Genomic DNA, 144,179 nt, shown 5'->3' on the forward strand with positions numbered 1-144,179 from the left:
AACAGTATTTCACAAGAACAAAGACGAGATCACAAAAAAAAGTGTGAAAGATGATCTCCTCTCTGCAGTTATAGATTGCACAAGCCATCTTCTCCACGTGGTGATAGTGTAACAGCTTGTCAGTGACAATTTCTGTCACTGCTGACAAGCAGCCTCAGTACCCTGCTGACTGAGATGAAGGTTAGCATAGAGATATTGTACCACATGTAGCAGCACATAAGAAAAGGTCCATTAAATGTATCTTGTGAAATATTACGGTTCAATATTTCTTGCACTGTGAGATGTTTTTGATAACATAATAAAGTCTTTAAAGTAATAGAAAAGTAAATCATTGTACAACTGGAAAAGAATGAAACAAATTTGTGAGTAAGGCTGAGTACAGGGTCTTATCTCGTACATCTGTTGTGCTGTCTGGTTGGTTTCACTTTTTATGAGTGCTGTATCCTTACTTGGCTTCCTGGTGGTGAACAATGTCTTTCCTGCTGCGTGCTGATCATCTAAAAACATTCTAAAGGTTTCAATTCTCTCACAGTGTGACCACATTATTTTTCAAGGCGATCAGCCAAAGGAAAGTCAAAGTCATGAGACCTGATTTCCCAGAAACTACACATCTCACAACTGTAGTCCTCCACATCCCGTGCAGCTGCCCATTTAGTTCTCACTGCACAATAACATAATTGCACACAGAGGTCACAACTTGAGGAGGAGACAGGACACTTGAGGACACTGACTAAAGATCCTCTCAGCAGCTTTGCAGAGCGGATCTCAGAGTCACACGGGATGTCGCACGTCTACTTCCACGAATGACCATTCTTGACATATTTTACTACAAATCCAGGAAATTTTCTAATCTCAAATTCAGATAATTCAAGGCGATGGGCATTGTTGATCCAAGGCTCAGAGTCATGGCAAAATATTTCAGCAGAAGCCAAGGGCAGCTGTGGAATGTGATTTGATTTTAATGTTTAGATCTCAGTGATAGGCACAGCTTGACTTTGATTTTTGCTTTATTACATGCACATTTCATTGTGATTGATTTGTACTTAACTCAAGCAGATTAGCCATATCTAACGCTGTGTTCACGTATGCCATAAAAAAATTAAATAAAAAAAAAAAATCCCTGTGGTTTTCAGAAGCAGGTGGTTTCCTTTCAAGAGGTTAGCTACAGAGATCTGCCTTGGCATGTGTCCTGATGATGATGTGTTCACAGGTAATTAAATCTCATATAGTCTAGTTTCAGACAATTTTCTGGTAAACTGTTCTGACTGTTAAATTCAGTGTTATTTTATCATATATTAGTTGAAATTATTTTTCTGAAACTCTTGCAATATTTTCCATGATAATACTTGCGTTTGAACAAAGGTCAGCAATGGTTTGTAGAAAACCACAAGATGAGGGTCCATCGACCAAAACAGCTGTTGCACCACCACACAGATGAGCCAGTCAGAAGCTGTGCTGCGTATTATGACTTCCTTATTTTTAAGTGACTTTTAGTTAACTTTTTATTCTATTTATTTATCTTTTACAAAATGTTTTGCTTTTGTTCATACGAAAATAAGTGCATTTTGTAATGTCTTATATTTCTCTTTAATAGAGGCAAATCTATGCAGATTGTTGAAAGCCTACCTTTACTGTAAAAAGACATTTCCTGATATGCTGAAGCAATGTATTGCAGAGGAATAATTTTTTAGCCTTTCTAAGACCAAAAATACAGGAGAAAAAAAATATATATTTAATGGTGTTTTTCTGCTAGAACATAAGCCGCAACTGTTAGCATACCCAGCTAATTGCTTGCTAACTACACACCACCTGGGATTCTCCCTATAGTAATAACCAACACTACTTCCTCAGGCAATGGTCACATTATTAGATAAGGGAGACAGAGTTTTCAGCCATTCGTTTTTCAAGTTAGCATTAACACTAGCAGAGAAAATCTACTCACGTCCGACGTCACCTCAGCCAACAAAATTCATGGTTGTGTGGTGGAAAAGAGAATCCTGCTCTGTCTACTTTGTGTGAAATCAAAGACATGCTTTAACCCATGTGATATACTGCACTGTAATCATTGTAAACTGCCATGCAAGAGTGAAGAGTTTGACAGGCATAGAAACAGGGACTAAGGGGGGGGGGGCAAGGCTTTGTGAATAGCCCCTTGTTTGGTACAGTTATTAAAAAAAAAAAAAAGTGTGGTCAATTGAAAAAAAATTGGAAATGTTTTTCCATTGTTTTTAACTGGCTGGGACCATAAAGGGTGAAACTACACAAGTACTGTGCAGTGCATACATAATTACGCTTTTGCTTCAGATTGTTATTCAATGCACATGGGTTGCATCAAGAATTTTTTACATATCATCATATTTCCGCCCCCAGATTTTCAAGAAAATGCTCATAATTCTTAGAAGATGTGGGGGAGGTGAAACACACAGTGAAGAACTGCTTGATTCATTCACCATGACCTGGAAAATACTAAAGACACAGTAAAATGGCCGAGCTATCAAGAAGAATGAGGACTGGTGGCATGAGGGCCACAGCACAACAGCTGACCCGCTTAGAGGTCTGATGAGAGGATGGGATGGGATGGAGGCTCAGTGCTCACTTATTGTTGATGTTACTTATTGTCATCCAGCTTTTGTTTGTCTCCATAGGCACTCATGAATGCATGAAGTTTGCTTTAAAGGGAAGCATGAAAGTTGGCAAGAGTTAATGTCTGTCAAAGCACAAAAGAGATGACATTACCAGTCCATCAAGGTCAAGGCTGATGGGAGGGGGGCAGAGTTAATCTGTCCTGGAGGGGGTGGGGGCAATCTGCAACTAAAGACTCAGAAGACAGGATGCACATTGACAATGGGCCAGTGACTGTGGGACAGTGTGTCAGTCAGGGGCCATTCTCAGGAGGGTAAACCTCTCCGTGTTAACATCTGTTCCACGAGCACAACATAATCCCCTTGTACTTAAAATTCATAGTTTCCTCCCTCTGCACAAACAAAGCTCCCCTCACTTAGTCTATTTACATTCTTTACTAATCTCAGGTGTTTAACTTGGGCTGCAAATCCCTGTTTTTGTGTCACTTTTGCTTCAATAGATGACTTTGTGTTTTCTCATCATCTTCAGAGCAATAATGAATGAAAATACGTACAACGTAAATGAAACTTTTGCTCTTTTGGATCATGTCTGGAAATGTTTCTTTGCGATTTTTGTTGTACTTTAAAATATCGTTTTATACAATTTAACTCCATTTGCAGAGAACACTACATATTATTCAGCAAAATCATCAAATAATGAAATTCTGTCTTTATTTTCTCATAATGAGAGCATGGCTTATAGGAAGTGTCATCAGAACAATAGCTGGTGGGGTAATCTCAATGGGAGCTGAGGCCAAGCAGAGATTTGATGTGCATGGGGGGGAGTGGGGGTACTTGGTGCACACATGGCACTGGGGTGAGCCTAATCACAGGCTTGCAGAAATCCTCACAAATGGGGAGGGGGATGGGGGCTGTCCCTGGGGTGACTCATTTAGACTTTGAAGAAAGCATTTTGCTCCAGTAACACTCCCAGCCTTCACCTATACATGAAAACTCATCTTTCTTTTTTTCCGCCGTTTTTTTCTTTTGTTCTGTCCTCTGTGTGTGTGCACAGCTGAGAGAGCCGAGGAAACGCCACCGTGTAGCTGCCCTGACATGAGGTTCAACTGGTTTATAATAAACTGGGCAGTTTCATCCCTCCCATTTCCTTGCTGCTGCAGTTTCTGTGGATTACTGGTCTTTTCCATTGTTCAGCCTGTAATGAAGCCACAACAGCCAGCGTGCCACTCCTTTCCTTCCCCTGGAAAATCTATAACATGTCCACAGTGTTACATATAATGTTCTAACAAACCTGTAAAGCCATTCTTCTACCTCACAATGACTCAGACTTCAAACGTGTAACTTGTTTAAGCAGTTTGTCCTTTCAAATTTTCAGTTTTGTGAAATCACATAGCTGCACGGTGGCGCAGCAGGTAGTGCGCGTGCCTCACAGCAAGAAGGTCACAGGTTCGATTCCCAGGTCGGGCCTTTCTGTGTGAAGTTTGCATGTTCTTCCCGTGCATGCGTGGGTTCTCTCCGGGCTCTCCGGCTTCCTCCCACAGACCAAAAACATGCTCATTAGGTTGATTGGTGACTCTAAATTGCCCCTAGGTGTGAGTGTGAGTGTGCATGCTTGTGTGTATGTGCCCTGCGATCGGCTGGTGACCGGTCCAGGGTGTACCCCGCCTCTTGCCCGTTGACAGCCGAGATAGGCTCTAGCCCCCCGCGACCCCGAAAGGGATAAGCGGCATAGAAAATGGATGGATGGATGAAATCACATAGATAGATAGATAGATAGATAGATAGATAGATAGATAGATAGATAGGGAACAAGCAGGATACGGGAATAAACTTTATTTGAGAAGAGCGTGTTAATGTGCAGGACTGCTCTTGGATGATAAAGTACACTTAAAAGAACACTGATGATGTACACTACAGAACTCTGTTAGGCTATGGAATAAACCATAAACCATCATAATACATGCAAAGACATTCTCATAATTATAATAAAGACACTGGGCTATAGCTTTTTTTTCTTTGGTCACTGCAACAAGCAGTAAACAAAACATTGGCATTTTATCTCTGTGGTAAGTTGATATTGTTATAATTTGATATATTGGTGTATATAATTCTGTATTTACACATCCAGAAGACGCAGCGCAACCTTAGCGTTCATTTGAAGTAGACAAATACTTGGCAATGTAGCTGCTAAATGCTCCTCTGTGTTCACCAGTTAGTTACTAACTGGGTGTGTCTGCAGTTTGGCACTCAGCAGGTTGTGTATGGTGGATCCATTAGACCCATCTTTGCTGAAAACATAACTGCATGCTGCTGCTGGAAAAGACACTGAGGAGAGTGGCAAAGCAAAAGAGTGAAGCTGCAAGCAAGAACACCAAAACACTGACTCAAAGATGATCTGTAGAGCTGTAGAGTTGATCATCCTCTATCAGTAGGACAGACCCACTTTACATCACACAGTAATCAGATCAATTACTACTATGAAAATATTGCTTAGTGCAGCTTTAAGAATACTTGAAGCTACGTCAATCACAGGTTGTATGGTTGATATTGTGCAATGTTACCAACTGATGTTCTGTTGCATTCACCCATTGGATGATTGAACAATGGAAAACGACAAATATTTTACTACACAGAAAAAAATACTAGTGTGACTTTTGCCAAGATTGCTCCAAAACAGGCTTCAGAAAACTGCTATGTGAAGAGCAACAAAGGCAATTCAGGGAAAACTACTATGAACATATGGAGATCATCTACATGTGCTTTGAATAGGATTGACACACCTGGGCTAGAATTGTCCTGGAATCTAAGATTTCAATAATGAAATATAAATCTTTAACTATAACAGAGAACTACATAAACTGATGAATGGCCATTTTTTCTAGCCTTGACAGTGTTTCATTTTATTATCATTTGTCATTCATTTCCACTGTCAGTCGTGTGTTCACGCGGCAGAGAGCGCTCCTCCACCGGCCAACAGCCAACACAGGGAAACTCATCTGTCCCATCCTGCGTGTGCGGCGGGCAGCGCGCAGGAGGAGGCGGAGTGTGTGTGTGTGTGTGTGTGTGTGTGTGTGTGTGTGTGTGTGTGTGTGTGTGTGTGTGTGTGTGTGTGTGGATGCCACTGACTGTGTGGACTGTGTGGGAGACGAGGTTGTTCTGCCGAACAGCCAGCAGTTTACCTTCATGGATCTCTGATGACCTCCAGAACCCGCTCTCCATTCATTCTACCGCGGCTCTTATTCTGAAAGTCTCGGCTTTGAAGGAGAGAGGAGGCTTTATTTTGGCTGACCGGTGCCGGCTGAGCCGCTTTGCGCACAGACAATAAGTGGGAGCGATCAGATCACAACAAAAGACACAAGGTGGGAAACGTTTCATTGGCATACAAACATTACCGTTGACGGCGTGTTTCTTAGTCATGTTCACAGGAAAGCATTATCCGCCGGTGTGATCACCTGTAACAGCTTTTCTGGCAGCCACACGGCGCGTATTGTTACCCGTGCAATTTTAATCACACTTTTCTGTTATGTGGTACTTGAAAACGTGTGTTTGCGTGATGTGTGACTTCATTTCCCGCTCTGTTTCTGTGGGGAAACGCGTCTTTTGTCCTTACTCCTCACGACAGTAACTGAAAATAGCGCTCATTTGTTCAGTTTGAGTAGAATTGGATGCACGCCTCCCGCTAAGTGCACATACATGTGTTTTACTTGACTTGTGCAGACTGAATGTCAGCTGGGTGTTGAGCTGTTGACATGTCAACATGAGTGCTTTGCTGGTCACAATCTTGTATTGGAGTTGTTAATTCTTGTTTGGAGCTTTTAATCACAGTGGCAGGAGATGATGTTACCTGAAACACACCTTGAACTGGAGTCAAAATGAATCTCTAACTCTTTGTTTTGTGGCTCTGTGCTCAGCTGCTTGGCTCTCCTCTGTGTGAATATCCTGTTTCCTGGACAAAACAAACAATGGAGAGCAGGCGTACGATATCCTGTATGGGTCTTATGTCACCTCAAACCATGAAAAATACAAGTGTGTTATGCTGGGGTTGGTTAGAAAACAGGATGAATACTTTCATACAGATCTCCAGAAATATATACAGTATCTGGTGTGTTATAATAATTTGTTGTGACACACAGCAGGTCCAGCATGAGGAAACTCAGTGACATGAGTGAGACGGAACAAAGGCACAGGACTGGTTTGTATAGGCGACTATATTGAATTTGTGCTTGATGAGGGCAACATGGGCTGTCTCTCTTTCTCTCTAACACACACAGACAAACTGCAAAGGCAGCGCTGCTTTGTGTTGACTTTAGTCTAGGATGTTCAGCTGCTTTTAATGAGGTCAGCGCTTCCGATTCAATAAAGCTATTAACTGTCACAGAATATCCCAACACCGCTGCTCGGCTTAGCGCAGATACGAGTTATTTGCCAATCAGGCCTCATTATCAACCTTATCCATACAAGGCGGCCTTTGAAAGGGTAAACAAGATTTAACAGCACATCCAGTCAGCCTGGGCAGTGTGACCTGAGCTGATGGTGTGTTCCCACCTGTCCTCCAAGCCCCTGTTTTGTGTTAAAAGTTGTTCATCAGCATATTTTTTCTTCTTTCCCACACGTCTGTATTATAAGTCTCTTCACAGAGATCTGAATGAGAGCATTTGTCAGTTAGGCTATGTGATACTGTTGTCATGCAGGTTCGTCCAATTCGACGCTTGTGGTAGGAAGCAAGTTCCTGCCAGACTGGTTCTGACACAAGTAGTTAAATCAATCCGAGTTTTTTTATGTACAGGTAACAATATGTGTTAACATAAGCGCTCTATTTTTTAAAAATCATCCTATATCAAGTTCTTGAAAGCTTTTGTAGTTGGTATCTGGTAGGTGTTTTATGGGAGAAAAGTCTCTTGTATGCAGTTTGTTCGTAATAAAAGCAGGAGAGGGCCAGACATTGAAAAAACATTACTTACAGAAAAACTTTAAGGGTTATTAGAGGACTCACAAAGGACAGATCAAAACAAGAATGATCAAAATTGAAGCCGCGGAGGCCATGAAACATCAACATAACATTAGCCACCACAAGCTACTGCTCACACTGGGACGAACAAGGTTGTAGCAGCATGTGTGTTTTATTGCTTATGAATTAGAATTTTCATTTGTGAGAGGAAAGTGTGTTAATTCCTCTCTCAAAAGCGTCATAATCTCACCTTAACTTCGAGAAAATCCTAGCAAAAAGATTCAATTCATTTCAATTCAATTCACTTTATTAGTCGAGTCGAGGGGAAATTCCAATTTACAGCAGCACCAATAAAGCAGATAGAGTAAAAACAATAAGTATATACAAAAGATTGGAATAAAAAATAAACATCATATTAAGAATGTCACATCATGTCACATTACTCTTTGATTGACAGGTGATTGGCAAAAAGCACACCAGACTGATGAGTGCTTAGATATCATCACAGTTGGGAAACATAGATGTTGCAGATTGGTACTTAAATGCATGTAAACAGGCTTGCTGCTGGACGCCTGCTTCAGGGTCAGGCACTGGACTGTTTTTTAGTTCATGTGTTAGTGGGTCATCAGTAATCTATAAGCTTAGCAGAGGAAATCAATTCAGATCCCCAGTCCAGAGGGGACATCTGAGTGAAGAGGCTGGGGCCTTGCTTGTTGAGAATGTTTAATGAAAAAAAGATTTAGTTCAACAACTTTTGTCTCAAACGTCTTAGTGCTCCTGTGTTTCATGGAAAATCTCCTCAGTGCTTCTCGTGCTTTCTGTAAAAAAACCTGCAAGCATGGTTCACACTGAAAGTTGTGTCAACAGGAATCTGTTCCTCATTGGCTGTGAACCAACCCTGCAGTGTACAGACACTACATCTCTTTTGCTTGTTTCATGTCTGCTTTGTCCCGTCTGACAGGACATCCTTAGTAAAACAAAGAGTCTGGCCCTCAGTTTCTTGTGCAAAACACTGACATTGTGAAACACCCCGCTCTCACTGTGTGTTTCAAAACCTACCCTTCGTATACACAAGAAATAGCACGTGCAGGGAGTTCTATGAGACAAAAATGCTGCTGTCTTCTCTTTGATTTTGAGGGATTTTCGTCCTTTCACATGTGGTTGTAGTGAATGATGATGTTCAGGGTTGGTTTGTGTGTTTATTTCCCTTTAGAATACACCAGAAAACACTGGAATCAGCCCTGGAGAGTGGCTGTCAGCTGGTTGGTAATTCCCCTGGGAGCTGGTTTCCATGTCATTTAGATGAAAGAGACTGCATTAAAACAAGCTACAATCTGTTTAAGGACAGACACATGCCAGTTTGTGGACAAATTCTCCACAAAATGCAGCGCTGAAGCCCACCTCCTTATGAATTATTTAAAGAAAGGACGCGAGGATGGATTTATAGCTTACCCATGTGTATCAGTGGCTATTGACCCCGCCACTTCAGAGTAAAAGCCCCCTGTCCCTGGGGAATGTTAGTGGGAAATTAATCACAATTCCAACAGTGCGTGGGTTATGCCAGTACAACAACGTATACAAATTAGGTGAAGCATTAGGTTGATGATACGTCATCATTTACCCAGTCTGCTTTAATGAAAACACTGGAAAGAAAGCAATTAGTCGACTTTGTTTTATGCTCCACTCTTCAGTGACCATCTTTATTTGTGATTTCTGGCCAAGATGTTCATATGTAGCCATTTTGTTCAGCTCTGGTAGCTACATAAAAATGATTCTATGCATTTAAGCAAATTAATAATCACAAACAGGAGACAGACATTATTAATAAAGGATATATGAAGGAAGAAAACCTCATGTTCTTTTTGTTTTACTGTTGTTACACAGTGATCTAGTTCCCAAAAACATAAGACCGTTGCAGGTTAAAGGTTTTGACAGCAGAGACTACAGTGAAAAAGTTGGCAAGATGACAGCAGCGAAGAAAGTGTCGATGGTTATCACAGATACAACCATATCTCAGGGAAGTTACTATTATATACAGCTAATATTCAACAACAAATGCGTTTTGACAGAAACATAATGCAGACTGGATTCAGTTTTCTATCAACATAATGATGAAATGTTGTTAATTAACCTGTTAATCTGGGAAGTGGCAAAATATTGATAGTGAATGAATCAGTAAAATGTTCCCTGATAAGGTTTATTATTTATTTTCTTCCAAAATTCCTCATTTTCTAATACAATATCCACTTGTAGCAATGCTAACAAATTGCCATAGTAGGTATTGTATAAGATTCTCATTTTATGTTAGAACATGGACAGTAAAGCCCGGGAACTAGGGATGGGAATCGATTAGATTTTTACGATTCTGATTCCATTTTCGATTCTGCAAACAACACAGGTCGATTAGCACCAACTTTTAGTTTAGAAGTAACACTGAGGTTTTAAGAGGCCCACAGCCTAGGGCTCCTCGATGGGGTGCCAGGGGGTCCCCAGAAAATTTATTTGAAAATAAATCTAAAATAATAATAAAATAAATTTTCTTCTGTAGAAATTAACAAAATACAACATAAATTATTCTGTTGTGCAAGAATGTCCAGTAAATAAAACTACGTCAGCCAGTGACAAATACAGTCAAGTCAAGTCCAATTGACTGGATTTGTGCATTGTGCAATTCTGCAAACATTAACTATGAAGAATTAACTATTCTTTTGCAGAAAAATAAGCATCTGCTCTTTCAGGAAGGATATGTGATCTTTCTGGACTTAAGGTGTCTCCAGCTGTGGAGAACACCCTCTCAGACGGGGTGGAGGACACCTGCACACGCAGAAAGCTTTCAGCCAGTCTCTCTCTTGCTCCACCACCATAGGGTGGCGTTATCCTTGCAGGGGATGGGGGGCAGGCTTCTGTACAGCTGGATCTCCTGATCCACTCGGTGAGAGAAGAAGCTAAGACTTAGACTGCTTCTTTACTGATCCCAATTTGGGAAATTATTTAAGCTAGAGGTAGACGTGAACTGGAGCGAGTACTGCCAGCCTCTGAGCAGGTCAGACCCTGTCTCTCATCACTGTCATCTAAATTTATGCATGAGAAGGCATTCATTTAATATTAACAGTTAGTAATAGCAGGTTTTACAATGAGGCAAATGGAGCTAACGTCATAGGCAGTGTTAGTTACTTAGTTACCTGCAGTATTAACAGCAGAGGATGTGCTAACGTTGCCGCTGCTGCTGGGTTGAGATTCACTCCGGAGCAGATATTCATTCAAAGTTATCGCATGCTGTGTGTGCAAATGTTTCTGCATATTGGTAGTATTTCCTCCCTTTGATGAAATATCCACTTTGCAAGTATTGCAAGTTGCCCTGTTGTCATCCTTTCTCGTGAAATGTAACCAAACTTTCGAGCGTTTGTTTTCAAGCAACGCAAGCTACGCAAAGTGCGTAGAGACGTCTATCACGCCCACTGGAATTGATAAGGGAATCCTTTGCAAAATTGGCAAATGATTCCAAGGAACTGAAAAACTGGGAACCGGTTCTCAACAAGAACCGGTTTTCGATTCCCATCCATACTGGGAACACATTGCAACTTTTCAGAAACCCAGATGAAAGAATACCTCAATGAGAGATTGCATCAAGTTCCACATTCTAGTGGAAATTTGGCTATCTGTCAGAAGAGCTGTTTAATGATCTGACATGACTTCCTATCCAGCATCGCTGTTGGGGTCTGCCTTCGACAGCTCTCTAACAAGCACGACCATTACAAGCAGCATTTTGCAAGGTGTGCGGAAATTTGAAAGTATTCAGGAATTGAACTCCTTCTTCACTCTACACATAATGCCTCTGTTTACTGTGCATGTGTACAACAGTATGAGTATAACACCACCAATGTCTTTGAGGAGAGACTGTCTGAGTGCACCATTTTATCCCCATCTGGACAATTAATCACGTCCCACCTCTCGCTGTGACAGCAGGCTTTTTGCCTCGAGTGTGGCCATTAGCAGCAGGTAAACACTTTCTCTGAAGAGGCAGGCCGACAGGTTGCATGACCTCATACTGAACCTTTAAATCTCTTGCTATGTGTTTTCACCTGCACAGTTGCAGGATATGAGTATATATGGAGGGGTTGTTGTGTCCCTCCTGATGATCACATTTGAGATTTCCTGGTTAACACAACTCTCAAGAATCGAAACACTGTGCGCTGCTGCACAGGTGGGCAGGTGAGATGTAGATCTGCAACCAGATCCAAGTAAGGGAGCACCTGCCTCCTGGTGGGTGCATCCACAACCTCAGGCAGTGGAGGTAGCATTGAACCCAACAGATCTGTGCAGCGTTTCACTCCAGAGCAGCATATCCCTCTTTCTGTTTGTGTTCTCCTCCTCCTCCTCCTCCTCCTCCTCCTCCTCCTCCTCCTCCTCATGTGTTTCTCAGACAGGGATGTAATTGCTGTGAGGCTGAGAAAATGAAAATAAGAACAAAGCAAAGCCCTCTTCCATGCTTTTCCCTGTCTGTGCTGCCGTTGGCTTGCCTACGAGGTTTTGGAAAAAGGAAGAGGAGGGTGTAGTCTTCCCCGTAATTATGCTGCTTGTTTGCCTCTCTCCATCTATCCATCCATCCCTCTTGTGTGTCGCTCTCCATTTCTTCCTGTTTCCTCTTAAATACACACTACACAGATCACACCAGGAAAGAGCTGTGAGGTGATGATGTTGAGGTGATGTTTGAGAGCCTGAATGATAATGACCAGAATGAGACTCCCTCCTCTGTGAGTGTGTATAAGGTAAAGGAGGAGGGAGTGGACGGAGAGGGCCTGAGCTGCTATTATTACTCTCTCAGGCACAAATAGAGAGGTACACGATGTCGAAGCTGGAAAAAAAAATCAACCATGCTCGCACAGCAGACGTACCCCACAGCCTCAGATCCACAGTGATCGATAGAGCTCAATGCTTAAAACCCCATGTGAGTGTTTCACACGTTCAGTGCCAGAAGGGATGGAGGCATGGAAAGAGGAACCACCGGAGACCTCTGTGAATATGTGATGCTCTGAGCCTCACAACCCCCCACAAAGTAATTTCCTGTTGAGTCTGTGAGCTGGATTTGTCTCCTTTCAAACCTCTGCCTCAATGAGTTAATTTTGTTTTGGTTGTATTGTCAGTGGGCTTATAGAGTGGGTGTCATCAGGGTGGAGGCTGTGTAGGTGCTCGCCCATTACAGCTCACCATTCATCATTAATGGAGTGTTATGTGAGCCCCCTCTTTTACTGGGTTAATACTTCAAGGCAACACTGCCACCTGGACTGATACTCACACACACACACACACACACACACACACACACACACACACACACACACACACACACACACACACACACACACACACATAAACACTAGATCCCAGACACTGCTCACCCTCCAACTCGTATCCCCTGCAGTTTAGAAAGAAAGAAATCATCCAGCTGCAGTCACCTTCACCACTGTAGCTTGGGATGGGGAGGAGAAAGAGGAGGAGAAGCAGGGAAGGGAGGGAACTCATTATCACCTGCCCTGTGGACCGAAACCAAGCACCCCGCTGGTCCACTCACACAGGCCACTCTGAGCTCTGTGACAGGGACAATAGGTTGTGGAGAAAGATTGCATGTTAGCAGTAACATGGAGGAAAGATGTAGGTGTGCGGTGACACAATGACGAGGAAAACATGTCAGAGATTCGATAGAAAAAGCTATGTGGAGGTCTTTTCAAGGTTGCATTGTGTTTCTAAGAGGCTTGGCCACTTCCTTCTGAAATACATGGCTTGTCCTATATGACTGTGTGTATGCTCTTTCACCTGCTGTGCTGTACTCTGTTGTAACAGCAGCACGTCTGATGCAGCTGGATTGGTCACATTCACAGAAGTATGCACTTTCAAGCTGTCAGCAGCATTAGCCCCTTTAGTCATAACCGAGCAGTGAGCAGAAGTTAATGATGTGAGGACAGTGTGTGGTGTTACTGTGGACTGATAGAAAGCTGATCTGGTGGTGGTGTGTAGGGGACATTTGTAACAGGTGTCAAGCACACTGGTAGGAAAGATAATACTGTATCCCCAGGGGAAGGCAGTGGTGGGTTAGGCTGGATAAAATGAGTGGTGGTCTTAGTATTGTTAGTATACTGTATGTACAAATACATTTATTTCTGCCTTCCAGACTGGACTGGGCTTGGAAATGACATGACAGTAGTTATGAAATTATTAATTGATTAGTTGATTGATTGCAAATTTATCAGTTTTTCCTTTCTCAAGTAAAATGTCAAATATTTATTATTGTAGCTTCTAAAATGTGAAGATTTGCAGCTTTTCTCAGTAATATTTCATTTGGAAAATGAACTTTTGACTGTATTGGTTGGACAAACTTCAAGATGTCATCTTGAGCTATGGGGAACAGTTATGGCCATTTTTACTATAGTCTTACATTGATAATTTCATTACTTTTTTCATATTTCGTATTTCAGGTTGGCCTGTATTGCACAGCCATTAAATGCAATTAGATTTGTCAAGTGACAAATTACAGTCTTGATTTAAAGGAATTTGGGATGTTGCAGTAATATTTGTAATATTTATTTTAGTTGCTATGTAAGTTTCTAATTTGATGAAGCTCAAACTGATATGAAGCCATGTGGCACATCCCCTGAACAGCGTGGACCCCTGTAATTTATTCAAGTGTCCAGATGACTGATGGTCCGTGAGAATGGCTGAAATGAAATTACTGGCATCCCCTGGTAATACTAATTTAGCACAGATACGGCTTTGACTGTGCATGCGGGTAACAATGATCTGGATACAGACGGTCTCACACTACTGTAAAGCTGCCAGTGTTATCAAAAGGCATCAGTAATTTTACAAGACAAAGCAAAATTATAAATATTTCACTTTCAGTAGATGAATGGTTTGGTTTTAAATGTTACTGTCGTGTGGAGTTATAACACTGATGTGGCCTCTGTGTTGTTTTTTCTGATGTCTGTGGGCAGCGGTAAACACTGTGAACATAACACTGACACATTTGAGATGCTGGACATGTTAGCCTTCAGCAGACACAAAGCAACATTTTATTTTTTTTAGTGTTGTGTCTGTCCACCTGATGAATTTAGGTCCATTATTCACTCTGCTTTTAACTCTGTTTTGGTCTTCACCAACTCCAGATAAAATACTGCTGCCAGCTGTCAAAGTCCTTGTCGCTACATGCAACAATAACCCCTGAGCTAACGACCTACATGCTGAAAACAGCAAGTTGCAGTTGCAGTTGCAATAAGGCAGGCCTGTTTGGTTCTTCTACAGGGATTTGAATGCCGGGGCATGACTCCTCACGTTCCCCTTGACACAATTTTCCAAGGCACTGTTGCCCATTAGAGTGAACTAAAACATTAAAGTCATGGGCCTTAAATCCAAAACAGTAGGCTGAAAAATTCTAACCATCCGGCAGTTCTCATGTGAGTTTGTTGTGCGTGACTCTTTCACATTACATTACATTTCACATTCATCATTTGAACCATATAAAAATATTGATTGGCGCAGCTGTAAGTTTCAATATTCAGCCTGATCTGGTGATATTTTTTCATTTGCTGCCTCATCTCTCACCCTTTTTTTGTGTTCTTCGGCTTTGTCATTTGAGATCAGCCAGTGAGACCTTTTCTGCCTCCACAGCAACTCCTCCTCTTAGACCATTTGTACAGATAAAAGCTTAAATTGTTCACATGTGGCATCTTTTCTAACCAATTAAATATTGAAAAGCAATGAGATGTGTTTTCCATCTGCATAGTAGCAGCTGTTCAAGAATATGCAATGGTGTAGTAGCAGTAAAAGCACTGAATTAGATGGTCCAGCTGCAGGAAAGCAGCAACAGTCGCCCTGCTGATGAAATCCCCATTTGACTCCCAGTGAACTCACCCTCACATCAATTCATGGCACCTCTTGAAATCGCTCTGACAGAGGTGGAACCTTTGAGAGCTTTCAGCCCATTGAGAGCTTTTGTATTTATACAGCAGGACAAAAATAGAGGTGGCTTAATGCTGACAGCTTTTACACTTTTTGTGTTAAAGTGATGTCTGCTTGTGCCACACAGGTTCTGCAGAGTGTCTGTACAGCACATTGGCTAGTACAGTGCAGTTTTCAACATACAGTATTTGGATCAGTTGTGATTTGTCAGACGTGTCGTCTGCCGAGATAAGGCCATGATCTGATTATCTAGTTGGTAAATTGGATTGAGGGTGATAAGCCAGAGGGTCTCATTACTAAACATCATCTAAATGCAGATATCAACTGCCAGCACTCTGCCAATTGCAGTTGCAAAATGGGTTTAGACACTTCAGAGTGTCTGTATAAGACATGAATTTATTGGTTTAATTGAAGGGAGCTATAAACCTTTGTGCGTGTGTGTGTGTGTGTGTGTGTGTGTGTGTGTGTGTGTGTGTGTGTGTGTGTGTGTGTGTGTGTGTGTGTGTGTGTGTGTGTGTGTGTGTGTGTGTGTGTGTGTGTGTGTGTGTGTGTGTGTTGGGGGGCTCATGACACCATGTGTTAAGGGCAGAATTTCTAATTGCAAGCTAATATACATGATTGGTGTCAGACAATTATAAATTCAGATTGCCAATCAAGCGAACATCTACAAATATGATGTTACACCTGTATGGTACTGGAAAACAGGGAATAGTCCATGTTTTTAGTCAAATTATGACGTCCACTCAGCTCAACTCAGCTCAGCTAAGTAATTCATTACCATGACATTCTCCAGTCTGGATTTTGGCCCCACCACAGTACCAAGACTGCTCTTATCAATGCTCTCAATGACATTATTATGACATATTTTCCTGACAAGGGTTGCAATTCATATGTATTTACAGTCTACTTCCCAGCATAGCTCTGAATGAAAACAGCTTTGTGCTGTTGTTATTCACAGTGAACTATCTGTGAACTATGATGGTTTGTCGCATGACACATAATTGATAAAAGTCCCAAAACAAAAGGGAATGTTCTGTAATGTCTCTTGGCTCCACAGTTTTAGAGCTGAAACCGTCTTCATATTTATTCTTTCTCTCAGATGGGATGTGAATGTAATACGCTTAAGAAGCCAAACAATTTAAAATCATTCTGTAGTTTTTTGTCCCTGCCATAATTTCACCCCCTCCATTGCCTCAAGGCTCATTACAGCCCCTCGCTGGTGGTGTCTCCTCCCTTCCCCCTCCTCTGCTTCATCTCTCTTGTTTCCTCTTTGTTTCATTTGGACGCCTGTGGAGATGTCAACAGCGGCCATTCATATTTTCCATCAATTGGCTGATATTGAAAGCTCAGGACCCAGACTCTTTATGCTCCTTCTAAGAAATGTCTGGGCAAATCTGGGCACCCACAGTCCCTTGGGGCAACATTTTGTCACGGCAGAGAGTTTAGGGCTGATGGCTGACACAGCCTCTGCCCTCACACGCTTCCCCCGCTTTGACCTGCTCCTCTCCATAGCATCTGGTTTATACGCACACATGGTTTTGTCATGAGCCGTGGCCTCCAGCGAGTCCCTGAGTGCCGTCCCATGCAGCAAGAGGATCTGGCCCCAAATCCACAACCATAACCGACAAGCCAGTAGGTGGATGGAGGCAGTCTGAAGCCTCCAAGCCCTCGCCTCTTTCCGTGCCGTCTTTTCTTTTGGTCACACAAAGCTGGACCTGACTGTACTGCCTAAACACACACAAAAAGCTTTTCTGTCTCGCCATTCATTTGCCAAATGGAGCTTTATCACATGGTGTTAATTGGCTGTAATTAAGATGTCTTGTGGTTCTTAAAATAGATGCAGTGACAATTTCTGTCAAGATGTATAATGGCAGCCTCTCTTGTACTGGCAAGGATGTCAAATGAGGGCCTTAGGGTAGACGTATTTTAAAATTTGGAGCTCCTTTTGTGATGATTTTATGCTCTCAGATAATGTGGAGAGAGTAAACAATAGCAGAAACAGACAGAGGACATGGTATTTTATTTTCTGGATACTCTTGCATGAGATCCAAAAAGCCCATTAAATGCATCACCAGAGATGGCCCTCTTTCATGTTTTAGAAACTTAATCTATTCATGTATGATGTATGACTACAAATCATCCTCCTATCAAGTGTCGTGTTTTCTGACAGCTGTGTCCACCTGCTCCATTTCTAACCATCAGTGACAGTCAGGGAGCTTGAAAAGCATGCAACCAGGGTCCTGTGAGGCCAGGACATTAAAATTGGAGTAAACAATCCGGCATGTGTGTGTGTGTTAGGCAGTGTGTCAGGCATACTGCACAGCCCTCCATTCAGCGTGTCAGCTGCAGTCTCAGTATGTGGCATGGCTTGTCAGCTGTAGGGGTGTGTGTGGGTGGCAGCTGTTTCCCTGCCCTGCTCAGACTCTGTTACGTTCACTCGAGGCCTTCCCCTTTTAGATAATCAATCTACCACTTACTGTACACGGTAATTGCCATCCCATGTTGAAATGAGCCCAGGGACAGGGAGCTGTGATGATCTTGGCAGCTCGGCTGCCCATGTCATGCCCTGCCTTGTATTCTCTACAGAATCAGGCCTATTAATACTGAACTTCTGGGACTGAACAAAGCGGTGGGCTAAATTGTAACAGCCTGCCTGTCTGTATTCTTATTAAACTTTAAATCCAGCCATCACAAGTGGAGTGAGGCCCTTATATTAGGAGAAAGGGCATGACATTGGTTTAAAGATAATAGGAAACCCCTCCAGACAGCATAATTTCCCAATTTCCAGCACTAAATGTATTTCCCCTTTTTGTCCCTGGGGGTTGTGTGAGACAGTCGATTTCCCCATCTGCTGGCTATAAAGGGGGATTGCAACATGAACGCTAAGTATGTCAGTCACTGCTATGCTTCCACAACAATTGATTGTGCTCTGCCTGAGGGGGAACGTATAACATCAGCTTGAAAAGAATGAGCCTTTAAGTGAGCACACTCTTGTGTGCAGCACATGACTTGTGTAGAGAAATGGAGTGACACTACAGTGACATCAGAGAGGGTGACTGGCTGTGGTGTGAGGTCATGGTGTTTACGGCTGTGGTGCCAGGCAATACTGACGCAATGGACGCTGCCTGTGAAAAGCTATTATTCAGAAGAGCACTTTACCCCCAAAGTAGACATCTCATACATACACTCCAAAATATTAGATCACAGCGTGTTTGGCCTCTGAGCTGAAGCATTTCAGTGTGAAATTGTCTATGCGAAATCACCCAGGGGACAAAGAACCAACATAATAACCTCATTTTGAGGTTTTTCCTATTGATTATTTAATACACATGGTATAACTATCATCAATATTTTGATAATAACAATAGATGAAATGACTTTGTCTAATGACAAATCCAGAGAGAATTATCACCTGACTTTGCAGTTCTCCTCAGTTCTGCAGACTAAAATTGCATTTTTCAACTCATTATTTTCATTCACAAATTTACTGTTTTGGTTGACTCACACACCCCTCATCAACCCATTTCCACATGCAGAAAAAGCTACACAAACCCACTGTCGGCCAGTCGGCCTACTCAAACAAGTTACCGACTCTCTTGTGAACATAATGGAGAATTAAGCAGCGTAAAACAACAGTGAATATTCGATTTACCTTTCTCAATTAAGACTCTCTCTGTCATCCGGATGTAAATTTTGCTGTTCATTGTAACCAGTCTCACGAAGCCTGTTTACTACACTGACAAAGCTAGCAACTTACTTGTGAGAGAATCTAGCTGATAAATCAGACGTTTCCCCTAAGAGTTGGCAGAGACCAAAACAGAGCTGAAAGGAGAGTAAATATTAGACTTGCATAGTGGATAGAGACAAAGGAATGCTAATGTCGCTACATGTCTCCTAGATGCGTAAATGGGCAACTGTTACCTAACACTTTCATCATATCAACTTTAAGGTGTCGATATGGCAGGTGTTGTGTTGTTCTACTGCCCCAAGTGGCCAAAAAACAGTCAATGAGGGCTTAATGGGAAGGTATGCATGGTAGGAAAAGATGCTTAAGAGAGTGCTAAGGCAGGGACACTTGTCGACAGACATTGTGAGGATCAGATGAACTGCTTATTGTACGTCTCTCAGAGTCAGTGCAGAGAGTTAATTCCCGCTTTCCCCTGGGATGCCCTCTCTGATTGTAGACTCCCACAGATTGATTCTTGCTGAGGCTGCTGCCCTTTCCTACAACTTCACCCCACCAGAACCTCAGTATAGAGCGTGGAAATCATCAGGGATTATCTGCCGCCTGCAGGCATTTGGCAAATGTGTGTGTGTGTGTGTGTGTGTGTGTGTGTGTGTGTGTGTGTGTGTGTGTGTGTGTGTGTGTGTGTGTGTGTGTGTGTGTGTGTGTGTGTGTGTGTGTGTGTCTCTGCGTGTGTGTGTGTGTGTGTGTGTGTCTTCACAAGAAGAGTGCGTGACTGTAGAGACAATGCCTGCATGCCCTTACATTGAAATACAACTTTGATTTTTTTTTGTTTGACTACAATGCATAGACTATGTTTAGGTCATTTAATGTGTTTTGTAATCTTAAAATAATACTTTTAATAGAATGTTAATTACATATTTCCATATGAAAATTTTCTTGATTCCACCATCATAGTCATACAAGTGGAATGTTGGCAGATATTTTAATGGATTTTTCTATGAAGAAATACTGTGCCGCCAGATGCATCACAAACCCTGTATTTATTAACAGTATGTAGACCAGAACCGGCTGCTCTCTGCACACGTGGCGGTCATGTGTGTGATCAACAGCGGCTTGTGCCCACCATATGTTTGGCTGTCTTGTCTGCTGACGCTCCGTGCAGCTGTGGCATCACACATCTGTCCATGTTTATCATGGTTAGCTGGCTGTGGTGCATCTGCACCTTCAAAATGGGTCTCTGATGAGGATGAAGTTGAAATGTCTATTCTGATTAAAATAAAGAGAGTATATCAGGAGATTTGCTGCCAACCACAGACAGTTTTTCAATTTATTTTCCATACAGTTAAAGGAATCGAATCATATTTTTTGGAAAATGCATTCACCTTCTTGTTGAGAGTTAGATGAGAAGATTGACATCACTCTCGTGTCTGTGTGGTAAGAATGAAGCTACAACTAGCAGTGCATTAGATTAGCTTAGCACTAAAGCTGGAACCTGTTGGAAACAGCCTGGATCTGTCCTCTGTTAGCAAAATCTACCAGCACCTCTAAAGTTGGGCAGACATTGTAGTAGACCCAAATTGTAACTAATTATAGAATTGGGCCAGATTTCTGCCAGATCGTGCCTGGTTGTTATTTTCTGTGGCTTTCACCGGGGTCACAACACTTTATTAATTGCCCGAATGGTCAATGATCTGGCCCTCAGACAATTAGTTGCATTTCTGGCCAATTGTGGTCAGCTGTCATGCAGTATGATCGGTTCAGTCCAATTTCCCACATGGCTGCTGTCAAAAGATCCCCTATAAACTGTAGTGAGCTTGTTTCTACATCATTGAAGTAATATTTTACATCATATTTTTCTTTTTCTTTACTTTCCCTTTTGCTGACATTGTTCAGGATGTAGTTGCCTTGTTTGAATAAACCTTATTGGAATTGTCAATGGAAATATAAGGTTTAGGGTTCTGGGTTTACGTTCAGTGTGCGCACCCACATTATGGCCTTCTTTTGACAGTGTGAGCAGAACAGTCGCTGGTTTGTGGCATGCAGAATGGTGCAGATTAACATGTGCAGTGTGAGTGACGCTGGCTTTGCGAGGTGTTATGTGCGGGACTATGTCTTGGCTGACAGCAGTCACAAGTCTCTTCTAGTTGCCCTGCAAACTCACCATGATGACAAGACTCCAAGAATTTGTTTTACAAGATATATCATGTTAACTAGTGAGCTTTAGACTTAGACTGTTACTTTATTGATTGTAATGTTCTTGGCAAGACAGCAAATAAGCCTATTTTACAAACTGTCAAACTCTGTCTTTGAGAGTACAGTGCAGGATCTGTTTGAGCCTGGATGAAGATTCATTCAGTTGAGAATTGCTCATAATCCAATTTTTTATAAAATCCCAATGTCACAGCTGCCGGCAACTGCTCAGAATAGGCGGTTCACTGGCTGCATAGGCATGGTAATTGATATGTTCATTTCCAACATGTATGCTTCAGAGCGGATTTACACTTACATGCATTACTGCATGCACTGAAGCAATTAGATGGCTGGCTGATCGCGATGGGCGCCAAGATGTTATTTATTATTTGTTTGTGCAGGGAGGGCGACATATGGAAAGTTCTGTAACTGGGAACTCACTGTTACAGTTTGCCACTGACTGAGCAGCTCCACTGCCTCCAGTAATAGCAGAGGCAGAAAACATCACTCATTTACTTTCCTTCCCATGTTTTGGGAATTATTGATAAAAAAAATCATTATCAGGTCAGCTTCTCTTACCTTAAGTCTGCATCCTTCTTATGTGTTATCAGTGTAGATCTAGAGGTCGCAGTGTGCCTGCTCATGGACAGTTGCTCTCATCATGTTCAGTGAAACAGCCCCATGTTGACTGTGGACACTTAAGCCTTCTTGGAAACTGGGGTCGCACAAACAAACAGCAGGATATAGTTTCCAGATGAAATGCAACTCATCTGCGAGCTCTTCCATCTCTTCTGTTTTGCTTCTCGCAGTATTGTGTGACTTGTTTATCTGAGTCAGGTGTACTGCTTGTGTGTGATGTTTACTTATTAATTGCATCCGTACAAAGACATCTGGCTGTGAGTCACAAGTGCTTTTCCTCTTTTTTTTTGTGCTTGCAATTTCACTTTTCACTTTGCCCTGTCAGTCCTGCCATCCCCTTTGATCCAAACAAGACCAATTATTTTTAGTGCTCCTGCAGAATATAATGGGTGGAGATGTCTGGGCTCTTCAGGAAATAGCTCCCACATCCCAGACAAAGTGACCATTCCCACACCCATTTCCAGACAATGAAATTGAAATACATGATGAAAGTAAACAATGAAATGAAAGATGAAGTCATTCGCTGAGCAAAATTTAAAAGTAGCATATTTTGGTGCAACTTTGTTTTGTAATTATTTTACAGAAGAGAAAATCAAAGATTTGACCACCAAAACAAAATGTTTGCACCGTGATTTTACTGTGAGGAACTGAGGGAACTATTTCTGACTTTAGAGGTTGAGTCGGCCATCCAGAGATTGTTTGTGTGTACGCTGTGTTTGTATACAAGTGTGTTTATGTGGAGGGTAGATGGAGCCTCTGCAGCAGGGGCCTCGTGGTTCTGTCCTGCCCTCCCCTGCACTCTATGAGGCAGTGTTTTGGACCAAGGCCCAGGACCAAGCCTGAGGCACGCTGCTCTGCTCCAGCCTCTCCAGAGCGCCGACTCTCACTAACATTACATCAGCTGGGGAGACACAGTAGACTATGTGTGTGTGTGCTGGAGTGTAGCTGCTCCTTTCAGCTTGTTGCTCTGAGGCAAAAACCAAGTGCTCTGCAGATCCATCTTTCCTCCTGGTTCTGAAACTGTGAGGTGTCATCAGAAAGAGGCAGAGACTGCCCGTCAGGGAGAAAAGGCAGCTGACCATGGCTGTGCGCATCATTCGTGGAATGGAAGACCTGGTGGCATCGAGCAGCCAGCTCGTCTGGAGCCTGGCACATCAGACCTTGAGGAGGTGGTACAATCGTGGGCTGATACCATGCAGACACTTCCTAGAAGCCTGGTTCAGGATTGGAAAGTGCTACCAGGTATGACAGCTCCTTGAGCTATGACAGCAGAGCTTTCTTTGAAAAGAAAGAAGAGTTTAAATATAGCAGCTTAGCAGCTTGCTTTATTGACAGCAGTTGTGAATGATTACTGTGCCAGTGCCAGATGGATTTCTTTGGTTACCCATTGAAGTCTTATAATCTCCCTTCAGATTTCCCTCTGAGTGAAGTGAGTCAGTAGTTTTTCTCATCTGGCTCATTAGTGTATGCATGTGTTTATTTGCGTGAATGTGGGGAGCTACAGGCTGCCTCTGGGTGAGTCACAAAGCCTGTTTTTTAACAAGGGTCTGTCTCTCCCAGCACATATGGCAGTCATTAGAAAGCAGCATGACCAGCCGTTTGATCTTACTGGCTGGAAGAGAACTTTCCAAGTTGTCTTTGAAATGCATTGTTGCTGGAGCACCTGAACGCTGTCTGTGTGGTAATGCTTCCTACTTGCAAGTCTTTTGTGTAAACTTGAAAGTGCTCAGATCCCTCAGGTTTTCCCAGCATACATGTGAATGTTTCTTTTGTACTAGATTGCACCAATGACTAAGTTTAAAACAGTTTTTTCTATAACAGTTACTAGTTGCAATTGTGCTACGAGGTACAAAAAGCTAGTCAAAACAACAAGGTGACACAAGGAAAATCACAATATTCAGACAAGTTGTCACATAAATGTAATACCTTTTAAAAGCATATTATTAAAAGCAACACCTGACAGAATTCTCAGAAGTAAAACAATTCTCAGATCCCTTTTAAGCCACATACCAATTTTTTTTTTTTTTTTTTACAGAACCGCTATTATTAGTAAAAGTTGTGCATTCCTAATTTTACTCATGTACAAGTACAGAGGTATTGGTGACATTGGTACCAAATGTCAATGTAGTCATAATGCATGAATGGCCTCAGTCTGATATATTATTATGTTGCTAGATGCATCAGAATTTTCGAGGTACTTTCATGCTGCAGGTGGTGGAGGTGGAGCGAATTGTAACTGCTTTATACACTTTCAATCCATAACAATGCATCATATTTTATTAACCAATTATGTTTTGCTTGTAAAATTTGAACCTGAGAGGTGCTCTGTAACTGTAGGTGTTAAATAAGTGTAGTGGAATAAAAAGAACAAAATTTCCTTCTGAATTGCAGTTTAGATGTAAAATAACAGCATGGAAAAACTCAAGTTAAGTACAACATTTCAGTAAACTTTCCACTGCAGTGGATACACGTAATCAGTGTCACTCAGCTTGGGGTTACTTAAGGTTAGAGGGAGAAGTGTTGGGCTGTAGATGTGGTCAGAGCTGCAGGGTGGGCCCAGCTCAACCTGAGCGGGTCAGTGTGGCTGGAGGTCATGTGAAGAGAGCACCATCGGTTCTCTCTGCTCATAATGACAGGGCTTCAGGGGCAAGACCTCCCTGACACGGTCGTGACCTTTCACTTTATCATCGGGGACCTCAGGAAGCTCAGGTCCTCTCTTCAGCACTACCAGCTCTGCCAGCACCGCTTTGTTCATGCGATAGTGAATATTCAACAGAGGATCAGTATCAAAGGATACACCCCATCTCCATACAGTGTTTTAAAGTTTTATGAATTCTTTAGAAAGCGGTTGAGCTTTCAGATTTGGAGGGAAGACAAAAACAAAGAGATTTGGATGAATATGCACAGATTCAGAATGTTGAAATCAGAATGTTAACTGAAGGCCTTTGTCTGTTTCTCCATGTTTTGTTGTCACTGCCCTGCAACAATGAAGCATTGATAGATGAGTTCTTCAAAGGATTGTTCCCTGGACAGTCACAGCAACTCATGAAAGGGTTCTATAGTAATTAATAATAATTGCTAAATTGATTAATTAATTCCAGATTACAGCCATTTTCCATATAGTTAAAGGAAAGGTGTGGTTTTGATTGAGATCAGCTTCAGCCGTTCTTTATTTTTCCTGTTTTTGTCAGTGACAGAGTCTTTCCTCTGCTGGATCAGACATATAGAGCTCAAATAAAGGTCCTGTGCAGCTCACATTGGACAGTAGAAGGAGTGGGTATGGCGCTGAAATGTGAAGTTTGCGTAATAGCAAGTTAGCGTGACTGCAAATGAAACCCTTTTGTTGAGAAGTGCAGCCGTAACCGCAGAACCACAAATCTCACTGAGGTTTAGGGCGTTGAAAAACAACAAAGTGGAAAAGTATCTTGTATAATATAAAAGTGAAATGACTGCTCTGATGTGGTGCAGAGAACAATGTGTCCTGGTAGACTGAAGTTTAACACCACACCAGAGGGCGTCATCCTGGACACCAGCGTGACCCTCACTTTCCACCAATGAGGCCAAGTAGTTTGATGCCACATGTTTTTCACTGAAGTCACAGAAATAAAAGGCATCCAGGACACATTCCTGAGCAGAGAACAGCATCCAGTCAACAAGAACACACAGTCTTGGCTTTGAGGTTCTGCCCATTGTCACTGAGATCAAACAGTAGTAAAATGCCGCTGACGCTGTTACGTAGGAGGCTTCACAGAATGACTGAATAAGATAGCATCTTTTTATAGCATGAGCACGACTCCTTTTTCTGACTCTGTACTCATTTTCCAACCACACAAAAGCATTTTTTCAAAGCATTAAAGCCACTATGTGTAGAATTTCAATGTGATCATATTGTATCTTTCTTTTTGTTCTGATGGAAAAAGTTTGTGTTTGTAAAAACAATCTAAAAGCAGTCCTCGTAAAAATTGGTGCCTTAAGCCCACTCAAGGCTTCTTGTTTGCCACTGTCACATTCTTGATACTGCCACTGGGGAGCGCCAAACTCTGTGCATTTTTTAAGTCATATAGTGGCTTTTATGATGTCGATTTATTCTATTATATTAGACCTGTTCAACCAGACTTTGCCCTTATCCAAGTGATGAGTTGGTGGCGTGGTATTCAACAAAACATTTCTGAATGACCTCAAGCTTATTATACTTAGAGTGGAGCCCTGTCTCCAGGAAATGACATTCATATACAGCTAATTAGCAAGAGCAAATACATTTAAAGGACACATATCACTGACCAAATTAAGTTTTATATTAACATAATGTGGAAATGTTGTTAATCAAGTTGCAAAAATGTTGACGCTAAAATTAGTTTTATCGACAATGTATTTAATTTGTTTTCTGCCAAAATGCAATGTGCTATCACTTGTTATGACTACAGGATCATTAAAGTTAGTTCATCACTTAGTTATTGTGAGGGAAAGATCATGGTCTATATTAATACTGAAAAAATCAGCAGCAATCACGATCATTCCCTTTCCTCAAGCAACCTAAACCTGACCACAGTCTGGAGGGGAACCCTGGATTCTGGTGTCACAGTCCTGCACTTTGTACACCCACCACCTGCCTGAAACTCCAGCATGGGACATACAATTTAGTGTTTTATTCAGTCACACAAATATTGACTGAACATAATCCAGGCAGTAATGAGCGTAACATGAATAGCAAAATAGTTGTGGATAAACCTAATTTCCAGGACATGGCGTTGCAGACACCAATGACAACAACAGAAACAGAGTGATATCCATCCATCCATCCATTATCTATACCGCCTATCCCTTTCGGGGTTGCGGGGGGCTGGAGCCTATCCCAGCTACAATGGGCGAGAGGCGGGGTACACCCTGAACCGGTTGCCAGCCGATTGCAGGGCCACATGTAATGACAAACAAACATTCACACTCACACTCACACCTATGGACAATTTAGAGTCATCAATTAACCTAATGAGCATGTTTTTGGTCTGTGGGAGGAAGCCGGAGTGCCCGGAGAGAACCCACGCATGCACGGGAAGAACATGCAAACTTCACACAGAAAGGCCCCGCCTGACCCGGGGATCGAACCGGCAACCTTCTTGCTGTGAGGCACGCGCACTACCTGCTGCGCCACCGTGCAGCCCCAGAGTGATATCAATCGTCTCAATTGTATGTTGAAGTATTCCTTTAGATAAGAATGTTTTTGTACCAGATTAAACTTGCTTGACTTTAATCTCCAAAAGGACTCAGTGAACAACTCCTGTAAATATAAAGGTGGCCGAGTGGGTTTACGCTGCGCTGTGACTCACACAGACATAAACTGTGCACACAGGGAAATCCATAAGTTATTGTCACAGTCCACAATGCTGCATTACTTCATCATTTGCAAACAAACTGTTACGAGCCCATGTAGTAACATCCTTTATACAATCATGTGTTCACAAAGTGGTGAACCTCTCTCCATCCTTGCTTGTGAATGACTGAGCCTTTCCAGAATGCCCCTTTCATACCCAATCATGATACTATCACCTGTTACTAATGAACCTGCTTACCTGTGGAATGATCCAAACAGGTGTTTTTGGAGCATTCCACAACTCTCCCAGTCTTTGAAGCATGTTGCTGCATCAAATTCAGAATAAGCATATATTTACAAAAATCAATGAATGAGGTAAAACATTAAATATATTGATTTTTGTGCTGTTTTCAATTGAGTTTATGTCAAAAATGATTAGCAAGTTCTCACATTCTGTTTTATTGGAATTAAGTTTGGAAATTCAAAATGTTTTAAAATATCATAATATGAGGCTGAATGTTGGCAGCAGCTTGACACACTTAAATCCTTCCTGACTAATATTCTTCACCACACAATGATATTTCTACCTTGTCCTGCATTGAAAGGCAGTTCTGCTGAGGGCACCAGAATGAATCTTAAAGCCATTCATCAAACAATACAGTGAGAATTCAATTAAACTGTACACGGACAGTCATTGTCTTTCAGTTTCATATCTTAACAGCGGTGGAAAACGTGGGATGTTGACATTTCTGGGATTTTCATTAGCCCGGTGTTGTTGCAGAGGAAGAATATGTGGGGGGAAGAAGACAATAGCATGTGTGGAGCCTTAGAGGCAAAAGAAACTCCAACTCTTTGTTTATGATTCATGGAGCACTCATAAAGAGCTGATTTCTGGCTGACGTATCACTGGATGATGCTCCTGCAATGACTTTGATGTTCTGAAGCGTGGGTCCTGTATGGACACTTGCCTAGTGGCTCCTCTTACCTATTCATTCAGCACAAAGGCAAACATGACATTGAGGTGAGTCAGTGTTCAGTGAGAGAAAAAGAAGCAGCCATCTTATCCCTGGGCGTGGAGAGGCACAGATGCAGCTGGAGATACAGTGATTTTGCAGTGCCTGTGTTGTCTTACAGGAAGTTCTATGTCTTATGTTGCCTGTCTTCCTCTAGATGACCGAGGGCCGTCTGTGCCAGGTTCACCTCCTGGACGACAGGAAGCTGGAGCTGCTGGTTCAGGTAGTGAACACTTTCTGCCTGCTTCTTAAGTCACAAATCATGCACACAACCTCCCCTCAAGGGTTACACTGATGCACAAAGATGTACTGATGTAAACACATCTTATTACAATAATTTTATTTCCCATGGCTTCTATTTTAGGTCATCCTGATCTTGTTCGCTCAAGTTTTTCAGTTAAATGTTTTATGAATGTCCTGTCTAGGCTGTAATATTTTATTGGGTTTCTAACAAATGACTAGCACATGCAGATGATCTCAACTGAACTCCTGTGTTTTAATCAACACTTTCCAGCCCAAGCTGTTGTCGCGTGAGCTGTTAGATTTGGTGTCCTCACATTTTAACCTGAAGGAGAAAGAATACTTTGGATTGTGCTTCATTGATGACACGTAAGTACATTTCCTAACATAAAAGACATTTTAAAAACAAAAAGTGCAAAAGGTCGTGTGTGCGCGCGCGTGTGTGCGTACGTGTGTGTGTGTGCACACTTTCATTAATTGGATGATTTAGAACCAATCCTTGTTTACAAAAGCCTTCAGATGGAGTGGGAGGAGGGGTGGGGAATGGAGAAAAATTACAATAGCAGTATTCCAATATTTGATTTATTATTTTATCTCTGCTCAGTGGTCAGAATAACTGGCTCCAGCTGGATCGTAAAGTCCTTGATCATACCTTCGCTAAGACTTCAGGCCCGTTGGAACTCAAGTTCCTTGTGAGGTGAGTGCTCCTCCATCAAAGGTTTGCCAAATGTGATCTACTGGTGTGCCTTATTAAACATGTCAGCATACACTGACATGAAAGTCTCTGTGTTTTACTGAGTAGACTGCGCTGTGAATAATAGAGGCCTATTCTGAGCTTCATGGCCTCCATAGCCAGTCCTGACCAGCAGGTGGCAGTGATGAAACACGGTTTAACGCCTCCTTTGTGACTCTCAAACTCCTTAAAGACCTACTGAGCATGATGAAGTCTGTGAATAATCCTGAGGCATGGCAAAATGCACTGACAATCTATTTCAAGTGAACCTTGTTGACCCCCAAAAAATCTTCACAGGTTTTATATTGAGAAGATCACCTTTTTGAAAGAGAATACAACAGTGGAGCTGTTCTTCCTGAATGCTAAATATTTAGTCTTTAATGTAAGTATTTTTAAGTATTCCTTTTCTAAAAACGTGTCTGGTGTGTTTGCTTGTGGACATAGTAATCATATCTGGCATGTCCATTAGTTCCATATTATTGCACAAAATAATTATTGCTCAATTAGATGATGATGAAGATGGGTAATCCAACCATTGATCGGCCATCATTCTTGATGGTTAAGATGGTCAGATGACAGATGATCACTATGTTGCTCATGTACATATTGCTGTCCACACTATGACTCTGTATAATTATGAGTCTTGCTAAAGCAACATTTGAAATGTGTTGTTTTTAGCAAATAGGTTAAGAATGATATTTCTTTAAGCCTGTAGTTGTTTATGTTCATGACTTCATACTCTGTCCTCTTTTATCTCTATATGGAATTTCTGTTCTAATATTTGATTCATAGCATGCTATTTATGCTATCATAGCATAATATTTATAGAGGAACTATATGACTCTGTAATCCTTCACAAACGGTATGCACCCACAATATTTACATTTTTGAAACGCTTCAAGATCATGTACCGTTGTAGAGATTTCAAGCAATATTCAGAATGCTGCTTTCATGAGCCGTTGGAAATTTCCTAGTTTTGCGCAAACTTTATGATTCACTGCCATGTAAGTAATATGTTATTATTTAATACGTTTCATTTAAACACCTTACACAACACTCAGGTAAATCGTAAACAGGCTCGGGCTACTATTTCGATTTAACTGAGTTTTGGGGGTTGAGTGCAATAAGTTTAACGTTATTGTGTAGCGTTTAGAGTTAAGCTAAGTTCAATCATTCACAAGAGTGTTGTTGCAGGAACAGTAATTTCAACCTCTCCGTTAAGAAATTACAACATAAGTCAAACTGATACGTAGTTGATATCCGCGGATTTGGGGGTTTAAGAACCGTACGAGGAGCACGTGAATGCATCATGTGATCAAACGTTGCACTGCAGTTTTTTTCGCGGGGAGAGCGGACTGGTCACCATGGGAGACGGAGACTGTTGAACCTGCTTTCGGACCGTACCACTTTACAGAGGGGACCGTAGCTTCAGACAGGACCTTCAGCCAGGCTTTCTTTGCACCAGTGTGTGTTTTGTCAAGAACAGAAAATGTCACGACGACTCAGGTGTTGAAAACAGTATTAAACACACTTCACGGACAGTTTCAAAGACATTATTGTCTCTGCTGCAGTGGTTCAGTCGGTAACGGTGGGACCGAGGTACGGGACGGGAAGATTTTCTCTCAAGTCAAGTGTGTCGGACAGGCTGCACTTTGTATGTCTGTGTGTTTTAAAGCACTGCTAATTTTGCCATTTTTTACATCAGGGGACCATCGAAGTGGAGAGTGAAAATGTTTTCAAGTTAGCCGCATTCGCATTGCAGGTAAGAAAGAGTTAGTCGCAGGCTTTCTGGACCGAAATTTTGTCACTCACCCTTAATGTAAATGAAGACGCTCTCGGCGCTGGCAACATTTGAAAACAGTTGTCTGTTGAGGCTGCTTTGGACGGAGCTGTTGTTAAAGAAACTGAACCTTTCATATAAATGTTGCCGACAAAACCGTGGAAGTGTGAGTTTTTAGAGAAATTAAAATGTAGTCGAATTAAATGTGTTGATTTGCAACCGTGTAACGCTACCTTTGTGCAGATTATGCAGGTAACGTTAGCTAACATTAGCATACTGGGCAGTTGAGTTGCATTTGCTGATCATGCTTTTACTAAATGCATTATTTTCCCTTTTAAGGAGGCCAAAGGAGATTACACCAGGTAAGAAAATTTAAATTACGACATAAAAGCCCTGCATGAGATAAATGTAGAAAGGTGTAACGTTACCCAAAAGGGTGGCTGTTGAGCTTTCATTTAAAAACATGCTTTGAATGTGCAATACAGGATTAATTAGCTGGGAAGAAAAAAAGTACTGTTATTAAATAGTCTAGTACATCTATGGATGCAATGTTTTGTCTTTTTTTTAAACTTACATGCACTAAAATGATGATAATTTTGCTGTACTTGTATACACAGACATCCATAAAGCATTTCATTAGCTAGTGTTTGCAACTGAATCCAAATTCTACACAATTTATGGAGTGCTTGCTCCTTTACTCTGACAGGGAAGCAGGGTTTGGTTTGTCAGGTTGTTTGGTCAGTCATCAGGATAGAAATGATGGCTATATATAGCCAGTTAATGTTCAACTTGACTCGCTCAGATTTTATTTAATTGCAGACTTCCTTCAGTTAATAATTCCCTTGATTTTGCTCTCCTGACATTAGTGAACCACTGCTGGCTTGCTGCCATCCACATGGTCCAAACGTTGACTTTAAAATCAGAAGACCTTTATTAATGTGGTTGCCTGTGAAGGCAGATGCATCGCGTTTGCAGTTTCAACAAACCCTTACAGCGGCAGGTCCTTACTGACATTGTGATTGCATCACCTTTTAATACATGTTACACTTCCTGACAAACAAGGCCAATGTGGAACATGTGCAAATACATGGACTTCTAGTACACCATTTGGTCGATGACACTGGTGGGAGACTCCACAATCTGTTCACTGGTGGAGATAATGTTTTCATAGTGGGCCGTGCTCTCTGAGGCTTGACCTGCTGATAAGGTATGTTATTTTTTGCCAGCCAAAGAAGTGAAGGGCATTGACTGCGATTAGTAAACACTGCTGTGTCTGCGTGAGTGACTGAGCAGGTTGAAGCAGCACAACCTGTGTGTTGTCCCCGCGGCTTTGCCTCTGAAGGCCTCTCTGTCCATTATGTGAACACAAAGATTTGTGCTCTGTAAGGAATTGCGGATGTATGGTTTGAATGGCGATACATGCCATGCTGAAAATGCAGTTTGACCTCTTGTCAAACCATTGCCTTTGTTCTCTTGCAAAAAAAAAAAAAGCTGGAAAAAAAAAACTTGGCTGTGTCTGTGTGTGCTCATTAACCACCCCATTATTTCCAGGCATGATTGACCTGATAGATGTTAATTATTATTTATTGCAGCTTTAGTACAGATTTATGCCTCAGTGTTTTGGTTTTGAAACTTCACTCTGGAGTGTAGTGTGCAGTCTGAACCCTCAGCTCATGTGGGTGTGGGGATGGGCTGTACTTTGTCCTGACTCTGAAAGCACAATAAAAGACAACCTGCCAACAATTCTGGTATAATGAGCAATGGTGGGACTGCACCCAAATGGAGCTGTCTTTTTCTTTACTTGCACAGACACTGGTTTTCCCCATGCTTGTGCTGATTATGGTCTCTGGATATTAAGTTGTAAGGCACTTAGAGCATTTGTTTTGTGTCATTTGACAACAGTTATAGGAATATAGTCCCTTTCTTTCTCTGGTAAAACGTGTAGAAAATGGCAAAATATAGCTGTTTACCTCATACTTCTCTCACTTGAATGTAACACTGGCCCCAATATCCATGATCATTGTACTGATGCATCCCCCCACTGTCCTGTGGCGGTATTTCTCATTCCTGTGTGTGATGTCCTTTATCTCCACTTTTTGAGAGAACAGGCATGGTAAATCCCCTCATAAAGCATATAATATAAATGTGTCTCCTCTACACTGTATCACTAAAGGGCCCTGGAGCAGTGAGATTAGCTGTGGAGGAGTTAGGGAGACCTCCTCCTCCTTCAGCCAGCTGCCTTAAGAGGGATGAGCCAGACCCACTGTCCAATGGTAGACAAGTTGGCGTCAGGAGGACTCACTGTAGTCATGTTATTGTGGTGGTGTGGGCCAGTCCCCTGCTGTGCATTGAATGAATGCATCGTTAGGTTTCACATTGTACTTGTATCACAGTTCCCTTCACTATGTCAGTGTTGCATTCATACATCCTTGCTATTGCTTTCACCTCCTGCAGGTATATAATACACAGCTGAATGCAACAGGTTGCAGCTCTTCTGTGGGGATTAATGAAAGGGATTGTGGAAAATGTCAGATATCACTGAATTGATAGAAGTCTTTAATTATGCACAGACACGGTCTAAGAGTAACAGCTGTTTTTTTGTTTGTGCTACAGGCATTGTTTATGCTACCATATATTAACTGCAAGTAATTTAAAATCAGCTTTGATTGTCACAATGTTAGTTGTGTTCTAATTGTCCTCACATGAACCAATATTACACTCAGATGGTTTTAGTCCTCAGTGCTATTTGCAGGTGTAGCCTGTAGTTAGTGGTTCGTTCACAGCAACAGGCTCTCTCATTGTGCTCCCTCCACAGTCACCACGTCTCAGCCCTGTGGAATAGCTGACACATGAGTATTATCTCTCCCACACTGGGTAGGCTGTGCTGGGCTGGGCTGGGCTGTACCGGGTGTAGGAATTGCCCCCACGCTGCAGGCTGCAGGGAGATAACCAACGTAGTAATGAATTCCAGATTGCTGACAGGGCAGTGCGGCTGCAGAGCAGATCACCCCGACAACGGCAGGCCCCAGCTCCCCATAAAATGTATGCCATCAAACACGCAGCGAAGTGCCGTGGCAGCAAAACCCAGCCAACCTAGGAGAGGTAGCTGCAGGGAAGAGTGATTCAAGAGCTTCTGCCCTTGCAGCGGCTCACCCTTGCTTTTTTTGTTTAGTAAGCTGGCTCACATAACTGGATCATTATGCTTCTATCCTACTATGTCAGCGGCTCTTAAATTCCATTATTGTTTAAAGAAGTCTTAAATTGATGATCATAAAAGTCAACTTAAGGTCAAATGGCCGCTGGCCTGAAATCATCCAATACTTATTTTGTTATGTTAAGGTTATTGTTATAGCTGGTGCAACACTTGAGGATGTTCTAATAGTTTATATTAAGTATGGGCCGACCTTCACGTTGGAGTTCTGCCTCAGAGGCTGCAGACTGTTTTGAAAGAGCGCTGGGGCTCGTACAATACTTTTCAACACAGGGAGAGGCTGCCAAGTGCTTGTGAATGGCTTTTGTTCAGGTCTCCAGTGGACTGGCCCGCCAAGCAAGAGCCCTTTTTGTCCAGCAGAAACTGTAGAACCTGTACTCCCTCCTACATGATGTTAGCGTGACTCACAGTTGGCTATCATAGACCTTGACAGTGACAAACGCTACAGTTTGTCCGTTCAGATAACATGGTCAGTTTCTGTTTAGTACAACACTTGAAGCCTCTGTTAAACATTTTTGTCAGTTTGTGGGAAAGACTGACTGTACCTGTTGTGTCCGTCATGGTGTGATCATTTGCTACTCTGTGAGGGTGAATCAATATAAAGTAGTTTACCTACAGTTCATAGAATAACTGGGGAGTGCATTACTGTTGAGAACATTCACAAAATGGCTTTGATATTTTTGAAAAGACTTCTCACTAGGCTCCTTAAAAGGCTCCCCGTGACTTAAAGGCTGTGCATGTGCTTTTATAAATTAAATCTGGCAAGACATGAGTGAAGTTCAAGTTTAGTCTTGGCACACAGCACTCCTCTTTATAGATAAGAAAGATGAAAACAATATCCTGACACCGCACCTTTTCTGAAGGTTTGCAAACATGAATTATTGCTGCCATGCCTTAAGATAGAAATTCAAACCACACTGTGAAAGCACAAACATGGAGAAATTTTCCATGTGCATTTTTAAACTGAGTCAAGGTTTCTGTGAAAACATTGACCTTTACTTTTCATGTGGTGCATGTGCGGGTGTGGAGCACTCAGTTAAGGTCATAACAGGACACTGTAGATTTTTCCTCTTACATATGCTGGAGTTAGTAATAGCAAGTTTCATCAATCAGAGTCATTTTGGTGCTTTGTTTTCTGTCCTGGCTCTACGGCTTATATGAGTAATTAGAGAGGACTCCTGTTATTGTGAATGAATATATTTGCTGTTCCTATAGGTAGTGTATGATTTTTTTTTTCAGTGCTGAGACTGCAGCATCAGACCTGAAGCAGCTTCCAGTTCTGCCCACCAGAGTATTAAGGGAGCACCCATCTCTCAATTACTGGTAAGTTATCTGAGCTGTTGAGGCCTCTGAAAACAAACCACAAAATGCACGAGGAATGAGGGGGGGGGCTCATTGTTAGGGGATCACGGCCCAATAGATGCTTGTGGTCTAACCAATACCACAGCCTTCCTCCGCAATATACACTAATGATTCAGCTGTCAAATCGCCTTAGTGGTCAGCAACACCCGCGTATACAAAGTAGTATTTTCCCCAGCAGAACAGTTTGGGTGGTAAGGTGCCTGCAGTCCTGCCAGGTATTTGGCAGAGGGTTTCCCGTCTGATGGGGTGACTAATTAATGCCTGGGTTGCGTTAATTACGTTTCCTCATTAGCCCTGAGAGAGCTCAGGGAGGTGCTGACAGCCACTGGCTATCTAAAAGGATTGCTGTCTGTCTCTTCAATTCACACTGCTGTTTTTGCTCCTCTGCTTGCACCAGCCCCCACCCCCTCCCCTCTGGCCAAACGGTCATCTGAGGCTGCTGCAGCCTCTGAAGCGGATACATCATTTCAATATCCAAATTAAAATTAAAGTCTTACGGTGTATGGGTGAGCACATGATCACCTCTGCGTCTGCCTCTTTCTGGCTGTTAAGCTGCAGTGAGTTTGCAGCTTCACTTTGCTATTAAAAAGGATGATTACAGTGGGGAGGTAAATGGGATGCATTTGCAGGGGAGCTAGATGAGAGCCATCAGCAGGCCAGTAGGCCAGGCTGCATTTTCCGCATGAGCAGACAGAATATGTGTCAAATAAAGGGCCCTCTCACAATCCCTCTGTGGCTGGAATGTGTAACACTTGATGGATTATTCATTAAGTGTTTTATCTATCTATCTATTTGCAGTGAGGACAAAGTGATTGAACATTACAAGAAACTGAAGGGGCTGACCAGAGGACAAGCCATTGTGCAGTAAGTTAAAAACAACTGTATTTTTATGATGACCATTGATTTGAGTTTGGCAAATGAACGTGTGTTTCGCTTGTGCACTACTGCTCCTGATGCCTACATTCTGCAGCACGTACATCAGGCCTTCCTCTTTAACCTCATATGTCTGTGCTGTGGTAGCTGTTGTGATAAGAGGTGGCTGCCAGATGTGTCATTAATTAAACGAGGTGCTCTTAGAATAGGCAGCTGGCCAGCCTTGGGAGGATGTCAGCCCTCCACTGTGTTTTTGCAGGCACTGTAACTCAGAGCAACCTTGGGTCATATACCCTCGGACGATTTGTGCCCTTGAACTGATCAATGGACTCTCCCTCCCTCTGTCACAGACCAGAAACAAATCGATCAGCTTGCCACTGCAAATGACTGCGGCCTCACAATGACTGCAGCTTAAATCCCACTCTGTCTTTTATACAACAGCCACCGGTTGACAGTGATGAAGTGTAAGTGGTGGATTTGCTGTTAACCTGTTACACTTTCTCTGAAGGTATCTGGCCCTGGTGGAGTCCCTGCCGACATATGGAGTCCATTATTACCCAGTGAAGGTAACAGTGGTGCCCTAAGTCACACAGTAGCCTAACCTTTGAACAAGCTTCTATCAACATGCTGTCTTCATTTCTTTTCCTGCATCTAACACATCAATCAATCCTTTATTCACTTAATTTTATTACATTTTGCTTGAATCCTGAAGCTTGATCCTGTTTCAGATCTGTGCTGCAGCTAAAAGAGCAACACGTTACTGAAGGAACACACAAGACTATACTAGTTATACTGCTTGCTGGGCTCGAATAAGAGAATACAAACTGGCTTAGTAGAAAATGACACCTTAAATAATTTAATAGAATGAAGTGAAGAATCCAGTGAACCATTGTAGCACATGTTCAGTTCAGCATGTTTTCAGCAAATCTTCTCACTTTCCCTGCTTTTACTCACATCCACTAACTTTCCCGACCAAACCCTATTAAATCAAGGTGTCTGAGGAGATCAAACGGTGACGTTAAAATGACTCAGTCAGTCTTGCAGAGATTTTAAGGCTTTTAATGCATTTGATCTCTTCTTATGTTGCTATTGCTGTGAGCCTAATGGGGTAATTGCTTTTTTTTTCAAACTCTCACCAATAAAGCTACCTCTAATGAGCCGTGTGTGTGTGCTCGTGTGCTTTCATGCAGGACAAGCAAGAAATACCGTGGTGGCTGGGAGTCAGCTACAAAGGCATTGGCCAGTACGATTTGCAGGATAAACTGAAGCCGAGAAAGGTGGGTTGACCTCTTTTTACAGCTGCTTTATTTGCCTTCCATGTATTGCACTTGAAAAGTTCTTTATCAAAGCAAAACTCCACCACTTGAGACATATTTTCGTGTTTGTTGTTTATTTTTGTGAGGGGGTTTTCCTTATCCATGTCAAGAATCTATGGACATGGGAATTCATATGTTTGTACACATTGTAAAGCCCCCTGGGACTAACTTGGAGTCTGGGCTTTAAATAATTTAGCTCGACTTAACTTGGTTTTCTTACACCATGACATGTAATACTGAAACCAGTAAAACCCTAAGTTATTTGCTTTCATTTGCTTGTGTACTATGTACTATTGAGCACTATTGAATCCTTTGCTAGTTGAAAACAGCTTTCATCACGGTGCCTCTTGTTAGCTGGTTAATGATCCATCCACACTGTAAATAGGTGTAATTAAGATCATGGTTCCCATGCCAGTCAGAGGAAAGAGGAAGACGGATTTGGGAAAATATTTTGGAGTATCAGTAAGTGCTGTGAGGTCAAGGCTGCAGGTGTAAGAACAAATACAGTACAATACTATCAACAGTGGGATGAATAGTCATTGGGATTATAAAAAGGCTCAACTTGCAAAGTTTAAAAGGGAAAATGCACAAATAGACTCTCACCAAAAAATAGTGTCAGCCTTTCCCTATTTAATTGTGAAAGCTGATGATTGGGCCAGTCTACCCTTCAGGTAAATTAAAAAATGATGGCACCCCAACTGTCAAAACTGTTTCTTTTGTGTGCTTTGTGGTGGATATTATGGTACTGATGTGATCTGTAGTGTCCGTCATGTCAAAAAACTCCTGTACTACAGTGTTTGAGATTGTTCTTGGGATTACCCTCTCCCCTTTGTTTGAGAGGTGTTGTTCAGTAGCGGCAAGCTACCTGGAAAGTATAGTGAGCTCCGTTAAACATAGCTTCACCCCCACCCCCACCCCCATCCGGAACTACCCCCCAGAGAGGTGTACCATGCTAAGCTACAGCAGTGTGGCGAAAGTAGTTTACTGCATCGAAACTGTTTTTGTTTAGTTTTTTTTCATTGAACCAACTTCAATCCAAGTGTGTGTGTGTGTGTGTGTGTGTGTGTGTGTGTGTGTGTGTGTGTGTGTGTGTGTGTGTGTGTGTGTGTGTGTGTGTGTGTGTGTGTGTGTGTTTGCCTGTCGGCCTGTCTGTCTAGCTGTGTTTCCATGGCAATGCTCAATCTAGACTTGGGCACATTTTCAGGACAAACTAAATTAACTCAAAATTTAATAACGCAACTTAAACCACTATAGATAAATAATAAAGATCCAGACTCCCTCAGGATCAATTCGTCTCTTTCCTCACCCTCTGCCATATTTCCAAGGATTGGTATGTGATGTCAGCGTCACATGGTCAGGTGCACATACAGTTTTTTTTTTTTTTCAGACTGCAGCAGAAAGCTGTGCTGTGCAGAAATGCTTTGGAAATGTAGCTTGTGTGGACGCTGACGCACTTCTTGATCAATAAAAGAGCTAAGCAGTGAAAAGCTATTAGATTCAGATGTAGTTAAACTAGTAATGTTGCTACTTGCAGTGCCGCCACTGCCCAACACTGATAGCAGGAAGCTGTTGACATAGCAGGGTGTGTTGTTACACTGAGGCATTATTGGGCACAGCCACAGTGTGTGTCTCCCAGCCCTGCAAGTGGAAGGTGTAATTATGGATCTCTGTGGGAAGCAGCAGGCCTCTGGGACTGGGCCTGGCACTCTGCCAGCCGGGTGGGTGGTGGACGTTTGGAGGTGGGGGACATCAATGTGGGTGGAGGGGGTGCTGGGAGGCTTTTAAACTTCTCCAACTCCTCCACACAAGAAGGGGTGCCGTCACAAAAGTTTCCTGTTGTGGGGAAAAAACGTTGGCTTTTTAAATTACATTTTTGTTGCTCTTACTGATGTGGAAGTGGATGCCAGTGTACCCTTTGCCTTCAAGGGAAACCTCTCTGTCTGGTGAATATTGATAGTGTTTCCTGCCTTAGTTCACAGCTCCTGTATTCAATTCAGCCCATCCCTCCTTTCAGCCCATCCCTCCTTGCCCTCTGCCCAGCCGCTCTCAGCATGCTGCATTCATTATGGTAATCTCTGTGAGTGTGTGAGTGTGTCTTGGAGGGAACACAATTGATCAAACAATACAAAACAATCATCTTTGTAGGGGGCACTGGGGGCTAGATTCAGAGGTGATGCTGGTTGGGGCTCAACAATTGTGCGTTGTTTTTTTTTTAGATATATGTATTTTTTAAAAAATCATCTGAAGTAACAACAATAGCTTAACCTCACGTTATCTTCTTGCATGCATGCCAGTTTCATCAGTCAACATTGAATTGCCTGAAACTCAAAGCCCACTCTCCCTGCTGGGTTTAAGAGAAGGGCCACATTTAATAACGTGAATACCCTGTCATCTCCATTATGTATAGATGAAGTTTTTAATGGAGATAGAAAGCATAGATTGTATATCACAAAGATCTGGGGGGGACTTTGGAGAAAAAGAACATTCAACATTTTATTTTATGAAGAGGATTAGACACTATTCAATATGAGAAAGGGAAAAATGGAAGACCACAACAGTGTGATGTGTCTCCATGATGGGACTGAAGCAGATGGTGAGCCAAGACTTACGTCTTTCATGAATTAAACCAGGAGACTTTTCTGTCTCTGTTCCTCACTCTGTGTCACTTGGGCCCTCTCACAGTGGGTAATGGGACACTCTCTAAGACCACATGCTGGTCCACATATATGATGAGCCAGCAGAACTAAAATAAATCTTCAGTTTATTATGGGTGAGCATGTCAGCCTTGCTGATGACATGAATGCAAAGCCCTGAAAAAACTGAAGTACCTTAGTGGAAAAGAAAGCTGAAAACTGAACACATGGTCCTCCTGGTCATTTTATTTTGATGAAACTCACCCCACCATGAATCAGTTCGGATAAAGTTCCTTCTGATTTCCTCCTCTTGTCACGTTTTTTCATCTTGAAGCAATGCATCATGTTGTGGAAGTGTACAGTGTTGCCAGTCAAGCAGGGTTGGTATGTGACGTGTTATGTGAAGGGTGGGGCAGATCTTTTTCTGTACGGCCGTGTGAGTCAGAGCCTTTGACACATTTTCATCCATGTATGATTTTGCCGTCTCATGGCCCTGGGGGTCCTTGGGTTGTGGGTGTGAGCTGGATCTGAACAGCCTGATCCCATATGAAACCACAGGCATTTCTGGCTCACTTCCACCTGCCTGTAATGAGACGTTTGGCAAAAACAAGGGAGATGTAAATACTAAAGATACAAAGATGCAGAAATTCTGTGTGTTCACGCAAATGATGAGTGTACTGTTTAAGATGGCGTGTTTCCTGGTTTTAAGAAAATGGTTACTTTTTTTCATACAGTAGGAGTTGTATCGGTGAGTCGCATGCTATGTGAACTGGCTTGTGTGGAATGATTTCTTGGGCTCTTACCTCTTTAAGAGGACTGCTTGCAGTCTTGTGATTGTAGAGATTGAGGTGTGTCACGTACTCGAAATATTTAGGCCATGGCTTCAGCCACTGGAGAGTCCTCTCCTAGTTTCATCTATGTGCTGGCGCACAGGTGTGGAGTTTCTCTAATAGGAGGAATAATCCCGTGAAAGTGTGTGTTTATTGCTTAGACCTTTGTTTTCTGCAAACGATGCTAACGATAGCGACTAGGGGGTGTTAATTGCCGTGAGGTTTCTTCTTCAATGGGTTGAGCTTTTTTGGAGGTGTCCTGCTGGCTGGTTCCCATTGTTCAAGTACCATGCTCTTCATTTCACTGGCAGACTGACCATGTAATTGATAAGGACTACAGCATTGCCTGGAACAGCATGTTGCTTCAGTGATTAAAAAAAAAAAAAATCATACAAAATGGAAACTTCTTGTCAAATGAATGAACAGACAGATTAAATGTGTAGCTTGAAACTAAGGCTCCATACTTCCTGATTAGTATTTGTAAAAACATAGTGCATAGTGTTTCTTGTGCCTGGTTTAGTGACCTGACAGAGACAGCCCCGGCTATTAATGATTAGACCATAGTAACAGATGCCTAACATGTTTGCCCTGGTGGGGGAGATGGTTACAGTGTTCGGCTACACAGCAGTGCTTTGTGTGGCATTTATAATATGAAAAGTAGAGAAGTTCCCAGATGGAAGTGGAGTATTCGAAGTCTGTGTAGGATTGTGGCTTGTCTTTGAGTGATGGGAAGTGAAGCAGAGATGAAAGTCTTCAAACAAGGACAAACCCTACCCAGCAAATACTTGTGTACAACCTGCTCATCTGGTCTGACTAAAAAGGAAGTGAGCTCTGTGTGTGGGAGAGAGACAGACAGACAGACAGAGAGAGAGAGAGAGAGAGAGAGAGCAGTGCAGTGGTACAGAGCCTTGAAGGCGGCGTGAGGTGTCTGTGATGTCAGAGGAGGGGGGTGGTTAAAGGGGCGTGGCCAGCTCGGCTGAAACTCTTGCAACACCTATCTGGCTCCAGACAGACAAGAGAGAGTATTGTTCGAGGAAGCTCTAGCCCTGTGGGAAACTCAAAGTCAAAGGATTCAGTACAAAGCCAAGAGAATTCAGCAGGGATTTGGTAACGGTAAGCTTTTTCATTATGTCCACCTATTACCTGTTTTTTTTTTTTTTTAAATACTCAGTGGGGTTTCATTTGGAATTTTGTCTTTAGGCTCTTCTAAATGTTCTCTTTAGTGTTGTACCTGCTCTCTGTGTTCTAGATAAGTATAAAGGAATGTGTTGCTTTTGGTTTGTTGAGTGTGAATTTGGCTTTGCAAAGTCCAGGTGGAAGTGTGTCATCTTGTTGTGATTTCCTAAGGTTTCTTTAGGTACGATCTGTCACTCGTGGTAGAGCTGTATGGTGTGTTTCTGTAGTTTGGATTAATTGAGGTTGTAACCTTCTAAGTCAGTATCAGGTAAATCAGTGGTTAGTGCTCTCCTGCATTACTCTCAGCCCCACTGTTGTGCAGCATCTTTTCTTTTCACCAAAATGCAAGAAGGAAGAGTTGTTCACAGGCAAGTTGCTCCAAATGTGTTCAGTGAGCCCAGTATCAGTGGAGCAGATGTTTCATTCTGACACAGAGAAGTCCTGCCTCCACAGAAGAATGAAATTAGAAGCTGGCCCGCTGCCTGGCACAGTTTTGCTCCCTGCAGTTGCAGCAGCATTTTAATTGCTTCTGCGTTAGCCCGAACCTGTACCTGACTGGGCGGCCCGCTGAGCCCCATTCTAAGCTTTAGCTGTTATGATGTTTCTGCTAATGTTGCAAGCTGATCAGTAAAATCTGTGCTCAAAGGCAGGCTGCTAGGGCTCAAACAAAGCCAGTTGCTTTAATACCTGCCTCCCTGTTGCTGTTGCTGTTGCTGTTGTCGTCTTTTGGTGCGATTGACCCCACTCGTTTGGGAAGCTCCTGGTTTTTCTGAGTACACTGATGCACTCGTGTTTTACAGCCCCTTGTGGTATCAAATTACATGTCTGCTTATGTACAGTAAGTCCATGTTTAATCAATAAACCTGTGTTGGGTTGTGTATTCAGTGATGTATATCTGTCTACCCCTCCCCTCTCTCCTCTCTGCAGTTGTTTCAGTGGAAGCAGTTGGAGAATTTGTATTTCCGCGAGAAGAAATTTGCCGTGGAAGTGAACGACCCACACAGGTCAGAGATCTTAACTGATCTTAATAGGTCTTTTTCCTGTTTTTGAAGTGTTCCCATTTTAGCTGTTGCTCTCGTTCTTCCCATGTCTTTATCATACACCTTACACACAGTGAAGGGCATCTGCAGCCTGTGGCCCATTTAGGACACCATGTTAATAGCTGTAACCTGTCTGTGAAATGAGTGTTTTCCTGCTGTTCAAGGGCCACTTTATTAGTTTCTGGTTTTTGTAAGATCTCTGCTCCTCACACAGGCTTTAATGTGGTACTCCAGCCCTTAAAGGTGTTATTAAATCCCACTGTCTGTTTGAAAATGAGTGTGATGCCACTGCTCATCTCTTCAGTATATTATTACACAAGCACATCACATTTTAATTGGATAAAAGTTTTATTTGATTTTGTTTCTAATCTTTTCAGTACACATATTTAAGAATCTTAATTAAAGCCTTGTTTATCTCCCATCATCTGTTTAGTTTTTGTGTGCAGTTACTGAACAGATTTCCTTTTTGTATCTGCACAAGCACTGAATGTTGGGCTTCTTATCCTCTACAGAAGAACAGTGACCAAGCGAACGTTCGGACAGACTGGTCTGGTTATTCACACATGGTATGCCAGCCACTCTCTGATTAAAACCATCTGGGTGATGGCCATCAGTCAGCACCAGTTCTACCTGGACAGGAAGCAAAGCAAAGTGAGTGTCTGTTTTCTCCTCACTGATTCACTTGGCTTCACTCGATTTAGTCAGAAACAGTTTAATGCTCCTTTTACACTGATGACGGGCCTGTGTAGAGAGCTTACCTCATGTCAGCTGATCACTGTGTGTACATGCATGTTTGCATTCATGCTTGTGATGACTGGCTTATATACACTGTGTGTTTGTCTTCTCTACTGCTCAGTTTGTCAAGTAATGTCACCTGATTAGAAACGTCATTTTGTCTGATAACACTGATTACCATTCAGCTTACTTCAGTATGAGCTGTAGTGTTCTAGCTGTAGTCCTGTTTTCACCAGGCTATAAAATGACGTTTCAGACAGATTAAAACACTGGGCATGTCTTTCTCTTTCAGTTTGATTATGGACTGTTCTGTCTAAAAGGTTATTGTGCAAGCGTCACAGCCTGGTGTAACAATGACCGTTCATCATGTGATGCACTGCCTGATCCGTGTCCCATGCCTGTGACTTGTGCATACAGCTTGGTGAAGGCATTACAGACCATCAGGTTTAATGTTAATATGCTGGTCAGCCATATGTTGCGAAATTGTTGCGTCCTTGCTTTAAAAGGAACAGAATTGCTGTTATCTTTTGAACCTGAAGTAACAGGCAGTTAGGTAGCTGAAATTGGAAATGCATAAGAGCTTGTAATTGCTCTGAGTTCTGATATAGTGGGCAGAATGATATAGTTGTAGCAGTAGTGCCTATTATTATGCCTATTTTTGTCTTGTCTGTGGCTTAAGAGGAAACACATTCAACTCAAAATAAACTACAATTTGCCATATAAAATGTAAAGTGTTTCGTTTGGAAGGGATAAATGTTTTTTATGACTGCACCATTGAGAATAAATAGGAAAAAGCACAACATGCTCACCCTCTAGGTCTTTATACGTGCGCTGAAAGTGGCCTGAATGCCATGCACTGGTGGTCTGTGTGTTTGTGTTTGTGGTGCACAGTTCTTATCGGGGCTCCTATACAGTATGAGTAGTGTGTGTGATGTGCATTTTGTAGTGAAGATGGATGAGTGTGTGTGGCTGCAGTCAAATGAGGTTATTCAGCCACTGTCTCCCTCAAAGGCAGATGGTGTGTCAGTGTTCATCCAGGAATAGAGTCCACACTGATTGATGAGAGAGCAGTGCGCTTGGAGTACCAAGCATGCAAATGGCTGCCGCTATCGCAGTGCGCTATCATTAAAACTGAAATATTCCGAATCCCTCCTTCACTACACATCTCCCTCCTCCTCATCCCTGTTTCCTCCTTCTAACCATCTCTTTCCTGCCCTACAGTCAAAGATGACCACAACCAGGAGTTCAGGAGACATTGCCATGGACCTCACAGAGATCTGCGCCCCGCGGATCACTAAGCTTTCCAGCATCGAGAGCAAAGACCAGCTTATCATGGCCAGCAATGGGAGCCTCATCTCAGCCGGTAAGCAGAGAGTTAATCAGCTAATGGCCTCTGTTCATGGCACGTTGTGAGTGACGATTTATTGCTATAATTTGTAGTTAATCAGACATGTGCTTCCACCAGGTTCTGCAGACTCTGAAGTCAGCGAGGAACAGAAGAAAGAGAAGGTGGCTGAGCTGAAAAAGAAAGAAAAGGAACTTCAAGACACATTGACACAGAAACTTGAGGAGCTGAAGAAGATCTGCATGAGAGAAGCTGTGAGTGTCTCTCTCCTGCTGCTTTTTTCCACTGAATTTTAGAGCATCCACACTCTCAGCTCACTGTTGGTTGTTGTTCTCATTTGCAGGAGCTCACAGGCCAATTGCCTAAAGACTATCCCTTGGCCACAGGCGAGACAGCTCCTCAAATACGACGCCGTGTGGGGACCGCCTTCAAGCTGGATGACCTTTTCCCCTACGATGAGGTTAGTATAGCTGTTGCTGTGTTGTGTTTTTGTTATGATGTATTTCTGTCTGTTATGTAATGTAGTATGTCACACTTTGTTGAAACACAGTTCTTACACCACTGTGTGTGTGTTTACTGAGGGATTATTTAGATCATTTTGACTATTTCAGTGTTATGTGTTTTTGAGGCTTACGTCGCAGAATGTCGTGAGAGAAACATGGTTTCCATCTCCAAGTTAATGGGAGAAATGAATATGAATCATAATATAAATGTGAATATGAACGTGTCAGAAAATGACTGTTTTTACATAAATTCCATGTTGCATCTTCAAAGTCTGTTTCTTTGTTCTGCCATTGGCAGGATCTGTATTCAGGGGAAATTCCACCGTTAACTGTGTGTGTGTGTGTGTGTGTGTGTGTGTGTGTGTGTGTGTGTGTGTGTGTGTGTGTGTGTGTGTGTGTGTGTAGGACCCACATCTGAGGAATCTGGAGAGCAGGTTCGCCTTGCAGCAGAAGATCGTGGAAGCAGCCATCAAGCTATCCAACGAGGGTGACCTCGGCAAGACGGTGAAGAAAAAGAGGAGAAACAACTGTCTGGATGCCATGAGGAAGCTGGAGGAGATCGAGAAAGAGATCAACGCCTACAGGATCAAGAAAGGAAAGAAACCCACTCAGAGGGCCTCACTGATCTTAGCAGGTAGATGTCATAAACGGCGTCCGTGAAAACTACACAGGCTGTGCTCTGCTTGCACATCAAAGCTCGGAAATTATTTAAGGACTGTTTTTTATTTGACTGTGAAATGGTAATTGATTGAAAAGTCACTTTCTATGGAAAGTGGAATATCTCTGAGGACTGTTTTCCCTCCTCTGTTATTAGATGATGTCAACCCTTCAGACCTCAGCTCTCTATCTGACAGCCTCACTCTGGATGATGGTAAGTGCCCAGGCACAGCCATGCTCATTGCGCACGTTTACTCCTTCCCCCCTCATTTACTGCATTTTCGATGCATTTTTACCAAGCGATCATTTTTAATTCCCAGATGACGAGCTCATGTCCCAACGGCAGCGGTCCAGGTCGGTGCAGTATTCCCCGAGACCACACCATGCAGAAACTCTTGACATCCACTATAACAAGGACAGACAGGGCTCTGCCAATGACCAGCATGCAGACAGCAGGTAAACAGCTAGCTCTGACACCCGTGAAAGATATTAATATTTTCATTTGCAGTGTGTGTCTGGCAGTTGTTATTGCTGAAACATTGAGCTAGTACAGACCTGTAGACCAGATCCAGAGCTGCATTCCTGCCAGTCACCTCCTCCCTCCTTCTCCTGCCTCTCCAACAATCTCCTTCTTATCAGCCCAACGCACAGGCTTTAAAAATAGATGGAAAAGAACATGTCGCTGCCTGTGAAGGAGCAGACAACAATTCCACGCTGAGAGGGGAGAGGGAAAGGGAAACAGGAAAGTGGCTCTGGAAACTGAGTTTAATGGCTGCTACTTCATGAGTGTTTCCAGAATGATATGGGTGATGTGTTGCCCTCAGCTTCAAAGATTTAAACTCATTTTAAAGCATCATAATGCTTGCTGCTGCATGAAAAGAAAGCTCAGTGATGTATGTAATGGCAATCATTCAGGTGTAAGTGATGACCAAAGTGCTCTCTTGAAGCAAACCCTAGGTGTTTTTTTCCTCTGTCAGTTTTGAGAGCAAGTTCAGTTGAACAAAAAGTTCTGCCCTGAAGAGGCCACTGCCCTGAAACCATTGTTCTTATCTGTGTTCCAGATTAAATTACAGCCAAGTCCAGGAATCACTCCACTACAGTCACCGTGATGCCTTATCAAGCCACAGCAGCACGTTTAAACCGGCTTCCAGACAGCCACGTGATGCCCGCAGCATGCCCCCCACACCCCTCCTCACCCGCAATGCCTACAGCAGCACGCAGCTCAGGTAAGGCCTCAGAGACTTTTCACTTCTATATCTGCTTCATCAGCAGCTCTTGTTGTGTTTTGGTGCAGCTGTGAGTCCAAACAGTGACGCTTTTTTCCAATTGCAGATCAGAGGACGCCCCACAACATTTCCGCCAGCGGAGCGGTAGTCTGGAGTCCCAGTCCCAGTTCCTGACGGAGACTGAACCTCCTGTGCCAGCATTCACCTTGTCTTCAGCCCGGCGCAGCAGCAGCACTGAGATCCTCGATGACGGCTCCTCCTACACAAGCCAGTCCAGCGTGGAGTACAGCATCCCCGGCAACCACACCCACAGGCGCAGAGCTCGCGGCCGCCACAGAAAAGATATATATGCCAACACAGGCAGCATGCCCAACTTGGCTCAGCCAGACACCCGCTGCTACGCCTACCAGCCGCGGGCCCGACCCACCACCACAGCGTACTATGTCACTGGCTATCCCAGCTACGCAGAACCAGAGCCTTACTCTAATGGAGTCTACATGTACGACAACGAGATGGAGGGACACTACAACGTCAATCCCTCCTATCACCCAACCCCAGCAGCTTATCACAGCCACGACATGCACAGTCACTACGGAAACGATGAGATAGACGGCATGTCGCAGAACCCGTACGCCACACTGCGGCCACCCAGGAACCGCCCGGTGCCCCGCAGCAACGAGCAGGTCAGCAAGAACATCCAGAAGGCTTTGGTGGCGGAACACTTGAGAGGCTGGTACCATCGCAACGCTGCACACAAACAGGCAGCATACAACTACGACTACGACAGAGGCTCCCAGCAGAGCCTGGGCTATCAGACCATGCCTGCACCTTACAGCCACAACAGCAGGAACACCTACTCGTCAGGTTAGATGACCACACCGAGTGTCACAGTTTCTGGTGTATTATGTCCTTGACCCTGGTTTCATGTGTAGGAGGGTCATTTGTTGACTTGTTTTTTTCTCCATCGTCCTCAGTGTCCTCCAGTGGAAACTGGCACAGCCACATGAGTGCTGGTGGTATGTTGGAATATGACATGCCCATGCATGCGCCGCAGTCTTACTCTTACAGTACAGCCCCCTACAGCCACTCCACCCACAACAGGTGAGAAAAAAAAACTCCAGCTCCTTATCCAATAAGCCACTCCCTGATCCTCCTTATCCCCACAGCTAAGCACTAGTGTTTAATTACCTAGAATGGATGGATGCAGAAAATATAAGCTGCGATTCAGTTTTGCTACTCCTTGATCACAACAATACTGGGGTTTGATGTGTAGCCTATGTTGCATTTTCTTCAACTTCTCCTTTAAGTTAGGAAATCAGAAAACATCCGTCTGCTTTCACATGACAGTCTGGTTCTGCAGTAGGATTATAGGATCTGTTAAGCCAGCAGTCAGTCCTCCCTCAGAGCTTAAAACTGGTTCTGCTATCCTCCTTAACTGTCCACTGGCCCCTGCTCTCTTATAGATATGGCGCCTCCCAGCTTTTTAAGGGCTCCTGGCACAGCCCTGATGGCCAGAGGCGCTGTGCCTTTTTCCCTGCTAGTTCTTCCTCCTCAGCTTCCTCCTCCACCTCCTCCCTGCCCTCCTCCTCCTTTCCCTCCTCCTCCTACTCCCCTGGCTGTCGGGTCAGGCAGGTGGCCTCCAGCCCTGCACAGCCACAATCCTCCAGAGGCCACAGGCTCAGTAAGGTGTCCTTTGTGAAAGGTAGTTCATAGTAAGTAATCAGCAACGGTCGGAGCCTGTGCGTTTGCTTCTTTTAGTCTGTCTGCAACGTGACTCCATAGTCTGCTTGTCGATGTTTTGAAGTGAACTTTGCATTTTTGAGATGTTTCACTGATCCTTCATTGTCATGTATGATAAGGTAACTGCATGGCTTAAAAAAAAACATGCCTGCCCTACTTCCTCTTCCAGCTGGCATTTTGTCATCCAGTGGTCACATTTCTCTGCAGTGTGCCTTTATTGCTCAGGGTTTTTTTTTTGTTTTGGCCTTCCTCTTGGCCCATGCAGAGGCTCCCTGCCCATGTGCTGCCATTCACCCTTGACCTTTGCCCCCTCTCATGCACAGATGTCCACCAGAGTATGAGTGGCGGAGCTGTGATAGGATGGCGTGCCCTGCGGGGCCTTTAGAGAGGTGTGGTGAGGTTGCCTATGCCCCTGACAAGGAAAATTAAGCCTCCCCTCAATAATCAAAGTCACAGCGCAAACCAAAGGGTGAGAGACGAGAATGTAAACATTCCCCACATGGTTAACACGGTGATGGTGATGTGCCTTTTTTCTTCTTTTTTTTTAATGTGGCAGGGATTGACAGAAAGCTCCAAATCACTTCACATTACTCTTGCCAATTCATGCTTTTTATCTCTGGGTGTCTTGTGGTGGTGGGAGAGCACCTGTGTGGCAGAGGAAAAAAATGTGAGCCCTGAGTATTGTCGCATTTGAAGGCTATGCGTGTAATGCCTGCGTGCTGTTTTGCTGAGTGAGAATGTTTGACCCTGGGTTGACCTTGTTTGAAACTGAGATTAGTGAGATAACATCATGTAATGTATTTTTTATACATTTCTTCTATTAGTTCCTGATCTTGGCTGAATCCAAGCTGAAATATGAGCAGATGCTTTTGACAGCCCAGGGTTAATGCATTCTCAGCTCCCTGTTAACCGGTCACAAGCCACACTCACTTTGCCCCCTGTCTAATGTGTGTCAATCTTGTGTGTTTACTACAGATCCTACATAGATGTCAGCCAGATGGACCCACACATCAGTAACCAAATGAGCACTAACCTGGAGCCAGAAGACCAGATTTACTGGCACGAAGACTCAAAACCGGGAACAATAGTGTAGTTGCCTATCTGTCATCGTGCTGTATTCATTTTTCACCTTGACAAGGTGTCATTGTGCCTTAGACTGCACTTACTTACCTGTTTTTGTGTACAAGGGGATCCAAAGAATGAAGGAATTTAGCTTCTGCGGAATTCAGCATGTAAAGGAAATGAAGTCCTCTCATTTTCTCTTCTCTTTAAAGCAAATGCCAAACTGTTTTTAAATCGTAACAAAGCCCCACGGGAGCGTCTACATGTCTGGATTTGCGAGTGTTTGTGGTGATGGCACTTGTGCACTGAAACTAAACCAGGACCTGCTGTGGATTGTGTGGTCTAGCTAAAGGGAATGTGGACTAAGCTTCTCCTGTGTTTCTCTGTAGAGAGACCGGCTTCACAAACCAAGGACTAGGATACTGAGCCGCAATGAACACACACACTCACACACATGTATGAGCACTGCTACCATGAAGGATCGATAAGGACATAATGAAAATGAAGGAACTCATTAAAAATGAGTGAAAAAGATGGCTACTTCCTGGAACATTCTGCAGTCACCACATCCAGTTTGATCATAGCATTGCGTGTAGCTGCCACAGTGTTTCCCGTACTCTTGTTTGTCATTTACAAAGTATTCAATCCATCTCACTGTCAGTACTGACAATACAATTGAGCCAAATGCTTCTGTCACACCATCTGAGTATTACCTTAATTCACCAACTTTGATATCGCTGCCACATGTGATCCGTCAGTGCAGGAAGACAGAAAACTCAATTTAGTTTTGTTTTTTTTGTTTTTTTCATTTTATTTTTACATGGTTATTTCATCCATGCTGGAAATCATGGACTGGTGCTCCCAATTTCTCTCACGAGAATGAAGTTGTATGTAAATGTTGGTATTGTAAATACACTGGTTCTGTCTTTTTTTTTTTTTTTAGAGCATTTTTATGTACTTGAAAAGCATGTAATATATAGTAAACAATTGTTGTTAAGCTGGTTCTTAGTAATTTGTATAATTGCATTTGTTTGAATTAAAAAAAATCAGCATTTGAAACAGCTGTTTGGTTTGTAGGTCATATTTATGAAGAACAGTGCACCAACTTTTAGACTCATCCCTCTGAGCGCATCAAAACAGCATTTAAATCGAAATCCATTAAATGAGGTAACGCCTGTTCAGCCAGTTCAATTAATGAAATGGGGTTTGAAGAAAGCACCATCATCTCCACATAGGAGAATGGCTTCGTAAGTTAAAGTCTCATTTCCATTTTATTGCTCTGCAGGCTTTGTCACAGTCGCTTATAATGGTGGTCTTGGTCATCTGGAACACACAAATGCATTCTCCACATATAAATGGTTTGGAAACTGCTTATCTGGGGTGCATTCAAGGAGACACATTATAGTTCGAGAGATAACTGGCTACATCCCAGTTCTTTTTGTTTGAGCTTGTACGGATGAGTGCCGGGCTATAATCAGTCGTGATGAGAGCTAATTATGAATAACTGATTTGTTTTTGGACATGCTCTCGCTCTGCAGAGCTCTGTCGCTCTGCCGTATGTTCCCACTGTCTTGCTGTGTTGCTCGGCTGGTTTTCTGTGTTCTTAAGCTGTAAACCAACCAAACCAGTCTTTAAAGCCTGTCACACCCATCATGGGCTATAACCTGTTCTTCTGTCCTCCCTGTGAATGACAAACCAGTGTTTATAGCACCAAACCCTCCCTGGAGGCATCCATGTAAGAGAAGTCTGCTGTGCATATGCACCCCCCCTCCTCTCCAGATTACACTATAACCCTTCACCTCCTTTCCCTCCCTTCCTTCCCCAGCAGACACATATTTTCTGCGTATCCTGCCACTGGTGCCCTCTTTAGGAAGGCTGCAGTTGAGCAGCCTCACTTGCTCGCGGTGCCCCTCGGTGTCATGCTCCTTGAAGGAGCTCAGGGGAGGTCTCAGACACTTCAAGCTCCTCGGCTTTACCCGAGGCAGTGAGAGAGGGGGAGTGTTTTGTATCCAGCTGTCTCCCTCTGTCTCTGTGCCTCTGCTGCTTCACACCAGCTGCAGCCAGACATCAGGCGAGGCAGTTCCAGCTGACACTCGGCTGCATAAACAAAGGGCCCCTATGTACTTCCCCCTCATCGACACACTAATACTGTGATATGGAGAGATTGTAGGGCTGGGTTTGAACCTGGACACAGTTAGTACCGACCAAAAGAGTTAAATGGACAAGTACTGATGATCTGTCATCAAACGATGGGTTGTGTTAATACTCTTTATTCTTTCAGGAGTGGTTTGCCAATTTAAAGCCGCACCAATCAATATTCTTTACATTAACAGTGGATTAAATGACTGTGTGATGTGAGAATTCTCACCCGACTCTACATTTCCCTTCATTGTTTTGGTTCCGTCTCATCACTCACCAACCCCGTCTTTAGCCGCAGCAGGCTCTAATACACTGACTATACCCTGCCTGCCCAGCACCAAACACTGACCAAGATTTAGCAGCTAAAGAGTCAGTTATGTCTCCCAGGAGCTCTCTGAGTCTACTGGATGTGTAAATAGGCAACTGCTTGCTTAGTTAACCGCACTGACTTCATAAGGTTACATCAAATCCTTGTTATATTAACAGCTTGTTCTCTTAAGTAAGAAGCAAAAAAGCACTTCATGCTGCTTTTAATCTCAGTTTTGCCATCCATCCATCCATTATCTATACCGCCTATCCCTTTCGGGGTTGCGGGGGGCTGGAGCCTATCCCAGCTACAATGGGCGAGAGACGGGGTACACCCTGAACCGGTCGCCAGCCGATTGCAGGGCCACATGAAAGGACAAACAAACATTCACACTCACACTCACACCTACGGACAATTTAGAGTCATCAATTAACCTAATGAGCATGTTTTTGGTCTGTGGGAGGAAGCCGGAGCGCCCGGAGAGAACCCACGCATGCACGGGAAGAACATGCAAACTTCACACAGAAAGGCCCCGCCTGACCCGGGGATCGAACCGGCGACCTTCTTGCTGTGAGGCACGCGCACTGCCTGCTGCGCCACCGTGCAGCCCTTCAGTTTTGCCAATTTTAAACTATTTTATTTAGGTCATTGTGTCTCAACTCTGACTTTTTTACTCTGAAGACAAACATTTGTACATTTCTGAAAGTATGATATTGAATAAGTGTCGTTTTGGAATCAGGACTAAGACGTAGCTATCGAATGGACAGCAGTATTGAACATTTTGAAACATAGAGCAGATAGGTGTCACACATGAACCACTACACTCTGCCACAGGGATCAGCCAAGCTCAGATTAAAGTGACTATAAATCATGTTACGGCTTCCCCAGGATCAGCACATTTACCTCCGTCCAGGGAGTAATGGCTCTGACAAGTTATGAAGGGTGGATAGTTGGATTAGCAGACCGGTCGCATGCACTCAAGTGTTGTTCATGGGCTAATATGGATGACCTTCCGTCATGGAGACAGTAAATGCAGTGTGGGTGTACGGGGAGGTTGAGCAGGATTCTGCAGAACACAAAGGTCACAGTGGGTCATCATCACTGTGTCACATGATCAGCTGAAGCAGCCCGATCTGCTGAACGACAGGTTGTTTGAGTTATGAGGTTAGCTAACCGGCTTGGACAGCAAAAAGCCAAAGCCCCTCAGGCAGGCTGGGGGGGGGGGGGTGAAGGGTGGAGGGATCAACCCGAAGCGAGCCTGACCCAACATTAAATAGTGTATCACACTAAACTGCTCCCTGTCCCACGCCTTTCTGTTGTGGAAAATAAACAGGAGGCAGATGTTGGAAATGAGAAGCCTGCACAGGGAGAGCAGTGTTGTTTCTTAGCAGCTAGTACAACAACAGTACACAGCTTTGTTTTTGTGTCACATCCACTGACTGCTGTTGCCTCGCTGAACACTACTTTTGGAAGCAATTATGGTTGCTTTAAAATGACAAGTGGGTCAGGTGTTGTTGATTCATGTAAAAACACCAAGAAAGGATAAGTGTTATTTTGCGCTGTGTAAGAGCGCTTCCTCTCCTAGATGACACGTGCTGAGGACAAAACACCAAAGACGCACCTGCTGGGTGAGCAGCAGCGCACACGTGTTGTAGGATCCTTCCAGCAGCTGCAGCAGCAAGAACAAGGGCCTACACTGTGCCCTCTGAGACATGACTTTGAGTTTATTGCCACCAGTTCTTCTGTTCACTCCTCCAAGTTGCACAATATGGATGCAGATGAGGCACCGCAGGAAAGGATACAAATCACTACTGAAGCACGGAGGGGGAACACATTGCAGCTTGAGTCAAAGTTAAACTGGAATACTATTACTCGAATGCTTAGAGGACTCACAGAGAAACGATGCGGCTTGAGGTGGATTTCATCATTTTGAGAGCAAAGGGTTAAAGCAGACACATAGTTTGAGAAAGCAGCACTCTGAAGTGATTACTCTTTTTAATGGCCATCACTCTTATCCCCATGTTTCCCCCAGTCCTTACACACTGCCACTTAAAACCAGATAACAAAGCATTGTGTTCCACATGGATTCTTGTTATCTGCAGTCAATTTCAGATGGATTCCAATAAAAGGAAAAAAAAAAAAAAAACACAGCTGAAGTAGCTGACACAGCGGCGAACTCAGGCTTGGACATGAATGACTGCAGATGAATCCACTCCGTCACTGCGCAGCACTCAGTGCTCTCCTCACTACAATCTAATGCAGCCCATTCATTAGCATTGGGGTAAGTGGAAAGGACAGCAAAGTTAGCCAATCCATCACCCAAGGGGCACTGTCAAGATTAAACAGTGAGGGGTGCAGGAGGAATACCGATGGGCACAGGTTAAGACCTCACACTCCTTTGAAGTCTCCGTTTTAAATATTGACACAGTGATCAGCGTCGATGTCTGGAGTCACGTGTATTTCAAAGCTCAAGACAATGTGGTGCCTTCTCATTTGTCTTTTTATTTGCATGAATGTAAGCTTGCCTGGTTTTTATTCAAATGCGTATTTAAGCAAACTGCTACATTTTCTGTAAGGAAGCATGACTGAAACTCTTGAAACAATCCAGCCCGTAGAGCAGCTTGGCAGTGATGTGTGTCGAGTGTGCACTTTTTACTCTTTGCTAAAAAGCAACACTTGCACTGCTTTCACAATTTCAGATGAGTGCAAACTGGCAGGGCTGACGGCTGCTTCTGAGACTGATTAAACACAGATTTCGCACCTAGGAAAGACTCTGCAGCTGTGTTGCACAGGAACACTGACACATTGCATAGCAGAGATGTGAGATCGTACCGAGTTGCCCCCATCACTGTTTGAGAAAAGTGCCCTGACAAGTTGTGGGTGGAGTGACAGATACCCTGAGGTAAAGATAAAGCCCTGCAGATTAGGAACTTTCTTTTTTTCAAAACACACAAAGGTGAACACACTGCATATGAAGGAAACTTTGAGAGCTTTAGACTGAGAGATACAGAATGTTGTTACACCCAAGAAAAAGAGTCAAGATCTTTGGCCAAAAGACGTGTGCATGTCTGTGTCCAATCACTCCTTCAGTTTTCCCTCCAGAAAGCTCTGGATCTTTTGAAAGTTCTCCTCCTGCTGACCCAGAGCCTCCAGCAAAATGCCCATGGGTGACCTCTTCAGTCCGGCTCCTTCGATCTTGTTCTCCAGTTTATTCTTCATGTTGCGGAGGCGGAACGAAGCATGTGCACATATCACTGAAAAAGCAGACGGGAGAGCGGCTGTGAACGTTTGCAACGTTTGGCAAAAACAAACCTATAAACTTTTGTTCAAGTCAAACTATAATAACATCAGTCTTTGACAATCTGAGGGGGTTCATTACAAAACACATTTCATTGATTTTTAACTGTGTTGCCTTAATGGTTAATGTCATAAGACTTCAAATGCACTGATCATTACACTCTGCAAAGACATGCATCATGTAATAAAATGTATCTAATCAGCCAATAGAATTTATATGTCGGTTTACTTTTTGGCCAGAAATCACATTGCAGTAAGAGGCATATATTTCATTTATGTGATTAAAATGATCTTCCCAGTGCCATAAACGTAATCGTCCTACATTATCTTCTTGAACTCACAAGCCAGAGGTAAAGTGATTGCAGACATAAACACCATGACGCTCCCCAGCATAGATATTAAGATGTAGCTGGCGACCATGACCGCGATCACAAACGCCGTGGGATTCTGCCTCTTGAAGTTGTTGATCACAGCTCTGTTCTCTCCGGCCCACACCGAACCCAGGAAGACGCCCGACACCACGGCCATGGCTGTGAACATCCCCAGAGGGTTCAGGAACCTGCAGGGCGGCAACACAAGACACGTGAGAGCACAGGGCTCATGTTAGAACTGCTCTGATGCAGCTGGAGCACAGGCAGGAGCGTGTGTGTGTGTGTGTGTGTGTGTGTGTGTGTGTGTGTGTGTGTGTGTGTGTGTGTGTGTGTGTGTGTGTGTGAGTGTGGTCACTGGCTCCACCAAGTGGTTACATGTTGGTTGTACAACAACACGACCGCCATTCAAAAAAGTACATCAAATCATAAGTTCACAGCAGCAATAATTTAGCTGTGACACAATAAATGGAAATAAAATTAACCAGATATTGCAGGCAGTATTTTTATTGCTATGACAGCCGTTTACATCAGGACATGGAATTTCACCCACATCACAGCGACTGTTGTAATCTCCCTGATCAGACGTGTTGGAAAGGGAAGCTTTGTGCGACAAATCCAGCCTTGGCATGACTACAGTGACAAGATCAGGCCAAGTGTACGACCGCGAGCGTGACCTGTCACACAAAGCAAGTTCAACTTATTCTCTAACACAGGTGGTCCTGGATAACAGGTCTGACAAAGAAAACGAGGCTTGACGAGGGCAGATGTGATCAAAATGCAGCGTGAAAAACAAATACAGTGTGCAGAGCAAAGCCTTTTACAATAATCTCTACCACTGGGACACACTGTCCCCTTCATGTATTTGGTATTATATTACTGAATTTATGAAAGCAGTCTCAATTCACAAGTTGTCTCCAGTTACTTGACAGATATTGGATTTCCAAAGCTGATATGATTTCTATTACATAAACAGATGATATATGCAAACATTTTCGATGAGGACCCCATAAGTTCTTTTTCTAAGGATGTGACCTGCATGCACTGAGTGGGACACTTTTCAGTTGAAAAAGAAACTCAGCTTGCCACTACCCCCTGGTGGACAGACGAGGAGATGGCAACACTGCCTCTGAAATGCCCCAAATATATCTTTGGCATTTCTTTACTGCACTTCCTTGTTACTTATCAACAGATATATTTGCTGATATCAATACACCAGTGATAAACTAATACCAGCCAGGCTCTGCCGCATAATATTAAATTGCAAACTCAATTTATTTACATAAAACCATCGACCTGATACAGAGGTTACATTCCATACCCAGAGCAGGACATTGATAGCATGTAAGCATTTTCTGTGTTTTCAATTGAGCAGATTGCCATGCATGTAAAGCCAGTCTACTGATTGGTAAGGACTTTACTCTAATCCTGAACAAAATCTGCTCCTTGTAGTTTGGCCTGCAGCGTTACTGACCACTGAAGCGCTGCGTCCCAGTCTGATGGAACCTCTCACATGGTCGAATATGTCACTGTAATAGCTGTTGCCTCTTCACAAAGTTTCTCACCTTACGTCCCCTATGGCTCCACCTCACAGCTGCATTTCCTCCTTTCTCTGCCTCCTTTTTTATGACATACAGTAAGAGACCAACCTGGCATGTCAAAGGTTGTGTTCCTGTGCACATCACAAACACGCACAAACAGATTACGAGCTGAAGAAACTCAGGTGAGAGCTGCACTCGGTGCCTGCAGCTGTGCTAAATAGTCTGAAGCCGTGCTGTGTTTCTGTGAAGAAGAACTGCATGAGGAGACCCAGAATCATTACAAGTTCAGTGGACAGGCCACCTGCAGGCGTTCAGGCCACAGTTAGCAGCTATACAGAAAAACTGTAACACCCATATGAAAGCTAATGGTAAATTTAGGCCTGATGATGCGTTTGGGTCTTTGAGTGTGGTCTGTGTGTGGACTGATGAAAATGTGCAATGACAAAATGAGCGTGCTCACACACACACACACACACACACACACACACACACACACACACACACACACACACACACTCACCCATAACACTTTTGCACAATGCAAATGAGGTCCACCCAAAATCGCATGATTAAACTGTTTCGAAACTGGATAAAAATAACACAACAAGGTTTTACGAAACAAGTAACCTGAATGTGCTGGCTTTGTTGGTTTGGGTCATGAGTCAGGATTGATTTATTGGGAAATGATACGGGATTATCTCCCTAATCAGGGTTACAGGGGCATCTGACTAAGACGTTGTTTTCTCACAACTGTGCTATCTGCAGTGCAACAGCTGACTGGACAAACGGCATGAGGCCTCCATGACCATAGCAACAATATGTCATCATACTGCTCAGTGGATTACAGGGCATCACTATTTTTAGTCATCTGGGATTTAGCTGGAACAGAGTGGCAACCAAAGCCAAGATATTTCATAGATGAGAGCTTTAACCTCCTGTTCTCTGATCTAATTGAATCTACCTTGTATGGACCTACATCAGATAATAGGCTAGTTCTGCCTGCAGGAGTGATGGTATGTGCTTGTACTTGAGGGCACTGGAAATTTTGAATTTGGGCCATGTACTGTATGAGTCAGAGCCCCAACATTGGTTCCAAACTCCTCTTTCCCCTCTTCGATTCAGTCTGTTACATGAGCACATCGCGTCATCATATTTGCATTGTAACACTTGTGCATACACCGAGAACACAACAGTACCAGTGCATCACATGTCGGCTGGCACAGCGCCTTTCCATTCATTCTTCTGGGACTCCTTCCCACTCATCTCTGCATAAGCGCAGTCTGCATCCTGTTTGCACCCTCGCCTTAAGTCCTTTTAGAGTATGCTACACGCCGCTTTACACCGAGGGGGCAACAACAGCAAAAACAATCCGCCAGAAAAGATGACCCAACAACTTGAAAAGAGAATACCATTTAGCTGCGAACTAATGGCACCAAATAAACATTAAACAGCTGCTCTACTTACCCGACAATGAGGAAAACAACGACGGCCAAAGCCAAATAGTTTGTTTGATAATAAAGCAGGTTGCTGACAACTCTGTTGTTCCATTTCGCCAAATCTTTCGTATCTGGTTTAGCGAATCTTTCCGAGCCGGGGAAGAAGTCGTCCCATGTTCTGAGCGGTGTCAGCTCCACTTTAGCCATTTGCCTCCTGCTCCGTTCACTAATCTGACAGCACAACACCAGCAGCCGGAAAATCGCCTGAAGCGCCACACCAGTCTCGCGAGAAACCAGTGGCAGACGCGTTCTTAAACCTCGTCTCGTGAGTCTGATGAAACCCCGCGCTATTGGTCAGCAACCGCACGTTATCGAAACACTTCCTACAAAGCTTCACGGCAGAAAGGGATGTCATGAAACGATAACTGTTCATGAAATCTTCCTTTGAAGTCGCAGGTCAGTTGTGTCCGTTATATTTAGTATGTATGTATGTATGTATGTATGTATTATATGTGACATGTCGGTGTTGCTCCTGTGTTGGCAATGTGTGAACAGCGTGAACAGTGCACGCGGACCCTAAAGGTCGCAAGCATGACTTCAGTGACATGTCGCTAGCTAAAAAGCTGACACACAAACTAACAGAAGCACGTGACGATGTTTGTGTTATTTGTGCAGATGTGGAGGGTTTTGAGTCCTCGTGTGATTGGTAGAATAGGTCTCTGTTGGAGGAGTCTCTTCACGATGCAGCTGAAGACCAGCGAGTTTCAGTCTCTGTTCAGCGATGGCCTGAATGAGCTAGCAGGTGAGATGCAGCTGTGACCGTACACCTGCCGGTTGTGATCATTTATAGCTCTGTCAGTAAAGGTAGAGTGTTTAAAAATGAGAGAGCAGTTCAGATAAGAACTCTAAAAGCGTGAGAGGATGCCGGAAAGTCCATAGATACGACCCATTAAATGATTTTAACAACTTACCTTGATTACCTAAACATAGAAGATATTGTGGATTCTCAATGTTTGCTGAAAGAAGAATGATAAATCCAATAAACCCATAAATTAGTTCGCTGCTGATATGGTACCGGCACAGCAGTTTGCTGTTGGCTGATTGGTAACAACAATTGCAAAACAGAAATGTTGGGGGGGGGGGGGGGTGAGGTATGTTAGAAACACCATCAGTCAGGCTCTGTGAATCCAGGTCTACAAAGCATGTCCTAAAGGCTGCTGAGTCCAGATTGTACTGAAAAGATACTGTTTTTACCTCACTCCTGAAAGTGTGTGCTTGTTCTCTCCAGAGGTCTTTGAGAAGCACCACCATGAGCTGAGGATAGCTGGAGGGGCTGTGCGTGACCTGCTGTCGGGGAAGCGGCCTGAAGATGTCGACTTTGCCACCACAGCCACTCCAGAGGAAATGAAGCGCATGTTCCAGAGTGCCGGGATCAGGATGATCAACAATAAAGGAGAGAAGCATGGGACTATTACAGCAAGAGTAAGAGGCTGACCTGTTTCACTTTTTTAACATCGTTCTTTGGAAAGCTGCTTTCAAGACTACTTTAACGACCTGCTCGGTGCTTAACTTTTGCAGAATTATTACCTTGCAAGGCAGCTGGATTCACGTGATCATGTGGTGCGAGAATCCATCTTTTCAGGCTTCAAATGAATGCGCTTGTGGCCACACGACAGTTTACCACTGGGCATCCGATAAGAACCACTCGCAGCTACATGTTGCTGTGGTTAAGATACAATGACAGCTCAACTCTTTGTTCAAAAACAACAATGGCGGCTCCTAAAGAGATTAGCATAGATGCTGCTGTAGCTTTGAAGACTTTTCTCCATGAAAAAGATGTTTTCCTTCCTTTCCCGGATGACTTTGGTTTCTCTCTCCTAAGTCAGATGGTTCATTGATCTGACTTGTTTCAGTTAGCGTATGATGAATGGCGTTAGACACGTCGTTAAAGTATTTTCTGAATTATGTGGCTGCCCTATTCCAAACAGTTTCCATGGACGACTTCCCAGATGGTTCTGTGTAACAAACCATCTGGCACATCAGGTTCGAGGAACAGCTGGTGGCCATGGCTATAAAATCTACAAATATAACTTCATTCACCTGCACTTCAAACTGTATATGCACGTACACACTCAAAATGGGATTGTCCTGAAGGACAGCAGCAGTGATAGAAGAATCATTGCAATGATGTTTGCTGTTAGACTAGCCAGGTGCATCATGGGAGGCTACAGCACTACATTGGCCATTTTCCTTTTGCACACACAGTTTCATCGATCAAATAAGTGGGCCTTAAGTCTTGATGTAAACATGTTGATGGAGGAGCCACCCTGATGGATTGTGGGAGAACATTTCACAGGCAAGCAGTCAGTAACTGGAAACGCTACTTCTGATTGATTGATTTGTTTATTCTTGGAATATGTAAATAACTTTCATCTACTGAGCAGAGGCTGTGGGCTGGAACATATGGGTCCATGACATTTGATGAATGCAGAAACTCGGCAGTTTTCTAATGGCATAAGGTGACTTTACCATGAACAGATTGTGACACAACTATACAGTATGTTTCTGAGTGCCCTCTCAAATATTGCTCTACCCACAAGTGAGACTAGGTTGAGAGGGACATTGGCTTAAGAATGAGGGAATATGCACGTCACTGGGATCCTATCACAGCAACATGAGGGCCTCTATTCACCTGTTTGTTTATTGGTCTTCTTTCATAGCTACACAATGAGAACTTTGAGGTGACCACGTTGCGAGTGGATGTTCAGACAGATGGACGTCATGCAGAGGTGGAATTCACCACTGACTGGCAGAAAGACGCTGAGCGGAGAGACCTCACCATCAATTCTATGTTTTTAGGTATTGATGTGTTTGACGTCTACTGAATTAGATGAACTTGTCAAGGAATCATAATGACTCATCTCTGTGTTTACTTGTGTTGTGGAGATGCTCAGCATGTTGTATCAGTTCTGGTGCATTCAGGGGACATTGTTGCTCATTTTATCATGATTAGAACACTTGTATGTTTTGCTGACTTTTTTTCCACCCTCACAGGTCTCGATGGCACATTATATGACTATTTCAAAGGGTATGAAGACCTACAGAACTGCAAGGTTCGGTTTGTTGGCAGTGCTGAACAAAGAATCCAAGAAGACTACCTGAGAATACTGCGCTATTTCAGGTGGGTTCACTCACTTTATGGTCAACTAAATTAAATCATTTTTTTCTCTTTTTTAATACTTGGAGAAATACTTTTAATGGAAAAATAGAGCATGAAAGAAGAAAATCATTGTTTCTGTTTCTTTGACAAGAGAGCATTTTGACTTCAACCCTTTAGCCTCTCCACAGGTTCTATGGCAGGGTGGCTTTGGAGCCTGATGACCATGAGCCTGAGACATTGGATGCCATCAGGAAAAATGGCCGCGGACTGGCAGGCATATCAGGAGAACGAATTTGGGTTGAATTAAAGAAGATGGTGGTTGGTAACCATGCTTCTCATCTGCTGGATCTGATATACCGTCTGGAACTGGCCCAGTACATAGGTGAGAGAGAGTGTGCTAGCCAAGTTAATGCTTAAACTGAGTCAGCTGGACCTTTCCATGTAACACATTTTAAAATGAGAATCCTGTGAAGTGATCTTAAATATGGATTTGATGACTGTGTACATGATATAATGCTAAGAGTGATGCTAAAGGCACATGTTCCTGGCAAAACATCAGCATCCTCACCAGTTGTTGATAGACGTCATTTATACAAGGGAGCAGCATTTTTTAGGAATGTCAGCGGAGAACTAGTTCACCACATAGCATGGTGTTAAAAATAAGAAAATAATAAGTGTAGACTGATGAAAACATAGTAAATTCTGATATAGTTGTGTCTTGGCTCTCACACTGGCTGATCCACAAACAGTGGGTGTGTCAGTCCTGAACATGTGTTTCTCTAATGAAACCTGGAACCCCACAGAATAATGTAGAAAGCTAATAACATGTCCATTGCCTTTGGACGTAACACTTGGTTACCACTGTAGGTAGTTAGTTTGCCAGACATGCTAACAGTTGCAGCTTACTTTAGAGCTGATAAAGACAAAGTTAAATCCATTTAAAAAAAAAAAAAAGACGCCTCTCTCCTAACTCTTGAGATACTAAGTATCACTCTTCTTTGAGCCTCAGGCTACGTTCCCACCAAACGCGATGAAACAAGATCGCGCCGCAAGATTACATACAAAGTCAATGCAAAGACGCAATTTGAAGCGTCATTTTGCCGGGCGACGCGATGGACGCGCTGGCCGCGAAAATCGCTCTCATCGCGTCGCCCCATCGCGCCATCGCTTCATGCTAGAGTTGAAATTATTGAACTTTTGCGGCGGATTCGCGTGAAGATGCGCCGCGACAGCCTATCAGCGTTGAGATCGTCATCGACGTGCTGACGTACGGACGTGGTCGACGAGAGAATGAAATGGCGGAAGAAATGTTGTTGTTGGGCGGGCTTGTCGCGCGACGCGATGACGCCGGAAGGGGGTTTTGTACCAGCGTCAAAACTGGAGCGTCTGGCGCAACGCCATTTCATTTGAGGCGAGATTTGAGGCGCTTGGTGGGAACGTAGCCTCATGCAGCCTGCGTCAACATTTAGAGAAATGCAAGGCTTGACAGGCCTGCCAGTGCCTAGTTACAGCTACTAAGCTATGATTGGACAGTTGCTGTTTGGAGGAGCGGTTTAGCAAACGCTCTTAATACTCTGTGTGAAACAGCTGCACTTAAATATTGATCCACCACCACCTGCTAATAGTTAAAGCATTAATTACGTGTTGTGACTTTCATTGGCTGATGGCAGTATTTGGAGAGCAGGGCAGCCGATGGCAGATATGTAACGCTGATATCATCATGTCAAGCTGTTTTTTTAAATTTGATAAAATACAATAATTTAATAATAATCGCAACTAGCAAATGAGACACAATTAGCTTAAGTAGATCCGCACTCTGTCTGTAGTGCACTCATTTTGAATTAAACTTTGGTAAAAGCAAAACAACATGAAGGAAAAATACAAAGTTTAGTGCACTTAACAGCATTCATCAGCAGATAGCAGCACTTCCTTGTTTCTAAGAGGGAAGAAAAATGTGTACATTTGCATAAGTAAATAATACAATAAATAATGTTAGTGCACACAGCAGCACCTCACTTTTTTGTTCCAGATGAATATTTATTTAACACTAATGTATTATCCTTAAACACAGAAAAGTAAATAAAACATGTGCATTGTCTCTGATGTGCTTACAGACATGTTTTGTTTAATCGACCTCGTGAGCGCAGGTATCAGCTGATAGCGATTATCTCAAAATGCCAGATATTAGCCGGCTGATTATTACATACATATACATTATTCATTTTAATCATTTCATTTTTGAGAAGAAATCTAACTGTGAATAAAAAGAACATACAGAATCATCACTAGTGCTGCTGAACTAGTTGTAACCTGAGTCTGACTAAATTCGTCTAAGCTGATAAACTGCATGAATATGTATATGACATTCTTATTTAAGGGGAAGAGGTCTGTTATGGCTCAGATGTCAGCATTAGTTTTTTACCATTAGATTTTTCCTGAGGTTATGAACACTCTGATGGAACTGTCACCCCTGACTGAAATAACTGTTCCTGCTCCTCCTCAGGTTTACCTCTAGATGGCAATGTTGAGGAGATGAAGCAGGTGTGGCAGAACGCCAGAGACCACTCTCCCAAACCCATGACCATCCTGGCAGCACTCCTCCACTGCCCAGAGGAGGTGGAAAAGATGGACATCCGACTGAAGGTGTCCAAAGAGGAGAAGAATCTGCCTCTATTCCTGATAAAGTACAGACGGGAGCTCCGCAAGAGCCAAGATGAGCCAGACAGCCTCAAACCCTTCACTGACTTTATCATTGATGTAAGATTCAGCCTCTTCCAGTTTGTAGTCTGTAGATGATGCCAGCTGTTTGCGTGTTTCAGAATAAAAAGGACAGGAGAGATTTACAGCGGGACACTTCCCAGAACAGTGTGGTCACTGTGATTGAATGCTCAAATCAGAGTCATACATTCTAGGCAGGCTGGATCATTCATCAGCATGTATTGTGTTACGTGCCGTGAATGCAACCACGATTGCCTGCACTAGCTTAATTAGCTTGTTTTGAATCTGAATGGATGGACACCTGCAGTGCAGTAAGAAATCCTCCCAAATCACTTTAACACTGTTAAAAAGCACTGCCAAATGCAACGTAACCCCAACCTAATGTGAAGGCCACCTTCAGTCAAATGTGATCAGATCGGTCCTCACAGATCAGCTGAGTGTGTAAATGTTGATGTGAAAATAAGGAATGCCTCAACAGGTTTTTCTCTTTTTTTACTTATCGTTGTTTATTTTGTCATGAATATTTAATGCACAGAGTAGTTGCAGTCTGAAAACAAGTTTTAATTCCCTCTCATGCCATATCTTTTCAGAGTCGAGAGCTGGACTCCCAGACTAAAGTGTGTGAGCTACTGAAGTATCAAGGTGAGGAGAAGCTGCTGGCAGAGCTCTGCAGATGGTCCATCCCTCGCTTCCCCGTCAGCGGTCACGATCTGAGGAGGATGGGCGTCACGTCAGGCAAAGAGATAGGTGCCACCTTACAGAAGCTCCGGGACATCTGGAAGAGAAGTCATTATCAGATGGACAAAGATGAACTCCTCAGTTATGTAAAGCCTTGAATACGCAGAGTGTGTTTGTGTATCCGACAGTGATAATGTGGAGTCCTGACAGCGCTGCTCACAGGTGTTCACTAAGTCGACTGATGTGTGCGGTATCGAGAAAGGACACGGCAAGAACTGAGACGTGCATGAATGCATTATCACTAAATGAACCCACACAGGGCCACTTTTTCATCATGTAAAATGTGGAGAGCTCACACACAAGATGCTCAGCTACCACCATAGGAGAAAGTGTGTGTCACCGCGCATGTTATTACAGATCTCTGCTGTTTAGCAAGTTCCTCAGTTACACGCTGTCACCAGCTAGACTGGTGTGATGACGATGAAACATGACGACAGGACTCGGGGGCGAACAGTGAAATCAGTTGTCAGTTCAATAACTATAAAATAGCTTTGATCGTTTTGGTTTTCTCTAACTGCAGTTATGTCTTATTTGCTTTTTGTGTTTTGTAAAGAAACATCTATAAAAAGGTGAAATTTTTGTTGCAAGCACTGAGCTGGTGATTCGTTTGTGCATGCGCTGCACTGTGCAATGATAAAATGCATTACACTTGTATGTCTTTGGCACTGTGAGAAGTCTTTTCTGTGCTGGGGTGAGGTTGCTCCTCCCTCCTGCAGAGATGAGATATAAAGCTCTCTCCCTCTGCTTCTCAAACACACCTCACTCCCATCACTTGTTGCTTCCATGAAATTCAACCAGGAATCTCCAACGATTCGTTTCGAGGAATTATCTGCTTGTGAAATTGTTACAAGCCGAGTTGGAGGCCGTCTGTTTACATTATTTGTATTTTTTTAAATGCCCTCACGTCAGCTGGGAGTGGCTTTATTAAAGGGTTGAGCTACTCATAGCGGTATTTGGGGTGACAACATGGCTTGGTTCAGTGTAAATACCAGTAACATCACTTTGGGGAGCGCTCTATCTGAGGATGAGCCGCGAGATGAGCGCCTGGCTCAGGTGGAAATCGCTCTTCTGTCCATCATCTTCATCACTGCAGGAGTCCTGAACTTTGGGGTCTTATTGTTGCTGTGGAAGCGGAGGAAGCAACTCTCAAGGATGCGCATCTTCGTTTTCCATCTGTGCGTCGCCGATCTTGTGGTCACTTTCTTCCAAGTTTGTCCCCAACTCATGTGGGACATCACTGACAGATTCGTTGGTCCAGATATATTGTGCCGCGCAGTGAAGTACCTGCAGGTGGTCGGGATGTTTGCCTCCACTTACATGATCGTAGTGATGACGATAGACCGATATCAAGCCATCTGCAAGCCCATGGTGACTTTCCAGAGAGGCAGAGCGCGCTGGAACGGGTCCGTGTGCGCCGCCTGGTGCGTCTCCCTCATCGGCAGCCTACCGCAGATCTTCATCTTCTCCCGGGTCGAGGTCGCTCCCGGAGTGTACGACTGCTGGGCGCAGTTCATCAAGCCGTGGGGACCGAGAGCCTACGTGACCTGGACGGCTCTGGTGATATTCGTCCTGCCTATTCTCACGGTGATCGTGTGCCAGGTGCGCATCTGCCGCACCGTGCACTTCAACTTTCACATGAAGACGCACCACGACGGACAGAAGGTGGTCAACAAGCCGCTGTCCTCCAGGGCCAGCAGTGTGGCGGGGGTGTCCAAGGCGAGGGTGAAGACGGTGAAGATGACCGTGGTCATCGTGCTCGTCTACATCATCTGTTGGGCGCCTTTCTTCACCGTGCAGCTCTGGTCTGTCTGGGACGTCGAGGCGCCCACTCAGAGTAAGATAACAGCGGCTAGGCTCTGCCAGCATGAAAAAAATCATGTGACTTGAGAAAACCACTGCATTTTCAGAGAAAAGGGAAAAACGTGATTCTTTATTAAAACAGTTTATCAACAATACTGTGAAATAATCCAAATTTGGATTTAATTCCCTTTGAGTGGGTTTCAGTAAGGTAACATCTTCACCTTTTAAAAGAGAGCTCAGTACAGAGCGCTATCTCCACTCAAACTCACCCACTTTGATAGAAATTGTACAGCACATCAGGTCCGCTCTGCAGGTTATTGCTTCTTATTACTTGAGATGAAAATCAGGGCAAACTGACTTGAATGCCACTCCAAAATTAGAACACATTCATAACTACAATTTGGTCCTCTCCTGCAAAACCGATCAGAATATCAGATTTTAAAGCACAGCTGAATATTTTTCTTGTTTTTTCCAGATGCAGCCTTCACCATCTTGATGCTGCTGGCCAGTCTGAACAGCTGTGCCAACCCCTGCATATACCTGCTGTTCAGTGGGAAGCTGCCCAAGAAACTGGTGGCCATGATGTGTGTGGATCAGCCCGATCTGAAGGAGTCCATCCAGGAGGAGGCCACTATGGTCAGCTCCCTGTATATCAGCCTCAAGAGTCTCTCAGACTGCAGATAAAAGTATTGAAATCCTCAAACATCATAGCAGAGCTACAAGTCCCTGTAGTGACTATATATTGTAGTGAGACCACATTGCAGGAAAGAACTGACGAACTCATGAACTGCTCTCATGTGGAAACTCACTAGGGAGTACAAGGCGCACCATAGGCTTTAATGGGGATAGAACAGCGAAACATTCAGAATGACAGGGTTGCTTTGACGTCACTGTTACATAACACATCCTTTTCAAATACTGAGAATTGATTTTTATAGCCATGCCCTCAGCGTGGTTCTAGTTGATCAGCTGGCCTCTCACTTCAGTCCAGACTGAAATATCTCAAACACTGACTGAACTGCCGTGATATGTTATACAAACATTCACGGTCCGCAGAGGATGAATCCTATCGACTTTGATGATCCCTTGACTTTACCTCTAGCGCTACCAGCAAGTCAAAGTTTTCACTTCTACAAAGAAAAGTCAGTGTCTGCTCGATGGATTGAAACAAAATCTTATGCAGACAGTCATGGTTCTCAGAGGATGACGGCCTCTGACTTTGGTGATCCCCTGATTTTCCTTCTAGCACCACCATGAGGTTGACATTTGTGATTTTAAGTGAAATGTCTTGTCAACTATTGGATGGATTGCCATGAAATCAGGGTCAGACATTTATGGCGCCCAGAGGCTGAATTGTAACAACTGGTGATCCTCAGATGTTTTGTGTTTAGTGCTAATTAGAACACGTCAGCATGCTAACATGCTAAACTGAGATGGTGAACATGGCAAACATTATACCTGATGAACATCAGCATTTCAGCATTGTCACTGTGAGCATTAAAGCGCCACTGTGCCCAAGCACAGCCTCACAGAGCTGCTAGTGTAGCCACAGACTCTCAGTTTTAAGCTATCAATACACAGTGAAAGGTGACAAATGTTGGGTGAGCATTCTTATGGTCTGGTATGGAGTATTTGTTGTAAATGATGTTTTGATCATCATCATTCATCATCAATCCACAGGGCCCTCTGAGAGGCGTCGCCATCTTTCAGCCCTGAGATAACATGAATGTGATTCTTCAGTCCACTTTACATCTGTGTATACGATCGTATGTACGGTATGGTAATGACCGCTATCTGTCAGTTGGTTAAAATAGTCAGTTACCGCAGAATCGATGGGTCTGTGTTTGTTGAGCCTTGAGTAACTTCAGATTTGCAGAATGGTACTCATTGATATGTGTTACATGTTTCCATGTTTCCATAGACTCTCATCCCCTAAAGACTGACAGTCTTTGAGGTGCCGCCAAATAAACTGTTGTGACTTTTCATGTTTCCTGTCTTCTCAACAGCACTGTCCCATTTAGAAAAATGTCCCTTTCCATTTCAAGCTGCTTATTTGCCCTCTTGATTCTCAGACTTGTTTTTCAAAAGTATGTCACCTGATAGTTTCCCAATCTTCCATGTGGAGAATGGGAACATGAGGAAACTATCAGACGACCAAGAACAAGGCATTTTTCAAGGATAATTGTCGTGTTTTGTCCCAGTGATTTAGAGATGTCTCAATAGTTGCAGAAGGTCATAACTCAGACTGGGCAAGAAACATGAGCAAAACCTGGCACATGGCAATTCTTTCAAAAATTAGAGGGTAAGAACACTAATGTTTTCATATTTGACTAAACTGAATGTTATGTGCTTCGCTACATGGAAGTTCTCAATATTGCATTCCTGTGAATTTTTTTATTTATTTATTTTTTACCAAGCTCTACAGACAAATCTACCAGAAATCCTGCTAAGAGTGCTCTGTCGTTATCCTCATCAGAGAGACCAGCAGCTGCCGCCACTCGACTCTGACTAACATTAAGAGAATGACCAGCAGCGATCAACACAGCGCTCCAAACTGCTGGAGAGCCAGAGAGTGTAAATACTTTGTATGTATAGGGAGTCAATGAAATATTAAATGAGAGGTGACAAATTTGCATTTAGATGAGACCTAGAAATGAATTATACTGTAATATGAAGTTTCTTATTTTGACTTTGATTGCACACGCTCCTTCAAAAGGGGGAAAATATACGTTTTCAGTGACACACAGTAATAATACTACTACCCAAAATACCATTATTTGATATAGCTGTCACAGAAAGACAATATTGGCACAAAAATAATGTAAAAATACATCCTTGGTCTCATGCTTGTGAGATGTGCTCGGTTAGGTTATGTTTGGAGTCTAAGCTCGAAAATCCACACAGTCCACTTACAGCAGTTTGGAGCACTTAAGTTTTTTTGTATTTGCACCTTGTGTGTTTTTTCTACAGAGAGCAAAACAAGAGATGGAGACTTTATGATATAACTATGAATGAACGAATGACAAATGTTACTAACTAACTCACACCAGTCATAATTCAGCTTTTCCAGAGGCCTTCTGCTCAGAGCCAGAGATCTGCAGCTAAAACTAAATGCTGGACATTTTCTGTGTTGTTTACACAATTGTGTTAACATTGTATACATTACATTGGAGGAAGTAAAATGACCTCATGCCCAGTATTCACTTTGTAATTTCCCTAAAAGAGGAGCAACGAAGAATAAGTGAATAATACTTTATTTTACCCCAGAACAGCATTGCAATACGAGCACGCTCTTGCTTTGTCCTGATGGTAGGAAACTGAATTTTAAAGCTGTTGTCTCACTGGAATCACTCCCGCTTTTCAAAAAACATCCGTAAGATTGATTCATTAAAGTAAAAACATAAAATAATCCCTGCCGTGTTCTTTAAGACTTTAGTAACAAGCTTGGACTTCTTCTGAAAAAACAGACTGTGTTTCCGGAAAAAATAAAAAAACAAACAGACTTGTGCATATATGTTGATATTGTTAGATGTTTTACTTCTTTCATAGCTTATTTTTAGTAGATGTGTCATGCACCAACTTCACCAAAACAAATTCCTCGTATATGTAAAATCATACTTGGCAATAAAGTTTTTTTCTGATTTCTGTAAAAGGTTGCCATTATTTTTAGGAATAGTGACCAAAACGTTTTTCTTGTAAATGTCTGAACTATGATCAACATGTAAAGCTAAACACATGCTTTCAAATTAAAAGACAGGTCTTTAGATAAATACTTTACTGTAAACAGTTGATGTTCACCAGTAACTCTGGTTAATCTTTTTTGAATAATGATCATATGGAAACATAACGAAGTAACTGGACATACCTTTCATACTTATGTCTGTAAAAAGCCTTTTATTGAGCTTTTAAGATGCACATGTTTAAATGCTAAGTGGTTCTTAGCATTTAGCATGAGAGATCCAGTGTTCTGAATGTCTGTAATTGGTCTTCACATAGAAAGCCACTTAGTCAGACTGTGCATAATGGTTTTCAATTCAGAACAATAACTTTCCCATTCCTTACATACATCAGAAAAAGATGTCTAGATGGAAATGAAGATGCTGTTCTCAAGGTAAGAAGTGTTCACTGATTTCTAAATAAGTCACAAGACACAAAGAATATCATTACATTTTCTGCACATAAGTCCAGTCATTTAGTCAAATAACTATCAAAGTGATGGACCTGCTTGATAGAGATAGTGCCATTTCACAGTTAATGGACAAACTTCTGACAGAACAACATGCATCGTGACCAGAGAGCATGACGTTTTCATGCTTATCAGCGTCTGATGTTGTTCAGAACCTTCATTTCCATAAACGCTTCCACACCTTTATTTAATGTGTACATGCAAATGTAACATGTCTTGAATACTGAATTGTGAAACATAAAGGGGTCCTTTGTGTGTGTGTGGCTTGTATCTCAAAGTAAAAAAATAAGCATAGCTTGTAATATTACAGTTCTGTGACCTTGCTGCCATTCATACTGAACACACTGTGTTCTGCATTCCTCTACCACGTAATAAGTCAATAAATAGAAGCCCCTCTTGAATATGATAAGCATGTTGATCAATGTGTGTATGTTACATCTAGGAAGCATTCATTAGCAAATCATTAATCAATCAGAGAGATGCTATGAGACATTCAATGACATTTCCCTATGATAATATACATTTCACATATCGGACGACTGGATTGGATTATTTACACACAGCAAACAGGAGAGGAAAAAACCTGCTGTGAAAAGCTGCTGTTTAACCGATGGGATTCAATAGTTTGTGTAAGTTTCTCATGAAACTTTTTAAGAGAGTGCAAAAATGAATAAAGCACTGTATAATTCATGCTCATGACCTCATCTTAATTAAAATGAAACAAGGCTGTGAGCTCAAGATGGCTGTTAGTCCCAGGAATAGGTCTGACTCCCTATTATCTCCCTGGCCTGAGGGATGTGTCCATTCATCAGAGCTGCTATTAGGCCAGATGAGGGTTGTAGTGGCTCTGAAATATTTGTACTCCGAGCTTGGAGGTCAGGAAGTTAAAGCAGTTACGTATTAATGGCTCACAAATTTGCATCACAGTGGATACAGTTAAGATTTTTTGAAACAGATTTATCTAAATTAACAATGAATATAAAATACAAAACAGATCAGTGTGTGAGTATTCATCCCCTCTACTGCGTGGCATCAAAATCTCCAGTGGTGCAGCAAATTAGCCACATTAGCTTAATCAGTTGTGTCTGCGACGTCTGATTTGTAACCTACACTCATCTGCTAGATGTATAAATATGGAAGGTTTAGTGGATGATGAATAAATAAGTGAGGGAACATTTAGCCAGAAAAAAATTGTTGCCTGTTGTCTTTCATTTCAACTGGTGTAACAAGTTGGACATTCATAAGTATATTTAGATTTTTCTATGTTCGCTAAGGACCAGTGACTTCCCCGTGAACAGAAGCGCAGGGTCAGCCACCTACAGTTGTAAAGTCAACTCCCAGTGGTTAAGAGGTGGCCATTTGTTAGAACAGAGAGAACATCACATCAGAGAGGGAAAGATTCCTGAGAGCACATCCAAGCTGGACATGAATATGTTGCCAGGAACAGGGCCATTTGCCATTTGCCTCAGATGCTAATTTTCTATGTCCTACATACCAGTGTGGTCGAGTTAATACACAGATCATCAATCAGTATGCTAATTAGGTTATTCACTATATGATTGCTTTATTATTGCTTAATTTTAAAAAGTTTCCCATGGTTAATTGTGTTATTGATTTTCTCTTGAACACAGACCAGCAGAGCTGAGGTTGAAGTGGCTGTCACCACAGTGCAACACAACATTCAATTAGCCTTCTCAGATCACCGTGTGCTCCTCAGACTCAGAGATGGCTGATAAATATTCAAGTAATCAAGCAGCTCTTCTTGTTAATGGTGGGGCTCACAAATGGAGACCATGTAACAAAAGAGAAAAGCCACTCTTGAGCAAAACTCACATGGCCGCGAGACGTTTTCCACTTAGCCTGCGGGACACAGGAATGAAGTGGGGAAAAAATGCATTCTGACCATAATTTAAATATAAATGCAATGTTTCATGGAAGGCTCATGACGGTTGCACTGACCGCAACAAACTACACCTCATCCAAAATCTCTCAGTTTGACAGAGCTTTAACAGCTTTGCAAAGACAAATGTGGAAAAAGCAGCGCTCAGATGTGCAAAGGTGATACAGACATACCATCATACTCATGGAAGCAATTACCATCCATCCATCCATCCATCCATTTTCTATGCCGCTTATCCCTTTCGGGGAGCCTATCTCAGCTGTCAACCGGCGGGAGGCGGGGTACACCCTGGACCGGTCGCAACATATATACACAAACAACCATTCACACTCACACTCACACCTAGGGGCAATTTAGAGTCACCAGTTAACCTAATGAGCATGTTTTTGGTCTGTGGGAGGAAGCCGGAGTTCCCGGAGAGAACCCACGCATGCACAGGAAGAACATGCAAACTTCACACAGAAAGGCCCGACCCAGGGAATCGAACCGGCGACCTTCTTGCTGTGAGGCACGCGCACTACCTGCTGCGCCACCATGCAGCCCGGAAGCAATTACCTTTTGTCTTAAATTCATATCTAATTTAGATTAGATACATTTTCAAAGTCTTCTTCTATTGATCACTTTATTTTACAAAATCACAATGAGAAGCTGAAACAGGTCAAATACTTTTCACAGTAACACTCCTGTAACTCAGTCAGAACCATCAGGGGACAAGCAGCAGCAGCTCTTTCCCGTGGGGTTCACTTGTTTGGGATGATGCTCAGTGTTGTAGCTGGAGGCAATGCGTTCAGGTATGTAAGTGCCAGCAGCTGTAAGCCGGACGCAGTAGGAGATAGGTACAGAGGTAGACTGACTGGGAAGATTGCTTGCTACATCAATGGAGGGCAAGCTGAGAGCCACATGATTCAGTGATGAAACAACCTCCTTCAAACGCAACACCTTCCATCATCTTCCACACGCTCTACTACAAGACTGACTCTGCTTCATCTCTTACATTAGTAGCATGCAATACTTATGCTATACTTGAAATAATTGGATGATATAAAACACCCCTAGAAACAACATGTGAAAGGTTTCAAATATATAGGGGTTTTCATTTTTTCTGTGTATCAGAGATCAAGCTTTCCATTAAAAACCTTTCAAGCTGACTGGGTACACTGTCTAACATAGTTAGTGTGTCAGAGTAAGGCAGCATTGATGGTGATCTTGGCAGAACACAAGAGAAAATAAATGATCAATACAAAGACACTGTGGGGATGTTGAGCCATGCTTGAGTGTTGTCGACTTAATGAGAACCAGAGCAGTGGTATGGCATGTCAATAAGACAGGGGCCGTGATGAATTCCATATGAGATTCATATTCCTGCATCGGCTTCATTTATCATTTTTATCTACCTACTCAAACGCCTTCTGAGGAAAACAGAAAAGTGACTTTCTGGTCACTGACCCCATCTGTGTCACTCACATATGAGGTCCATTCATCCTGTCTTTGTTAATTATACATAGACTATTTCAGCACAGAAGAAGAGAAGCTGTCAGGGTCGACAACAAGTGGAAGAGGAATCCCAGTGTTATTCTACTTTATGTGTCATCATGGCCAGTAGACTTTGAGGATGTGGAGATTTTTATAAAATGTATTAAACACCCATTGATGACAGGCTTATAGCGACTGCAGCTCAGTGTCTTCTCTTTCATGAAGGAGTGCAATAATTCTACAGTATTTAATTTGGACTTAAATTCCCTCAAAAGAATGAGGAGGGCCAACGGGATTTTCAAAACTATTGGTCATAACCATATGTTAAACAAGATGTAAGCCTGTGGTTGGCATGGCGACCAGATAAAATCCCCTCCCCACCAGTGTCAGTACCTCTGCAGGTTGTTGTCTGTTGCTTTAGAAACATTGTTGGACTTTTCTATTCAAGCAGCACTTGCATATTTATGCAAGCCATAAATGCTGCAAAGTCTCATGAAGATGCATTTCCATTACATTCACACACCAAACTGACTGATGTTAATTCATTTGCATGCTGATTAGAAATAATAGTACAGATGCTCCATCAATAAATTTCTATGCCAAACCACAGACAAGATCTTCTGGTTCTCTGGCAAGCAGCAATATCAAACATGTTGTGTTGCTCATCAACAAGTCTACTTGATGTTTTCATTCATATAGCAGGACACATTTGATCTGGTATCAACAGATGTACAGGGTCACAAAAAAGGGAAAACAGCTCTCCAGCCAGTGGTGTTTGATCCCGGTGGATAATAGGTAGATGATCATCTAACAGAGTCCAGGTGACTGAAAGCCTTACGAGAGTCAGATGTGTGTAAAGTGTGCAAAACACAGTGAAATTACCATGATGCATTCGATTAGAAAATGCCACGGGTATCAAGGATAGAATAGAGGATGAAGCCAGCATCTAAATAATGCAGTAAACGCTGATCGTGCTGAAGGACTCCCATTAAATTCCTCTGCTAACATTACTGACTGTAGATTGTCTATTCCATCAAGCCTGAGGGTACATTATTGTTGCGACGACTTTCTCATTTCTACATATCAAATATAAATAAGATGATGCCTTCGATTCGTTTTTCTAAAATGCTTTTTGTTTTACATAAATGTGCCTTTATTTTGGTTTCTAACACACAATCATCGCAACTAACGTCATATATGTTATCAGATAATTGAGAAAATGTTTCCCCCCAATGCCCAACAGAGACTCTCTTGCTTAAATTAAATGGTGAATAGAGATGTGCATGGCTTGATTGCCTGATGTAATGTTCAGCTTCAGGACATCCTCACGTATCATCTGCACACACGCAGTCAGAACTCCTGCGGACCATCGAGTTAGACACGGCAGCTAGATGAAGCACAAGGGAGGATATGGATCTCTGCGTCTTCCTATCGAAAGGAGGCAACATTCAGGTGGGAGTCATGAGGTAGTCAATTTGCGGAACAGCAGACTGAAATGTTCTTCTAAGAGGGAGCTGCTGTGATTACGTTTCAATGAATAAAAGAGGTTTGTGAGAATAACTTGAAGGTTTTTTCAAATTTTGTTTTAGCATTTGGAAACTCAAAGCAGAAGCTCATGAGAGAAGATATGAGGTAAGCTGCAGTATAATTTTGGACTTTATCTTCTTTTCTCTCATCTTTTCCCTTCAGTGTTGAATAGGAGAAAGGCCGTCTCAAATCTCTTTGAGGCCTACACAGAATCTGATCTCTACTGACCACTGACCACTATTCCCTACATCCAGAAATATGCCTTACATAGTATAATGATATACTGTACTGCATATAGCTCCACAGAGCCTCCACTAAAACACAGTAAATAAAGTTTTCTTTAGAGAGAGTTTCTAATGTATTATGGTTAAAATAAAGCCATTGTTCTCTGCTCCTTCCTGTGAAGCTAACAAGGTTAATTTGCAAAAGCAAAGTGAAAAATCCAATCTCCTAATGGCCATCGACCTTCAGATAATGACGACAAAAACAGAAATATAATTACTGGGACACCCATTAAAGGTGGGTGCCCAAAGGTAGCTGACGTAACTTCATTGTTGACAGAAAAGAATATAAAAAAACACGTCATTTGATATGCAGGAAATTAGGAAGACTGAATGAAGTTGAATGTCATCAGAACTCTGTGATAAAGGCATACAATTTCACTTTTCATGGTAAAAATACTGGCATACCGTCTCGAGTCCACTTCACTTCCACACTGTGGGAATGCTTTAATTAGAAAAAAGTCTGCTCTGTTTTTAACCTCCGCATAAACATCCATCTCCTTTGATTACTAATGAAGCTGCAATAGAAAGGGTAGCTCTATCTAAGCCACAAGTGTTTCTCTGGAATTTTTAATTGATTTTCACATGGAACAGCAAATTGGTAGTCTCGTCAATATGTCCAGGGTCTCTGATTCTAAAAAAAAAAACTTGTCTGCGAAAAGAAAGGTAAGTGGATAATATCTGTCCTGAACTGGAAAAAGCCATCACATGTAATGTTTAAGGAATTGTTTTCATTGATTATCAATGTCATTAAGTCCTTCAGATGCGACAGGTGTGTTGTGAGGTTAATTACAAGCAGTGAGCTGGTAGCAAGCAGGTATAAAATAAGCAACGCTGCATTCAACCTAACTTCTATTTACTGAAGTAAATTTTGGAGTCGTGTTCCACCAGCGACAGAATGCAGCTGTTGGATGGCACTGTTGCTTGATTGGTTGGTTTACTCATAACATTTATGTTGTTTTCAAGTGCCCCGGTATGCCATAGCAGAGTCAGCATGCATAATACCAGGACGGTTACACTTTTCATTTCAAGCGTCTCATATTCAGGTGGTGGTATTTGCTCTTTGATATTTGCCAGAAACAGCAGAAATAACTTTAGCACTTTAGCAGTTTATTTAAAGTGATAAGAGTCAAACGTTAGCTTGCAAATAACTATCCACAAACAGAGACACATGGGTCCTCCCTCTGGAGATGCCTACTATACTAGCAGTACATACTGATTTGGCCAAAATGCAGCATGTTGTATGCAGTCTGCAAGCAAAAGCCAAGTCTGCACTATGTGAGAAAAACCCATATGTTGTACTGACTTGGCGCTAATCTCTCGTATGCATTGAACCAGTCTGTTTTGCCTGCTCTGTCCCACAATGCGAAATGCTGGAGCAGTCCCACCACCCAGCCGGACCAACAACAGCAAGTTTTTACAATTTCCATACGCTATTTCATCACTAAATTCACTTATGATGGTTGTTGAAGTGAGAATCAATGTACAGCTGAAATATTCAAGCTTTTATGAAAACTGATGGTGATGACTCATCTTTGACAAACATAAAACATGGAAGACATGTTCCCTGATTTCACATGATGTTCAGGTCATTTCTTGTTGCTACAATTGATCAAAAACGCTATCAGAGGCCTCCTTTTTATCTGAGATCAGCGGATATTATATGTATCTGAAATGACCATGTATAGAGGAACAGGTGTCATGTGGTGTATTTGTCTTGAAGCAGCATTTGTGAGCCCATCAATTTGAGCTAGCCACAAAATGAAGTGTAAGTATGCTACAAGTCGATACTTTCTTCAGCGTTTCGGGGTAAACAACCAAGCTGCAACTCAGTATGTACACCATAGCCATCACCATAGCAACTTCGGGAAATAACAATATTCGTGTATAATCTGAGCTATGAATTAATACTGAAAATTAAATCTTTTCCATTCCTAACATTTTTTTTTTCCAAGTGCAATTTGTCTCATTCAAGTAAAATGAGAGTCCAATTACATTTTGTATTATCAGTATGAGTATTTGCATGAGTCAGTTGTTCGGGCCGTTATTCATCAGACATCCTGAATCCATGTCAGCAGAAGAGAGAGACAGATAAACTGTTTTTGGTTTTAAAGTCTTTTTTTCATGATGTTGTTGTTAGCCATGCCAGGATTGGTGCTTTAGGGTTCTCAGTGTCAGACAGACACTGTCTGACACCATAAAACTTTGTACAGGCACTCAGGGTCCCTAGAGGATGAATCATAATTACTTTGGTGATCCCTTCACTTCAAAATTTTTAATTTGACCAATTCTTCTGTTTATGACCAAATACCTGCAAAACTAATGATATTTTCATCAGTCTCAGCTGTGCTGGTTAGTCCCTATTAAAAAATGTTAGCATGCTAATATTCAAATGAATGATGTTAGGGCTAGGGTTAGGGCATGTTAGCATGCTGATGTCATATTAGCATGTAGCAAAAAGCAGCAATACAGCCTGACAGAGCCACTGTTGTGGCCATATACTCTAAATCTCACACATATTTCACATCCCACCCATACACACACTTAAATCATGACTGATTACTCTTGACTGATTAATATATTCTTAAATTCTTAGACTGCTTAGACAGCTTGTTAGGCCTCTAGGCCCCTCACATGTTTGTGACCTGAACACAGACACACAGTGTCTGCACAGTGTTTCTGTGGCCATGACAAGAAGCATCATGAGGTATTGACCTTAAGCTTAACACAAAAAAATCTGTGAACCAGAATCTAATGAAAACATACTGTGTAACCTTTAGGTTGTTCATGCTTGACACCAACAACACCCCTTATTGACAACAACCTGTGCTAATCCCACAGGGGGAGAATGTTTGTCTCCTTCAATAAGGACAATCACTGGAAGAGTCATGTTTAGGGGAAAACAAACCAGTTAACCTGGCTCACATGAGAATACTATTTGACTCGTAAAATTGTAGTTATTGGCTTAATGTCTTAAAGCGAGGTATTAACCATGTAGAGCATTTTCCTTAAGATCATTAGAGTGAAAGAACCATCAGATTGTCTTGAAGCTGTTTCTCGTGCCTAATTTTTTCACCTCTCCGACTGTAAATAGTGTGAATAATTCAAGGGACGAAGACACACAGCTACAGATTCATTTGAAAGGAGTCAGCTTGATGAATGAAGGTGTCATGAAGTTTTGTGTCTGCCTGCTTCAGATAGACCATGGATGAATGGAAGCATGCCAGACTTGGCTGAGGGGATCGATGGACAGCTTTTCAAGCCAGCAGTTTGCTTTCAAGCCAGCAATTCTGTGCTGTGAGTAGCCATGGAGAATTCCCTATGAAAGTCAATAAGAGACACCATTTAGGCATGGGGATGGGGCAATGGAACAAAAAAGCACCATCATCACAATTATTGTCACTAAATCCTGCAGACCAGGGGTGGGCAATTCATTTTCTTAAAGGGCCACATGAGAAACTGTGATTGTTGTGGAGGGCCGGACCAACTGGCTGAACTCAATTTTGTTCAAAATAAATAAGATTTAAAAAAACAATATATTATATGTTTTGGCCACCTTCTACTGGTAAGAGTAGAGGTTGCAATTAGGCTATGAAAATGTGGAACAGGCATAGTAAAAACACCAATATAATATCACTCTTTAATCAACATTCACGAGAACATTTTAGAAAATATGCATGTTTTGCAGTATTTCAAAGACTGGCATTAAATTAACTATGTACAATAAAGCAATATGTGCTATTGCTGTTTTCTTGCTCAGTGAGACAAATCCAGTCTCTGTTGTGCTTTAACAAGTGCACAGAAGTCAGGCTGAATGTCTGGGGTGGATACATGATCATCACCGAGAGAGGATCTGTATCAGGATTTGTTCAACTCCATCACTGAAAATGTTTGTTCACATGTGTCGGTAGATCCAAACAGAACCATCATCCTGTGAGCATGTCTCCTCATGAGCGGAAAGTTCTTCACTTTGAGAGGAGAATAAAAACCCAGCAGTTAAAGTGCTCTGCCAGTGGTGAATCAGACTGCAGGTCAATAAGGTCGAGCTGAACATCACTGTGTGCATTATCCACACGACAAGTGAAGGGAAAGGAAACCCTGTGCGTTTCACTCTCAACAGTTTTGAAGTCCTCAAATCGACTTGAAAACTCACCGTGCAGTGCCCCTAATACCTAGTACTTGCGAAGGTGATCAGTTGATGGTGTGATTCTTTCAGTGTTGGCATGTGGGTGAGGATGTTTGGATGAAGGAAAATGGCAGCAGGTAAGAGACTCAGTATACTGTGGCAATTAGCGCTGCAGAGTCCACCAAACAGTCTTTGATAAACTCCCCACCAGAGAATGGCTTACTGTTTTTGCCATTTGTGGGATATCACAATGCTGGTCTTGACTGCTCCATCCCTAGATGTATAGCATGTGGTGAAAAGTCCTTGTTGCTTTTGCTGTTTGACTAGCAAGGCTTCAGATGTTCATGTCCGCTCTGCATCAGTCAAGTTCTTGTATTTCTCGCTTGTCTGCCTCCATTTGGCTTGAAAGAAACTGCAACTTTCTCATGAAAGCATTCACAAGGCAATACATTTCATGTGCAAAGAGGCCCCTGCCTTCCAGTTTGGGATTTAGATCATTCATTAGTACAGTCACATCAACAGCAAATCCATATCTGCCATCCAGTCTGCATCTGAGAGCTCTGGGACGTCCTTCCCTTTCTTCTCACAAAACTCCTGAATCTCTGCTCTCAGATCTCCCATCCTCTTTAGCCAGGCTGAGCCATCTGACAGCCTTGTGGTAGCCTTTGTCACCATGTTCAGTGTCATGTCCCTCTGAAAGTGCAACAAATTGTCTGTGATTCAGTGCTCTTGTCTTGATTAAGTTAACTCTTTGAGTTACAGCATCAATAACATGATTCATTTTAGCGCTGACTTACACAACACAACAACACCTCCTGATGTATAAAACAATGCAAAGATATAAATTTCTGTTCTGGGTTCATTTCAGTAACTTTATGTTGCACCCGCTTCAACAGTCCGACATTTTCCCCATCATCTTTGGACAACCATCGGTTGTAACACCTGCCAGTTTGTCCCATTTCAGTCCCAGCTTGTCTATGCATTGACTCCCATGAACAAATCGCAATGATCCCAATCACAGTACCACCAGAACACAAGTATAGACTGTAGCAACTTTAATTTCAGGCTTGACGGAGACAGACAGTGACAATGTAGTTCAGTGATAAGTTCAGAACTATAGTCTTTCAATTGAATACAGATTCTCTTGAAGCGTTTGGTGAACCAAACATCAAATAGTCCCAGGCAGGCAATGATCGAGGAAGTGCAGGGCAAGACTTGTGGTCAGAGACAAAAGGCTGAGATTTTTACTGGGGATCAGGAGAACCGACGTGGTCAAAGGCAGGCAGGCTCAGCAACGAGAGATCAGTCCAAAAGTAAGTGCTGGAGAGCTTTGCATGAAAACAAAGAACAGTGTGGCACTGAGTGAGTGTGGGAGAGCAGCTTAAATACTAGACTGATTGGGAATGAATCTCCATATGTGATCAGGTGAGTGGGCAGGTGGGCGTAGCCAGCAGGGGAGTGAGAGTGAAAAAGTACTGACTGAGCATGTGAACAGATGAAGGCAAACGGCAGCAGGTAAGAGACTCAGGCTATATTTAAACTTAGGGAAAATGCATATGTTTTCATGCGGTTTGGCCTCTTGTTTACACACAAGTTTTTTTTCACGGAAAACGATCATTTTTAAAAACTCCGGCCAAAGTGGAGATTTCTGAAAATGGCAGTTATGCATTGGCGTGTAAAGTCAAAGTCGGCTTTATTGTCAGTTTCCTCACATGTACCAGACATACAAAGGAATCAAAATGACGTTTCCCACTATCCCACGGTGTGACAATTTCAAGTAAAACAGTAAAGTGGACAGGCACAAAGAATAAAGACAGACATGTCCTAACAACTACAGTAACAATAAACTGAAAATAAATACTAAAAATAAACAATAGAGAATAAGAGTAAACAGGGTTAAACAGCGTTTTAGGTTCCGAAATGTCACAATATGCAACTGAAAATACTTAACGTCGTGTGTGTTGATGTTTACACTTGCGGCCATAGGTTTGGCATAGTTATGATGGCGCTCGACGGCGTATTTATCCAGGTTCATGTTAATGACATTTTTGAAAACGATGTTGTGTGCACAATGTTATTTTTGAAAACGGAGGGGCCAAAATATCCGTTTTCCAAAATACCTTGTTACGTGTAAACGTAGCCTCAGTATACTGTGACAATTAGCGCTGCAGAGTCCACCAAACAGTCTTCGATAAACTCTCATCAGAAAATGGCTTACTGTTTTTGCCATATGTGGAATATCACAACGCTGGTCTTGACCACTAGATGTGTGATGTTTGGTAAAAAGTCCCTGTTGCTTTTGCTGTTTGGCTAGCAAAGCTTCAGATGTTCATGCCCGTTCTGCATCAGTCAAGTTCTTGTATTTCTCGCTTGTAACAACACTTCAAATTGTAATCCTTAAACACGGCAATCTCGTCTCTACAATCTAAGCTCACAGTTTTACCTTTGATTTTGCTAAATAAATACTTAGAAGTTGATGCTTTGTTAAAAACTATATTCTGCATCAACCTTTCTTTTTTAATGTGAGCTGAATCTTTGAGGGCTAACAGCTAACTCGCATCTCTGTAAACCTCTGTTGGCCAACACATTACAGTGAAGGGCATGTATGCACACACATGAATGTACTGACACAAAATTAGCAGCCGCCTTCAAAATAAAAGCAGTGCAGTTGTATTGTGTACATGAGGTACACCTATTTACATTTGATTCCCAATTCCTCAATGACCTCACGTGGGCCGGTCAGGGACAGCCACAGGGCCGGATGTGGCCTGGGCACTACAATGCCGAGCTCTGCTGTAGAAGGCAGTGTTGAAATGGTCACACACAGCAAGACAAGACGCATGGATCTATTTCAAGGTTTCAATTTGTGGAAATTGTTGAATCTTAAAAACCTGAAGGAAGAAAGCATCTATCTTTAGCAACCAAAGCATGTGAAAACGCTGCACTAGGCTGAGAAAAATTGTTATTTCTAACAATCTTTCTGATAGCTCTGGGCAATCATCGAGCCATGTTGATTATTCATGTCTGCAGACATCGAGCCAACACCATTATACACATGCATGAAAGGCACACCACCTCACCTTAACCACCCTTTTCCTGAATTTCAAAAGTGGCCCTTTTGCATCTCAAAAGCTCTTTCTGGGAGGCTTCAGATAGGATAAAGTGTTGACAATCTCTTGCCTCTTGTTCCATAAGACACTCCTTCATGCTTCTGTGGGCTCCAGCTGTGCTTGATTAGGCACCACTCAGCACGACTGTATGTGTCAAGAATTCTCGCCATTTCCTCACACTGCAAAGGAAATAGATGTTTTCTTGAACACAAGTTCCCAATCAAATTGCTTTGTAAAATTAGGGCAGAAAAAAGAATGAGCATTTTAGTTAGCTATTTTTTAACTGGTCACATAATATCAATGCATAATACACCGACAGCACATAATGTGCTTTCATGGGAAAGTTGCAGGCACATGCCTTGAAAATCTACTTACTTGCCTATTATGTTTTTGTGGTAAAATGATGGAATATATGACACATTAACACACAGTAATGTAATAACAGGGCAACATTGCTCACTGATTTCCCACGCATGAACAGTCAGGTGTCTCCACTCTGTCTCTAAAGATTGTGTTTATATGCGACTAATTGCAACAGCAAATGTGTTCTGACAGAAATATGATGCTGCCCAGAGTCAGGATGCCTCTGAATCTGAATACCTTATTTGTGAAAGTGGAGATAATGTGATGGAAACATGTATCTATTTTACCTCGTTATTATTTAGGGGAGAAAGTCTGTCTGTGCATCAGCAACGATGTTTCTTCAAATCAACTCATATCATGATGCATGGAAAAAGGTCTACCTTAATCACAGATTTAATGCACCAGCCAGCGAGCACACTAACACTACTTTTACACATAGCCGGCTATTTTCATAAACGGACATTTCACCCTCTCCGTTTTTTCGTGCACACGTGTCAGTTTTCAGAAAACTTTTCGTTTACACTAACCTGTGTATGTATGCCGTCGATGCTGGCGGTGACGCAGACTGGCTCTTCGTTTTGGTGGGTGGAGAAGTTGTTGCAAAATTGCTGACCTCTGCGCACTGTTTCGTCTCTGCTCCTTGATATAATAGAACAGCTGTATTTGCAAATGCAAACATATGATAAGGGTTTGCACCAACATAAATGCCACTGCTGCTCTGAATGCATCCATGATCACCATAGAAAAAATGAAAATGCAAACATAGGTCGCACTTTTGGCGCAGGTGCAAGTTCTGGCGTATAATGTGACGTCGGCTACCTAAAACTCTAAACTCGGTTTTCTCAGTTTACATGAAAACGTGCAACCAAAGTTTTCCAAAATCACTCTGACTGGAGTTTTTAGAAAGAATCGTTTTCAGAGGCGAATTCTCCGTTTGCGTGTCAACGAAGGGCACAAACGAAGGGAAATATCTCTCTTTCTCATAATAACCGTGTAGGTGTAAACGGGGCCTAAGTGATACAGATCCACCACAACCATGCTGCATGCTGCACAACCACCAGGTGCATGCTGGGTCTGCAAAGCTAAATGCAGAAATGAGGAAGGTGGATCCTCCAGCTGGGACTTCATGTTCACTACATTATAAACTTCTCCCTTCAGTGAGGTGTTTACGGCCCGTCTGCTGTTTCTGACAATTTCTGTCACAACTGTGGCAGCAGAGTCTTATTCAGATGAAAATGTTTGAAAACTTTGAGGAGCACAGTGGGACAGAGAGGCTGAGAGGGCTGGTTATAATATGAACTGAGAATGGTCAGGCAAAGAAATTGGACCAAGAGCAGACTGTGGAGGAATTTGAGGTGCACAAAGTTCTATAAGTGTCCATAGCTCTTTTTATTTATTGCTGGTCATTTGTGTTTTGTCCTCTTTTCCAGATAATTGTAGTGAAGCAACACAGAGAAGGGCTCAACTTCTGGTCTTCCAGTCAAATACAGACACAGAGACCAATCATTTTGTTAGTTCAACAGACACAGATACAGAGACAAAGACACATAATGACATCTCTGCACCTCTTGCCCTGAGTACCCTTTTTTTTACCACAAGACAAGATCTTTAATATTTAACCAAAGCCACAATCTTTCCCCAGCCCTAAGTGTTTTTGTTGTGGGGGTTTGGAAAACTTGGGTTTTCATGATGTGCTGTGGAGAGGTGTAGGGGTTGTGTTTCCTTTATTGGTGGAGGCTGGCCGTAGTTCCCCAGGTGGCTGGGAGCTGGCTCCTACTCAGCTGGGAGTCGTCACAATCAGCACAGTATAAAGACTGTGGACTGCTGTTTCTGCTGCTTGGTGGTATTGTTTGCCAGTTACCTTTGTTATCAGTGCTAGTTATCATCAAGTGTTTGTTCTCCAGTGATTATTCCTGGTGTCTCATCTCCTTTGGATCAGTGAATTCCCCAGTACTGATCTCCAGCTCCAGTGTCTCTGTCACCATGCCACCCAGCCTCTTGCCTCCACCTGCCTCAACCCTCCAACCCTCAACCACCACCTTGTTCCCCCTGTTCCTCCACCACCTCGTGCCCACTATGCAAGTGCTGTCTCCACCTGAGCGCTATGCACTCCAGCACATCTATAAACTACTCTCCACCTCAGAACCTCATACCTCACCTGCTGTTCCCTGGACGACCTAGCTACAAGTTTCCTCATTGCACATTTAATAAATTCCTATTTTTCTCTTTTTTCTGAGAGTGACTGGCAGACTGCCTCTGCAGGCGCTGATGGAGATTCTCAACTCTTTTCTGATTCACCATATTCTCATAAAACTGCAAATATTTGAAATCTACACAGCTGATGAGTTGCCTCAGGAGGCAGACTGCTTTGATGCATACTGGAAGTTTTTGCCAAATCAGAACAACATACAGGTATTTTTGGCATACAGCAGATTTTGCTTTGATTTGCATGCAGTATACTAAACAAGAACATACTGTTAGTATAGTATGCAGTTGTGAATACAGCTGTAGTCTTGCTCTGGTATCATTTTAAATGCTTTGAGCACTGCATTATGTCTGCATGGCTGACAATAATTCAGATTCATTCTTCCTTACCATGCACAGTGTAGAGAAAACTACCTGTTCTTTCATATAAACCACCAAGTACAGTTTGTTCTGTGAAGCAGTTGTTGATCCAAAATAGCCTAGCTGTGATGTGATTTTATATAGAATGTATATACTGAGCTAAGTGACTATTTAGTTTCCTGAGCAAGAGGGTAGAGAGCTCTGAACAGCTAGTGAGACTGCACGAGGTGTACATTTTGTGGATAAATGCTATTCCCAACTTCCCCATCCACCATCATCACCCCCTCCTTCTTTGTCCTTTCCACCATTTCTTGAACACTAACCTTGGCCTTGCAAAATCCCACTTGTGTGCAGTGGAATCATTTTATGCATAGATTAAAAACAAAATGATTTTCTAGTCCCAAACAGCTATGAACCAATTACGCTAACACAGCAACATAACAATGCACTGTGTTCTGCAAAACAAGAGCCATAAAATGAAGTGACAAGGACAGTTCCTCTCTTCTCATTAGTGGAGTCTGACCATGATTTTCTTGGGAAAAAGAAGCTTGTGGTAGTAATTTTCGAAAAAGTAATTGAACTCGAAAAACTGCCTCATCAAATATGGAGCTCACATTCAATCTCTCTGTTTAACATTCCCTGAACTTACAACTTTGCTCTATTGAAAATGAAAGATTTTTTTTCCCTTTTCTTGAACAAAGGCTAACTTACTGTAACCTTAATAAAATATTCTATATATTTTTTTGAATCCTGTGTTTTGCAGCAAAAACGAATCACACATTAACCAAAGTTATGCTATCGACATCATTGAAGTGGAAGCATTTAACATACTGTAATTGAATTGTTGTTTCTTGGCAGAACTCCTTTAGCACACTTTCCAATCAAATCATCAGAGTGGTTTATACTGAACACTGGTGCTCAGCACAGTCTCTTAATGGATAAATCCCATACATGACAGTCATCAGACAGAGCAATCATTTTTCAAAGCAACTCATCAATCTGTTCCGTGACATTTAGAGATGAAATGCAGGTCGTGGCATGTACTCCACCAGTATTGTACCAGTAAGTATTGTTTTTCATTAACTTTTATTTTTCATCAAATTGGAATCAAAAATGGTGAAATCCAAAGAAAATCCACAAAAACCATGGCAGAGCACAGTGAGCTCTGCATTAACAGCTTTATTTTTGTCTGAAGATGAATCAGATTTACTGTATGAAGCAATGCATTTTGGTCAATGCAAAGAAAGCCTCCATAAAAGCCAGAGCAACACCGTCTGAGCTACTTAAAACAAGTTATGGTATAAACATTCGAGAAGTTGTCACATAAACTCAGTGTTTTGAGTAAAAATATAATCTTATGCTCCGATGATTGTAAAGTTTGAAGACAAAATGAGAACATGACTCATCCTGAGTATGACAAGACCACCGTTTCCACTGAGGCCAATCTTATCAGGAAGTAACAGCGCATACTGTTGACTAACTACAGAGTTCGTAGAAAGCGTATTGAAATCAGCCCCATAAATGAGAACCTGGACATACACAAGTTTTTTTCTATCACAGAAGGTCATTAATGACAAGCATATAAAAAAACCCATAAGGCTGCTACATGGAATAAATTTATAGTCATTACAGACAGGCATTGCCCACAGGCATGCAGCAGAGCAGTAACACTCCAATAATCTGTACTTACGATGCACTGAATGTCAGCATCAAGCAAAGCAGCAAAGCACCCAGACTGGGAAAAGAACCAACAACAACAACAACAACAACAACAACAACAATGGAAGACTCACTACCTCAGTGATATTTAACAAAACACACTACACTGTGACAGCCGCATCTGATGCATGAAAGCAAACACAACAAACACTCATGGGACACAGATTCTGTTCATCTACGATACTGTGTGATATTGCCATGCAGATTTCTCCAATAAATCTGTTCTTACAACTGTCTCTGCAGACAATCTTAATGCTGTTTAGAAAAAAATAAAATCCAGATCCAAATGTTTTGATAACACATTTCGAAATCAATATGGCTTGTACTGGAGTCAGCAGTATATAACATATATAGGATTTTTGTCCTTTAAGGGTTAAATGTTACTCCACTGTGTTAAGTTTGTTTGAGACCAGGTTCAGCTGAACCCACCAACAACATGATTTTGTGGCATGATCAGGTTTCAGCTATAGCATGTTTGTTGAAGCCCTACATACAGTAAACCATACAATTCTGTAAAAGAACAGATAAGAGTGCCCTCTAGGGGAAATTGCTAGTCAACACCACCAAATTAAAAACGGATTTACCCACAGTCTGCAAAATGTTTTTCAAATAAGCCTCTGTATCACAGGAGGGTTCAAATATTGAATCATTTTAAATCAATAAGTATGGAGCATTTAACACTCACTCACTGTGACGGGGCCATAGACTTAAATCATTAAAAAAGCATCACATAAAACAGACATATGCTGTAAATAGAATTAAGACTGATTTTACAGTTATTACACATTCATTCAAGACAGACTTATTTGAAGATCCCACTTAATTTACAGCTATTTAACAGGTGCTTGACTTTGTTCTCGGACCTGTTTATTTCTACAGTCAGTTACAGGTTTGCACCCTGTCCAGGAGATGTCAGTACTGTCATTCAGAGCAAGGAAAAACAAGCGACGCACTGTAATGAATTGGATGCTGATGAGGAGTGATGATAATCGGAGCAGGAGCCGAGGATAATTGTCTGGAAAATGGATCTGTAAGTATGATTATCCCTCCTGAGCTTTTGTCATGATCTTGAAAACAACAAAGGATACCTGAACAACTGAACCACTTCAGTTTGATATCAACCGTCCACCTCTGCACACTGCAATCATTTCATGTTTATCTATTAAGACAAAGATAATGTCAGTGATCATCTTTGAAATAAAATCCTGAATTTTCAAGTGTGCTTAATTTTCCTGTTCTAATAAATTAGCAATAAAGAATAATGAAGTGTAGTAAGACAAGATCAGGTGAAATAAGTCTTCCTCTTTACTGTGACAGTTTAGAGGATCTGGGTCTCGGCGTGGATCGGTGAGGGCTCGGTGAGTCCTGGCCAGATCGATCACTCTATCTTTGTTGTGCTTGGCATCTATCTGCCATCAGTCAGGCAGCAGTAGACACCTCCCAAGGTCAGAGCCCAGGTTGTCAATACTAGACATGATTCAGCAGTTTGTCAACAAGCAGCGCCACCAGTATGTCTCTATCAGATGCAGATTTATTTAACTGGCAGATAAAGACGTGTACTTAAAACAGAAAACTAACAGATCGAGTGGAATTCAAAGCAACACTACACAATTATCTCAGCCAGTGTGTTGGACTGTGGACCACGATACAGAGGCTCAGAATAATCAGCTCCTTGGACGGATGCAGAGGAGGCTGCGCTGCAGCTGGCAGGCCGGCCTGCCACTTAGTGTACATTATTTATCCAGATTATTCACAGGGCTGCATTCAGCCAGTCGAAGACTCGAGTATGGAAACTTGTGCTGATCCTTTGCTGACCGAGCCAAATTCACAATACATGCAGACAAAACCAGCGAAGAAAAGCTCCTTATTCAGCAGTCATTAAGTGACTCTGTTTGGAGGATCTGGTGCTGATAACTTTTTTTTTTTTTCAAACTACCAAAAATAAATCTAAGAAGGCAATCTGGGTTTGTTGTATTTATATCTTTGTGGAAAAAGTAAGATTCTACAGACATCAGTGGTCTCAGACTTGGCGGCAGCAGAGGTTTCGTGGGTGTCTGGGAGTTTCACAGCTGTTCTGCTAACCTGTGGCATCCTCCCAGGCATCCTGCAGAGCAGCGACAAAGAGCCTGATGAAGCTTCTTGTGCCATCGCTATAATCAAGCAATGGCTGTGAAATAAAGACATGCTTTGTAGGCCGAGGGGGTTGACCTTTGGTTTAAATCACCTGTTGTTGTCCTCATGGAGGTGCATCTCCTCCCTCTGTTGTTATCTCTCCTGTGACATCAGCTGTAAATCACTGTCAAGCTACAGTACCACCGGCCCAGATGGTGATCCAACTCTTAACCACTTTGCTTCTGACAAATGTTCTGTCCACCAACATGCAGGTGTAACACAATGAGAACAGAGATGGGAGCCAGATAATGCAGGCTTTACATCATATTTTCACCACAATGCTCCAGTCAGGTCTCTGATAAATTCCCATACAAGCAAGCATGGGTCCAGAAGTATTAAGTTCTTATCAAGTTAAATCTCCTAATATCAACCAACTGGGCTTTTAATACTATTCTCCAGCCACAGAAAGCATGTAAAGCCTGGAAGGCAAGCGAGAGCAGAAGGGGAGCACGGACGATTGAGCAGTGTGGTGTTGCAGAGACTGCAGGCGCAAAAACAAGTTGGAGGAGCAGAGAAACATGTTTACTGGTTGGAGAACATAAGAGAAGTAAACAGCACACATTTTGCTGCTACGACATACTGCATGTTTGAGAAATGAAAGGTTCTCTAAATGCGCAGTATGGAAAAATGTAATGCTGTTGAAATCTGAAAGACACACGGTCATAATAAATGATAGATTCAAAGCAATAGTTTGAGCTTATTTGTCGTCTTGCTGAGAGTTAGGTGAGAGGATTGATACCTTTTGTCTGCATGCTAAATATTACTCTACAAGCCAGCTACCATCTCCCAGTGCTAAAGCTCAGAAAAACCAAAGCACATAAACAACACAATGTGCTTTTACAGGGGTTTATGTGTTGGGTTATTTGTTGGTGAGCACAGCTTGTTGTTTTAACACTTAGATCTTTGTACAGATTAAAGAAATGAGACAATTCAATTTGTTCATTGGTGAGCCTTAGAGGCAGTGGTAGGTTGATTTTGTTATTTTTGTACGACACAGGCCGGATGTTTTCCCCTTTTCCAGTCTTTGCTAGGCTAATGGCTACAGTCAGATATTTACTATACAGAGTTGTATCCATCTTGTTATCTACCACTCTGCAAAAATGTGAATAGGTTTATGTCCTAAAATGTCATTCATAAAGTCATCCAAATTACTTGTCAGCTATCCATAGACAAGACTGCAGTATGGGACTCGTGTACTAATGATATGAATTTCCAAACAGTCTGAACATCAGGACACAAATGCAGCATTAGAGTGGACCGGAGCAGGCTGGTGTGGATTGAGTTGTGAACGGAGGAGAAGAGCAAGTAGCGGGACGAATGAAAATGACAGCTTCATGCCCCCGTCACCCTGGCAGAAGGAAGACTGATGAGCCGCTTTTCCCCAGCAACCTCTGTCTCCATCCGTCATCTCCTTTTAAACTGATTTGCCGGAGAGAACGTGTCTCTGTCATCAATTACAGGGGATTTTACCACAACAAAGCTGATCAGATAAAAAATATTGCAGAAGTTTGCTCTCCTTCAGTGAACATGTCAAGCATTCCTCCCTGCTGCAAAGCTGCATGAATAAACTGATTTCCAGGATTTTCAAAGTCGTTGTGTAACAATCTGCCGCAGAGCTCAGATTAGACTTGTTTATTCATAAGCTCCCTCCCTCCTTTACAGTAACACAGAGGCACACATTTGTGCCAGCATTAGCTATGTGTGTTAGATCATCTCCAGCAGGGCTATTGTTCTTAATTATTGATTTGCCATTATACAAGCAATTACCTGTTGAGCTGATTATCTTCCACAGTTTCTGGTTGAAAGTGAAATGTTGTGAACACTGCTGCATTATATAAATGAAAACACATGTATTCAACACTTAGCTTAATGTATTATTTGAAAGATATGTACACATCACTAAAACATTACAATGTTGTTCCTATAAAATCATAATTGTGTTGCTCCAGGACCATCATTTCAATTGACCTATCACGTCATTATATATATATTAAAAAAAAAAACTGAAAATAATAAGTGAATAATAAGTCTCATAACAAGAAGTCAACTATATATAACAATAAGACTGAAAATCCATGTGGTATATTTTACAAAAAGCATGACTTTGATCTACGTTGCTCTTCATTAAGTTTGGGTAAGCCTCCTCCCATTGGGTGAGAAAATGTTAGCGTTGTTACAGGTTCTCAGGTTCATCCTCCTTCTTCTTTGTCTTCCTCTTGTTTTTATGAGTGGTTGCCGTTTGAGTGAGTGACTCCTCGTCAATAGATGTTACAGTTCATGTTCTACATACTGCCGCCTGCTGTACCAGAGGGGAATGTAATAAACACACGTGCCTGGTCAATTTGGAGGTCATCTCCCTGATGGTCCTGAGGGGCAAGGACACCCCAGTGCTTGGCCTTCAGCTCCATCAGACAATCCTCCATCTCCTGCCTTTCAGTGTCTGAATGGTGCTGTGTCAGCTGTGCCATCAATTTATCTAAGCTGCCATTGGTACCAAAGTGTAGGGGCACACACTTCCCCCTGTGGGGGAGATGGAGACCACCTTCCTGATCTTGATGCTTGAGCTCAGCAGTGGCTGAGTTATCAGCTTTCTTTCAGTGCTGCTGGATTCAGTCCTGCAGGTTTGTGGTTTGGCAGCATCCTGTGAACACTCAGGCCCACTGATGGAGGTCGAGGCCTGACTGTGGCTCCCACCAATCGGTCTGTTGATGTGCTGCATGTGTAAAGTATGGGCTTGCATGCTGCAGCCATTCGGCTGTCTCACTGCAACCTCTGCAGGTTGGGGTCCACTTATCATTGCTACAACTCTAAAATCACTCTTTAAAGCAGAGGTGCTGACTTCAGAGGGATGGTATTCCTCAAACCACAGCATCACATCACTCACTGTCACATTAGTGGGAAGGGTGGGAACACAGAGTACTGAGCTCTTGGGTTCATCACTGGCTGATCCATTGGTCTCTTGTGATCCAGGACCTCTTCAGCATCATACCACATCTTGTTAGCAGTAGTTAGCAGTTAGCTTACTTTAGCAACAAGCAAAGCTATTTCCTGTCCATCGAGAAACTGCAAATCACCTTGGTAAAGTTAATGTATTCCCTGTCATCAAACTGGCCTTATAACATTTAATGACATCTTAATGACAAGTCCAAATTGTACCACTGTAGCTGAGGATGGAATTATTCATGAAACTATTACAAAAGCATTTGATAGTGTAATAAAAACTTAATGACATTTTAATGACTAGTCCAAATTGTACCACTGTACTTGAGGTCAAGTAAAATAGTCATGATGCAATTTTGATGTTCTCGTGATAGCCAAAGTCAAAACAAAGCACATATGACTTAAACATAATGTTAACACATCAGGCTAAATATTTTCTTTAAGTCTGATAATTAGGCCTGCTATGCTATGATATGTTGATGACAGGTTATGTTGTCTTGGTTAATGGCAAGTCGTCATGACAAAGACATCTCAAACAATCTCAACCTTGCATTCAATATGACATAATTGACTGAATGACACTTTATTATAACAGTCATAAAGTCTCCTTCATGTTCAACAGGTGTCATGACATGTCTTATGCACACCCCGTTCAAATACAGTATTACTGACGACTGATTTTAGCACTCTACATTAAAATAAGGCAACCAAATCCACATCTTTTCAAGAACTGTTCAACTAAATGGAAGAGAAATATTTGAGAAACAGGCATCATCAGACAAAGGACAATAAGTCTGTTCTCTGTTAATTCAAGGGTGAACATGGTGAAAGATCTCTAGTTCCTGTATTTTTTCTTTAAATTAGCTTTGCTGTCAGAAATGTTTGTGAGTGAGACTCTCCTTGAGATCTGGGACAGTTGACGTAGCATAAGCACCAGGATTACACAATCAGAACCAAGCCATTGCTTGAGGTGAGCGGCACTGACAGGGTTGCAGTTTCCTCGCAGCACCCCTGACTTTCAATGAAAGATGAGTAAAATTGGACAAAGATTGGATCTGACAAATTGAGCGGCTTAGGTTGAGAGAACAACATTCTGTCGGGCTCTGTTGATTAGATTTGTAGCTGTTGCGGATGGCTATTAAATGACTTTACTGTGTTCCTAGCAGAGCTGTTGATTGTCATGGGAAAACTCACTGTGGGCACTTGTGTAAGTCAGTCCTCATCCCAGATATCATGAGGTGCACTTGTCTTACAGTAAACTTAGTTTCCTCATAAATGAATAGTTTTCCATACAATGCTTTCCCCTCATTTATCTAAATAAAATTCCAGCAGAAGTTACTGACAGTTTAGTAACTGAAGGAAATATCCATCTCTTCACCAGCTAGTCGTTAACTGTGTCTGTCTGCTGTTTGGTGCAGAGCAGATAATGTACGTTATTTTATTTTATCTGTTGGTTCATCACTAGGAGCGACCCCTTTCACATTGTCTTGTTTCTGTCTTTTGATTCATTGTCAGAAAAATATTGCTTGTCCTAAAGGGTCCAGTGAATGCAGCTAAAATCATACAGTTTTACATTAAGTTTGGATCCACACTTCCACACTTCCACCATAGACAAGCATTAGCTGTTAGAACAGTATACAGATGTATCCACCTTTGCCATGTAAAGTGTTGTTTGGTTGGATATAATTCATTTAGATTTAGTTTCCATTGCCCATTATCAGATGCTTCTGGTTTCCCATAATTACCAATTGGTAGCACACAGAGAGAGCTAGGTTTGCATGAGCAACATATAGTGTATACTTAGATATGTAAAATGGCTTTTTCACTGAAATTCAGGATTTGTTAGTAGTGTATCTACATATAGACTATGAGCAATGCTGAATCTGTTTCACTCATGCAGAAAACGATATCAAGCTTAAGACAGTAAAGGAACTAACTTGCAGTAAATGGTGATAGGTAGTCAGTGCCGCAGTAGTTTAGGCAAAGATTATTTTGTTTCCTGGCATGATTTCCGGCTGTGAATGCTTTAATTGTTCTGTCATGCTGTGATTTTCTCCCTCGTGCTGCACTGTCTCACGTATTACATGAATATTGATGAGTCTCACCTTTTTCTTGCCCTAACGTGCCTCATGTGTGGAGGCAGGTAGCTCAGCCTCCTGCTCAAATCACCACAGAGGGTCCCCTTTGGATGAGTAAAACAGAACACTTTCTGTCTTTTGGTGGAGCCATCGGGGATACAAGCTAAATTACATGTGGGCCAGAGTGAGATCACAGTGAATTATTTATGTGCTTCTTGCCCTGTGCCCTGCTCATCTCGGTATAGTGTTGCAGGGGTAGCAGAGTCAGGCCAGGACATGCCTTCGAGCTGTTATTACAACCTAGTGCTCCTCAGGCAGCCATCATAGCAATCGATACGGTCAGGGTTTTACTGGACTTCAAAAGCAATTCAGGGAGGATGAGTTACGTAAAGAGGATATTTGTAAAACATTGAGATGGTGGTGTTCCAAAACTATACCTCAATTTGTAGTTCTGAGCAGGTAATGAAGTAATTGTTTCACTGCTGTTTACTGCCATCAGTCAGATTAGCAATTTATAGTGTGCAATTTATTTATTTATTTCCTCCAAGCAATCCATTGCATTTCACTGGACAACAGTTTCCCCTCTCTCTCACACGTTGACACAGATACATTGCGGAAGTGATTGGATTGTTCGTTGTGGGTAAATTGGTTTGGCTGCAAGTGTTATGGCCTCAGAGCACAGCTGGAGGACAGGCGCTGAGGGAAGGAGATAAGGGACAATGGCACCTGATGAAGATGATGGCTGAAGGGGAAGTCTTGGGATAGAGCACAACATGTTATGTTTGTCTTCTCACAGCTAATCCGATTACTGTCTCCATGCACAGTGGGATGTCATTTGAGTTGGGTGCAATAACAGAGCCCAGATGTATGTGATTCAGGCTTAGGGCTCTGTTATGATGCTTGTGTGATTTGCTTTGGGGGAAGGCTAATCATTTATTTTGCCGAAAGGTGTGAAGAGACCCACAACATTATTTCATTCTTGAAGCAAAATTCTCAAAATGGATGTTAACAGACAAGCAGGCCTTAAGCAAACCACAGAAGATTAAGTTTTTCATTGCACAGACAATAGGCAATAAACCCCATGCATGTGTTTCCAGGTGAAATGTTGCTTTAGGGCAGTGTTCCCAACCTGTCTGACTTCATGTAAAGAAGTGTCTCCTCACAGGCACTTTGAAATACGTGGTATACGATATGGTAAGGACTATTGTATTTGTTATGGTCAATGAAAGATTGTGGTCATGTCTAAACTATGGTTAAGGTGTGGTTAGGGGGGAGAACTAAAAGTAACTTGTGTAAGTTTGGTAAAGTTTCGTGGTTACAATGTATCCATGGATGAACAGACCACTGTCACTGGATTACTTTGATACTGAGGAAGACTTTAAAACGTTATGATTTTGACACTTGAGCATCTTTTTTCTGTCATTTCTGTATTTATAGACATTAATTTCTGATGGATATTGGAGATAATGACATCCTCAGAAAGTGGAAGTCACATTCAGTCTATGTACACACAAATGTCTGTGTTCAGATTGACTGAAGTATGACTCACAGAAGGAGTTTGAATTTTGATGAAAATTGCTTGAGACAAGAAAACCTCTGCAGCAGACTGACAGCACCTGGCCATGAGTTTACAGTTGCTGTGTTTATCAGTTTACATGGTTTTCCTCTCACTATGCAAAACATAAGATAATAATTTTAAGTAGTCATGTTTTCGTCCTATTCTGGTCCACACTGCTGATCACTGGAACCTGTGAGGGAGGTTTGATGACATTGCAGCAGACAATCAAGGTGCAGTTCATTTCATTTCCAGAATGCAACCTTGGTGGTATACCACCAGCCAGTTTCAACACAGTCATTTTTCCACTTTAGGCAGCATGAACATATCAAACCCATGGTTATTCTTACCTTAAGATCAGGTAGATAGCTTGCAGGAGAGGCAATATGAAGAAACGCTTGGCTGAGCGTGAAACTGTCTCAGATCCTTTTCACCGTGACAGAACGGTGCATGTTCTAAAAGACTTCCACTGAACGTACAAAACAGTGAAAGTGAAGTCTTGAAATAGGAAGTAGAATCAAACATTTGAAAATTAGGTGTCACAAAAATACACCTGCTGCACACATTAAGGCAGGACTTTCTGAAGCAGCTTTCATTTTGTACACGGTATCTTCATCCCTCATGAACAACCCCTGTCAGCTGACAAGCGAGCTGAACTGAGCGTTCGGCCGTGTTTCAGTTTTAATGACTGAATTCTAGTGAGTCAGTGCACTGAAAAGAACTCGCCTGCAACTGTTAGATTCAGTCTCGCTCATCACCCTCATTTCCAGCTGCAGCAACTGCAGGAGCAGCAGGCAACTGTTCTCTCTGATAGCTCTGATAAACCCACTGTACACCACCTGCTCAGCACCAAACTACAAACACAGTCAGTGACTCACTGGTTAACAAATTGGAGCATGTAAAGAGCCAGATTTCTTTTTGAGGAGTTCGGGGAGTTATAAACATCTTCTTTTCAGTGTAGACATGACTGCCGTTGCACACACCACTAATTGTCTATATCAAAGTAACTCACACTCTCGCTTTTACCTGAAGACGACCATCTGTGGCTGAGGCAAATGTTTCGGACATCCAAGTGTAGTGTGTGTATTACAGTCATTTGGCTTACTTGAGATGTTTACAGCTTATTATTTGTTTTATTTTATTTATATGTTGCAGATAATCTGTCAGATTCACAACATAAAATGATGCTGTATCCTCAACCTGCAGCTACAACATTAGTCTGAATCTGCACATGCAGCAAAGCTTGAGAAAAGTGAGAAAACAGACAAACTAAAGCAGTACTACGAAGGTTTCTTTTTCGAGACGCTGCCAGTTGTGTTTACATGCTCCAGTTTCTTTGATTGACTGCTATAAAATCTTGCCTTTATTTGGTGACAACTCACATTATGTTGAAAGTATAATATTGCTTTTGATTACTGGATTGTGCAGAGAGCTATCAGATGTCCTGGCACAGTTGACTACACACTTATTAGAAGATCTTAAGAAGAAATATGAAATCAGAGATATGAGTTTTGAAGGGTTTTGTAGTTTGGTTTAGCTAAATGAGTCACAAATTTAGAATAGATGAAAACTGTGACTATGGTGTGGTTGTTGCTCTACACTGAATCTACATTGTTGTATAAAGACAGGATTTCAAACAACACAGTCAGATCTCATTAGAACTCTTAGCAAAATGCTCTCGCTCTTCAGCAGTCCAGCACCCCGCAAAGATGAACGTTTCCCACATGGATCACATCTGCTGAATTTATTAATCATCTCCACCTGAGTAGGAATGCTCCCACTATTCGCCCACTGAGATGAATATGAATGAGGTAATCAGAAGCAACCAATTAACTGTCTTGATGAAGAACATTTGCTTGAACCCTTACCATAAAACCTCACATTTTTCAAATTCTCCATTAGGTCTTTATTACCTCAGTGGGTGCAAAGGTGGACGTTACAGAATATTCCTTTCTCTTGGGGAAATGGATGTTTGGGTTGATTTGATGACTTGATTCTGGTAAGGAAAACATTATTATACATATATATATCGCTTTGGATAAAAGCATCTGACTAATTGTAATTGTACTTGTGATTGTTATCATGCCTAAAAGAAACCAACATTGACTGTTGCTTGGATATCAAAGTCATATTTAGCTGACGTTTCCAACCACCCCGACCTGCCTTACTTATAGGAATAGTGACACGATTTGGGAAATACTCCTTTTTTGTTTCTTGCCACAAGTAAGACGAGATTGGAAATATGTAGGACGACCCAGCAGTTGTTAGCTTAGCTTAGCATAGAAACTGGAAGCAGCTAGTCTAGTTAGGTCCAAGGGTAAAAAAAAAAATCCACCTACCAGCACCTTTAAAGCTCCCCAACACCTAGAAAGACAGACAAGAACTGTTTTACACGTTATTTTTGATATGAGGATTTGGATATGTTGAGGTTTAAGAAATGCTTTGGGCTCATTCTGCCAGCTTACAAAAAAATTGACGAACAAAATGCATGAAGCAGCGCTGCAAAAACATAAAGCAAATACAGTAAAAATGCTCTAAACCACGCAGTGAAAGACTGACTTATAACAGGGCATAGTGGCCCAATGTGTAGTATACTAACACATGCCTTTGCTTAGATGCAGCTACACACACACACTGTATGCTTTTATGTATGTACTGTAAGGACTCATACATAAGAAACACACATACACCAGCAGGTATAGTAAGACCGAGCCCCAGCTGACAGCTTATCCAATTATGGTGGCAGAAACACTGGTTACAAGGGAGTCAACTCTGAAATTGCCTGGTGTGATTCAATGTGGCCCAGGCGACGTGTAAAATTGACAGTGTGATTTCTGACTGGGCTCCCAACAGAGATTACCTCCCACAGGACGTTGCTGTTTCAGAGCCCTGGGCTGTCCGCCAGACGAGGTACGTGAATATTGTATAGTGTTGTAGGCTGTTTGCTTCTACGGCAGAAATCTCCAGTGAAAGCCTTTTAAAAGCAGAGGGAGTGATCTTTATGATAGTCGTTATGCTGGAGATTGTAAACTGCAGAGTTCAGTGCATTCAGTTAAGGTTGGTGTTTAACTGTGATTGATATACTTTAGATTGTCCGCTGAAGGCACAAGTTGCTGTTTGTCTTAACACTTCATTTAAGATGTTTAAGAGAAATAAGAGCAGCCATGATTTTTTGGTTAAACGGTTAATAAAAATGGATGTCAAATCTACAAGGGAACCTTTCCATGTCACAAAGTGCCTGTTCAAGAATCTGTAATGTTTCGAAATGTTCATAAATGTGCAAGTTAAATATAGTCCTCATGTGCCAGAGGGTACACATCAAATTGACCACTTGACTGTGGTGTGGATGTCAAGTTTTCCAATGTAGCATTGCACATGCTGGAATGGACAAGAGTAACAGTGGCAGATTTACCATTAGGATTTCTCCATCATTAAAAAGAAGAGCATGACACAACTGCTCTAAAGTCTTACAGCATCTAAGACCAGCTTTCATGCAGTTGGAAACTACTGTATACTACATGAATGTGCTCATGATCAACAGGGCTTTTTGGTCGCCTGCAACACCACAAACTAATGCAGCTAGTTAATGATGTATTAATGATCACAGCTTACAGAGTTAGAGCAGATAAAAAGATTTCTTGCATCAACCATCAAAAACAGTTGCATACTAAGTATTGCTCATGTTTCAGCATGTGGATAACTCTAAAGTGTGAGAGGCCTGTTGTTCTTGTTGCTAAGGTATGATTGGATAAGCAGGCCTCGTGTTTGGAGGGGGGTTAATTCCTGTCCTCATCTTTCTGCATGCACTACTTTGTGATTATAATGGAGTTGGGAGAAAGTACAGACAAATGAGAAGTTAGGCTGTTACGAAATGACAATCTTAACCTGGCATATAATAATTCAGCAGCACAGTTTCTGCAGGCTTCTCTAAAATGTATGAGTCGCTGTACCAGCGGGCCTAAACTCCTGTCTTCTTTGGTAATAAATAGAGAATGTGCTTTGCTCTGAAGTTGATCTGCAGTGGGCACAACATACTTGAAAAGGCACTTTTTTTGCCTTTGTCAAAGTCGCAGTTGCCATGCAGAATATTCATCAGTTTGCCTCAAATCTGACGCCCCTTTTGATGTGCCTGAAGCTTACACTGATTTGCTGTGAAGACGTTCCTCTCATTAGAAATTCTTTAAACTCACAGCCCCAAATCGCATTAGCCAAGCATTGCAGAATCCCTGGTGATGCAACCCCACACAGTTACTGTATGAGTACACCTACTGCGCACAGGAGATGAGCTATTTATCACTACACACCCTTAGGAAACAAACAAGGAAGTGTGCTGAGGAAGTTGTTTTGCTCTCGTCTCGTCTGTTTTTCCTCTCAAGGTCAGGAGAGTCAACCATGCATATTGATGATGGAGATGATAGGCCATCCCATGTGTTGGATCTGCCCCAGAGCAAGTGGTAATCAATGCAGGGAGGAAACCAAATTAGCTTGACAAAATGTGTGGCAATTGAAGGCAATCAAAGCATGAACACACACACTCATTCACACACAAACACTCCCTCAACCACTTGAAATGATCTCTGCAAGCGTGGAGGTCATTCAAAGAAATAGCAGAGCAATAGTCGCAGGTTTGTCCTGTTTTCATCAGACAAACATGGAAAACAAAGTCCCAATAAATGTTCCAGCTTGCCAAGTCAATAATGCATGGCGCTGGGTAAATAATTGATCTCTCACTTCATATACTTTCAGTTCTTCTCTGTTGAATAATTGAGGGGGAATTGTAATCTTCTGGGGTACCTCGGGGTTCCTGCTTCCCAGCAGCAGCTGGAGATGTTTTACATTTCCAAGTGTCAGTTACAACAATGAGCCCAGTGTTTGGGATTACAGGGCACCTCTCAGCTGGGCACAGTTACATCACTGCTGCAGCCACAACACACATGATCCGTCAATGGGAGCAGGCCAGGTGAGGCAGTGTTATGATAAGATGATAAGAAATCACATGTATGAAGTGCTTCACATAAAACAAAAGTTATAGAACATAAAAAAACGGAAAGAAAATTAATGTATAATAAGATGGAGAATAAAACCCTCTTGAAAATAATGATAAAATTAAGATAGAAAAAGGATGAACATAAAGAGAATGTATCTTGTAAGATGGAAAATAAAACCACTGAATAATAGCAATAAAATAAAGCTAAAAACAGAGTACATAGAAAATAAAGTTTTCGTCACCTTGTTGATGTGGGACTTGAAGCTTAGATCTGAATCTAGGATAACAAATAGGCTTGTAACCTCAGACTGGATTCAGGGAGTTAATTTCCCCAGAATATTAAAAAGCATTTCTCTCTTAGTTTTTGGGCAGACTAGTATGGTTTCCCTTTTGTCCTCACTTCAAAAAATTATTGCTTATCCATTTATTTATTGCCAAGAGTTTGTAACGGAGTCTATAGTTGCAGCATCATTTGGTTCAGCACAGCACATATAGGTTGTATCATTTTATCAATATAATGACATTGTTAATTAATATATTTAAATGTTGAAATGTTCACTAACAAAATGTTGTATTTGTCTCTGCTTTTGTAATACAGCATCCACTCATAGTGAATAAAGCAGTTAGTGTCTTTTTATGGCATTTTCTTCTTATGGTGTTCCAGTCATTCCAGTCTGCCAGCATCTCATTGTCTACTACCTGTGCTTTTTGCCAGTTTCCTGCCTCTGCCCTGGTGGATTTATTCCCTCAGTCAGACTGGCTTCAAGCTGTCAACTGTAAACCTGCTTATTGTTAATCTGCCCTTGTAAAGTTCCTGTTATTCAGCCTGCTCTGTCTGAGTGTCCTTCCTTCCTCTCTGTTGCCCCGTGCCTGACCTGTTGAATGTGGCTGTGGCTCATCTGTTTCAGTCTCAAAGTTCGATGTTTCTGCACATGATCTCTTTTTTGTGGATATCTGAAAAATAGAGGTTAAATGTTTTTTTCTTGTAGTGCAAAGAGGGAAAATGCACAATTAATGCACAAATCTCTCAGTCCATATACGAGCTGCGTTTCATGTCCTGGATGTCTTATCACTTGTGCAAATGTTGGTTAGGTATGTGTTTAGAACATATTTGCACTTGAGGATTAGTAGTATTTTAGATGGGCTCTGATTTCAGTTTTTCACTGCATATTTTGCTCATATTCACTACTGGACTGCAATCCATTTGGAAGAATATTAATCCTATCTAACTTGTGTTTTGAATGTAGCATACAGCACGTGAAGGAAGGATTATGGCCATGGTTAAATACTAAAAACACAGGTGTGCTTGAGTGGTATGAGCTGGAGCAAAAACAAGGCAAACACCTCATACAGTTCTCCACAAACAAAACTCCTTTCACTTCTATTATATTAGAGTGGCAGCAGGTTTCAGCAGCAGTGTTTCACTTGGTGTGAGTTGCAAACTGTGGGCTTTTATAGACCTTTAAATCAGTTTGTCAACAGTAGTTGTCAACCAGATTTAGCATTTTCTCACTGTTTTCACCTGGAGGCTCACTTAAAAAAAAAAAATCACAATTCTGAATCACAAGACAGATGCTTTGTTTCTTTGTAAGTGGTGTGCGTTGATGGGCAGCAGCATAGACGGGACATGACAAAGCTGTGCAGAAGAGTGTCCACAGGGTTAAAGTTGAGGAGGCTTACAGCACACTGGCACAGCTGCTTGTCACAGTTAGTTGTTTGTTTTTGGTGCGCGTGCTGGGGGAGCGTTCCTGAATGAATAAAGCACCGCGCGTCCTCCGAGTGTGTGTTTCTGTGTCAGTATGAGGGCTTCTCAGTGGGAACCTGCCAGTGTGTTGCAGCGTTGCATTTTGAGATTAACAGGAGCTTGAGGGGAAAATTGCCAGGCAGCTGACAGGTTCGCACACACATATTTTCACAGTCCATTTCTACACTTCCCAAAGTCTTAATTGAATGATGTTACTTGTGAAATTTGCTTGCAGAGGTGTTATGATTGATATCTCATGGTGCCATCAACCCTTACTGCACAGATGCTTACAAGTCTGCCTTTTTTCTCTATCAGTCGCTGAAACGGCTGTGGCACTGCAGTAAAGTGCTTTATAGAGCCATGTTTGTCTATAATGTGATGCATTTATGGCTGCCTGGCTCAAATCCAAATGTGTGACAGTAAAAGCTCTTTATTCTGAGTCACATTCCTATTGAAAGACTGTGTGTGTGTGTGTGTGTGTGTGTGTGTGTGTGTGTGTGTGTGTGTGTGTGTGTGTGTGTGTATGTGTGTGTGTGTGTGTGTGTGTGTGTGTGTGTGTGTGTGTGTGTGTGTGTGTGTGTGTGTGTGTGTGTGTGCATGAAATATCATTCTGATGATTCAGCTCACCAGTCACATAGTAACACCTTAAGGTTCACAAATGCAACGTCTAGTGAATCACACTGGAGACTTGCCAAGCATGCAGAGTGATTTGATCTGTTGTTCTATGGTTTATGATACAATAAAATACTTCTAAAGGGGTGGAATCTGTTTTCATGGCTGCCTTAATCAGACAGGTTACGATCACTCGCTGTGGGCCACTCACACACACTGTAATTCTGAATGCATTTTTTATACGAAAAAGCATGTCCTGGGTTTTTAAAGGCTTTCAGGGATAAAGATTATTAAATGTAGGCTACTGTTTTCATAAAGTGTAACTGAAATTATAATTGAGCTAGTACCCAAGAAAGGGTCCCTAACAGGAGAACTTGTTTTCATATATCTGATCAGCTTTAAGCTACAGTATAAAGTACTGTAAAAACACTATATTATAAAGGAGGCCACTATAAAAGACAGTTTGTATAAAGCACAAATGTCACTGTTCTATCAGACAGCAGCCTGCTATACAACACAGCAAAAGTCACAGCTTTGAACAACAAAAACGCACATTAGCTTTCCTGATAATTTCTCCTCCTTTTCCACAAAACACAGACGTTGCACTTAAGCTTGCTGAACCAGCTAACTAATGCTCATTAGGCATGTTTCCATCAACTGATTTGGAGCAGATAAACTAGGCTATGCAAAGTGTAGTTTTGGCAGATGTTGGCAGTATAAGCTATGTTATGTATATAATGAATATATTATTATCATGGCTGTAAAAAAAAAAAAAATGTAGATGAAGATGAGGTTGCAAACCAGAAACAAAACCAGTTATTTGCCATCTGCCAAAAAAACTTCTTTTTCCACTTCTCCTTCTTTTAGAGTAAAACGGCTGATCAAATATGTGAGTTAAATGTTTGCTATGTCAGAACTTAATCTGAAAAGCTGTTTCCATCTCCCATTCAGCACATTAATCCAGAGATTTCACCAGGCACAGCTGCATCATGCTCCAGCTGCAACACACCTTTGTTCCATCCTCCACACAGCTCCAGACTGTTGTTGACGTGCTCAGATTTTGCTGATTTGGTCATTTTTCCTTGATGTTTGTTTATTTACCACTGCTTTTTTGGGGGTCTGTTTTAATAGTGTTTAATCCTGATATCCTTCCTGTTTGGCTTGATTTGATCTATGCAGCTTGACAAAGCATCCTGCAGTAGCAGCAGCATCACAGGCGCGTTGTGCACTGCAGCACACCTGCTGGAACTGCAAGCATTGCAAGCAAGAATGGCTGCAATCAGCTTTGCTGGAAAGCAGCGCAGCCATGCCCGGTGGGTAGGGGTAACTTTTTTCAGCAAAGCAACAACCAACTCAAGAGAGCACAAAAACATTCTTGTAAAATTGAGGAAGTTTCTTCGAATTTTGCCACTTCCATCAACCTTTTGTAATGCTGAAACACCCTTAAAGTATGTTGATGGAAATGCAGCTACAGAGGAAAAGAACTGCTGTCAGTTTGTGGTTTGTATAGATAATTAGTTAAGCACATTTAGATAGCTTCAATGTCAAGAACGGTCAGTTTAGATGCTAAATATTGTTGAGTACAGCTGTTAACAAAATGTTGTCTGTTCTTAGCTTGTAAGTCACAGTTGTCAATGTAAATCTGTTTACTGTGTCTCCCTGTTGGCCTCCCAGGGCTCATCCTGCTGTCAATCAAGCACAGACACACCAACTAAGAAGGTTGTTGAATTTCAAATTGCAAATTGTGCTAAAATGTGAAAAACCTCACATATCTTCTTTTACTGCATCACAACTGTTTCTGCTTATGAAACTGAAAAAGGGATCACTGCTGCAGTGAAGTTCCACTTCTCAAACTCACTGAAGGAGGAGGCTTATTGTATAAACTGTATCAATGAGCGAGCATCTGTGCAGAGCTGAATCAAACACACCAAACAAATGGCATTCTCTGCGTGCTTTGAGATGTGTGTGGAGGCTGCCAATAATTACAGGCAGCCCTTGAAGAGCGCAAATGGATTGCAGTGTTTAAAGTCACTGGATTGTTGGAGTCTGTTAGCCAGAGGATATCATTCAGTTCCTTTTCACAGATCTCAGAGTTTGTCCTGCCTCTCCCACAGTTTCCCTGGTATGAAAAAGGCCCTTTCAGTACGTGTTGATTGCTCACTTGGCTGTTTTCTGCAGGACTCACATGACTTGTGCTTGGTCTAATTGTTACTCATTTAGGATCCATAAAGCCACAGAGGTTTCTTCTTTTTGATGTTAATGGTTTCTAAAATTGCCCGAGTGTATTCGATGTGGGATATTTAAGCATTTCCAGCAATACGGCCATGTGGTCTTCTTAACAAACTATGCACCATTAGCAGTTACCACGACACATATGGTGCTTTTGTCCGTCTGCACTCATCAACATCTTCCACTTACAGCAACAAGTTGCCGTCATCTAGTTACAAAGCTGAGTCACAAACTAACAGCCAAGATTTGTCTTCATTTGCGAACAAAAGTCATAAGAAAGAGCACCAGACAGTGTACATGACAGCTTCTCCCTGCTTGTTCATCTATTACCAGATGTCATTCAGATGATGAGCAGATCATCATCCGAATGACACATTTTAAGCAGTCCTGTTGTGGCTCTGCTGACTCCACGAGTGAAGCCATTAGCTGTTCACTGACAGTCACTACGTTTACATGCAGTCAATATTCGGGTTATGGTCAATATTCCGGTTTCTGAAACATTCGGAATAACCTGTTTACATGCGTGAGCAAACAGGGGTAATCAATTGGGATATCCTGATCAAAACAGCGATGTCATGATGCAATGCGCGTCATTTCAGCTTCTTCTTCCTGTATCCAAAAACAACAACAACAACAACAGCAACAGCAGCACAGCGGATAATGAACAGCCCGGGGCTGGTAGGAGTCGCCTTCGTTTGTGCTTTGGTGCTGGTACTGACCCACCTCCAGTACTTCACACTATTCTGTCTCACTTTCTTCATTGATGGAAGGCGAGAACGTGAAAAAATAGGAAATGGAGCCGGAGCTGTGCCATCCATATCTATGCTACCTGCACTCAAAAGACCAAGATTCCTTGGTCGATCAACAGTATTAGGACTTGAAAAGTGACATCCTGCTTTCAAAGCAGCTGTAAAAGCTTTATTTACACTTCTGTAAATTAATGAAATTAATTAATTAATTAATCTGTGTACAGTAATTAGTGTTGGGCAGTGGGTTAGGGCATTTTGGTTTGGAATTAGAAACTGCCTGTGTCCTACCTTAAAATTGGATACAGGGGGACATACATTGGGATTTTATTTTTGTCCGCACTCTGTGTTGTCAAAGGGTGTTCAGCTTTACAGACTGCAGTGGACAGATCCTGACAAAAAAAAATGACTTGAGTGTTCACCCAGTTTACTGTACTAAACAGAAAAAAATGTAATGTGAATGGAACACATTTAAAACACCCTAGAGCAACACATTTGAAATACATTATCCAGTGAATGCCAAAGCACTTAAAGCTTAATTAAATGTGAAGCCACAGTGTAATTTGAGCATGCAAGTTCATTTTTGACCTTTGGGAAGCTTCCATTCATAGACACCTGTGTTCATATGAAGGACCGCAGTACAGAAAAGCCTCTCACCACAACTTTATCTCGACTTGAATTCTAAGCAACATTTCCCACATAAAGTATCAGTGGCGAGGACCCTCCTACACAGAGCAGAGCATCTTGTTAGTGAGGAGGAGGATAGAGGGAGGGAGGTGCAGCATGCCCAAACAGATGATGAGCACCTCACTCCAATGTAAGACCAGCACTGGCACGACTAACAACACCTCCGGATGCGTCAGAGTGGGACACAGTCAAAGTCACTGACCGAGAGTCAGTGGAAGATCAAGACAGCCATCCTGAGCAGAGGCAGGGGTTATCCTGGCATTTGTCTTGTACAGTAAAATCTAGTAGTTGGCAAGTCTAATGTCCAGATGTGTTTTGCAAGGAGTCTGCTTAGTTTAGTCTCGGTTTAGCTATTCAGAACTCTTGCCTGATGCAAAGATTTTACAGTATGGTCATGCCAGCAGCAAGGCTCTGTGTCGATAAGGTGGTCATTCGGTCAGTTCAGCACTTTAGTTCAGACTTAAACAACAGTGGAATGGATTGTCATAAGACTTGCTGATACGCATGGTCCCCTGAGGACGAATTCTAATGACCTTGATGAACCCTTAACTTTTTATCTAGTGCCACATCAGGTCAAATGCTTTTTCCAATAGTTTGGCTTATAAACAAATACTTGCAAAACCAATGACATTTCTGTCACCTTGGCTGCACTTTGTGTTTAATGCTAAATAGCAAGCGTTAGCATGCTGACTAAACTAAGAAAGTGAACATTGGCCACATGACATCTACAAAACACTCGCATGCTAGCATTTAGCTCATAGCTCTGCTGTGCCTTTGTACAGCTGCACAGAACCTCTTCACATTGTCTGCTAATCATGCTAATAATCAAATATACAGTGTTTCCAGTGAGTAGTTTTCAAGGACAATATACAGAAAAGTAAAATTAGTGTAACTCTGGGGGACTTGGTATGGAATGATATGAAAAAATGAAATGGTGAAATAATCATTTTTTCACGAGTCCTCTTTCTTAGCTCTTTTGAACTCAGCAGGTGGCAAATAATACTGTATGTTAAATATGGCAGTACAAAAATAGGTACGTTCCTATACATTTCAAAACCTTAGACACACTTCAGTAAAGTATCTTTTTGATTATCTATTTGCGTCCTTTCGGTCTGGCATTGTCATCTATTTTTGGGATGAAGTTGATTTTGCCTCTCTGTTCTCCTTCAGCTCATGTCGGTCCCATCTCTGTTTCTCTCTGCTTTTATGAGAACTTTCAAAGCCGTCAGTGGGACACAAAGTGGAAGACATCATTTGAATTTCAAAGACCTGACAGAACACATCGCCTCTATCAGTCGAGTAAAGGTCCTCTTGACAAGAAAGTGCCTTCAGAATTAATCATCCATGCTGAGAGTCCTCCTGGATGCTGCTTCCTCTGCCGGCAAGGCAAACAGCCAAGGAGGTGACTGGAGAGAGCAGGGAGTCAAAGCTAGACTTGATAAAGGAGCTGAAGCCCTCCCACCCTGCTAGCTGCCTTTTTGACTAGAATCAAACGTGTTTTATGGGACAAACAGCATGAGGTCATCTTGTTCTCATTTGTTCTCTTCACCCACATCAGTGTCTTTCTTCTGTTTTGCAGAAAAGCTGATCTTAAACTGTGTCATTTTCAGCGCACCCCGGGGAGATGTAAAATGACCCATGAAAACACAAAGCTGGAGCTTCTCCTGAGCCTCCAGAGGTCCCGTTAGAGAGACATACGGCACTAGCGAGCGGCACACAGCTTCCAGCCATCATTGCTATGAGCTAATTAGCCATCACTAATGTGAATCAGTTTCCATTTTTACTCTCTTTGATTTACGGGGCCCGTCCCCATTACATTTCCATGGAGACAATGCGGTCTTTATGGACTGTTGAGGGCTCCACCACTGAATGAGCCGTAAAAAAGCATTTATGGTTGCTTAGTATGACCGGTCCCTCTTGGAGGAGAGCCCTGTGTTTAGACTGTTGGGATCAGATGTCCTCATCGCTCGCCAGATCTTCTTCTGCCAGATTGGGCTTTGCTCCAGATGATGAGCACACGGGTAAATGTTTTGTGTCAGCGGCAACAAACTCTTGATCATGTGACTAAGCTCTTTCTACCAATATGTTTTCATTCCAGTGTGTTGTCATAGCTGCCCTCTGTCTCTCTTCATGTGAAAGTGTGTGTGTTGAACTGTATAATGTTAGAGTAGTGAAAGTAGAGAAATGCAAGGTTGATGCAAAGGTGAGTAAATACTGTTCTAAATATGTGTGGTAAACACTTCTGACTGTAATAAAGGCTTCAGTGTGTCATCTGACCATGTCTAAAGGCCCATTTGGAATGGGCACACTGGAAGGCATGGCAAAAAGCCTGCCATCAGAGTCTCCTGCCTGTATCCCACTGCCTCCCCCGTCTCTCTCTCTCTATCCAAGAATTTTATATCTTTTGCGAGTCTCAACAGAAGGAATCACACAAATGGGGATACTGACGCACACTTTCAGGCAGTTGTTTGAAAGCATTTGTGGTAATGCACTTGGTGGTACGCACAATAACTGATGGAATTAAGTGTTTGTAGAATAAAGACAGCTTGAGGAATTAAAATCTGCCAAGTGTACAGTAAAGAATAAACTCCTTAATGTACAGAAACTTTGACTTTGTCAGTAATTTATTACAGCAAACTGAACCTGGATCTGCAATTAATGTTCTATGATCTGCTATGATCTCCTCTGAGAGCCACTCTCACCACTCACAACCTCACAGAAACTCTTTGTTACTGTGTTACACACCTTTCACTTGGTTTAAAGGTCCAGTTCATTTAGGTGCAGAAATGACAATACAGCATTCATAGATATGTTGCATGTTGTGTATTGTCACCTGAAAATAAGAACTTTTTTGTTACCTTAGAGTCTCTCCATAACGCTCTTTATATCTATAGGTCCTCTTCCAAGGAGTTTGCCATTTGTGCTTCCATGTTTCTACAGTAGCCCAGAATAGACAAGTCCAACTCTGGCTTCAGCCACCTGAGGTTTTTCTACAAACTTGGCAAGACAAAGTGAGCTGAGAGGTATTCAGTTGGCTGCAAGCTCCAACCTCACCACTAGATGCCACTAAATCCTACACACTGGACCTTTAAGTGTTAAGTTTTAGGTAATTACTTGTGACCCAAGAAGAAATCAAACTTGGAGACCATGTAAACATTCAGCGAAGAGCTATTTATTGTAGAATAAGTTACTGATGGATGGATTACGTATTGTGAATCAGAGGCAAACAGCAGGGCAGGGCAGGCAGTGGCTGTGATCTTCAGGAAGAGCATTGGAGGCTGACGAGGATCAGGATGTAGCAGGCAAATCATGAAGACAATGGACATGAAGCACAGGTAAAATAGGATCAGACAGGTTCAAAGACAGCAAAAAAACTAAAAAACTAAAAAATAAAATAAAACTATTGAGTGAATGACGGGTTTATATACTGCAGGCTACAGGTGTAGTTGATAAATGCAATGGCAGCAGGTGTGCAGGTAAGTAGGCGGGAGGAGGAAACTAGATGGCCATGCCCTGATTGAAACAGACACACCCATACACACAACAGAGACAGACAGGAACAACAACAGAAACACAGTAGACAACAGAAACACGACAGCTGAGGGAAGAATCTGTTAGACCCTAACAATAAGCATGAAACCATTTCATTTATTATGCCTATCATCAAATCTTGTTTGGTTTCCTATGCAGGGATGGACAGTGTTTACTGTATATCCACCCTATCTTAAAAGAGTACTCCACTGACTTAGCATTGCACTCCTGTAACACTGAATTGAAAAAAACGCAGCTCCTTCCGGAGTCACAACAAGGCTGCACATATGCAGTAGTACTCCACAAGACCTGTAAACAGACTCTGATGTATAAAATCGGAGTTCCTCACAAAAATTGTAGTCGGAGACAATTGCAGTCAACTTGGTGAACTCATGGATGTGCTGTGAAATGTGGCACATTCCTCCGACGCAGATTCCGAAAGGCTGCAAACTCAGTCTGGAGTTGGAATGTACAATAGTTTGGCCTGACACACGATAATTCTCTGGTTTCTGTATAATTACAGTATTTGGTTTTAATGTCTGACAACATGAGGTGCTACCTGCCGTTTCATTGCTTGCGCACTCACTGCAATGTGCTACTCAGATTTCCAAAAACTGTCAGATCTGACACCGGAAATGAGTGTGTGGACAGACTTCAAACACTTCAACAATTAAAGCAGATGAAGCACATTGAGGCCATAAATCCCCCTCGGATTAACTTTGAAATGTTGTGCTAAATGTTTAAAACAGAGATGAAATGACATCTTTCATTCGCTACACATTTAGTTGCTTAACTAGTGTCTAAATCTCTACTCCTCTCTAATTAGCTGTTTCTCAGAGTTCAGTCTTATGAAACTGTGAATCTGTTAACTGTCCCCAATCCTGCTGTAATGTTTGTCACATTTTAATAAAAAGAGCATCCTGTGGAATAAAAAAGGAGCTTGGAGCCTATGAGGGAGCTATTTACAGTTCATTTCTCTGTTGTGTGCTTTCATAAGCAGCGAGTAACAGCCTCAATATTAATTTACAGGGCTGTGTTGTGAAGCACGCTCTCCACCACCTTCAGTCATCATTACCTTTCAAGCATGTTACACAAAATTCTTTCCTGTATGCGTTGGTGTTTTCTAAATGTCAAATGTAGAGCTTCAGAGACTCTTTAGGTACTCATCCCAACAAGAGGAAATGCACCCTTATTGAACCACAGTCTATTAATATTTGAGACCACATTATATCCACTGGGTTTGTGGAAGTCTCTCCAAATTTTAGAGTCTGAACTGACTTTTGTTCCTTTAGCTGAAACCAGAGTTGCTTGAGACACTTACTTTGTATCCCTCTCATCATTCTCTCTTTCTACTTGTGGGGGGGTTCCTGTCAGTGCAATCAATCTACAGGACCAGGGGAGGGGAGGAATGACACAGCACCCATCGCTCACCCACACAACCCCGCTCTGCTCCTGACGGTAAGCCCTGCGATGATGGGAGGAGTGCGTGACAAGATGGGGAAGAGGAGTGATGGGGTCTCTCCATCACAGCCAAGGCCCTGTCAGCACGTCTAAACCACTTTTTTTTTCCCCCTCCCAACTTCAACTTCACAAAGTCGAAAGAACGGAAGAAGAAGGAGAAGAAAAAGGAAAAAGAAAAAAGACCCCCTGGGAAAAAACTGCTTGTAGCCGACCAGGAGCTCCACTCCGTATCCCTGGATGTTAATGAGAAAGCAGCTATTGGGGTGATCATTCAGCACTGATAAAACCAGGCTGCCTGGTGAGATCTCCTGGTGGGGGGTAGGGCGGAATGAACAGCTGCTGATAATTCAAACATCAGGTATTAAGCAGTGAGTTCCTCCTCACTGCAGCCCTCATCATCAACCCCTAAATCTAATTTACTGTTTAATTTCAATGAACTTTCCATTCTCTCAAGGCTGTAACTCATCTAACATGACAGCGTCCTGTACTCATCTGGGCAAGAGTAGATAATCATTTTAAAAGCACCATCATTTCATCTCTCAGCATCCCCACCCCGATGACTTTGAAAGCAGTATTTCAAGAATCACAGAAATGTGGACGTGAGGGGACTCCCCATTTCACATATAAACCTTGATGTCTGCTGTTAAGATGACTTTTTCCACACCCCACCTGTCAGGAAGTTACAGGACCTTCAACAGCTGCATAATTTTTGATATTGAGAGCCACGGTGGATTAAAGAAAATATGATGAATATTCTATTTCATGTGAAGCAACCTGCTGTTGGTTTGGTGCAAGTAATCAGAGAGCACTCTCTGCTTCTGAGTGCTCCTCTGTTTATGGGCAGCAGTCCATGAGCCCCAGCTGAATACTAAATGCTTATCAGAGACGGTGGCAGACCAGAGGCCAGAAAGCAGCACAGTAGCAGCTGTGTTGTGCTCTCTGAGGCCACAAAGATCCACAGAGCCACTAACTACGACACCAAACCCAGCACTGTCACTATAGAGTAGTGTGTGTGTCCCTGTACTGCCATTTCTCTTCATTATATCCACCCACAGACAGCAGAGAGCGGAGCCACAGTCTGCCGCTGATTGGCCACCATCGTTTATTGGCTCGGACAAAGAGCTACCTCTACAATCAAAGACACATCAAAAGAGCCAACTGGAGCATGCCAAGCCTAAAATAGAGTTGAAGCACAAATTAAACATGTCTGAATGAGGCTAGCCAAACAAGTTAACAGAAACTGCACTGGAAGATATATTCATTTGACAACCTTATTTCATACTGATACTAAGACCAAAAACAAATGAAAAGCATTTGGACACAAATTGTCACAGTTTTCATCAAAGGATTAAACAACCTGAATATATCTGAGCATTTCCTCATCCTCCAGAAGGCAGCAGCTTGGAGAAACCAGTCAAAACAGCCTCACTGGCATGTACATACAAAGCAGTAAGTTAATGTACATGTTCCAACATAATGTTAACAGCAATGCTAAGATTACTGAAGTTAATATAATGTTAATCCAAGTGATTTTTCCTGCAGTGCACACACAATGTACTGCCTTTTTGCTCAAGATTGTCTTGGATTTGAAATTTCCGTCCAGCTGAATTCTGTGGCACATCCCTCACTGTGATGTGCTGGCCAGGACTCTGAGGTATGTTTCGAAAGTTTACCCTCCAAGTATGTAAAGCAGAACACTGAAGCCCCAGTTTGTTCCAGTCCATACGGTGCGTAGCTGCTGGATATGTTAGCAAGCCTTTACAAGCGCCAGCAGAGAGATGATGTTGTACATGAAAGAGAGATTTATTCTACTGTAGTGGCAGTAAAAACAGAGGCTCAGATCTCAGACATATTTAGTGCTGATGAACAGTAACGTTAACCAAGATAAAGACCACAGCTATGCACTGGCACTTCCACAACACAAGCACACACATAGTAAAAAGGGGCATAAATGTGCTTCCAGGAACACCATCAGACTCCCTGTCTTACCAGCAGAGAAACAGAGGGCCTGACAGTGGCTACAGTGAACTCATGGCTGGTTAGCTCCAACAGCCTGCTATAGGCGGGTTTATTGCAAAAAATGAATGAAAATTTCAAACTAAAATGTGAGTAAGACTAATAGATTAAAAGACCAAAATCAAAACCCATTGCCACTGTATCCATGCAAAGAGTCGACACATATAAACATTAGCAAGGTAGTGCTGCACTTACTAACCTCAAGATCAAATATGAGCACCTGTTATCTTTTCACTGACTGTGGACGGCAGCGTCTTCCTACTGTATATCCATCCACAACACAGTCTGTGATTAATATGGAGGGAGGCGGGATTCATTCATCTGTGATTTCCTATCAGTGGTAGAAACAGCATCCCTTCATATGCAAATGAGCACCTTTTTGATGTTAAAATTTAAAAAGGCCGGTGCAGTCTTACATGTAGCCGAGTATGCAGATTTATTAATTTATGCTATTTGGGTTGTGAATGGATACACAGTGCTGTCCTTTTAAAGAAAATAATGCAACATCAGCATTTCAGTGGTTGCTAGGAGGAAAGTATGCGAATGGTGGAGGAGAAAGAGAAGATTCCCTGGTTGTGAGGTGGATTCAGGTCTCTAGGGAAATAGGAGGCCTCAGGTCATAAGATGATGAAACTAGGCTTTAACAGTGATAGTCTTGTTATGTGCAGGTATAGTGTGTGTTCAGCTATATTACGAGGAAGTATCAGAATCATCACTGAAAGTGTCGAAAAAACAAAATTGTAGAAGATCATGGCCTTCGTTGAGTCAGTTGCCAGATGAGGTTTTCTCTGCTGTCTTCAGCACAGTAAAGACGTTTACAGACATGTACACTCAGCTCTCATTGTCAGTGTTTTCCATCTAAATAGACTTATATTTAAGAAAGTGTGAATGAAACAGGTGAAGGACACCAAGTTGCATGAATAGTCAGTGTTCATATGCAGAGATGTGGATCTGATGGGTGGATTCCCTCACTGTGAAAAGCTCCCTTGTTCAGCTTCCTTGAAAGATGAAAATGATGAAGGACACCTGCTCAGGTCTGCACCAGGCTAATTAGAGAGTATTATTTTGCTCTCATCATTTGTTTCCTTCAGATACGCTCTATCTCTCCAAGGCCACATCTACAGATGGATGCTATTTGCAATTCCTACGCCCATTATTTGTGTGACTGTGGCGTGAGCTGGAGATATGCAGCACCTGTGACTGTGTGAGAAAAGAAAGTGGGGATGCTGGAACTGCAGGGGCTTGTCAGTCAACAGCTTGGTTCCTGCTGAGAATGAAAATGAAGCAGATTAATGAAAAACCTAAAGGAGAAAGGGAGTAAGTACTGTTGTCACAAACCACATAAATAACCGACTGCTCTAATCCTCACTTCAGTTCGCCAGTGATTCCACAGTTAGCTCATCCACTCTCTTCAAAACAACTGTTCTTCCTACAGGGAAAAAACACTGACTTTGGATCTGGAAAGTAGGACAGTCAACAGATGAGCAGCAGTTACAGTGTGTCCTTCCCCCAGGTAAGAAGGAGCTGACAGCGAGAGTATTGATTATCATTGAGCTTACCTAGCTTCTCTCGGTGACAGAGTGATTGCTATCTTCGGTGCTAATGCAGCCCTCCAGTGTGCACGGAGTCCTTGAACGCTGCTGGCTTCATATAGTGTATATATGATGTGTGGATGACCCATCATGACCCAGATAAGATCAGTGCATAATTACAACTGATGGTGAAGACGAACAGTCGGTCAATCATTATCTACTGTAAACCCACACCATACACTTCATGGTCCAGTCTGTTGGAACTGACAAATGACAAAAACACACATATTTTCTCAGCACAACAATGGCATCAAAACATGCAGATGCAGGGTTAATTTTACTTGTGAGAAACCTCCACCCCACCAGTTGAATGACTTGTCCTGCTCATGGCATGAATAATGATTTAGGCATTTAAACAGCAATGTGTCCTTGTAGAAAGCATGTCCCTGTAACCCACAGACCTCACTCAAAACTCTGATAAAAAAAAACAAACAAAAAAAACCTCTGGTGGTAAGTCTCCTTATTTCTATTTCTCTTTGGCATTTCTGAATTGGATAAACATTTTAATTTCCTGTCTAAATTTCATTATTTTGGTTAACCATCTTTATGAATGGCCGCATGGTGGTTCAGTGGTTCATGCTCCTGGGAAACATTTTGGATAACAGCTGTGTTTATCATGCAGGTGTTGTGCAATGCTGTTTCTGTAATGCCCAATGCAGCTGTGCAAAATGCTTATGGGATGCGGAAGGCTACTTAAGCATACCCAGATACATTTAGGGAGGACTTTCAGGTCTTTCCAAACTTTTATGATGTGTTTGGTCAAGAGAATAGAACTTCTGAGGATCCAGTCCCTTTAGTGGGATCCGTTTTAAACTTTGCTCCTGTAATATACTTCATACCTGTGCATGCTGACCTGTGCATGCTGGGACAGGGTCCACCACAGTGTGACCCTGAACTGTATGAGTTTAGAAAATGGATGGAGGAATGGATGAGATCTTTAACTCAGCAGCACCAGAAAACATCCCACTTTTCCTAATTTAATCTGTACAGAATCTCTCTTTATTAGTTTGGCTAGTTTCCTGCCAAATCTACTGTTACAGCAGCTGTTACTGTTCCAACATTACTGTCATAATAGTTTAATTTGATTGGTCTTTCGATATAAGTTTTGACAGGGGGCACCTTTAAATGATTCAATTATGCTAGTAAGAGGAAAATATCAATATATCCCTTTTAATTTTCTTATTTACACCAGAATGAGACACCTGAGACAGCGATGACTTGTGTGGGGTGTGGTGACGACAGGAGCATGATGAGACTGAGGCACCCCTGACTGTGCTGAGAGAGACGAGCACACACACACACACACACACACACACACACACACACACACGCACACACACACACACACACACACACACACACACACACAGAAGATATCCAGACCTCCTGCAGCACACAGACTGATCCTATTTGTCACAGAATTGTGTGGGGGCTTTAATTAATAAGGCTTGTGTTGGTAGAAAATTCAATTAGATGGTTACAGTAAACAATGTGGAGATAATTCCGGGAATGAAATGTCATCTGTTATCCTTCTATATCTTCAGCTACATTAATCGTGGAAAGATGCATCACCTGTCATCTGCTTTGATATACCACAAGACAACCTGTCCGGACTCAAGATTGAGTTCAGTGAACTAATGTGCACCAACTGGAAGCACTGAACGCACCATCTCTTTGCAAGATTGATCCAATCAGGTGTTTAAAGAACACTCTGCTCTTGTGCACGCACATGCACACACGCAATGCTCAGTGTCATCTCCCAGCTTGAGTTTGCTGTCTCTTTGTTCTGCTTGCCTCAGCAACGTGAGTTTTCAAGGAGACACACTCCAGCTCTCCCCACAGAGAGCCCCCCCCCCCAAACTTCTTGTTTTGCTGTGCATCACAATGGCACCATGCCCTCGTTTTTCCAGCCAGATTCGCTCCACATAAGGATGCGCACGAGCACAGTCAGAGCAGAAATACTGCCTCCTTCCACATGGGAATCCCTCAGTTACAGTGACTAATGTGTTGTCGGTGTCTGCGCTGGGAATATGGACAAATATGGTGCAGTCAAAAAAGTGATATACTGCAGCAGTTAAATAAAGTTAACTGTATGAATCAGAAGGGGAGCTTATATCCCATATGATTCTCTCTGAGGAACACTATAGGTCTTCATTAATCACTACAGATCTCTGGAGCACCATGTATGAGTATGTACAATAATCCTCATGGACATGGACGTGAGTCTTACTGAGTGTTTATTTCACTTTGGCTGAGAGCTATAGCTCGGGATGAGCTGTATTTAATGGCTGCCAGTTGCAGCAGGTCTTCATGAACAAAGAGTTTTACTAGTCGCTATGTATGTAGTAATGTATTTAGTAAGAGTGGAGATTTTACGCACATCGCAAGCTAGTTCTCACATAGAGATTGCATGTTACTAAATATGTACACCCAGTAACTGCCCAGTGTAGCTAACAAAACTAATGTTAGCTTGCTAATGTGACCCAATAATAGTAAAAGGTAGTCGAAAGAAGATAATAAGAAATATGTTTGACACAACTGATGCCATGCTTGACAAAATGTGTTTCATAATGATAAGTGGGAAGACTTTAAATTAAATTTTCCAAAAATATCACAGCATACCTAAAATTACAAAATGCTAATGCTATTTTGCTAAATTTCCAAAAACCATCAGATAGATTAGCATAACTGGATATTTTCTCTTCATTTCAAACTGCCTGAATGGTATTAACTCTGAATCATATTTCTTCACATATGAATTAACTTAATATATCGTTTGGCCACCTAAAACTGTAACTGTGAGTCTCAGAAGCAGCCCAGCAAAACGATCTTATGTTTAACACTTTGACCGCGGTTAGTCAGTCACTGGTTGAAGCTAGCTAGTAGCCTGTATTAGTTTTAGTCAAATTTCAGTAATTTTGGGGGATTTTTTTAGTCTACTCTTAGTCAATAAAAAGTCCCTTTACTCTAGTTTTTCATGTATCATAAATATTTTGAGTCTACATCTGTCGCCATCTTTGCTGTGTGCAGTTACCAATAGTAACTCATATATTGTGAGATTTGTGGAAAAGGCAGTAAACCCTGCTGTCGTTTCCAGACTCTGGTTGTTTGAATGGAACCACTCACACTGCAGCTACCTGCACTCTCCACTGCACTGCAGCCACTCATGCAGAAGCTGGACTCACCTGTTCGCTAAAATACTGCTAACATGCATTAATAATGCATGTTATTTGTAGTTCCTCCATGTTTTGTTGGTGTTTCATGAAAAAAGGTCATCAACAAATATTTTTTCAGCATAGTTTTGACTAAAATAACACAGGTAGATAAATGCTGCTGTTGTTTTGTCGTGACCACATTAGGTGGGAATCTATCGACTGACGCGTTTTGCTGTATATCATTCATTTCTCTGCTGTGTCATTACAAAATGACACTGTCACTGTGTCTCCATCGTTTTGTGCAAAGGTCACCTCCATTGGCATTCTGAGGCAGAAGGGCCTTTGAAGACTGGGAATTAAATTCTCATCGCTGTGAGAGAAATCTTGTCTCCACAGAAGGGACCAAACAAGGCCGAGACAGCCCCCTGAAAAGTTCATTTAAATTATGGATTGCAGTCATTTCTGTTGCATTTTTCACTCTGATTGTTTTTAGTTTCCCTGGAACAGTGTAAAGGTTAATTGTATAATAAAGTGGCTGTTGCTGCCTTTGCTTTTGCTGTCATGTCAGGAGAGAACTCAAATTATAGGAAAGTATTGCATCATTGTTCCATTTATTCCAGCAAATTTAGGCAAAGACTGTACCAATGAAGTAGACTGTATGAACACATTTTTAAAATAAATGAAAGCACGTGTTGCTATAGGACAATGAACTTTGGTACATTTTGACAGTTATCATCTCTTCTCAGCATATCTTTTCGAGGACAGACAATAGGTTATTTTTTCCCCTCTGGATGCTCCCTCCCAAGGCATCTGCCTGAGATACAGAGGTGTCTTGGTGACATTTTCTTATGTCTCCTCCCCTCCATCCATCATTTACTAACATGAATCGCATGTGACCAGGCAGGTGCTGGAGAGCAGAGCGGCATTCCTCCACTCAGTCACAGCTTGAAATACTGGAGTCACGAGGCTCAGCCACTTTTCCCAGCCCCAGGATAAAGCCTTAACACCACTGCTCAGACTGGTCCCATTCTCTTCCATTCAATCCAAGGTCGCAGTTCCATAGCAAGGGTCAAGGTGATGGGCTGGCAGCCGCCTGCCTCATGCATATGGATGACAGACGCTCCATCTGTTCCACTGCAGAATGCAAATACACAAGCCTCTTTCTCTGCTCTCTTTTTCTGCCTCAAAGGGCGACCCTGCCAGACCTTACATGGCATCAGTTCCACTTGTTGGTCGCAGAGTGACGATTTATGCAAAACCATAATAGAAATGCAAGTCATTGCTGCACAAAGTCCCCAACCCAACCCCCAGCCCTACCACGGCTGACTCTCACACTTCCTCCCCAATAACACTTTATGTCATCTCTGAAAATTAAAGCACAACTGCATCATTTGTATGTTGTTGTGTAGTTGAGTAATGAATTAATATCTCATATTGGTGTCAAATCAAGTCAAGTATGAGTCAGTCATGGCAGAAAAACTCTATAAACTTTTTTGATACCTAGACATATTCCAAACTTGAAGTGCTTGACCCACATATATATCCTCCTGACCACCCCCCCATGCTCTGTTCCAGGGACGCTCTTGTCACACTTTTTTTTGGAAACAAGCTCTGTTTACTGCAGCAGTTTAGCAAGTGTTCCTGAACCCATGTAGTAATCTCCTTTATACAATCATGTCCTCCTCAAAGTGGTGAACCTCGCTCCATCCTCGCTTCATCCTCGCTTGTGAGCGACTGAGCCTTTCCAGGATGCCCCTTTCATACCCAATCATGATACTATCACCTGTTACCAATCAACCTGTTTACCTGTGGAATGATCCAAACAGGTGTTTTTGGAGAATTCCACATCTTTCCCAGTCTTTAGTTGCTCCTGTCCCTACTTGTTTGAAACGTGTTGCTGCATCAAATACATATTTCCAAAAATCAATGAAGTTGATGAGGTCAAACATCAAATGTACTGTATCAAATGATGAATGGATGACCGAATTTTCAAACCACCAAAGCGAACTGGGACCCTGTAGAGTACTGTACATTCACGCATGTGCATGTGTATGCACTTATACATGCACCAGAGGTGTTTTCATCAGGATGGAGGACAGTTCATTCAGTGCTTAGCACACTGACTGAGGGCACCTTTCAGCACCAGGGACACCATGAACACAGCATTTTTGCTGCCGTGTACTTGACAAAGAAAGGAGTAAGCCTGCTAGAGCTCTTTAGAAAAGACTGACTTTGGCAGCTAACCATTAGCATACTGACAGGTGCTGTCAGAAAGAGCTGCAAGTGTCATCGCCTAAGAGTCATTAGCGAGCAGCAGCCTTTACGACACATTGATTGATTGACACACATTAAGACCAATCAGTGTTGAATTCAGATGCGTGCTGCACTGTCACAGGGACAGAACATGATAAACATCTATGTAAGCACTGAAAACAAGCTCAATATTATAACCATTATTTTAAACTGTGGTAAAAACTGGGTAGTGAATGTTGAAAACTGGGACATTTAAGTGTTTAACAGATATTTGTTGAGACTCGAGACACCAATCCCGGACAAACTGGGACATCTAGTCAACATATTATAAGAATTTAATTACAAACCATCAACTGCTAATTATACAGCATATCAGTATATCAGTTCCTTGTTTTCATTTCAAAGCTGTGTGTAATCAGACCTTCAGTCTTAGCAGATCAGTATTAATACAGCAGTATGAAGTTCATAGTTATTGTAGTTATATATTGTCTGATTCCTCGTACAGTAAATTATCAGCAGGTCATTTGTCCAATAGAGGTATGTGCAACAATTATTCTGTGCATGGACCAAAAAAGAGGAAGAATGACAGATGGTGTCTTTTTTAGACCAGTATGACTTTAGTGTTAATCAACAGCAGTTTAATGGCCTTTTGGTGTGAGGGAGCCAATCACTACGACCATGGTGAGATCTCATGCTGTTAGCCAGGCTGCTACTTTGTCTGTGGGCTCTATGTTTGATCCACATGAGGTCGGAGTTTAAGCTCCTTCTGTCTGAAGTGCCAGTAATGGGAGGGGGCCGAATTTATGCACAATCCTCTTTTGCAAATGTGTTTAAAAGGACTGCATTGGGCTCTGCCCATTGAGGGCCAGCAGGTGTAATCACCACTTTTTGTAGCATTTACAGTCTGGTTAATGGTAGCAGGCATTGGCTATTTATCTAATACGACATGCAACCTCAGACTTATTTCAGCAGCTCCCTGGTGCCACACATGGCTGAGCATATTTGCTTGGAAAGCAATGACTTTGTTGTTTTTGTTTTGTTTTGGTGGGTGATGGTTGGGTGGAGTACAGACACTCAGGCAGAAGTATGGATTATTTGGTGGCATTTTGGCCAAATGATTCTGTCTTGGCCTTTGCAAAAAACCTTTCTACAAAGCGACGATTCTGTAATGACCATGTCTAATGCTTAATATTCGGTGGAGGAGAAAGTCATGATAGATGACGTGTTGCGCTGAATGAAAGTCATCTGCGGTCAGGTGATGATAATAGGCTCAGGACAGGAAGATCCAGGCCCAGAGAAGGACAAAAAACCCCAGGGGTGATGGTAAATAAAGGCAGATGAGCACATAACTTTACCTTTAGTTTAACAGACTCACTGCAAGTACAACTCTGCGTGGCCTTGAGGAAATCTGAATGTCACTTTGATACTTTGACATGCTGAGACAGAGCTGGAAACTTATCTTCAAATTTAGTCTGTTACAGTTATGATTGACATGCAATGTTGTGCAGTGTAGAGAACACTTTATTTTATCCTGTAATTAGTACTTAGAAGGATTGTATAAACTTTTATTTACAGTAATACATCGTTTATAACACGCTATAATGTGGTTGTTCGGGAATGTAAGGGCCTTTATTAACTCATTAATTATGTATTTTTCATTTTCAATTTCGTAATGATATATGAATTGAAGGGCAGCACGGTGGCACAGCAGGTAGTGCGTGTGCCTCACAGCAAGAAGGTTGCCGGTTTGATCCCTGGGCGGGGCCTTTCTGTGTGAAGTTTGCATGTTCTTCCCGTGCATGCATGGGTTCTCTCCGGGTACTCTGGCTTCCTCCCACAGACCAAAAACATGCTCATTAGGTTAATTGGTGACTCTAAAATTGCCCCTAGGTGTGAGTGTGAATGGTTGTTTGTCTTGTGTGTTGCCCTGCGATCGACTGGTGACCGGTCCAGGGTGTACCCCGCCTCTCGCCCGTTGACAGCTGGGATAGGCTCCAGCCCCCCCACAACCCCGAAAGGGATTGGCGGTATAGAAAATGGATGGATGGATGGATGGATGGATGGATGGATTGAACACATTAACAATTCCTTCTTTCCCCATTGTTATAAAGCAGTCATTAACTGTTTATTCACAAGTTCAAATTATTTATTAGTATTAATAATACTATGCGTACTATGCGTTTTCATGTGCGTTTAACACATTAATAAATGTGTTAAACGCACATGAAGGTATATATGATTTAGTGCTGTCAGACGATTAGAAAATTTAATCTAATTAATTACAGGATTTGTAATTAATTAATCTAATTAATCGCATTTTAATCTCATATCTGCTAAAGGTCCCCAAATAAAGAATTTGAATTCTAGGACATTACAATTCACTGACATTCACATTACAGCTGGTGAATTCTTTTCATCACTGTAGTTCTCAACGGTAGCTGGAAATTAGAGTCAGATGACGCTATCTGAAACGCCTCTTTTAGGCCCTCGTCTTCCACGATTGAAATCGGCCTGCAATCAGCAGCAACCCACTTTGCGATTGAGTTTGTCAGTTTTTCTGTCGTGGCTTTGCTCATTCATTTTCCTAACTCAGCAAGTGTGGGTTGGCGGAGTGAGCTCACGGTAGCACTAGCGACACTAGCAGCAACTATATGTTTACATGTAGCGTTTAAATGATAATTCAGGCTGGAGCTGCTACGGTGATAGGAAAATTCTTTTTTACACAAGGTACAAATCACCGTGTTCTTGTTAATAGTCCCGTCTTTGTTCTATTTATAAATAAACTTGCCGTTCAAAGGTCCAAGTAGGCTTGCCTCGCTCTCCGGTGTCGCATCCACGTCTGTTGTCACCCTGCTTTTGACTAGTAGCGCAGGTAGGATGCAGCCTACGGGTCACTCAAAGGGCCAAATTTAAAATGCCTGCGCATTGACTTGCCACTCATGATTAATTGCGTTAATTTTTATAGCGCGTTAATTTGCAGCGTAATTAATTAATCTAATTAATGTGTTAAACTGACAGCCCTAATATGATTACAACAGTATTGTTTGTACTTAATATGCTTAATATGAGCAGACGTAGTTGTTAAAACAACCATAAAAAGTACTTATACTGTGTTGCAAAGTATCTATTAATTGTTAATATTATAATGATACTAATGATGATTATTAAGGAATGTTAATTAAAGTGCTACCACTATGTATCTATGTATGTATGTATGTATGACACTTCAGTAATATAAATACATGTTAGCAAACATCTCTCTATTTATATAGTCAGCAGACACAGAGCAACATTCACTCAGGGTCGTGTCTACAGTAGTAAGTCATTTTATTTACTTTCGTATGACTCAATACTCAAATACTGTCGCTGCAGATAAGTGAGTATTAACTGAGGCAGATCAGGCTTGAAATGAACATCCAAAATCCAAAAGTAGTAGTACAGTGTCAAAAGTAACGGCACACTGTGTGTCAAACAAAGCAATGTTTCCAACTGGAGTCTTAGCAGACGTAGCATCACACTGATCAGATTATATGGATTAAGGACGTGTTTGCACGACATTTGGCCACATAAGAGGATTTCTGTTCAGTAAATTTGGGTTTAAATACCCATAACTGCGTCTTAACTTCAACAGATGCATATTTTTTTAACCAATGCAATAATGTAAACATATATGAAAATATATGCAGTGCTTTCCCCAAGTTTCCTGAAGAGTAGCTCCAGAATCTGGCACACATCAAAGTCTGAAAAAAAAAAAAAAATCAGGAAGAATGGAAGTAATCCATATGCAAGAAACAGACTAAACAATGATAGTTTAAGAGAGAACTTTTCTTGGGCTGGGAAGACTTCCTTGTGGGAAATTCTGTGCTGAAATCACCTCCACGCTCTCCGGCTCCTGGAATGTGATTATGAATCTTAGAAGCAATTCCCACCGGAGTGTCCCTGGAAATGGACCATCCATTCACACATCACTCTCACTCCCGACTTCACCCTGCAGGCGCTCGCTGATCACAGGAGGCTATCCACCACTGTATGTGTCGAGAGATGTAGGGCTGAAGCAGAGAAGGCAAGAGCAGATTATCAGTTAGCTTTTGATCTGTCTCTGGGCTCCGTGTGGGAATATATGAATTTCATTGGTGCTGGTTTTTCTACACCTCCTGATTTCCTTCCATAAATCCATCCATTTGAGCGAACAGCTGACCTTTCTCTCAGGCTTGACAGGTCTTCACTGGCCTGTGGGCCATGGCGGGAGAGCATTCCATGGAGAGCTCATGTTTGGTTACTAGGCAGATGTTATTAATATTTAAAGACGGCGTTCTTGTGCATGTTGTGGTGTAAATTCACTTCTTCAGTGGTGCAGAGGCTGTGCGCTCTCTTGAGATGAGATCGGAGATTCCTCCGGATGCAGGATCGCTCCTCTGCCACTGTCACACACAGTTGACAGAGAACAGAGAAACCCTCTTACAGTGTGTTTGCTTATTCATATTCCAAAGCCCTCAATCCTCAAACAGATACAGTAAGATACCCTCCAGCATTTGAGGGCATGTTTTGCAGGGTTTTTCATTGGTATGCTATATAGAAGCTTGAATTAGTATTTACAGGTAGGTTCGGATGGGTTCATATGCATGTCTTAGTGCTTGGATGCGTGACTTAAGCCAGTGAGGTAAGTGACTGAGTAATGAAACACCTCTCAAATCTGTTACATGGAGAGGAGGCTGCTACATGGGAGGGGACGGAGGTGGGAAAAAACAGAACAAAAAAAGAACAAGTGAGAAAGTGATCAGGGTGTCTCACCAATATGAAGCTGCCAAATCTGCCCAGCAACTACAGTTAGTTTAACAGCCGTCAGCTGACAGACTGGGAGCTTTGGTTCCTCCCCTTAGCCTTCTCACCCTTAACCTGTAATGCTGGCTGCCGAGTAGCTGTATTAGCCTCAGTCATATCAGCTGTGTATATTTATACAAGGGGGAGGTTAGAGGATAGTGTGCACGCTCATTTCCAGAGCATGTCCATGCATGCACGTCCTGATTATTGACTGCAAAGAGATGCAATATAAGCACATAAATAGATCACTAAATGACCTACAGTATGCCAGGAAGGCAAAACACACACACACACACACACACACACACACACACACACACACACACACACACACACACACACACACATTTAGCATGGCCTGCAAAAAGAAAAGACTGGAAGTGGACTGTCACTAGTCTTTTTAACAGGCAGGGCACTTGTTAAGTTGTGTTACGCCCAAAAGAATCCCGATACGACCCAAGACATTTTCATATATTATTTGATAATATCACAGAGTTTGGTAAATAGAATGATGGAAATTAATCCTTTTTATAATTTTTTGGCTTTTTTTTCCTCTAAAATTGGCCATTTCCATGTTGTACTGATTGTAAACCGCTATCAGTATGATATACGCATTATATTGTTTTATTCCATTGTATATTATAATTATTATAATTCTTTACATGTTTTCTATCAAAATACAGTCACTAGCCAAATCTATGGTGATACTGTTAATACAAGTAATAATTAGCCAATAAAGTAAGATTTCAGAAGAGTTATGGCCTCATGTTTACATGTGAAATGTTTTATTTCTCGAGCATTATGCATTTTTCTTGCGGATGAAAATAAACATTGTTAAAGATTAACTTTTGCATATCCGTAGTCCACCCACACAGGTGTTCTCACTCATGTTGTGTCATTAGACCTCTTCTCAGGACTGCATGAGTGTGTACAAACTGTGCTTGATTGATGTCGTTTTGTCGGTTTTCAGCTCGGTGAATTTCCATGAAATCAATTTAAAAAATTAAAATAATGTTTCTGTTGTTTTAATACTGAATAGGGACATTCAACCACGATTACACCTTGTGATGGATTATTAAGAGAAGATGAAGGTAAAGCTCAACAGCAGCATCTGTGATTTGCATCAGCACCGCCTCAGGTAACAGATTAAAGGACAAATTGGTCCTCACATCCTTTAGTGGCTCTGTCTTCTGCACTCTGTCTCACTCTCTCATCTGTCCTCTGAAAATTAAATCAAATTTCATCAGTCAGTGAGGTGCATTGTAACCTCTGCGTTGGTGCATTATGAAGGAGAAATCCGTGCTAAGCAGAAAAGCAGACACTTGAGTAAGCCCTGGGAGGATAGCTTGCCTTGCCGGAGGAAATAGCAACGTGAGCTCTGAGGCTAAATGGAGATAAACAGAACGGAGAGAGGGAGGGAGAGGGAGGCAGAGCTGGGCAGCAGATGAAGAGATCTTTATCTTGAGTCAGATGTTTTATAAAAGAATTCAGCCTCAGGAACACGGCTGGCGAAATGTTTGGCACTCCCAGCCTGCGGGGCGAAATGCAAGCGATGAACTGTGGGCTAAAAATACAAAATATTTCACACCATTTTCACTTTCTCAACTGGGCACAAATTTGGCTGGTGTGTGCCATTTCTTCCTCCAATCCTACCCCACCATGAGTCACACTAAATGAGAGCTGGGAGTGTGGTTCGCCGAGGCCCCGGCCAGCCAGTGAGCGTCTCCGTCTGCTTCTGCCTCCTCCCGGCTGCATCACTTGGCTCGTGCTCAGCTGACTGTCAGTTGTCCTGACAGCCTGACCTCCCGGAGGCTCGCCAGCCAAATGCCACGTCACATCGGGCTCGGCCTCGTCCGGGTCTGGCCCTCAATCATTTTCACACCCACATCCACCTCTAACACCACCCTCCTTCCTCTTCACTTGCACTTGACACTACCTGAAAAAGAGAACCATTTGTTTGTTTCTCTCTATTTATAGCTCTCTCTGCTTCTGCAGTGTACACTGGGAAGGCTATCTTGGTGCTGTAGTGTCTGCAAATGGAAACGCTAATATTAAACAATATAGTTCCATTACATTACTCATGCCTCCACTGGGAGACCATCCATATTTGCTACTCACCGTGAAACAAGCTGAATATCAGCATATCTATCATATAGGCTAATTTAATTGATGTTTCTGCTTGCTTGTCTCTGAATAAAACAAAACGTTCATTGGATTGCACCTGGCAGTCATGAGAGCATTAACTTTTTGATACATCCTGCTCCTGAGAAATTAAAGTTTGCTGGAAACTGAAACAGAAAAAACAGATGCAGGCACTCAGAGGCGCTTTTGAAGCTGGTTATGTTATCTGAAGCTTAGCATGCGCGGTGTCTCATCCTGTGAGGAGATGACAAGGCCTGATAAATCACAGTGTTTACAGCACAAGTTAACAGAGACAATCAATAGCAGGTCTTGATAACCTCTTGCCTAAGCCATTCCATAATCAGGGTATCACCACCTGCAGCAATGGAGAGGAGGGGCGGTCTTCATAAAAAAAGTGTCAAAACTAAAGTGAGAATAAACAAACAAAGGCTTTAGACAATGACAATTAATTTGTTCATATCCAATAATCCTGTCTGGCTTCAGATCAGACACCTCAATACAGATCCAGAGCTCAAAAACGTGGGACAGAGGATGATGATGGACATGATGTGGTGAGGATACAGTCATGTCCCTCACACCAGCAGGCCTGATAATGACCAGTGACAACAGAGATGTATTTTATATGGTTGGCAGCATGCAACAATACTAAATTCAACAAACAAACAAGATCATTCATATCCTCATATCTGAATGACTGAGTAGGTCCAGACCAGTTATGTTCTCCTGCAAAATCTGGACTAAACCAGCCCGAAATGGTGAAAACACAACATGCAGCAGGAATTTCATTCACAGCTGAATCAAAGTTGTTGATTTAGTCTCCCCAAAACATTTGTTGTTGTTGTTGTTGTTGTTGTTGTTGCATTTCTAACTTCAAAAGAGAAGTTAGCAACATAAAAAGAGCACATCATACAGCCAGGCTGAGCGCGCTAATGGTAAGTTTTTACATAATGAATAAATCCTGTGAAAAATTTTGCATGAGCAACATGTGTGTTACAAAGCGTATGAGAAGGAACAGACTGATAGAAGATTACAAACTTACAATATTGCAAACGCTGAATGACAGAATGTTGTTTTTAATGGTACATGTGTCACCTGTAAAGTACAGTGAATTCAAAGAAGCACAGTGTCATGTGTCAGGGCCTCTTGGAAAGTGCCTGCTCACAGACCAACACACAAATATTCTCTGCTACTCTTGAGATGTTATGCTGGCTCTTGTTTTCCCAGGCAAAATCCTCTCAAGAGGAGAACATCAAACAACCAGAGGCACTGAGTGAGAGATGTAAGTAATACTACTGCAGTAGATCTCCAGAATGCAGGTTATGGAGGCTTTGTTCTGTAGCCCGCTTGCTAAATCTTACGTGCACATGCAAATCACACCTGAAGTGTTTGAGCTATTGGCCATCTCTGCAGATTCAAGCTCAAATTCATACTTTTGCTTTAGAATACAAAAATAACTATGTCCTCTATTACTGTTTGTCAAAGGTGTGCTTGAAGTGAGGAGAGAGATCAAAGTGATAGACACCTGCGTGGCACCGGTGACAGAGGAGTGGATGACAGTTTCCTGTTGAAGTTATCAGATTTGTGATGAAGGAAAAGGAGAAATTCTATTACATTTGCACTGAGATCAGTTTTCACTCTCACTCTGTCCATCACTATCGGGTGATACTGCCACAGGTGAGACACTGTGTGTGTGTGTGTGTGTGTGTGTGTGTGTGTGTGTGTGTGTGTGTGTGTGTGTGTGTGTGTGTGTGTGTGTGTGTGTGTGTGTGTGTGTGTGTGTGTGCTGTCCATGGTGCTTAACCAGCTGCTGAAACGGTGTTGACTGAGACAGATGTTTTACTCTCCAAACATCAGCAGGAGCTGAAATCACAAAACTTAGAGTCTGACCTATCACTAAAACTAAAGATGAGGCAACCAAAATTAGCTGCACAGTCCTCGCTTCACTCTGGCTGCACTGACTTGACTCACTTGAGATGTTTCAAACAGAATGTTCAAAAAAAAGAGATCAAATAGGCTGCAGAAATGACCATTACAGCTTGGATGACTTAATCCAATGCATTTCAAAGATCTTCTTGATGTGACCCCTGTACGGTCTCTGTGTAAGACAAGACATAACACATAAAACCACCGTCCCCTCTGCACAGCTGCCCATTGAAAGAAAAAACATCCTGCAGACAATCTGACATTTCCCTCTACCTTTACTGTGTGGGTCCAGCTGCACACAGCCCGCTTCCACAGCCTCATTGCTCTGATGGGGCCAGTGCGGGCCATCTGTCTTCATCGCTCTCTGTGGATGAGAACCAGAGAAGAGGTGTGCAGATAAGAGCTTTTCTCCTCACCTGCCTCCTACCCACACTTTCTCCTCTTTGAGGGTATAGATGATCTTTCTCCTGGTGGACAGCTGTTTGAAAATCAACCAAGCAAAGCTCATATGTATGGTGTAAGATAGCTGTCAAAAAGATGTGTCCATAATTAAAGTTTCGTATTTGTAAAGTTAGGGACTTCACTGACAAAGCTCTCAAGTCTCACCCATTGGGCGTGAAACACACAACTCTTCGGGGCTGGCGGCATTGCCCTGCATGTTTGCGTCTGGGGCATTTGCATGCGCAGTTGGAGAGATCACCGATCGATTACTTTCCCCTGCGACTTGACTGTGACCTCAGTGACGTCATTTCAGCACTTTTCGACTTGAATTCATATTCACAGTGAAGACTTTGTAGTCGTAGAAAAATTAGTTGTATTCTCAAGACTTTGCACTCACAGCTTTTAGACTCATACTCTAATAAACACAATTGTAACCCGAACCCAATTTCACAGACTCACGTATATGACAGCAGAATTTTGTGTAAAACAACTTTTATGACACACAAATTGTTAACTTTACAAATACGAAACTTTAATTATGGACACGTCTTTTTGACAGCGATCTTACACCATACATATGTAGCTAGATGTTGTCTACCTGCACAGCATGGTCATCAGCATTTAGCTAATGTGTCATATAAGCAAGTCGTGCATATGAGCATTATGCAGCCATAGATGGAAAATGTTTGTAGTTATTTTAAAATGTCTGAAATCTGCAATATGTGTGAACTTAGTGCCTGAAAAAAGGTGTTAGCAGTCAAGTTTGCCTTGCCTCCTGCTCCCAAGATTCCAAGAACACGCAGCTCTATCATGTGAAGGAGTGCAGTAAGACGATAGTGCTTCAAAGTGAAGGACACTCATGGAGCAAATTGATTGTAGAGGACAGTGCATGCAGCTTTCCAACAGGGCAGCACTAAGAAAAAGAAGGAATTCGCTAGGAAAGATGTGTTTTTCACTACAAAAAGGCAAATGTTTCACCACAGTTTAGATGATGTTCAGGCTGCATGTTTTCTAAAATAGGACGTTCAAGGAGGGAAGGTGGATGTGAGGGGAGGATTAGGTTTTGAGGCTGTGGACTGAAGAGAAATTATTCATTCAGGGGCTCTACTTCAACCCCTTCACATCTCATTTTTGCTTTGCTGCTGTGGCCATGCACTTTGGGACATGGCAACAGGCCTGAGCAGGAGCAGGCACAGCACATTCAGCAGCTGCATTTATGGCAACACCGGGTTTTAGTCTCACCACCGCCGCCATGATCAAATGGATTCTGAAAATCGCACTAATGCTTTACAGATGTCATCATAGATGGGCACACAAACTCTAATGGAGCCAGGATGCTTTTCAGCCTGAGCTGCACTTTAATGTGATCCTGTATTCAGATGAATTTATATTTAAAGGTCACTGCATGATATTACTTACTCTGATGGCCTGTGCACATTTTACATGTGTGCTCTTGTGTGTGATTATGCTGCCATCTCATTATTTCTCCTGTAAAATTAATGGTTTGAATACAGCCTTCATTAGGCATGTTACCTGTAGCTTTTAACAACCAGATACAGACAACTGTCAATGTGGTGGCATTTAGTGATACTTTTTTCTATTGATTTGGACTGCTAAATGGAACAGGAAATTGGTACATTAGCTAATATAGTATTGAATTTTTCATGAGCCACTATTTTGTTATCCACTAAAACCCAAAGCCACATAAAAGTGAGTGAGTGTCAATCATCTCCCAAGAAGCACATGACAAATTCCCCAAATCTTGCAGAGGTCCAGATTTCACATTGTGAATGTAATAACTCCGACTTGTATATAAAAAAAAAAAAAAAAGTGGAATTCATTTTGTAAAACATCAAGAGGTAAAATGATTGCTAAACAAACTACATTTTTTGAGTTTGGGTGTTTTTGCTCTGAACTGGTTTCATGCGTGTTTGTCTGATGAAACGCGTGGACGATCTACACTGATGGTACCATGAGGTTCTGCGGTAGATCCTTCACTATCTACTACATCAACAATTTTATCAGTCAAACACAGACTTTTGATATCCATTTTTATGCAGATGATACAGCCATGTATGCATAAAAGGCTTCTCTTCAACTAAAGCTCCTTCAAAATTACAATCTGTCTTTATCTTCTTCAGACATCTGCATAATCTCAAACTACTGAAGAGGTGGAGGGACGCTGGTTCAATCCCTGGACCACCAGGATAAATCTGAGTGGGGAAAGTGAAAAAGCAGCACTTGCCCCTCCCTCATTACCACCACTGAGGTGTCCTTCACCCCAGCGCTGCAGTGGAGCTGTGCAGTGGCCCGCAGATGAGACTGTGGTTGTGGTTGCCTGCCTGCATTAGAGAGCTTTCCTGTCAGTGAAACATCTCCCTGCCATCCATGCACTTTATGGTATTGAAATTGAAATTGTCCAGTCTTTGAATACATGCAGAACAGACAGCAGTCCTCATTTTAAACTGCATGTAAGGCAACTGTCACAGAAACTAAAGATCTGTCATAGTCCATACCTACTTAGAGTTTAATATCCAGTTTTCACCTTTTATTTTCTCCTTAGTATTGGAAAAACGGACTTCTTCCATACTATCTGGTAATATCCAACTCTGGAAGCTTTATCATTTGAAATGTTTGAACTCAACACTCTAAACTCTCAATATTCTGGACGTTTCATCATTTAATGCATAACTTTATAATAATAATAATTAGATAATTTCGGTCATGATAACAATAATAATTCATCCAGACATGTTTATTATGTCTGGAAACTTCACAGGAATTTGAGGTTAATTTGTGGGCTTGTGATTGTAAAACTAATGACCATGATTTGGGGCATGCTCTTAAAGTTAGCCTCAAAAGGGAGAGAAGAGGTCATAGAAAGGGTTTGCTAAAACCCTGCTTAAAATTTAAAAATTTAGAAATTATAGAAAGAAAGAAAAAAATATATATTAAAAAAATGAATTAAAATATTGATATTCAAAAAGAAAAAGAAGAGGAATAAGACAAATATTCAGAGATCACAGAAGTCTTGTTTGTGATCTTTTAGTGACACAAAGCACATTCATTATCCTCAAGGTTTGTGTATAGTAGAGGATGGGGAGGTTTTGTTTTTTTAATTCAGTAGTAACGCCATGCAGACTGCCACCACCCCCCCATCTCCCCACCCACATGCCCCCCTTTCGCCCCATGCCCCGCCGCCCCCTCCTGTCTTTGTTCTCATCACAACAAGCCCGGAGCAGATGGTGCTCTGCTTTGCTTGGCCGACAGTGACAGACAGGCGCTCTCAGCCAATAGCCTGCTGGGGAATCAGCTGACTGGCCTGGACAGCGCCAGGTGTTTTTATCATTTTTCTTCTCCATCAGTAGGAGGAGCAGGCAGCGGCGGCGGCAGCGACAGAGCGGAGGAATATCGGGGCGACAAACCGGTCGGTGGTGGGTTGCAGCAGGTTGGAGATCTCTCTGCAGACCGCATCATGCCTCTCTCCGAGGCGCCCTGGGACTGAGTGGATACACAAGCGACAAATAGCTGTAAAACAGCCGCCAGCTGAACCCCCGAGGAAACCCCCTTGGCACAGTCACATTGATCTTATTTATGTTGCGTATTGACGCGTATATCTGGATAAAGGACCTGTGCTTGGGAACATCCGGCTGGAATGCCAACAAGGTGAGACCCCTCAGGAAAGGCAAGGCAAGGCTGGGCTTCCACTGCTGCAGCTTGTTAGTTTCTTTTTTTTTTTTTTTTTTAAGCTGTAAATTTTTGCTTTGAAAAAAGATGTTTTTTTAGTGATGTGATAGGCAGCAGCGTCATCTAAAGCCTCAATCAAAGCTTTTGGTTGACAGATCATTGTTGTCCTGGTATGTAAAACCGTGCGTACTTTGTGAATGTGTTTCCATTCATAACAGATTTCCCCGCAAGGGCGATGCATTGAGTTAGGATATATTTAGGATGCAGACACACTCAAGGGCATGACCATTTTCCCCCCCCCAGAAATGCAGTCTGGTTTGAGCCCATCACTTCGGGCACGCAATCTGTTTTGAACCCACATTAGAACATTTCACCTTCCAGCATATATGACCAAATGCATCAGCGCTTTCTAATGCGTCAAATGATCTTCCACACTAAACAAACTTTGATCTCGTTGCGGTACTTGCCGTGCCAGCAGGAGCTGCGTGCGGCGTGCGCAACCTTGTGTAAATGTGATTTGCATATTAATGTTAAAGTATGTCGGCAGATGTCTCGATGTCTCCGTTCGAAGCAGAAAAAAAAGTCGCCGAGTCTTCTTCGGGGGAAAAGACAAGGCCCTGTGTGGAGGATGCTGTGGTGAGAATGGGCTTGCATTGGCAGGGGGTCTATTGTGGTTCACGAACGCTGCTTCTGTCGCTGCAGCTGTTGCGCTTTTGTGATGGAGGCTGCTGACTTGAATCAGCCAACTTCAGGCACACACTGTAGAAAGGTTGAGATGCTGAAAATGTTCAGTTTCGGGGTTTTGTTCGTCCTCTGCGGTGTCCGCCCGCAGGACTCTGTTTATGACCTCTGTTCACAACAAAGTGCTGAGAGTCCTCTTTTCTCTGAGGACTTCTGGGTCAAATAGAAGTCAGTGTTACAGTGCAGAGACACAAAGAGCGTATGAGACACATCACAGCCTGGGCTTGTGCAGTTGCTTCTAAACGTGTGATGGCTTTCTTGAGGTTTTGGGGCCAAACAGCTGTGGCTTTCTCCAGCTGGACGTGTCATATTTGATCAAATGCTGTTTAATTCTTGCTAATTGTGTCTTCGTTGGTGCTGTGATGCTGTCAGTCTTCCAAACTGAACTACTCACACACGCAACATACTGCAGACACACACACTCAAGATGTGTGCTTTCTTTTAACTTGCTCATGAGGGTAGACAGGCAGGTGTGTGTATGTATGTGTGTGTGCGGGCGGGGTTGTTAGGAGACAGCAGGGTGAGAGGGAGTAAAGGGCTTCACCCCACCACCAACAACATTTAGGTCTCAAGGGTATATGCAGGGTGAAGGGTTGGGAGGGGGGGCTGGGTTATTGAGCTCAAGCCTCTGCCATTATTCCTATAAGAAGGGCTGAGGCATTAACCCTTTGTCCTCTGTGGGCTACAGGTCTCAGAGAAAAGAGGCACAGTAACACTTCAGCTCACCCCACCCTTGACCATCTCCTGAGACACCAGTGTGTGTGTGTGTGTGTGTGTGTGTGTGTGTGTGTGTGTGTGTGTGTGTGTGTGTGTGTGTGTGTGTGTGTGTGAAATATTTCATGGCATGGCAGTATGCTGACAGACATTCAAAGACACACCTGTGCTGCCCTTCAGCTCTGGGGAGCTGGGGTGCGAGTGGTCGTGCTAACAGGAGCACCTCCCCCTCATCTGCTCTGTTAGCATGTCAAAGTTCAAACAGATTGAATTCTGCATGAAAGGTTGGCCAAAGCAATACATCTCGCCCTGCTCTTCATCCAAATGAGTGGACAGAAAGATCAGGTCTGACTGTAGATCAGCAGGGATGAGGCCAGTAATTGTCGCTGCTTGTAGGTTCAGCTCCAGCTCCTCTCCACAAGTCAAAGTGTTCTTGAGCAAGACACTGAACCCTGAAGTGCTCTCCAAATGTCTATTGTTTAAATGTAAATGGATATAATAATGCATAGCTGCCTTACCTCTAACTGGTTCACTTTGTTTTGTTTTGTTTTTTTGTTTTGGTAGAAAACATGTTATGGCTCTTTCCATTGAAAAGTAATGGCCTAATCGTCATCTTTTTAACCTTATAAATTATACATATTCACATTTAAGCGAGTTTGGTGAGAAATAGCCATTTTTGGTGTGGTTTTCAAGCAATCATAGTTGTAGATAAAGCTCTGTTTTATTTATGTTTCCAAACATTATTAATATAAATTAGACATTTCAGTGTCAGAAAATTTTAATAACCTTTGTTGCTGACAGTCTTTTTATAGTAGGCTTGTATTTCAAATGTTGATGCAGTGTTAAACTTAAGTCTAAATGTATGCAGCAGTTTGCTCTTCTTGCCATTATAACTTACTAGCACTTTTTCTACCAAGAGCTTCAGTTTCCCACAAATCAAATCAGTCAGCTTGTAGAGAGGCTGAGGACTTCGAGTGTCCATTGAGATCTTACACTTCCTCGTTGAAGGTAAACTGGTTTGAGAGGTGCTGCAGACAAGCTGCTGTATAATCAATACCATGAGTTGCTGTTGCTGTAAAATCAATCCACTGAGCTGGTGACAAAGTCACCCAGTTGTCTCCAACCCGGGAAGTCCTAACGTGAATCATCCAATGTGAAACCAGCCAACATGAACACCGGCACTCTCACTCTTACTCATACTTACACAAGAGAGCAGCAGCGTGTGTGCATGTGCAACTCACTGCACCTCTTCAAATTATGTGTAACTTAACATAATTAGCCTACTTATTTTCCACCCGTATGTCAGGTGAGGCTGTCCATACATTCACACTGTATGCACAAATGTGCCATTGTTTCCTCTCTGATGTGCTCTGGACGGGTGACCGCAGCTCTACAGGAACAATTACACCTGCTACATGCATTGTCTAAAAAAAGACAGGCTCATTTTTCAAGTTATGCTTATTTGAGACTCCAGCGAGAAACTGGAGGGTGTTATATCAAATCCTTGGAGGGAAGGGATGAGAGAGCTTTAGAGCCAGGTGTGAGCGCTACCGAAGGGATCACGCCAACCCACATGAGGCATGTTGAAGGAAAAAAGTCCCGATTCCCTCATCATCCTGGAAAAAGATCTAGTTTAGATGATTCTGTGTCCAAGAGAGGTGCAACTGTTTAAGTGTCTCCTGGAGACTGATTGGATGTGTTTCCCAAGAGGCTGTAATATGCTTTTTTTCTCCATTTATTCATGTGTTTTGATGGAGACAGAGAGAAGAGGATAAGGAAAGAGAGACTGTCGAGTTTTCACTTTATATATTAGACATATTCTCCTCGTTTGGCCCTCTGGTCACGGCACCGGTCTGTTCTCTATAGAACATATCCCCCTTGTTGAGTGTCCTTGTCACTCAGGTTCTGTCATCTAATTCGGGGTTGTTTTTGTCACCTCAATTTCGTTCAGTTTGTGACAAGATGTGTTGATATGGCTCCCTGGGGTTGTTTATCTCACCTGCTCCACCTGTAATTTGTTTTTCCTCATTTCTGTTGCATCATCGTGCAGTTGAATGCTCAAAGGCAAACTTGGGCCAGTGGGGTTGTACTGGATGTGTGAGTGTCCTAAGGGAGTCCTAACCAGTTTAAATCACATTTCTATTTTCTCATGTCACTCTCAATTCTTATCGCTTTCAAGGAAGGATTTCCTTGACAACGAGCCTGAGTGTCCTCAGACTGACTGGAAAGGAATTTGAAAACTGAGCTGTGGACTTAAAAGTCACTCAGAGTGGATCTGAGAGGGACTTTATGTGGTTTTTGGAGATCACATCTTCCATTTCTCACATATCAACCAAGATTATTGAGTGGGCTGACAGCAATGAGAAAATAAACTCTGATACATAGAAGAAAATGATTATTGTTTGTCATCTGTACTAATCACAGATATTCTCAGGTAACCAGTCATTATCAAACACTGGAAAAAAGTCAGGTCATTAAAACTTCATAGGTAAAACGGTTGTTTCTGCACCACCCACAGAGGTGTTTGGACATTTTTAGGTGATGTCTGTCAACAGTCAGCTCTCTGAATGTTGTGGACATCAGGATGTCAATTAACAAGTTGGATTTCAGTGTGACTTAAAGTGACGGTCTCTCAAATGGGAATGACAGGGATCATTTTTCATGGCATGCAGTGGAACTGAGCATCTTCACAGCTGTCATATGTGTTCAGACTGCGTACTGTATGTGATCATATTATATATCTATATACATGTGTTGACAGCAATACTGGCCAAATAACCAATATAATACAAACCTAATCCCTGTCGTTTTAGTGCTGTTACTTCTGAAAAAAAAGAAAGATGCTATCTGGAGCCCAGATTTCCACATTATAAATAATTTTACTTCGAGCCTGGTCTGCTGCCAGCATCCTGTACGGAGTAGCCAATTAACACCCATTGCCATTATACAACAGCAATGGACAGCAGGTGCTGATTCAATTAAAATAATTAAAAATCTTTCCACTGATGTTTGTAGATTATCAAGAGTAATCAAGTGTAATTCTTGGATACAGCACACTCAAACGTGGTCTGTATTTAGTATGCATGCTCTCTGCTTTGAGTAAGCTCCCCTTTGACACTTGACACTTCAGTTTGAACACATTGTGTAAAACCCTTCTTAGGATTAGTATGTAGTATGGGTTTTGGGTTTCATTGCTGTGGTACAGCAAGTACAGGAGCCTAGTGTGTGTGTGTGTGTGTGTGTGTGTGTGTGTGTGTGTGTGTGTGTGTGTGTGTGTGTGTGTGTGTGTGTGTGTACATATATATAAAAATGTATATGCATAAAAATGTGTGTATACATGTAGATAAAAATGCAAGTTCAGTTCATATATATATTTTTTATTTTTTTTTTATTATTATTATTTTTTCATTACTAATATGAAATTATTGTGGAAGTATAGTTGAAATCACCAGAGCATTGCGTAAAAGAAATGTGTAACAGCCATCAGTACATACAGTTGGCCCTCGTGACATGCAGCTGTTCTGCACAGGCACAATAAATATTCATTCACTGGATTTCCTTTCATACCATGAAAAAGTAGTGCTTTACCATAAGATGATGTTAATGCATTTTATCCAACCACAGGGAATTAAACATTGGGTGCTGCCAAGATCTGAAATGTGCACCTTACTTCACCAGTAATAAGTTCATCTGCCATTTCTTTGAGGGCAGCTGTGAGTGCTCTCTATTGTAAATTAGCTCCAGTGCACTAATGATGACCAGCAGGGCCGAGCACAGAAAATAATTCAATATCAGAGATAAGGACTTCGTGAAATTGATATTTTTGTGTAGGATATTTTCAGAATCTTTTGATAAATTTGAAGCATTTCAAAGGTATGAAGTGATTATATGTATGAATTTATATTCATAGGATAGAGTAGCTCCAGGATATAGGTAGAGGTTAGGAAATGAAAATGGGATCAATCCAAAGACTCTGGCTGGCTGAAACAGATACTGTATACTTCCTCGTATAAAAGATGAGAGATGTCCATGTTCTAATTACAGATCCATTTCTTTGAGGTTAGTATTAAAGACCTGCCCCACTTGTGAATTATTTGCCTTTGATTAATAAAAGCTGCACTCTGGTCACGCCTACTGAACTCCCCATATACTGTAACAAACCCATGTTTGTGATCCCATACCTTACAGCCACTATTGTCAGGTGGTGCGTTTGGCCATAGAAATCATGTCTGAAGCTGTTGCTATTTATTTCAAGTTGTATTCCATTCACAGGTTCAAAGGTGGCCGTGGTAAAAGCGTCTGGGTTTTTCCGTTTCCTGCCTTCCTGCCTTTGGTGTTGTGTTGTGTTGTTGAGTGTTCCTCCACCTGCTGTGTGTTTTCAGCTTTCCTGTGGCTCTGGGACTCTGATCACAAAGGACCTGTGAAGCCTGTGTCAGGATGTCCCAGACAGCTTTTAGTTGTTGTTGAAAAAAATCAACCAACAGGATGTTGACACTGATTTTTTTTTTCTTTACCTTTTTTTTGTCTTTTAAGTGCTCATGGTTACATCAAAACAGCATTAAAAAAAAATCAGCTAACCCACTTTTTACTTTAGATTTTGTGTGTCCAGTATTAAATGGGATCAGAAACTTCTTAATCTTACATTGCATAAAGGGGAGCACAGACAAAGCTGTCAGCATTTACCAGATGGGGAGAATCTAAGATTAACCCCGTTTGTGGTAAATAGATAAGCAAGAATGTGAGAGTGGACAATTATTGTATATAAATATATCTTGCTTACAATCTTGATGCATAATATTTTTAAAGCCATTTTGAGTCCAGTTTTTGATATTTTGCTTGCTGCTTTTTTCCTCTCCAAAATGACGTACTATACCATATACATATTACTATAAATATATTATGCTGTAGAGATACCAGATTGTGACTTGAAGCTAACAATGTAAGAATGAGTCAAATGCACACTTACCTGCATTTAATCACAGTATCAATCCTTTTACTTAAAACAATCACTTTGTCATTGTATATTGATTAAATTCTGTTTACTTCCAGAATCTTTTTGTTTGACTTTACTCAGTTAAAAGAGGTAAATTATCATTCATGAGAATACAGTCTCTTTATCAACAAAAACAGTATTCTTGAGAAGGAATAATGCTAGAAACTTTCTGTCAATGCATTTTTAATGGGATGGCTGTGGTGCAGTAACATGAACACAGCAAGCTGATGTTAAAATATCTGAACTTAAACAATTTTGTTAGTGTTGTAATGAAATTAAGTCATTCTAAATATGATATTTTATTTTATTTTCATGATGAGAGTACTGATAAATTCTCCGTCATGCGTCTTGGATTCCACTGATATGCAGCTTTGAAATAAAGTGCAAAGTGACCTGTTTCTCTCCTCTGGGTTTGAATCCATTACACTGCCTCTAGCTAATCTCCACTTCAGTATCTCCATCCACTAATCCTGACTGGGCAGCAATCGTCACAATATACAGCGCTTTAGCTTAAAGTCAACATAGTGTGCTATCCCTGTTTCACCCATGCTCCGCCCTGCCCCATAGGGAATCCCCAGTATAGGAGGAGCGGAGAGGTGTTCCTGTCGCCCTGGTGCTGTTGCCAGGCAGTTTGCATTCAGATGAATTAGTCAGCTCTCTTGTTTGAAAGCCTCTTAAGCACTATCTTCTTAAGCTGGTGCTGACCATAAAGCTGTGTGGTGGAGAAGGCAATGTTGCTGTGGTGCTGCTGTGGCTCTTACACAGGGTGGGGTGCCTCATTTATTAAATAGATCTAATTGAGTGATGGGATCTCTTATGTGTGCTGTAGGATACTGCAGGCGCATGGGCTTGTTAAAGAAGCACTGGCAACCTGATCCTGATGTTAATAAGCAATTGTGAGGGATAAAACTTTTGCATAGGCACGGCATGTCTATATACAGTGTTTGCAAGTGAAAAGAATTATTGAGTGACGTATCTGCTGTCATTGCGATAAAAGTAATGTGAAAGGCAATGTTTACTCCAGATCATCATTAACTAGACTAATTCTCTATTGCAAAAACGGCTCTAAGAGGGTGTTTAGGTACAACAATGCTTTAAGCTAATGTCACCATGCTGCAGTGTTTATAATGACAATGTAAACATGCTGATGTTTAGCAGGTACGTTTACCACATTCACCATCATAGTTCAGCATATTAGGTTGTTAGCATTTGTGAATTGGCATACAAATTTAAAAGTATTGCACAAATGAAAAATTGAATCTGATGATGGCACTCGATTAAAAAGTTAAAGGACTGCCAAAGGCATTGTTCTTCCTGAGGGAGCATACACATTTGTAGTATGTTAAAAGGCAGTACATCCAATGGTTGTTGAGGTTTCATCCTCTGGAGGCCATGACCAAACCACAAATGTATTTGCATGGA

General features: G+C 42.2%; 5 protein-coding genes and 1 pseudogene across 8 annotated transcripts in view; 4 read left to right on the plus strand and 2 right to left on the minus strand.

Moving 5' to 3' along the window:
* The first annotated feature begins 5,702 nt into the window (after positions 1–5,702).
* On the plus strand, positions 5,703–51,839 carry frmd4ba (FERM domain containing 4Ba). Of its 4 annotated transcripts, none has more exons than XM_070958392.1 (24): positions 5,703–5,941; positions 28,479–28,544; positions 28,836–28,930; positions 29,166–29,258; positions 29,592–29,676; positions 31,000–31,056; positions 31,414–31,436; positions 35,525–35,608; positions 36,446–36,511; positions 37,029–37,086; positions 37,711–37,797; positions 43,403–43,479; positions 44,028–44,166; positions 45,472–45,613; positions 45,716–45,849; positions 45,939–46,055; positions 46,504–46,732; positions 46,913–46,969; positions 47,076–47,211; positions 47,817–47,981; positions 48,088–48,845; positions 48,956–49,082; positions 49,445–49,693; positions 50,697–51,839. In XM_070958392.1, coding segments are annotated over exons 2-24 (3,045 nt in total). In that variant the 5' UTR covers positions 5,703–5,941; the 3' UTR covers positions 50,698–51,839. The 4 variants fall into 4 exon arrangements, with proteins under 4 accessions (XP_070814493.1, XP_070814492.1, XP_070814490.1 ...); XM_070958389.1 differs by lacking the exon at positions 5,703–5,941 and adding an exon at positions 22,915–23,242; XM_070958391.1 differs by lacking the exons at positions 5,703–5,941; positions 49,445–49,693 and adding an exon at positions 22,897–23,242.
* A 3,872-nt stretch (positions 51,840–55,711) lies between these two features.
* Positions 55,712–60,152, minus strand: arl6ip5a (ADP-ribosylation factor-like 6 interacting protein 5a). Its single transcript, XM_070958396.1, has 3 exons — positions 59,900–60,152; positions 56,868–57,085; positions 55,712–56,483 (listed from the first exon to the last, which is right to left on the minus strand). The coding sequence occupies exons 1-3, from the start codon at positions 60,076–60,078 to the stop codon at positions 56,308–56,310; spliced, it is 573 nt and encodes a 190-aa protein (XP_070814497.1). The 5' UTR covers positions 60,079–60,152; the 3' UTR covers positions 55,712–56,307.
* An 82-nt stretch (positions 60,153–60,234) lies between these two features.
* trnt1 (tRNA nucleotidyl transferase, CCA-adding, 1) lies at positions 60,235–67,237 on the plus strand. Its single transcript, XM_070959669.1, has 8 exons — positions 60,235–60,327; positions 60,547–60,673; positions 61,160–61,353; positions 62,592–62,730; positions 62,926–63,052; positions 63,220–63,413; positions 65,535–65,788; positions 66,340–67,237. The coding sequence occupies exons 2-8, from the start codon at positions 60,547–60,549 to the stop codon at positions 66,583–66,585; spliced, it is 1,281 nt and encodes a 426-aa protein (XP_070815770.1). The 5' UTR covers positions 60,235–60,327; the 3' UTR covers positions 66,586–67,237.
* Positions 67,238–67,241: 4 nt separating this feature from the next.
* avpr2b.1 (arginine vasopressin receptor 2b, tandem duplicate, 1) lies at positions 67,242–69,698 on the plus strand. The gene is made up of 2 exons (XM_070959670.1): positions 67,242–68,321; positions 68,763–69,698. Exons 1-2 carry the CDS (start codon positions 67,454–67,456, stop codon positions 68,969–68,971), a joined length of 1,077 nt encoding a protein of 358 aa, XP_070815771.1. The 5' UTR covers positions 67,242–67,453; the 3' UTR covers positions 68,972–69,698.
* Positions 69,699–81,819: 12,121 nt separating this feature from the next.
* On the minus strand, positions 81,820–82,739 carry LOC139327993 (general transcription factor II-I repeat domain-containing protein 2B-like; annotated as a pseudogene).
* Positions 82,740–135,901: 53,162 nt separating this feature from the next.
* The window catches only part of lrrn1 (leucine rich repeat neuronal 1), a 12,681-nt gene continuing 4,403 nt past the window's right edge, over positions 135,902–144,179 (plus strand). Inside the window, exon 1 of the mRNA XM_070958394.1 lies at positions 135,902–136,288. The gene's annotated coding sequence lies outside the window, so the exon portion shown is untranslated. The remainder of the gene's footprint in view (positions 136,289–144,179) is intronic.

The sequence above is a fragment of the Chaetodon trifascialis genome, chromosome 3, assembly GCF_039877785.1.
Source record: "Chaetodon trifascialis isolate fChaTrf1 chromosome 3, fChaTrf1.hap1, whole genome shotgun sequence".
Taxonomy (NCBI): domain Eukaryota; kingdom Metazoa; phylum Chordata; class Actinopteri; order Chaetodontiformes; family Chaetodontidae; genus Chaetodon; species Chaetodon trifascialis.

What these genes read in the sequence shown, in the direction of transcription:
- frmd4ba (XM_070958389.1), top strand. Translation starts at nt 23,081, where the DNA reads ATGGCTGTGCGCATCATTCGTGGAATGGAAGACCTGGTGGCATCGAGC. An exon ending in AGAGGACAAGCCATTGTGCA is followed by an intron (nt 36,512 to 37,028) that starts GTAAGTTAAAAA and finishes CTTTCTCTGAAG; the next exon opens with GTATCTGGCCCTGGTGGAGT. An exon ending in CAGGAACACCTACTCGTCAG is followed by an intron (nt 48,846 to 48,955) that starts GTTAGATGACCA and finishes CATCGTCCTCAG; the next exon opens with TGTCCTCCAGTGGAAACTGG.
- arl6ip5a (XM_070958396.1), bottom strand. Translation starts at nt 60,078, where the DNA reads ATGGCTAAAGTGGAGCTGACACCGCTCAGAACATGGGACGACTTCTTC. An exon ending in GTTGTTTTCCTCATTGTCGG is followed by an intron (nt 57,086 to 59,899) that starts GTAAGTAGAGCA and finishes GCCGCCCTGCAG; the next exon opens with GTTCCTGAACCCTCTGGGGA. An exon ending in AATCACTTTACCTCTGGCTT is followed by an intron (nt 56,484 to 56,867) that starts GTGAGTTCAAGA and finishes CTGCTTTTTCAG; the next exon opens with TGATATGTGCACATGCTTCG.
- trnt1 (XM_070959669.1), top strand. Translation starts at nt 60,547, where the DNA reads ATGTGGAGGGTTTTGAGTCCTCGTGTGATTGGTAGAATAGGTCTCTGT. An exon ending in TGGCCTGAATGAGCTAGCAG is followed by an intron (nt 60,674 to 61,159) that starts GTGAGATGCAGC and finishes TGTTCTCTCCAG; the next exon opens with AGGTCTTTGAGAAGCACCAC. An exon ending in AGAATACTGCGCTATTTCAG is followed by an intron (nt 63,053 to 63,219) that starts GTGGGTTCACTC and finishes GCCTCTCCACAG; the next exon opens with GTTCTATGGCAGGGTGGCTT.
- avpr2b.1 (XM_070959670.1), top strand. Translation starts at nt 67,454, where the DNA reads ATGGCTTGGTTCAGTGTAAATACCAGTAACATCACTTTGGGGAGCGCT. An exon ending in CGTCGAGGCGCCCACTCAGA is followed by an intron (nt 68,322 to 68,762) that starts GTAAGATAACAG and finishes TGTTTTTTCCAG; the next exon opens with ATGCAGCCTTCACCATCTTG.